General features: G+C 37.0%; 2 protein-coding genes across 2 annotated transcripts; one reads left to right on the top strand and one right to left on the bottom strand.

The window, feature by feature from the left end:
- Window positions 1–55294: 55294 nt before the first annotated feature.
- On the bottom strand, window positions 55295–104421 carry AHR (aryl hydrocarbon receptor). The gene is made up of 11 exons (XM_059171287.1): window positions 104287–104421; window positions 93117–93304; window positions 75865–75968; window positions 72923–73012; window positions 70516–70639; window positions 69698–69828; window positions 68110–68312; window positions 67277–67386; window positions 66493–66634; window positions 58689–59925; window positions 55295–56148 (listed from the first exon to the last, which is right to left on the bottom strand). Exons 1-11 carry the CDS (start codon window positions 104349–104351, stop codon window positions 56002–56004), a joined length of 2541 nt encoding a protein of 846 aa, XP_059027270.1. The 5' UTR covers window positions 104352–104421; the 3' UTR covers window positions 55295–56001.
- Window positions 104422–140881: 36460 nt separating this feature from the next.
- On the top strand, window positions 140882–143918 carry LOC131829465 (hsc70-interacting protein-like). Its single transcript, XM_059171286.1, has one exon. It carries the CDS (start codon window positions 142520–142522, stop codon window positions 143603–143605), a length of 1086 nt encoding a protein of 361 aa, XP_059027269.1. The 5' UTR covers window positions 140882–142519; the 3' UTR covers window positions 143606–143918.
- Window positions 143919–144179: the final 261 nt, after the last annotated feature.

The raw sequence follows: 144179 nt of genomic DNA, 5'->3' as shown, positions 1-144179 counted from the left end.
CAGTACAGAGTGAAATAATTCTTTTGAACCTAATAATTTGTCACTTTAGTTGTTAGTATGTTACTATTGCGTGTTGGGTGATTATAATGTATATGGAGTTGTGCTTCATGATAGGCGTGAGATAGTTTGATGGCTGTAAGAACTCTGAGGTCCCTTCTATTTTTATCCTCATTTCAAGGTTGAAGACACTGAGACACAGAGATTTAATGATTTGCCCTGTCATTCAGAAAATAAGTGGTTAAACCATGATTTGACTAGAAGCTGCCTGAACCCAAAGCCTGAGCTCTGCCTCAAAGGATCTGTTTGATTTACATGTATTATCTAAAAATGGAACCATAGAGACAGTTTTGTATTCAGAGTTTAAAAACATGTACTTAGATTCTCAAAGCCCAGTAATGGGAATTATATCCTAAAGTCCTGTCTTTTAATTGACTGGACTCGTTTTCCTTTGGGAAAGTTGTATTTAACTGTCCTTTAGGGGGAAAATGATACTTTGATTTGTCACTATAGCTTCCTCCTAAAGACATGTGTCCAGAAAGGGATTTGAAATTGAAAACGGTTTCCTTTTCCCTTAAGGCTATTCCACACACACACTTCTAATGAAATGGGAAGATTTTATGTTGTAAGATTCTCTGATTTTTTTCACTTCCCAACTAAAAAAGATTATGGAGGGGATGCTTGGGTGGCTCAGTGGGTTAAAGCCTCTGCCTTTGGCTCGGGTCATGATCCCCCGGTCCTGGGATCAAGCCCCGCATCGGGCTCTCTGCTCAGCGGGGAGCCTGCTTTCTCCTCTCTCTTTCTGCCTGCGTCTCTGCCTACTTATGATCGCTGTCTGTCAAGTGGATAAATAAAATCTTTAAAAACAAAAACAAAAAAGATTATGGAGACAACCAAAATAGGATCTGACACCGGAAAAGGCTCCCTGTCATTCACCATCTTTGAAAATGATGTGTCATGAAATGTGACACATGTGACGTGGGCCAAAGAGACACAGGGGAGTTCTAGTCCTAGCTTCTTAATCTGTAGTTTCAAAACTTAGCTTTTGTAGATCTACAAGTGGACTTTGAAAACAATATCCTGTTCTTTGAGGTGGTTAAGAAGTGAAAGTACGTGGAAGGAAAAGGGGCTTTCCTTTTTCTTAGATAGTGAAATATCGATGACTATGTTTTCATGCATGCATGTGCAAGCCCACACACGCTCCAGCTGCAGACCCTCCATGATATATATCCCACATACATATGCACCAACACTGACAAAACCTTTAATTTTTTGTGCTTACGTCACTATTGTTTTTAACATTCAAAAGGCTTCAGTAGCTCTTTAGATTACTTCCAAGTTACAGACTCCTGGCATTTCTGGCAGTCAAAGAATGTGGAACTCAGGAAAGCCCCTCATCGGGAGCCACGATGTGGCTAAACACTGTGTTTTGAACAACTACGTCTCTGAAAAGTTTCCCCCACACATTACTGACATGATTATTGAACAACATGTAATGAGAAGAAATAGTAATGTTACCCGATTAACTTTAAAAAGCAAGAATAGCTAATGTTGTCCCAAGGAACAAGCCAAGATAGAAGACCCTAAAATTCACCTCTGTGCAGGGTGTATTCCTTTCTGAAAAGTATACTGAGAGAAAATGAATAATTGAACCTAAAATGGGCCATTTAATTGTATGAAAGGCAGCCTACCCTGGCTATGAGAAAATTAGAGTTCTTTGTAAAGGGAGAAATTTCTGGAAACTACCCCCTAAAATTCTTTTGCCTACCTTTCCTCTCTTTTAGGCACTTTTTGATGTGATTATTTGCCACTTAAAATTTCTCAACACCAACTTGTTTTAAGAACTTGCGAAGTATTTGCACACCCTGATTGCAGAAAGTACATGTCACATCCATGTTTACATATATATGAGCACATGCACATGTCTTCCCACTTTGGCCCCATCCCCTGCCTTCACTATATACCACTCAAGAGCCAGAATAATTTCTTAAATATTCTTTGTATCTTGCCTATTCCTTTTCCTCCTTGCTTTCCAGTTTTACTCGGGATCAAAGCCAATCCTTCTCTATGGCTTTTGATGTAGGGTGTGATCTGGCTCTATTTATCTCTTAGCTCATGTTGTTCTGCCCACCCCTTTGCTTGTGGTCTTTTACCGCTCTGGTCTCCTTGCTCTTTCTCCCATAGGCCATGCCTCTTACTGCCTCTGTTCCTTTTTGTGGCCTAAAATCTCTTTTTATGGCTGACTGCATTTTTCCTGGTTGGTTCTTCAGAATGGCCATCCCTAACCCTTCAATTTGAAGTGACTAACTCACTACCGTTTTGTCATGATATCCCATTCTCTTACTATAATACTTCATTATATATTTCTGTACTTCTAAAAATCAATGAAAAGCAGGCAAGACCAATACCTGCTTTATTTTCTGTTGTATATTCAGAACCTATCACTGCATTGAGTACAGTATATATATGTATGTGAATGTAGAATGATAGTTTTTTTCAAATAAAGATGGTTCCTGGCTTCCAACTCTCCTCTATTTCACCTCTAATTACCTCCAGATACCTCATGAGAATCTTTGAAGTTACAGTGGGTTTTACAATGAAGTGAGGCAACACCAGATGTCTCACCTGTTGGTGTCCTTATAAGACCAGAAAACAACCAGTTAGCTGAGGAAATGTCACTAGAAATATAGTTTTTCTGGAAGAATTCCAATTCTCAATTTTGGTCAGCATCCTCATTATCTAAGATATGGTTGGCAGGATCAGCCCAGATCTTAAAACTCTCATTTGATTTTACCATGATGACCATTTGACACAACTGACACCTGCATTGGCTCCCCAGTTCATTCTGGTAATGGACAGACAGAAAAGAAGATCAGTCCATTTCGTGGTTTGTGTTATGCAGACCAAGGATCAGGTTGGCCAAATTCCTCAGTTTTGGCTAGTTATTTTGGTGTCCTATTGATCTTGCCTTTAGCTCTAGATAGTCTACAAAACAGTCACTCTTAAAATGTCACATTTCAGGGACACCTGGGCAGCTCAGTCGGTTGAGCCACTGCCTTCGGCTCAGGTCATGATCCCAGGGGTTCTGGGATTGAGTCCCACATCTGGCTCCTTGCTAGTGGGGAGCCTGCTTCTCTCTGTGCCTTTGCCTGCCACTCTGCCTGCTTGTGCTCTCATTGTCTCTCTGACATCTAAATAAATAAATAAATATCTTTAAAATGTCACATTTCAAAAGGGTCATGGTGACGGCTGCTACTTCTAAGGCACAAAAAAGAACATCTACCCCTTAATTAGCTCTGAAGAATGGTAGAAAATGTTTGTATCCTTTCAATGAAAAATGTGAGTTGGATCACTTTCCATGTTTCATTTGCCATATTAATTCACAAATAATATTCCTTGCTACATTGCAGACATTTTTGAAAGAGCCTTTGGAAAACACAACTAAACAAAAAAAAACCACCAACTCTTGATACACTGCAGACACATTCTCTGAATGGCTTGTCTTGCCTTAACACCATCTTGTAGGTCTTCTTCAGTATGTAGCTTGTGCTGTTGCCAGCTGTTGAATTATTGCTAGTTCCATAATCCTTGCTTATTCTCTCATGGTAAGCCTACTTCTCCAACTAGTCAACTAATGATGCAGGTATTAAAAAAAAAAAAACTAGTAGAACATTATACAGAATCTTCAGGCAGAATTTGGAGCACAGCATAGCTTGTTAAGCTACATTTGTTGACAAAATTTTCATTATTTTTAGATGGTTGAGAAAAATTCCCAAATGGTTGCTGAAATACCCATATGAGTGTGTATTTCAATTTAAAAAATTCAGACACAGAGGTTTATTAAACTTGTAACTAGGCAAACAAAAAAAAATACTGATTGAAATTTACTATATTTTTGAAAAACAAAAAAACTTCAACAAAACCATAATCATTATGTTGGATCCATAAATGACACATTTTAGATTATTTTAAAACTTGTGTACTAGTAGGTAAATTATACTTATGAAAAAATTTATTTCACTTGAGAAACATGTCTCACAATCTTGGCTTGGCACAATACTTTTCAAATGTTATTGATTGCTTTTTTTTTCCCCCCCTATCCAAGGGCATAGCAACATGCACTGGTTCTTTGAATTTATGTTAAAGTAGAAAGAAAAATAGTTTATTAGCAGTGGATGCCTTTGTGTTTGTGTAACAAAAAAATCTGGTTGAAATGCTTTGGCAAGTATGCAATGCATCATATAGCGTAATAACTTATGGTGTTTGGAAGAAATATAAAAGCTGCTAAGATATTGTGGTTTTGAACTTGGCAAAAGACTTGTAGAATGAAACTGGCCTATGTACTTTCACAAGAAGTTTTACAATGGATAACAGACTTTCTAAGTGCTATATGTAATGAGGTGATAAGCGACTTACCATACTGAATCCTACAACAACCTTGTATATTAAGAGATTCTTGAGGGGAGATTATTTTATAGAGAAGGGTCCCTGGAAACATGAATAAATGAACCTCTTAATGTAGTTCAAGAACATCACACCTTAAGTTATATTCAAGAAAGCCTGCAATATAGCAATATTTTAACTTTTTTACAGATTTTATTTATTAATTTGACAGAGAAATCATAAGTAATTAGAGAGGCAGGAAGATAGAGAGGGGGAAGCAGGCTCCCTGCTGAGCAGAGAGCTTGATACAGGGCTCGATCCCAGGACCGTGAGATTGTGAGCTGAGCTGAAGGCAGAGTCTCGACCCATTGAGCCACCCATGTGCCCCAATATTTTAATTTAACACTGATAAATATTTAGTGAATACCTCCTATGTGCTGGTATTTACAGAGGATAAAAATATTAGTAGAAAAGACTGACCCTGCTTTTGTAGAGTTTATGTTCTTATGGCCTCCCCATGTAGACAGATGGCCATAACAATTCCATTGGCAAAATAAACCTTAAAAGTAAAATATTTCTGTTTCAGGTAGTGGTCAGGAAAAGGCTTTGTTAATGTTAATTTGTTAATCTTCTACAGGGAAGACTTAACTATTCTATTCCTATTCTCATAACCAACACCAAAGCATGAATTAATCAGTAAAACCACCTTCTCCAAAGATGGAAGAATAATATGACAATGAATGATGGACAGGAAATGAATTCCTCAAACATGCTTATTTAAGATACTAAAATAATGAGTGGAACATTTATCCATTCTATATGGGAAGTTGAAAGAGTTTAAATCTTTTTGTGTGCTCTCTTCCATCTCCTATCACTGACATGGCCTTTATGGGAATGTTTGGTGTTGTGAAGCAGCAGCTATGATAGGACCATTTGGAAATGGGGGTACCTCTTATTCTTGGTATTAGAATAAAGGGATAGGGGCTGTTGGTGAAGTACAAATGTCCCAGCTCTGTGTGGAGAGGACAAGAGAGTTCAAGATATGTTACTAATCCCTATCTGGAGATCAGGAGGCCCCCCCTTTTTTTTGGAGTAAGTCCCATGAAAATAACCCTCAGAAATCATGCAAAGATGGTGTCATATGCCACTAGCAGCTCGTAAATGATTTTAGGATTAGGCATTCCAGCTGTTTCTCCTTAGGTGCTTTATGAAAGCTTTTGATGTTAACCTTGAAAGTCACAAAAGATTTCAAATGGTAAAAATAGGAAGAACATTCTAGAAGGAGGAAATCAGATATAGGTATGCAGAAGAGGGGGAACGATTGGGGTAGAATTCATAGAACTCTTTGTGGGGGGAGTGTTTCAAGAGATAATGATGGAAAGAGAGGTGAAGGTCATATTGAAAGAGTTAAGATTAGAAAGTTGTGACAAATCTATTAGGAGTTAAAACTATCAGGAGTTAGCATGTCTCCAACATTTCTATCTGAACACATGACCAAAATACTTTTCATATGGAAAATGCCACCCCACCTCCCCATAAACTTCTGTCCCAGGGTAGTCAGAGCTCTGTGGACATCATCTTCACACTTCTGTATATCTGACACCTTACCCAGATAGTCTCCTTTTCTGGGTATTAAAATGTCTTATCCCATGAATTATCAAAATTCAAACCTGTCATCCAGTTTATAATTTTTGTCTTCACTGAGTAGGGAATTTGTTTCAATTTTTAATACATACTTACTTTCATCAAGGGTTATTTTTATTTCAGGGTCATTGAGTTCTAATGTACATAAAATAAAGTTTACTGTGCTTAAATATACAGTTGGTTGATTTTTAAAAACCACCGTCATCAAGTTATAGAACATTTCCCCTATAACAAAGGGCTTTTTCTTGGACCTTTGTGGTCTCTCCCTTCTCCCAGGCCCTTTCAACCTGATCAGATTTCTGTCTTTATAGTTTTGCCTTGTCTACAATGTTCTGTAAGTGAAACCACAGAGTATGGTGGTGTTTTTTTTTGTTGTTGTTGTTTTTTGTTTGTTTGTTTTTTTTTTTTTTTGGCTGAGTTTTTCCTCTAATATAATGCTTTGGCTATGAATCCAAGTTACTGCATATAACCAGTACCTGCTTTTCATTGCCAGGTAGTATGCTGCTGTGTAATGGAACTCAGCGTGTTCATCCATTTACCAGTTGATGAACACTTGCGTTGTTTCTAGTTTTGGACTATTACCAAAAGAAGCTGCTGTGAGCATTGACCTCTAGGTGTTTTTGTAGAAATATATTTTCAGTTCTCTTGGTTTAATACCTCGGAGTGGAATTGCTGGGTCATAAAAAATTCTACACTTCTGTAAGAAAACGCCCAAATGTTTTTCAAAGTGGCTTACCATTTTGTATTCCTATCAGCAATGTGTGAGAATTTTCAGTTTTAGAAATTATAATGACTATGTTTGATGTGGTATGAGAAGTTGCTTTTTCTTACTATGTCTTTATCTAGTTTTGGTAAAAAGGAAATGCTGGCCTTATAAAATAATTTGAGGTGGGATTCTTCCTCTTCTATTTTCTGGAAGAGTTGACCTTCTTCCTTAACTGGTAGAATTCACCAGTGAGGTCAAATGTGCCTGCCTCCCTCACCACCTACCCGCCCAGTTCCACTGAGATATGACAGACAGCCCTGTGCTAGTTTAAGGTGTAGAGCACTTAATTCAACTTACATGTATTACACAATGATTTCCACTGTAAGTTAATGTCCATCATCTCATTCAGGTAGTCCTTGTGATGAGAACTTCTAGGATCCTTTCTCTTAGCAACTTGCAAATACACCGTACATCAGTGTTCACTCCAGCCTTCATGTTGTACGTCACATCCCCAGCACTTATTTGTCTTATTGTTGGAAATTTGTACCTTTCGGCCACATTCCTCCAAACCTCCCACAGGCTGGAAATCTTGAATGGGAAAAGGGAAGTAGTTGGCTGTTCCTGGTCTCTTGAGATACCTCTTTCTAGCTGCATTTGCTGGTGGCCAAAAGAGGGCAGGGAAAAGAAGAGGAAAGTGAAGTAAAGTCTTACTTGACCAGTACAGTTAATAGGTTACTGATACCCTCTATTTACAGCAGATGCAAAAGCTGACATTTCCACGGGAGACGTTATAGTTCCCTTGAACCTTTAACCCCTCCCCTCTGAGACTTGCTGCTGCCTTTACCTGGAGCCCTCTGGGCTTACACTCTCCCTCAGTTTCCGTATGGACGTGTGTTGTGTTTCTAGTCAGAAGCCCTCTTCCTTTTCAAGAGAGCTTGCAGCCAGCTCCCTATCTAGCCTGTAGAAAACATGTATTTTTTTTATTAATTATTGGTTGAAGGGAAGCCCATTCTTTCTTTGCCTTCTTAAAAAACTGCCAAATTTTTGCTCTGGACTATTTTTAGGCTGGTCCCAAGCCCCATACTCCTAGAGAAATACGACAAATTCTCCAGTGGTTCTTCGAAAGTTCACTTCATTTGATTTGAGATGAATGGGAAGAATTCCTTTCCTCTCCCCCATGGGAGAAATATGTAACACGTTTACTACTTGCTTCAAAGTTATTAATCACTGCCTTCTTCATTCAAGGATTTGTTCTGTGTATCTGGATATAGATTATCAGTTGTGCAATTTCATACGTGCAGTCATGCCTCTCCATTTAAGATCTTGAGTTTCTTGGCATCTATTTGGTTTTAGGGATCTCTGCTGAATTTTGACAACAGAGAAGGTCTCATTTAACAACTGTTCCATACATAAACAGGAGATCAAGTGTTTGAGTGCTATTTCTATGGTCCACTTATGAGTTGCTTATTTGGAACATGGATAGGGTACTCCTTAAAGCCATGTATAAGCATCATGTCTGAAGACTGTTACTGTGGGTTACAGCTATTAATATTTAACATACGAGGACAGATATTTTAAAGACACATATATAAGCCCACATTTCATTAGGTATCAGAGGAATGATGTTATCCCATGTCATGTAGACTCTGGAAAACTCCATTTTGCACTTAGGAGAAAATAAGTGAAATAGCATCTTGGCATTATGAAAATAGTTAGACAATATGAACCTGCTGAAAAGGATCTCAAGAACTTGCCAGAGTCTCTGGATCATACTTAAACATTGCTTGTCTATGGTAAAGAGGGGCTGGGATTTAGGAAAGAAGCATCGTGTTCAGGCATCATAATAGTTTAGAGAAGAATGGGTAATGGGAATAGGACAAGCCATATACAGTGCTTTGAAAATGCTACATCATTGGAATAAAGGTATGTTTTTCTTCATTAAATAAATGTTTACTAGCCAAGCACTGGAAAACAATAGTAGATAAGACTGAACATTTGCTTACATGGAATATGTTTTCTGCTTTATAAAGGCAGACGATACAGTAAACAAAGGCGCAGGTTAATTTAAAAATCATGAGACCTGATAGAAAAAGTAGTTTGGATAAAACATAAATAGAAAACTCGAGGATAGAATGTAAGCTTCAGAAGATGGCAGCAAACGATGTTTTTTTTTTTTTTTTTTTTTTTTTTTTTTTGAAAGATGATGGTATCATTGCAGGATACATTATAAAAACAAAACAAAACAAAACAAAAAAACCCTTATTCATTTACTATGGGAGCAGAAAACATCTACTGCTCAAAGGGTTTCCAGCCCTGAATCAACCCAACTTGGAAGTCAGAGCAAGATTTTAGGGGAAACAAGATGGAGAAAGAACTTGTGTCATTTTAAATCATAAATTTCTTTGGAAACGAATGTCTTAGAAATACCAAAAGCAGGTGCCCACAGGAAGAATGAGTCAGACTCTGCACTAAAAGAATCAATTTTGGTACCTATATTTCAAATGAAAAGACCTGTCAACAAATTGCTGATAGAATTTTTTTTTTTGCTGTCAGAGAGCACTTTTTTAGAAAAAAATCTTCTGATTGGAAATCATCCAACAAATGTCAGAACTAAGTTGATCTTTCATCCATTGTCTAAGTACAAAGTCTTTATGTATTTATGTGGGTGTTTTATGTGTACCTCTGGGAGTTCTATATGGGAGTATTTTCATAACTATTTATACCATTCTTCATTATCAAAAATAATCAGCTGTCTAGGTATCTAATAGAAAACTCTGATTTAATTTGATCTAATATGAAATTCTAACATAAAATTCTAACTTTACTGAGTTATAAGAGATCTATTTTCTCCTTCATTCTTCAGAGAATAAGTAGCAGTTCAATTTCAGACTTAAACCATCTTAGGTTTTTTGTTTTGTTTTGTTTTTGATGAGGAATGGGTTTTTTCCTTCATTGACTTATCTAGAATTATGAATCCACTGTGGGCAAAATATTTTGCCTTGCATGGCTTCTTACAATAAAAGAATGTGGGTAAAATATTTGGAGAACTAGTAGGAATAATTAAGAGCTGAAATTATCAGAAGTTCCTTTTGGATATGTGATGTGATATTTGTATAAATAACTTCTTAACAAAGATTTTAGAACTTACATGCAAGGGAAAATTGTACCTTCAAAATACTCACTATAAAATGATGCTATCATATCTCAAGGTATTTAAGTGTGATCTATTGCTTTATAGTCACACTTAATAAAAATATGCCATACTAGTAAAAATTGCATCTATCCCATACATGTTTATAGTGCTCACAACATTTGAACTACACACATAACTGGTTTTAAAATTCTTGTGTACTGCAAATAGAGTATTATTAAACTTTACCCTAAATATTATTTAAAATTCTGAAGTCGATGTTTCAGTATTAGCCATGTAGCTTTAATTTTGCAAAAGTTTGTCCTGGTTTGGCATGAATGTTGAAGCCAACGTGACCGAATTGTGCTGTAACCTGAACATCTATTTGCTACAGCATGAGATAATAGAAGGAAACTCAAAGAATGAGGACAAAACCCCTGTCCATTGCATCACATGTTTTTTTCCTTGAAAAATATAAAAATAGTTTTCAGGTATTTTATTATATTATATTATTTAAAAGAAGAATCAATGAAACAAGGTGGAATTGGGAGGGAGACAAACCATAAGTGACTCTTAATCTCACAAAACAAACTGAGGGTTGCTGGGGGGAGGGGGATTGGGAGAAGGGGGTGGGATTATGGACATTGGGAAGGGTATGTGCTTTGGTGAGTGCTGTGAAGTGTGTAAACCTGGTGATTCACAGACCTGTACCCCTGGGGATAAAAATATATGTTTATAAAAAATAAAAAATTTAAAAAAAAGATTTTATTTATTTTATTTGACAGACAGAGATCACAAGTAGGCAGAGAGGCAGGCAGAGAGAGAGGAAAGGAAGCAGACTCCCTGCGAAGCAGAAAGCCCGATGAGGGGCTCCATCCCAGGACCCTGGGATCATGACCTAAGCCAAAGGCAGAGGCTTTAACCCACTGAGCCACCTAGGCACCCCTTATTTCATGTTTTGAAAGAAAAGTAATGCTCCATTTTCTCTAAAGGCAAAGCCAAAGGTAGGATAATCAAGAAGACCTTGCTCCAGCACCAGTAAATCTCAGTATTAGTGACTTCAGTTTGTTTCATCAAATCACAGCCAATGGCACAAAACCGAAGTCCTGCACCAAAAATAATAAGCTTTTATGTGAAGGCTAGATTCCGTAAGGCTTGTAAGCTCCCACAATGCACGCATATGACTCTGAGCTCCTCGCGTCAGCTGGTTAAATATTCAGAGAGAAAATACATTTTTCTTAAATGATGGTCTTTTCTCAATTATACGATCCAGTCAATAAATTGGTTAGAGGTAGAATAAGAAATATTAAAACAACTGTATATACTTTAAAAAATTCAAAGATTTAATAACTGAAGAAACAAGGACTCATAGGTTTGAAAGGTGAAGACGTCATCACAATGGAAAAAGCAAAAGTTTAAACTTTTATAAACAAACTTGTGTATTTCTGGAAATAACTGAAATAGAAGACTAAACTGTCAAACACAGACTTAGTGTGTAGTGATTCTAGCAGGCATCTTATATTCTGTTATGGAACTATTCATTCAAGGTATTTACTCACAATAATATTTACCCATGAAATTAACCAATGAAAATTAAAAAAAAATTCAGTGAGTGTTTTAGAAAGCAGTTATCTGCAGCTTGCCTTTTTCAAGCCCCCCACCCCCACCCCCATTTGTTTGTCCTTAGGCAAAGTGACATAACTTCTCTGGGCCATTTTCTTCATCAAGGGGGAGAAAAATGCTGAGAACTTCATATGGTTCTTGTGAAGACCTTTAATACATGAATAAACTTAAAGCAGTATTTGGCTCCTTGCAAGCACTTAACAGATATTAGCTATTAGTACACTTAAAATATGTAAAAGTTTATATTTAGCAAGGTCATGATAAAAATTCCTGGAAATAAAGGCTGAAAGTAAACCTCAAACAATGTAAATAGATTTCTTTTAGTTGGTAGAGCAATAAGAAATCTTTGACTTTATATTCTTAGCATTGTATAATGATTGTGTGATTTTTAACAAAAAGGGAAACTATTGAAATACTTGATTTAAGAAGAAAGAGCACGATATCTGCCCTCATGCAGTTAAGAATTCAACCGAGGACTGGAGAAGAAGAGAAGTAGCCACCATTTAGGGCAGAAGTTAATACTAGGACAAGAAAAGTATGGAACTGAGCCAGCAAAGATGGAGGAGATCCCTAGTAGGGTAGCCTTTGGCTAAGGCCTGACTGAAGTGGGTTTGAGTACTTGCAAAGATCTACACTTTCAGAGAAAACAGTGAAGGCAAAGACAGGAATGAGAAAGAGACCATTGCTGTCAAGTCACCAGGATTGGTTGAAACATTAGGTTCTTGAAGGGTTAAAATTGAAAAAGCTGCCTGGAATCCATAGTGGATGGTCTAAATGACAAGCTCTAAGGCAGGACTATTTCTGAAGGCACTTGAGTCTGTTTCATTTTCTCTTTCTAGAGAAGGATAGATGAATTTTAACTCTGGTTGCAATAGCATTTTCCACCTAAAGATATTAAACCATAAAACGGTAGTACTGCCCCCTTTGATAATTCACAAGGAATAAGGTTCTCTGTGAACTCGCCCATGTGAGCAGCCAACCTCTTCCGGGGTCTGCCTGCATGCAACTTCCCAGTCTTCTCTGTGTGCACCCCTACATGGTGCTCTGTCGTTCATCTCATGAACCAATACTCCTACCCATTCTTCCAACTTTGGTCAAGAAATCCCTTTGTCTTTCCACTCGTCTTTTTGACCAAAATGCTGATTTCTCTACTTACTTCATGTTCTGGGTCCACCTTTGCTAGAGTGGCCCACTGTAACTATTGTTCTTATTCTCTTTAAGACCTAGAAATTCCACCTGTTGTATCCTGCTTTGAGATCACTCTGTATTCTTTTTAGGAAATTATTTTTAGTAGTTAACATTATGTTTGGGTTCAAGATTAAATCGTGCTGCTTCTTGGTGTCCCCATGTATGATCTTCTACCTGAGTCAGAGCTCAACTAACTCTTTTAAGTGCTTCCCTCCCTCCCCCCTGTCAAATCTGTGAATTACTAAGCAACATTGGCTACATGAGAAGAACTCACCTAATCTATCCCATTCTGTTTCTGCTCAGGTCTGTCAGGAAATAGACTTAAATATTCTCATTAAACACTTGTAATTTTCAGATGATATTAGTGTTTCTGCACTTCTTACTGAAAAGTTTCAGATATTGAACAATAATTTCCAAACACTAGAGCCAAACAAATTTGATTTTTAGATTCAGATGATTTCTTTTGTATTATTTCTAGATGTAAAAAAAAATGAGATCCGTATTCAGAACATGACTGGACTTAAATGTGTGGACTAATATTTGCAGATTAAAGCAGCCCATTTGGAGACAGTTAAATTCATCCTCTGTTTTGCCACTAACAGAGATGTATAAAACCAACAAGAGGACAGTTGACAGTGGGAAGGTATTCAGTTCAATGTGTGTCATAATGAAGGCCCCAGAACAATAGTGAGGCTTACTGCTGATCACTTTCCCTCAATGCTGGCTTGATACAAACATGCACATGAAATATTTGTAGTAAGTCCATTTTTACATTAAAAATAGCACCAGCAAGGATTTTTAAACAACAATACTCAGAGATTGGCAAGGGTGTAATAAATGAACACTTTCCTCTATCATTAGCAGGAATGTTGATTGGTTGCATATTTCTGTAGCATAATCTAACACATATTGCCAGTGGCTTTAAAACAACCATACTCTTTAACCATCCTACTTCTAGGAATTTTCCCTAAGGAAATAATGCCGGATGTGCCCACCAGTGTAGCTATCCAGATGCTTATCACTGAATGACAAACAGAGTGAAAAATTGGATAAGACCAAAATGTCCTGCAACTTCAGAATGAATAAAAATAATTTATGACGTGCATATACCTAGAAACACATGGCTACTGGATATAACTGCATATACTGGATATAACCATCACATAATAATCTGGGAAAACACTTTCTGACATACAAAAATGTTCAGGGCATGGCTGGTCCCAGTGAACACACAACAAATTCTTTCCTGAAAAACAAAAATGTGCCTGATACTGATTATAGGCTCCAAAGGTAACAGCTGATAGAAAGGTGTGGAGAAATGTAATACAACCACAAATTTGGGGCTACTGTTAACGACTATGGAGAAGGTAGAACAGGGTGATGTGATCGTGACTGGAAGGCTGGGGAAGGGCTACTTTGTCTAGACCAGTGACTGGGGAGGCCTTGCTATGGAGGGGACATTTGAATAGAAACCTGAATGGGGCAGGCTCATGTCTACTTGGGGAAGAACATTCTAAGCAGAAAAAAAAACAGCAGTGCAAAGGCTGTGGGACAGAATGAACTTCTGTCACCTAGAAACACATGTTTCAGAAGGTTAACTAATAATGTTTCTTTCCTACTGGTGGGTTACAGATTTGTTTTTATTTTATTGTGTTTACTTACCTGTAATAGTATTTGTCTATGATTAACATGGATTAATTTTTAATAAGTAATAAAAGGTAACATAATAAAATACCACTTTCATCTTTGTGTATTAGGTGGCAGTTTTCCAACATGACTACTTACAGTAACAAAGGGAAGGTTGATCTGAAAAACAAGTAGGACAGGCTTTGTCAACTGTATGATTAAAACAGACAATTTTATAGATCATTCTTATCTTGGCCTGCTGTTTTCTTTGGGAAGTAATTCATTTAACCAAGGTAAGATATTCTATGGAAGCCTAACGATAATTTAAAGTTGCACATTTACTGAAGAAACTAAATCTAGACCCTCCTGATGGCCCGGCAGAGATGGGGGCAAATTTATTTTGGCTCGAAGTTAGGGTAAATGAAAAGCATCCCACTTACCTAGCATTAAAATCAAAGAGAAGTGGGGGCAACAGTCCTTCACACATGACTTCTAAAAACACGAATCCGCATTTAGATGTGGACATGCTACATGTGATCTTACATACAGCACCAGCTGCCAGGAAGGGAAAAGAGGACATCTGCTTTCTATTGATTGTGTAGGGGAGCAACTCACTGAATCATCACATTTCTTCCTAGTGAAATAAGCACTTTGGTCTTTGGTCCATTTTCTGATAAGAAGAGGTTAATAAATAATCCAAGGGAAGATATACATTTGAAATCACAATATAGAGTTACTCTCAGTTTCTTTTTATTTAAATCGATTTGACTTAATCTCCAAACACTGGTTGTTTGCTGTGGTAGCAGAGAGAATTGTGATTAGAACCACACAGATGGTTAATTTACTAAAGATGCAGAAGGTCTATGGACAAAGAAGCTATTTCTTTGCAAATAATGTAAAGTCAACAATTGCAAACTTTTTTTGGCAAAAGAAAGAAGAGGCCTTGACCTCTACAGGGCAAATTTTTATGAGCAGTTTTACCCCAAATTAAACTGAAGTGTGTGTGGGATTCAGATTAAGTATACCTTTGGGGATAAGAAAGAAGGAGAGATGGCTGTTTTGGGGGAAGATGGGTGTGTGTGTGTGGGGGGGGGGGGATCGCTTACTGCAAATTTTCCTTTAGTTTGGCTCTGCCTAAGGGATTTTTAGGATTTATCTGATCCTCTGAAGTTATATCAGACTTTACCTTTTAATGAAAAGCAGGATAGACTTAGTCATAAGGGGCTCACTTAGAAGGAGCTTCAAAATTGAGGGGTTGTAAGAACATTTATATTAAACATGTCCACTGAGTTTTCTTTAGATGCATCTGCTGTTTAAAGTGTTTTGACTTCTCTGAACATATTATGAGTTTACAGTTTAAAGCAGTTGATTAAACCTGTGTACTTTTTTCTGTAAGACCAAAGACCTCCCAAAGTCTTGGTAGGACAGTAATAAAGAAAACTGTTAGCTTGGATTACATGTAAATCAAGTTTATAAAAAAAAATACATCAGACTAACATCTTGCATAATAGAAGAGACAAAATATTAACAATGATTTTGAAGTACCAAAAATGATCATCGCTGTTAATTTATTATAAAGGGGAAAAGGTTTGCCCTTCAGAGGGCATGATAAAAATATGGTTTTCTTCGAGGAGTGGAAATTTCATAAATCATAGCATCATTAAACAAGTTGCTGATTTGGTTCTAATTTTACAAAGGCTGCCAGGGAAAAGTCACTATTCAAAAAACAACTTTAAGTTATTTATTCAAAAAACTTAAAAGAATTAATCAAAATAGTTTGAAAACATGAAAAAAATAAAGTAGTAAATGGAATAAATTAAACGTGTAATGTGGATTTATTATTGTAGATTTTGCCCTGGATGTGAAATCGCTGATGAATTGGTGATTATTGTTTGTATCTAGTAAAACAGACAATCCTGTGGGTGATTTTTGGTTGTTTCCCTCCCACCCCCCTGAACTGAAAACCTTCCATTGGTGACTTCACTCAGCAGAGCAGCTCTGGACAGTTGTAGCCTGCTTGGAAGGACTGACCACATCTTTTGATAGTCTAGCTGTACCAAAACATATAGACAACATTCTTTTAAGTAAATTAATAAATACACAGAATATGTCTGTGAGCAGGCTCACTTTCTAAATCTCAAGAGTGGAAAAGCCCCCTCCAGGACAATCTGAAGTTGTGTGTTACTGACATATTGTTGCAGCAGTTACAAAGGTCTCTTTTTAGGCTTGTCTTAAAATTGAAGTATTTTAAACACAAATGCTAAACTGGTTTTTCCTTTAAAGACTCTGAATATGATAAGATGGTCTGCCCCTCGCAAAGTTGTTCGGGCCTTCCTGGGGAGGAGGTACAGTGATATTTTTTTCTTTCAATTGGAACATGATTGACATGGTGTTAAGTCTCGAGTATACAACTTTGATTCAGTATTTGTTTTTTGTTTTGTTTTTAAGATTTTATTTATTTGAGAGAGAGTCAGTGAGATAGAGCATGAGAGGGTAGAAGGTCCGAGGAGGAAGTAGACTCCCCGTGGAGCTGGGAGCTCAATACCGGACTCAATCCTGGGACTCCAGGATCATGACTTGAGCCAAAGGCAGTTGCTTAACTGACTGAGCCACCCAGGCGCCCATTGATTCAGTATTTGCATATATCGTGAGATGATCACAGTAAGTCTATTTAACATAGTTATGTGTAGTTACATAATTACAATCTTTTTCTTATAAAGAGGACTTTTAAGAACATGTTTAAAGACACAGAAGAGAATCTCGAACTCAAACAAGATACATTTATTTCAAAAGTTGATAAAGCTCAAATACACAATTTTAAACTACAAGTTGTCAACATATTTTTGGAGCCTTTCAATAAAATGAGAAACTACACATTCCTTTTTTGAACTGTCTTAATGTATCCTCTTTAGACTTATTAAGGAACAAAGGGAAAATGTAGATAAAATCATTACAATATAAATAAAAGCAGTGAAGTGTATTAGTAAAATTAAGACAAACTATTCTGACATCTAGAATATTGTGACAAAAACGTTGATAGGTAACTTGCAGTATGTCTCTAAATTCTAAAAGGCGCTGAATGACTCAGGATGCATTTGGGCTGTGGAGAGCCCTCCCGTCCCTGGGAACACTCACATGCCATCTGTGCCTGTGACTTCAGAACTGCATTAAGAGCCATGATATCAATGACAAACAGTGACCCAAATAGTAGTAAAGTATAGCTTGTTCTCTATTCATAAACCTACAGCAGCAACAAAAATACTTAAATCTAAGCTCTGGTGTTAACTTCCTGTACCTCATTGGATCCTTCAGTGCATTTCCTGGGGGGAGGGGTGTAGAACAGTGCTTGTCTAATGCTCTTAAGGTGTTTCTGTGCCTTAAAATTTGAAGATCTAAGATCAGATCATTCTAACTCTTGAGTCTGTGACTGACTCATGAGGCTCTGATTCAAATAATGCTAATAATTCATCTGGTTTATACCGTGTCTGTGAATAATGATCAACTCTGCCTTAATTTGAATACTTAACATTAACCATTATTATTAATCCTTTCATCTCTGGGAAAGAAAACTAAAATGTTTGGCTATTTTGTATGTAGTTTGCCTAAACCCTTCACTTTTCTCCGCATGTTTAAAGTGTTTGGGGGTATATGTACTAACTTATAATTAATGACTTTATTAAGAGATATATACTACCCATGGAATATTAGCATGTTGAATGCAACATTGGAAGAAGGTGTTTTGGGAGAAATCTTAGGATTTATCGTAAAACCTCTAAACTAAGACATACATGATTCAAAAAGAGCAAAACACAGTTCGACAAGCTGCCCAGTGGTTCTCAGAACACTTGGGTCCTTGGTGTCACCACATGGTTGGAACTGAGGGACTGGTGCTCATCCAGTTGAATTTTGTGATTGAACTTAATATGGTTAAATATGGCTAAATAGCGGTTAATAATATAAAATATGGTTTATTGCATTTCCACTGATTTTCTTTTTGGTTTGTCATGTTAATCATTAAGATAGGAAGTGGTGGATATAGACAGGGATTAGAGAATATATGTGCTCATGTTTGGTAGAGAGACTATGAGAGTGCTTCAATATTTGGTATCCTTGGGTAACTTTTTTTCAAATTACCTTTTTCAACTTGACAGTTGGTATTACATAGTCTTGTAGGTGCCTATTCTTGGTCTAAATTCCATGATATTTTAAACCTTAAACATTATACATTTCTACAGTTGTAACTTTATTGACTTAATGGCCATTAGATAGAATCTTTAGCTCTAAATGCTTTTCATTTAAGTAAACTTTCATTGTGAATTCACTTGAGTGCACAGTCCTGTCACCAAGATCAGTTCTCCCACCCGCCCATAGAGCTTCTGTTCTGTGAGAGTCCTAGGAAGACTTGGGTGACATGCCGCTACATGTAATGCTTGGCTATGAAAAAATTAGAACTTTAATTCTTGACATTTAGCAATTTTCATTCCTAAATGAAAACTTCATTAGTCCATGTTCAAAACCTCATTCAGTCAGTGTTGAATCTACCTGCTAGTTGAAGGAGATCCATTATTTTATGAAGAGAATCCTCTACGTGGAGCATTACTTATTTTATAATTTGAGGCACAATGATCAAGAAATTTAAAGAGAGTCATGACAAGAAAGAATGTGCTCTACCAAGGCTGTTTTGTTACAATATTTTTTTCCTTTGGCAAAAATCTAAAATAGTCCCAGGAATTATAAAAAAAAAAAAAAAAAAAAAAGAAAGAAAGAAAGAAAGAAAAGCAAATACCAGCTGAAAAACACCTTCTGAACTATATGGCAAAGAGAAAAAAATATATAAAAACTGAAGTTACATCAATTCTGGAAATGGCAACCAAGAGAAAGGTATTGCCACATGCTTGCAAGAACAATGCCATGAGGGGGAGAGTAGGAAATGATATTCCATGGGAAAACCCAGGTACATCCACACACACATAGACATCTATACCCACAAATGCATGATAACCGACTCATATTCCTCAACATGGGCATGTATTTACATATTTCTGAATGTTCTCATTGCCAAAAATAGCTTTATATTTTATATGGGCCTATTCATTTAGCTATTTCTCTATTTCAACAATTTATACAAGACTCTTCATTGCATCTAAAACTTACAGACTGAAGCTCTAGAACACAGATCACTCGCAGTTAATAGGCCTCATGGACTTGTTTCTACCAGTTGAGTTGTGTCTTGGCTGAGGTTGATTTTATTTTTCCTAAACCTGTAATTATAAATGTTACAAACAAAATCAACATAATAAGGAAGACATTTCCTGGACATACAAAAATTTGGTTAAAACTTTCAAAGTGCTCAGGGGTCTGGGTGGCTTAGTCAGTTAAGAGTCTGCCTTCAGGGACACCTGGGTGGCTCAGCTGGTTAAGCGGCTGCCTTCAGTTCAGGTCATGATCCCAGAGTCCTGGGATCGAGTCCCACATAGGACTCCCTGCTGAGCAGGGAGCCTGCTTCTCTATCTGCCTGTACTCACTCTCTCTGACAAATAAATAAAATCTTTAAAACAAACAAACAAACAAACAGAAAAGTCTGCCTTCTGCTCAGGTCATGAACCTGGGGTCCTAGGATCAAGCTGCATAGGTGGCAGCCTCCTTGCTCAGTGGAGAGTCTGCTTGTCCCTCTTCCTCTGGCCTCCTGCTCATGTGCTCTAACTTGTTCTCTCTGGCTAGCTCTCCCCCCCACCTCTCTCAAATAAATAAACAAAAGCTAAAAAAAAAAGCACCTTTTAAAATGCTTTAAGAAAGGGAGTCATTAAAAAAATACTCTAGGGAGGGGCGCCTGGGTGGCTCAGTGGATTAAGCCGCTGCCTTCGGCTCAGGTCATGATCTCAGTGTCCTGGGATCGAGCCCCACATCGGGCTCTTTGCTCAGCGGGAGCCTGCTTCTCTCTCTCTCTCTCTCTCTGCCTGACTCTCTGCCGACTTGTGATCTCTCTGTCAAATAAATAAATAAAATATTAAAAAAAAAAAATACTCTAGGGACACCTGGGTGGCTCAGTTGGTTAGGCATCGGACTCTTGGCTCAGGTTTTTGGCTCAGGTTATGGTCTTCGGCTTTTAGGATTGGGCCGGGGCAGGGTGGGGGGGCTCTGTGCTCAATGCAGATTCTGCTTGTCCTTCTCTCTCTGCCACTCCCCCTACTCACACTCTGTCTCTCTCAAATAAATAAAATCTTTAAAAAAGATAATTTTAAAAAATTAAAAAAATAAATAAAAAAGATAATTAAAGGGGCGTCTGGGTGGCCTAGTGGGTTAAGCCTCTGCCTTCAGCTCAGATCATGATCTCAGGGTCCTGGGATCAAGCCCTGCATCAGGCTCTCTGCTCAGCAGGGAGCCTGCTTCCTCCTCTCTCTCTGCCTGCCTCTCTGCCTACTGTGATCTCTCTCTGTCAAATAAATAAATAAAATCTTTAAAAAAAATAATTAAAAAATACTTGAGAGTTGGCAAGCGAGTTGTTAGTAATCAGGGAGGAAAACAGTAACATTTCTAGAGAGATTCTGCACTCTGCTTTCTTTTCAAGTGTCTCCAAGTTCTCATTCCATTAAAAAATGGGTCTAGGGGTGCTTGGGGGGCTCAGTCGATTAAGCCTCTAACTGTTGGTTTCCATTCAGGTCATGATCTCAGAGTTCTGAGATCAAGCTCTGCCTTGGGCTCCGTGCTCAGCGAGGAGTCTGCTTAAGACTCGCTTTACCCCTCCCACTTCCCTGCTTTCTTTCTTTCAAATAAATAAATTTTTAAAAAGCATGGGTCTCATAGCTAATTGATGTAATAGATGTAATTTCTTTTTGAAAAAGTACATTTCTATGTCTAAAGACAAGGGCTTGGCTCCATACCAAAAGATCAATTAAAAGATTCAATGTAAAAAAAAAAAAAAAAAGATGCAGCATACATGTTTTACATTAAAAAAAAAAAAAAAAAAAAGCCCAAGATATATATATATACACATCAGGTTTCCATGACTTCTTGCATTTTACTGCATTTTTCAGTTAAGCAATTAACCTATTAGTCTGGCTCTCATCATAGAAAAGTGCTTCTAACGTAATTAACTTAATCTGGTTTCACTGCACAAAGCACTTGAGTCAATTTACAAAAATTTACAACATCTAAAACAGATGTTGTAGAAGTATGTAAAATGTTATATGTGTAAAATGTACATGGATGTTAGGTAAAAGTATAAAGTCAAATCTCAGATTTCAAGGAAGGGAAAAAAGTGAGGCAGTCGTAAAGCCAGTTTTATTTAGTTCTGAGATACGGGTCACATTAGTTTTCTAACTTAGTAGTTAGTTGCTTTAGTAAGTAAGTAAGTAAGTTGCTTTAGTAAGTAGTTGCTTTAGTAAGCAAAGAGAGAAATTGACAGCAAGATTCATAGTATCCAAACTAAAGTAAAGGAGAAATGGAAACAGACTAGTTGCTCAGGCAAAGCACAGCTTTTTCTGATATGGAGAAAAATCTGATGAACAGTAGGTCAAACTAACACGGCTGTTTGGATATTGTAATACAGCTGAAATAAATTCATTTATACAGGGCTCGAAAAACCCAAAAGAACTTTATACATGGCATCATTTCAGTGTAAATTTCCAAGATCAATTTCTACCAATAGCAGCTCATTCTGGAGTCCTTAAACATGACCAGGAACAGTGCATGGCTTGTGTGGATTATCTTTTTTCTTCACAGCAATCAGAGGGCAGATGGTATCATGAATGCCGTTTTGAAGACAAAAGTAGGAACCCTAGAGACCAACGTTGTAGGACCAGCAAGCAGAAGGCCTGCACCAGGATGCCAGATTCCCTCTCAGCATAAAACTGTAATTGACTTTATCAAATATTTTTAGTCTACACCACTGAGTTTAGCCCTTGGACAACTGCCCTGAACTGCTTTTGCTTGCAATGATAACCAAGCCTGATGGCATATAGAATCACCTGAGTGGTTTTTAAAAATACTTTTTTGGCTTCACCCCTAGACATCCTGATTTCAGGTTGTCTGGGGGAGGCACTTGGCATCAAGTGTGGTTTAGGATCACTCTAAGTTGAGGACTTATGGTGATGAAGCAAACACTTCTTTATTCTTAGCGATAAATGACACTTGGCAAAATAAGTGTCCTTATCCTCCTCTTCTGGGCTGTTTTTGAAGGATGTGACCTAATCCTCCTCTCTTCAATCCCCCTCCCCTGCCACCAAAATATAGAAGAGTGAGTGAGCTAATAAAAGGGAAGTTTCAGTCTTAGGTCTCCTTTTTAGTAGGCATTGCTATTATCTAGGAGTGGCAGCCTTAGAACCCGCTTTACCAGGCTTGCCTCCACTGGGGAGGACCCATGGGGAGGGACAGAGGGAGGGCAAAAACTACTTGCTACAAAGTATTCATCACAGCCTTTCTCTCTCTCCTCCCCACCCCACATCTCAGTCTTGTCTTTAGATACCCAGGGATTGGGCTCACTAAGGAATGACCTGTTCAGCGGCTGCTTAGCCTGCCCAGATTTTTGGCAGTGCTCTTTAGATCGATAAACTTGTAAGACCTCACTTTTCCAGCTTGATGGCATTAGTCACAGTTCCCGGGTAACATAAAGTTTCCTTCACCATTCTGTTACATTAATTGTTAGCCAACCATAAAGAGTCTTCTGGTAGTCTGCTGCTATGTAACAAACCTAATGAAAGATTCAAAATTAAAAATAAGATAAAAGGTGGCTAATCCTTTCCCCAAGTGTGTTTATCAGGGGCCAAGTTCATGTGTCATAAATGCTGAGCCATCCTAGTACATCTCAAAAGTGAGTCAACTTCAAAAACCGTTGGTTGCTTCTAAATGTTGGGGAGTACATTTATTGTATAAAAAAATCAAGGAAGGGGGGAAATGAAAAAAAATTAGTAAGATCAAAAACTGGAAAATGAAAATAATTTTAATACTTTTTTGAGCACAAGGAACTCTTAAATAGGTTTAGCCTTATCAACCTCAATGCTCTTTTTTATATGCTGCTGTGATGCCCAGATATGTTACAAAAATAAAGATAAATTGTGGAGAAGTGCCTGAGTCAGTATCTGGCACATGGTAGGTGTACAAGAAATATTAGCTGTGTGTGAATCGAGGCGGTGGCAGTTGTGGGGTGGGAGGCGAAGGATGTCATCCCCAGTGCAGAGCTAAGAGAGAAGGGCGGTCCCTCTTTGTCCAGTAGAGGAGGGGGTGGGGGAAGGGCCCCTCTGTTCTGGCTCTGTGCCAGGGCCTCAAGCTATTAATATTAGCTACCATAAATAACGTGGGTTGACACTGACGTGCTTCTAGGCCATCATGTTTTAATAATGTTAGAGAATCTAGGAACATGAAAGGAGTTTTTAAGTACTTAATATGTGTTTTACCTCAGAGGTCTTTTAACAGTGAGAAAGCAAATCTCCTAACAAGTGGTCACTTTTGTAAACCATTGTTGAGCATTCGCCAAAAGGCAAATACCTGATAAATTGCCCTTGCTCTGCCATGCGCTTTCTCCTTCCATTTTGTCCAGAGGGTATTAGTAAGAACATTTTTCACTAATATTGTGGTGAGAAAGCCTCTCTCAAAATCACGCGGAGCATATGGTAAGCTGACCTACTCTCACTGAAAGCAAATACAAACTGCTCTGGAATTTAGCTGGCTAGATGGCTAAGAAGCTCAGAGCGAGGGTTGGGGAATTTATCCTGAAGTGATGTTTGTGCATGCGCACTTGAGACACGACTGAAGATGCTTCAAACCCAGTGGTGTGGTCCCTGCTGTGGGCACCTGGTGGAGCCTCCCCATAACTCTCATCTCCCCTTTTCTAAGTTGGTACTGGTGACAGTGGGGAAAACTACTGATTTCTTCCCACACCTCAGCACAGCAGCAAAGACTCAGATAAGGAGTAGTAATGGTCTTCATAACCTAAAGTCAGTGTGTGACCCCAAAATACAGAAGAGCTCCAAGACTCCTTTCCCATCTAAAATTATGTAACTCTATGTTTCAAGTTAGTTGTCTTTTCCAACATGGAATTACTAGTTTTTCAGGCAGTAGTTTTCAACTGGGGGGTGGTTTTGCCTCCTAGGGGACATTTACCAATATCTGAAGACATTTATGGTGGTCACAACTGGTGGTAGGGTGCCATAGACATCCAGTGGGTTGCCATGGACCGATTAAGTGTGTCCTGTCAGGATTCATATGTTCACATACCTTACTCATTCGCATTTGATTGATGGTGCTTGGAGATAGGTCCTTTAGGAGGTAATTAGGTCATGAAACTCCTATAATGGAATAGGAAGAGAAACAGAGTTAGCTCTTATACTCTTTCTGTCATGTGAGGTTACAGTGAGAAGACAGTAGTCTCTAAGCCAGGAGGAGGACCTTTACCAAAAGCGCAACCTTGTTGGCACCCTGATCATGGTTTTCTGGCCTCCTGAACTGTGAGAAATAAATGTGTAGTGTTTAAGCCATCCAGGCTACAATACTAAATACCTTATCCAAGACATGACTAGAGCCGAGAGATGTTGCCAAACATCCTACAATGCAGAAAACATCTCCCCACAACAAATGACGTGTCCCAGAATGTCAACAGTGCCGAGGTTGAGAAACCCATGAATGAATGCCGGTCGGAGAGAATGCCGTGGTTCAGGGAAGGGCACTTGTTACGAGAGAAAGCCAGCACTTGTATTTTCTGGGAGCATTTTGCCAGCTGCCTTGCTGCAGTTTTGCAATGTTGATTTTTGACTCAAGAGGAAGCAAAACTCAGACGAGTGGGAGATGCAGATGTGAACTGCCTTAATTATGAGAACGCTCCTCTGCCAAGGACACACGGGAGTCCAGTTCGTGCATTTACACAGAGAAAAGACATTTAAAGGATCTCTCCTCTTAGTTTTACTTTTTTTCTTAAAGGAGCACTTTACAAGAAATTTCATTCACCTTAACCATAGCCAAAGAATTCTCTAATGGGAGCTCTTTAGCATATCAGGAAAGACTAATTCTCTATGGAAAGTATTGCATACTTTTCTGCTAGAGGCTCCCTTTCACACACACCAGACCAGGGTGTTGCCTGTAAACACCTGATATTGAGAAGTGTAGGCCAGCAACTTGGGTGCTGCCTGGGAGCTTGTTATAAATGCAGAATCTCGGGCCCAGCCCGGACCTACTGAATCAGACTCTGCATTGTGACGAGGTCTAGGAGTAGGGAGTTATTGCTGTGCGTGTTTAAAGATCAAGAAGCACGGCCAGGCCATCTTCATTGTATGCTAATGAGGCCCTAATTTTTGTGACTGTGAGTAAAGTGGATTTTACTCTTACGGACTTAGGTGGGCATTTGTTTATGACTAGTTATCTTGTATTAGGCCAGTTGGTTTACCTTTTAAGCTTCAGTGTTCTCATTTGTAAGAAGAAAGAGGGAGGAGGAGAGAATGAGAGAATCTGGAAGTTCTTTTCCACTTCTGACATTGTAGGAAACGTACATTCTCCAGTGAAAACACAATTTATCATGGAGTTGTCCTGGTGAATGTAAGCTTGAGAAAAAGAGAGCTTCTAGCCATAAATGCACTGTTAATTAATAGTCACTAAATTGTTATGCAAATAGTCTACCTCCAACCTTGAAACTGAGCTTACCGAAGGGAGGTGTGCCTCTTGGTTGGCACTAGGCCGACTCTTCATTGATTCTTTGCCTCCTTGGTTGCACGAACACCGTGGATAAATTAACGGATTCCCAAATACCACCCTTATCTGTACAAGCCGGCTCTGGGGCTCTCCTGCAATGCTTACTTGACCCTCCTCCCCCCGACTTGAGTTCCAAAGCAGAAGGAGCCCACCTTCCTTCATCTAGCCAGTGTCATTTGAAAACGGAAAGGCTGGGTACAGGTGTAGAAAGATCTATTGGCACAACTTGAAAAATGAAAAATTTCCGCAGTTCAGCCTCTTTTCAGAGCTATCTCTGAAGAGTAATTTGGGGAGGTGGTATTTTGCTTTCTTGTATGTACAGTTCAGGCAAGATCACAGCCGTGAGCCAAATCATGGACACACCACATCTCTATTCCTGTGATGTGCTGTGCGTGGGGGGCCCTTAAAGTTAGTTTTTCTCTGGAAAAGAGGAATTACTTAAAGCAGAAAAATTTATTTTTACTATAAAACAATTCATACCAAAAAAAAAAAAAAAAAACAAAAAAAAAAACCCCGGAAGTTCATTGTGCTGGTAGCCAGGTACAAGCTGCACTGTGATCTGGAGATGGAGGTAATGTCCCATTTCTTCACTTCCCAGATCAAATGAGAACTGGACTTGGCTGCCACCCCTAGATGAGTTCCAATCAAGTATTATTTTCTGTCCCCAGATCGTTGAAGAATGCAGAGGGCTTGTGTCTTGCTTCTGTGGCAGGTGGTGAGGTGGGAGATGCAGGCTGGCATCTGGGTTGGTGCCAACAGCAGCCTTGGAGCTGGTGCTCATGCTGGGTTCTGTTCACAAACATTCTGGCTGGCCCCGCAGCCTGGATGCATCCAGCTTTCTCCAAGAAGGAGAACATTTATCTTTCATTCCTTGCTAATGTGGCTCAGTAGTAGTCTCATCATGCCCCTCTGTGAGCAGGGCACATGCAGAAAAGACAAATGGAGGTTAAGTTCCCGGTAGGGCCATCTGCTCTCTTAGAATATTGATTTCAGACTACTTTCCCACAGGTGAGCAGAGAAACAGCTGTTTTTCTGAGTCAACCAGGGAATTTAGAAAACATAGATCCATCCCTGGGGGAGAAAATCTGTATTTTTTTTCAAAGTTCTGTGAGTGTTTCAGGTGCTCAGCTTGGCTTGGAAATCCCTAAAGGAGGAAGAAAGCTTGAATCAGGGAACCCAACTATCCAACTATTAGACTCTGTACTTCCTATCCCTGTAAATCCAGGCAAATAACTCTCCATCTCTGAGGCTGTTTTTGTTTTATTTTTTTGTTGTTGTTTTTACACATTTTAAAAATATGTATTATGTGCTGTGGAGGAAAAAAAAAATACATCCCAGTCTGTCTTGTATCATAATGGTAAAAATTACAGAGAATAGTTATTAGTGCTTGATTCATTTTTAAACACTGCAGTAGGATTTGCGCTGCTACAATCTCTGAGAGCAGTTTGGCAATTATCTTTCAATATTTTAAGTCTGCATATCCTCTGATGCTGTTATTTCAATACTAAGAATTTATCAAACAGTAATATCTCCAAAAGCATACAGAAATATACACATAAAGATGATTATTTCCACATTGTCAGTAAAATAGGAAAAATTACAAACCTAAATTCCCACTAATAGGGGACAGATTGGATAATTTGTGGCATATGCATACAATAAATCACTACCCAAATTCCTAGAAAGGAAAAATTGAATTATATGTACAATCATGCAGTTGACAGCGCGTTAAGTGAAAATGCTTTGCACATACACACACGTGCAATACATGGAAATGATTGCTTATGAATACAAAGAATTCTATCTTAGAAGAGTGGTTGGAGGAGATGATACTTTTACTTTGTGTTTTATGCATTTCTGTGTCCTGAACGTTTTGCAATAGCAGGTAAAACTTTTACAAACATGATTAATGTTTGGCCTTTGTTGGGCATATGTTTTGTAAGCTAAAGCAAATGATGAAGATGAACAATTTTGATTATATTCCTAATCCTACTGTTATATTTTTATGTGTAATCACTGCATCACAGTGTCTCTTTTTGGTCTCTATATGAATAATTTTCTCCCTTTGAACTCACTCTCTCTGTCAGGTGATCTGTTCTAGCCAGGATAGACAGAGCAAAGATCTCTTTACTAATTTCATGGGGGTAGCTGGAAAAGAGACAGATACAGGATTAGGTTGGACCTCCCACACAATTCTACTGTTTAATTCCATTTTCTGGGACATATCCAACAGTGCGCCTTTCTGAAATGCTTCTCCTTCTATTAGTGGTTTTAAGGGCAATTTCCCACCCACCCCCCAACTCCCAGAGGGCATTTGACTTTAACTGAAGGAATCTTTGGCTGTCCTATTTGGAGGTGTGGGGGGTTGTTATTGGCCTCTATGAGGGAGAGGTCAGGGATGCCTCTGAGCATCTCACTGCACAGACCAGCTGTCCCCACAAGGAAGAAATATCTGTCCCCAAATGCCAGTAATGCCACAAGTGAGAAAACTTGCTCCACATCAAGACAAAGGGGAATTTCTTTTAAGCTGTTGGGGAAACTCTGAGCTAGCCTCATAAAGTCAGCTTCTACCACCGATAACATCTCTTTTTGTCCAGGTTTATTGAGATGTAATTTACCAATAAAATTATAAGATATTTAAAGTATATAATGTTAGGATTTGAGATATGTATAGATTTTGAAAGGATTGCCCCTATTGAGTTAATTAACACATCCATGATCTCATGCATTTACCCTAACCCCCCTTTTTTTGATGAGAGTATTTAAATTCTACTTTCTTAGCAAATCTCAATTATAGAATATACTATGATCAGCTCTAGTCAACAGGTCATACATTAGATCCTCAGACCTTATTTATCTTATAGCTGAAAATTTAACTCTTTTATCAGTCTCTCCCCTTTTTCAGACACTCCTACCCTTGACAACCACTTTTCTACTCTTAGGTTTTTGAGTTTGACTTTTTTTTTTTAATTAAACATAATGCAGTGTTTTTTGTTTTTTTTTTTTTTAAGATTTTATTTATTTATTTGACAGGCAGAGATTACAAGTAGGCAGAGAGGCAGGCAGAAAGAGAGGAAGCAGACTCCCTGCTGAGCAGAGAGCCCGATGCAAGGCCCGATCCTCGATCATGACCCAAGCCAAAGGCAGAGGGTTTAACCCACTGAGCCACCCAGGCACCCCCATAATGCAGTATTTGTCCTTCTCTGTCTGGCTCTTTTCCACCCTCAGCATAATGCTCTTAAGGTCATCCATATTGTTGCCAATAACAGGATTTCTTTCTTTTTAAAGAGTGAATAATATTCCATTATATTTATATGACACATTTTATTGATCCATTCATCCTTTAACAGATTGCTTTGATACATTAGCTATAGTGATCCATCCATCCTTGATCCCTGAACAAGGGAGTACAGATACCTCTTCAAGATAAGGTTTCATAGCTTCAGAATATATAACCAGAAGTGGGATTTTTGGATTATATGATATTTCTAGTTATAATTTCTTGAGGACCCTCCATACTATCTTCCATACTGGCTGTACAAATTTCTGTTACCACAATATGTAAAGGTTCCCTTTTTTTTGTTCTTGCCTGTATTTGTTTTAATTGTCTTTTTGATAATAACCATCATAACAGGTGCAAGGTAGTATCTCATTATGCTTTTGATTTGCATTTCCCTGTTGATTAGCGATGTTGAACATCTTTACATATTGGCCAGCTGTATGTATTCTTTGGAAAATTGTGTATTCAGGTCCTTTTCCATTTTTTATTTGGGCTATTTGCTTTTTTTGATACTGAGTTTTATGAGTTCCTTGTGTGTTTTGGATATTAGGTCCTTACTGGATGTGGGGTTTGCAAATATTTTCTCTCATTCTGTAGGCTGTCTTTGCATTTTGCTGATTGTTTCCTTTGCAGAGAAGCAGATTTTTAGTATAAAATAGTCCCACTTGTTTATTTTTGCTTTTGTTGCCCTTGCTTTTTTTTCTTTCTTTTTTGAACTATTTTATTTAAATTCAATTAGTTAACATATAGTGTATCATTACTTTTAGATGTGAAGTTCAGTAATTCATCATTTGTTTATAACTCTCAGTGCTTGTTACATCACGTGTCCTCCTTAATGTCCATCACCCAGTTACCCCATCCTTCCCACTCACTTCCCCTCTGGCAAACCTCAGTTTGTTTCCCATAGTTAAGACTCTTATGGTTTGCCTCCCTCTCTCTTTTTATCTTATTTTATTTTCCCTCCCTTCCCCTATGCTCCTCTGCTTTGTTTATTAAATTCCACATATGAGTGAAACCACAAGATAATTATATTTCTCTGATTGACTTATTTCGCTCACCATAATACCCTCTACTTCCATCTACACTGATGTAAATGTTAAGATTTCATCCTTTTTGATGGCTGAGTAATATTCCATTACATATACACACCATGTCTTCTTTATTCATTCATCTGTTGATAGACAATTGAATTCTTGTTGCCTTTGTTTTTGGTGTTAAACCCCCAAAAAATCATTGTCAAGACCAAAGCTGAGGAGCTTACTCCCTGTTTTCTTTCAGGAGTTTTAAGGTTTCTGGTCTTTTTCATCTCTAATCCACTTTTAGTTGATTTTTATGTGGGGTGTAGGATACAGGTCCAGTTTCATTCATTTACATGTAGCTATACAGTTGTCCCAGCACCATTTATTGAAGACACTATCCTTTCCTAGATACTAGTTGATCATTTATGCATGGGTTTATTTCTGAGCTCTCTATTCTGGTCCATTTAATGTATTTTCTGTTTGGTGTGTGTGTGTGTGTGTGTGTGTGTGTGTTTTAACCAATGCCATACTGTTTTGATGACTATAGCTTTGTGATGTAGTTTGAAATCAGGGAGCATGTTTTGTTTTCTTAAGATTTCTTGGTCCTTCAAAAATCTCATGTGTTTCCATACATATTTTAGGGTTTTTTTTTGGTCTATTTCTTTGGAAAATACCATTTGAATTTTGAAGGGGTTGCATTAAATCTGTAGAATATATTGGGTGGTATGGACATTTAAAAATATTCTTTTAACCCATGAACATATATCTCTACATTTATGTCATATTTAATCTCTTTTGTCAATAGCTTATAGTTGTTATTACTTAGATCTTTCACCCCTTTGATTAAAATTATTCTTCAACATTTAATTTTTTGATGCAATTAATAATGTTACTGTTTTCTTAATTTCTTTTTTTTGATGGTTCATTATTAGTACATAGAATGCAACTGATTTTTGTATCCTGCAACTTTACTCAGTTCATTTATCCTAACAATTTTGGGGTGGAATCTTTAGGTTTTCTATAATGAAATATCTTGTCATCTGCAAATTTTATTTTAGCTTTTCTAACTTGGATGAGTTTTAACTTATTATTCTTGCCTGAATGCTCTGGCTAGGATGTCCCATTGCTACACTGAATAAAAGTTCAAAGGGTAGGCATCCTTGCCTTGTTCCTGATCTTATAGGAAAAGTTTTAGCTTTTTACCATTGAGTATAATGTTGTTTGTACACTTGTCATATATGGCCTTCATTATGTTGAGATATGTTCTGTTTATACACATATTGTTGAATGATTTTTACCATGAAAGGATGTTGTATTTTTTAAAATACTTTTTCTGCATCTATTGGAATGATATGATTTTTATCCTTTGCTTTGTTAATGTGATGTTTGATACTGATTTATGAATGTAAAATTGTCTTTGCATTTCTGGAATAAATGCTACTTGATCATGGCATATGATCCTTTTAATTTTTCATTGAATTCATTTTGCTAATATTTTATTGAGGATTTTTTGCCTATATGTTCTTCAGGGATATTGGCTTGCAATATTCTTAGAGTGTTCTTATCTGGCTTGAGAATCAGGATATTGTTATCCTCGTAAGATGAGTATGGAAGTTTTCTTTCTTTCTTCTTCTTCTTTTTTTTCCTTTGGAAGAGTTTGAGAAGATTTGATAGTAATTTTTGTTTGCATATTGGGTAGATTTCACCAGTGAAGCCATCTGGTCCTGGATTTTTATTTGCTGGAAAGTTTTTAATTACTGATTCAATCTAGGCATTTAGATTCCTAGGGACATAGGAATCAAGGAGTTTATCCATTTTTTTCTAGGTTGTCTAATTTTTGGATATATAATTTTCATAGTAGTCTCTTGAAAGCTTTAAAAAAAATTTCTGTAGTATCAGTTGCAATGTCTCCTCTTTCACTTCCCATTGTATTTACCTGAATCCCCTTTCTCTCTTTTTCTTGAGTCTGGATAAAGATTTGTCTGTTTTGTTTATCTTTTCAAAACCCAGCTCTTAGTTTCATTGTTCTTTTCTATTGTCTTTCTAGTCTCTATTTTATTTATTTCCACTCTGATCATTGTTATTTCTTTCCCTCTGTAAGTTTGCCCTGAGTTGGTTGTTCTTTTTCTAGTTCCTTGAGCTGTAAAGTTATGTTATTTGAGATATTTCTTGTTTTGTACTATAGATGTTTATTGCTATGAGCTTTCTTAGAATTGCTTTTGTTGCATTGCATAAATTTGGTATGTAGTGTCTCCATTTTAATTTGTCTCAAGGTATTTTTCAGTGCACTTTGATTTCTTCTTTGAACCATTGGTTTTCAGGAGTCTATTGTTTAATTTCTATATATTTGAAAATTTTTGAGTTTTCTTCTTTAATTTTTTAATTTTAATTTTTTAAGATTCTATTTATTTGAGAGAAAGAGAGAGAGATTGAGTGAGTGTGTGAGCAGGGTGAAGGGCAAAGGGGGAGAGAGGGAGAGGGAAGGAGTCTCCAGCAAATTCTGTGCTGAGTGTGGAGTCTGACAGAGAACTCAACCACACAACCCTAAGATCATAACCTGAGCCAAAACCAGGAGTCAGATGCTCAACTGACTGAGCTATCCAGGTGCCCCTTCAGTTTTCTTATTTTAATTGATTTCTAGTTTCTTAACATTGTGATTAGAAAAAAATACTTGAGGGACACCTGCATGGCTCAATCAGTTGGGCATCTGCCTTTGGCTCAGGTCATGATCCAGGGGTTCTGGGATTAAGCCCCAAGTTGGGCTCCTTACTCAGCAGGGAGCCTGCTTCTTCCTCTGCCTGCTGCTCCCCCTGCTTATGCTCTCTCTCACTTTTTCTCCAACAAATAAATAAATAAAATCTTTAAAAAAAGGAAAATGTACTTGATATACTTCAATCTCCTTAAATTTATTAAGACTTATTTAATGGCCTCACTTACGGTCTGTCCTCGAGAGTGTTCTGTGTACATTTCACAAGAATGTGTCATTTGACATTTGTATATTTGACAAGAATTTGAACGGAATTTTCTATAAATATCAGATCTAACTGCTCTAATTTGTAGCTTGAGGTTCTTGCTTGCTTGCTTTCTTGTTTGCTTTTACTTATTTGTTTTAGAGAGAGAGGGAGGGTAACCTGAGGGAGGAAGAGAATCAGGAGAGAATCTCAAGCAGACTCCCTGCTGAGCATGGAGCCTCATCTGGGGCTTGATCCCAGGACCCTGAGATCATGATCTAAGCCAAAATCAAGCAACCCAGGTGTCCCAATATTTATTTTCTATCTGGATGATCTATCTACTGTTGAAAGTAAGATATTGAAGTCCCCCACTATTATTGTATTACTGTATATTTTTCCCTTCAGATCTATTAATATTTGCTTTATGTATTTAGGTTTTCCTATGTTGAGTGCATAAGTCTTTAATAACGCATATCCTTCAGATGAATGGACCACTTTATCATTGTATAATGATCTTTTTTGACTCTTGTTGCAATGTTTGGCTTAACGCCTGTTTTGTCTGATGTTAAATATAACTACCCCCACTTTCTTTTGGCTTCTATTTGTGTGCGTTATCTTACTTTTCCCTTTAGTTTCAGCTTATGTGTGTCCTTAAAGCTAAAGTTTGTCTCTCGCAGACAGCATAGAGTTGGGCCTTATTTTTATATCCATTCTGCCACTCTGTGTCTTGTAATTGGAGATTTTTAACTCATTTATATTTGAAGTAATTATTGATAAGTAGTCTTACGTTTGGCATTTTATTAACTGTTTTCTAGTTGTTTTTTTAGATCATTCATTCCTTTCTTCCTCTCTTGCTCTCCTGCTTTCTAATTTGATAATTTTTTATAGTGGTACACTTAGCTTCCTTTACCTTGCATATTTACTCTAAGTTTTTGCTTTGTGGTTATCATAAGGCTTGCATGAAACATATAGTAGTCTATTTTTAAGTTGATAACAACTTAAATTTGAGTATATACAAAGGCTCTGAATCTTAACTTTCCCTCTGTATGTTTTATGTTTTATGTCATAATTTATACATTTTTAACATGAGCATCCACTAACAAATGATTATGGTTATTTTTAATACTTTTTTATCTTTATATGAGCATTATAAATGATTTACCCACCACCTTTATAACATTAGAGTATTCTGAATTTAATTATATATTTACATTTATCAGAGAGTTTTATATTATCATTTGTTTTCCTCTTACTAACTAGCATCCTTTTGCTTCAGCTTGAAGAACCCTCTTTAACATTTCTTGTAAGGCCTGTCTAGTGGAGGTAAATACCTTCAGATTTTGTTTTTGGGGAAACTCTTTCTCTTCTAAAAGACAGCTTTGCATGGTAAAGGATTCATGTTGACTTTTCTTTTCCTTTCAGCATTTTGAATACGTCTTCTCACTCTCTTCTGGCCTGCAAAGTTTCTGCTGAAAAGTGTCCTGATAGTCTTATGAGGGTTTCCTTGCACGTAAAAAGTGGCCTTTTTACTGATGCTTTTAAGATTATTTGCTTGTCCTTAACTTTTGATAATTTAATTATAATGTGTCCTGGTGTAGGTCTCCTTAGAATCTTCTTATTTGGAACTCTATATGGTTCCTGGATTTGCATGTCTGTTTTTTTCCTCAGATTAGGAAAGTTTTTGGTCACCACTTCTTTGAGTAAGCTGGGCACTAAAGATTAAATGGAAGCTGGAACCTCAGGCAGCAACTGAAAATGTATGTAGTTTAGTCTCTTTCAGGGAAAAACCTGGAGATGGGTGTTTTATCCTGCTATTTCTACTCTGGGGTCAGGTGTATAGCCACAGGAAGGTGATCCTGACTTGACTGCCTTGTTGGACTTGTAAATGGAAGCCTCATTAGCTAATAGAGCAGGTATTCTAGGGACTCAATCCTTAGGTAGAAGCTGGGGTACAGCCATGTGGATAAGCTCCTTCCAGGGAGATACTGGTGACTTGGAGTAGGCTACAGGTAGTGGGAGAGGTGTCTGTCAGTTTCCCTGATCTTTAGGGGTGATTGCAGCCAGCTCCTATATGTGTGCTAAATTAAAAGTCTGACTCTTAGGCAGCAGCTTTCAAGGTTTGCAGATGGACCTTTTCAGTAAGGCTAGGAGATGGGCAATTTTGCCTGCTCTCTCTACACTGAATCCTATCTAGGCGGATAGCTCTTCAGAAAATCCTTGTACACTGTTTTTTTTTTTTTTTTAAAGATTTTATTTATTTATTTGAGAGAGAGACAGTGAGACAGAAAATGAGTGAGGAGAAGGTCAGAGGGAGAAGCAGACTCCCCATGGAGCTGGGAGCCCGATGTGGGACTCGATCCCGGGACTCCAGGATCATGACCTGAGCCAAAGGCAGTCGTCCAACCAACTGAGCCACCCAGGTGCCCTCCTTGTACACTGTTAACAGCTGCTCCTTTGTTTGCTATTGGCTTATGGACACAATCATGGTTGGTTTTTAGATATTTTGGGGGCCTGCCCTTCAGTTGGGAGTCTTAAAATTTGAGTACTAAGTGTTGGCTTCAAACCCTGTGCTTCTCAGGGAGAAGCTAGGGATTGGGAGTTCCCTCCCAAATGTGTGGTGCTGTGTCAGGGTTGGGCTTATGGTGAAAGTGTATCTCAGCCTTTTTTACTCATTTTGATGTTGGCATTTTCTCATTTGCCTGATGTGTAGTAGTTGCTTATTCATTTCTAGATATCTTTTATAGGTAATTGCTCCCTACTGTAGATTTGATGTGTCTGGGAGGAGGGGAATTCAGGAGCCTCCAGCCAGCTTTGATTGACCGCCCCATTCATAACTGTCAAACATTTAGACACTCATGGATTTCTTACTGAAGCAATTAAGGAAGATGAAAGAATTTGAATCCTCTAATGTGTACACTGGCACCATTATAAAACCAGGGGGAAAAATCAGCTGTCATGAACATCACTGACATTTTATTCCAAATAGAATCATGAATGTTAACTGATCTCCCAACCTCAGTTTTATCTGGTACCACAGCATGTAGTAATCATGGTCAGAACCAGAATCATTTTTCTTTTTCTACATTCTTTTTAAGAGCAGTCATTGCAACAAGTAAAAATTAATTTGATTAAGAATACATAAAATAGTATAGCATGAAAAGAAAAATAAATGCAAAACAACACCAGTAAAAACATAAATCAGAGTAAGAGGTTAATGCAAGTTAGGGAGAGGTAAAAATGTAATACAAATGTGTAGGCTACAAAGGCCTAAATCTTCACTCTAGTTTTTCCCTGATTTGGTTTTAAGCTTCTTGATGTTCAAAATAAAAAGAGAGTCAATTACAGTTTGATGAGGAGAAAACATGTTGTTTTCCTAGTTTTAACACCAAAGAAAGCATATGGATCCCTTTTAAGGGACTTAAATACATCCCCTGCAGTAAATGCCATAATATATTTCTGAAAACTGCTTTTCCTAGCACCCCTCAACACAAACTAAGATCAAAAACAACAAAAGAAAATTCAGCAAAACTCTCTCAGCAGATGGTCGAAATAATAGGGCTAAACTACAAAGAGTTCTTTTTTTTTTTTTTGATGGTCATTCTTGACCAAAAGAAAAATATAGAATATGTTTATATGTGATATAGATAAGAGACCATACAGTGAGTACTTGGAGTGTGAAAGTAGCATTCAGCTCTTATATGTAGTGAAAAGCTGGATTGGGGAATTTTGTGTATTTAGGCAGAGAAATGGCAGCTAAGTTTAATGTAAATGAGCATGTCATAGGTATGATAATCTTACCTATAAAATAAGGACTCTGAACTATAAGACAACCCAAGAGAAGAACCTGGGAAATTTCGCCATAGCTCTGATTTTCCCCAAACTATTTTCCTTGGAATAACTAGCATGATGTGATGAGTTCTGAAAATGGTCCCAGTGTCAAGTTAAGTTTGGAAAATATTACACACCAATTCCATCTCTTGGGTAATTATGATGTACAGTAAGACATTAGAGACTTGTAATCAAGGAATCTGATTAACTTTTCTTGGCCTAATGTTTCCCAAACTTACTTGATCATCAAATCCACATGTTAACATCTTTTGTGACTAATATTCTATGAAACACACATTGAAAAACATTTCAGGGGCGCCGGGGTGGCTCAGTGGGTTAAAGCCTCTGCCTTCGGCTCAGGTCATGATCCCGGGGTCCTGGGATCGAGCCCCGCGTCAGGCTCTCTGTTCAACAGGGAGCCTGTTTCCTCCTCTCGCTCTGCCTGCTCTCTCTCTCTCTCTCTCTATATATATATAAATATATATATAATATAAAATAAAAAATATATTTTATATAATAATAAAATATTATTATATAATATTATTATATAATATATATTTTATATAATATATATTTATATAATATATAATTTATATAATAATAAAAATATGTATAAATATATATAAAATATATATCACAGTTGTGGAAGACATTGACTCAGTGTGCTCTTAAGATTCAAATAGCTTTAAAAATGTCCTTGTGAAGAACATTCTAGGAAATGAAACAATGACCATTAACTCCAAGCTCTTGCATACCTACAGCCAGAATGGGATTCTGGTAAATCTACTTAAAACAAGTGTAAGAAGATGGAAGTATGGTTTCCTCCAAACAGCAAAAGTCTAATGAAAAATTGTATATTTTATATCTAGAACATGGAAAACAGAAGTCAGAGTTCCTTTCTATACTATTAAATCTGTTTGGTTGAATGTTTAAATGCTGTCGGTCAATTCAAGGAAAGCGTGAGCGCCTATGATCTAAAGTATTTGCATACTTTTGTTTTAGACTGAAATGATCTCAAAACATTTTCAGTGTCCCGTTTGCAGTTAAAGACTTTGATACACATATGAAAATAAGAATAAATTTTGTAAAGAGCCTTTGTGCAAAGGAACACAGTAATTTTCCAGGAAGGATTAAATTCTGTCAACTTGAACATCCTAGCTAACAAGAATGTTCAGTGGGAGACATCGTAGTTCATATCTCATTTGGACAAATGTGAGAAACCTCCTGAATGATGGGTCAGTTAAATGGTCAAATAATTCTTAATCTAGTGTTACTTGCTAGCCAAATAAGGGGCGCTTGAGGTAGACCAAGCATTAACTGTCACCCACTGTAGCCTCAGTTTCCCCAACTATAGGGATAATAATTCCTCCGTAGTAATTCCTTAATAGGTTTCAAAGTAGTAATCTTGCCTTTCTGAGAACTAACCCGGTTTAGCACCTGACCTTCAAGGGAACTTGTAGCAGCTTGGTTCTTGTCGTCAAATCCGTGATTCAACTCTTACTGTATCCTATCAGAGGCCACCCTGAAATTTTTTTTTCCAAGTTTGAACTTGGGGGGAAAAAAAAGTCAAAGTTGGAAGTTGGAAGACAGATGTCTTAAGCAGAGTTTTTGATACCTTCAGTTAGTAGCTGTGTTGCTACCTTTTCAGTTCTTTCTTTGCCATAAAAACTCAACTTACACTGTAGTAGGCAGAATCAATTCTGAACATGAATGTGAAATTGCTATGCAAATAAAGCATTGAACAAACGTAGGCTGCACCATGTTCAGAAAAAGAGTAGGTTTATTGACAGTTTTGGATGGCTTTAAAAAATTCCATTTCTTGAACACATGCTTCTTGCCCCTTACTCTCTTTTGATGTTCTTTTTTAGACCGTACTACTTGATAACTTCAGGTATAGGTAAAAAATATTTTTTTCACACATAAGCGCTTTAGATACATAGCTGTAAAAAGCATGCTTAAAATAGTTTTGTTAATTTTAAATGCAGAACAAAATGCTTACGGACATCTATCTGACACTACTTGTGTAATGTGTAACTTACTAAAGTGAAGCCATTCTTTCTCCTAGGAATTGGGCCAACTTTTAGGGTTATTTGGAAAGACCAGACACATTTATCAGGACCCTTCTTCAGAAACACATGTGGGGCTGTAAGCAATGTATTTCCTGGCTTCTGACATGAGCGAAACATCTGGCAAAACCCAAGCTGTAATGAAACTGTGAGTTGGCTGTGTTCTTGCGCATTTCTTTGCAATGCCAAGGCAAGACTGGAGCCTGTCAGGCACCACTATCATCCTCATAAAGTGGAGGTCCTTTTGTAGCCCCAGATGTATCTGAGGGTGGAGAGGAAGGATGGGGAACACTGCCAGATCTTCCCGATCTTACCTCCCCACCCCACACACCCGAAAGGCCAACGAGAGATATGGAGAACAGCTTTTCTTTTCTCCTCTAAATGTGATTACAATGGAGGAGTGAATTTTTTTCCCCCAGTACCTCCCTTGCCTTCTAGAAATTGATAACCACTGTATTAGTTTTCTATTGACTTAAAACAGCACAAATGTATTGCAGCACAGGAGGTCAGAAGCCCTTAAATCAAAGTGTCAGTAGAGCTGCCTTCCATCTGAGGGCCCTAGGGGAGAATTGGTTTCCTTGCCTTCTCTGCCTCCAGAAGCTTCCTTGGCCTGTGGGCCTCCATCTTCAAGGCAAGCAGCAGAGTTTCCTCAAATTTGTCTCTCTCTTTCTCTCATTCACCTCTGCTTCTGTCATCACATCTCTTTCTCTGACACTGACATTCCCGCCTTCCTCTTATAGGGACTCATGATTATACTGGGTATACCAAGATAATCAAAGATAGCGCCTTCCTCTTCCCAGGTCCTGAACTTAATAACATCTAGGAAGACCCTTTGGACATCTAGTCTGAGGATTTGAATATGAACGTTTTCAAATGGCTGTTAGAAAATTTTCCACTTTGAAAGTACTCTTAATTCAAAATTGCAAAGCCTGGATTCTGGATCCATTACTCCCTATGGGACCTGAGTCAGGCAGCCTTGCTTCTTTCTGTCAGTTTCCTCATCTCTCTGTGTCACTGGAGTTTTCTCATCAGCCTGTGAAGATGGGCCGTAATGACTCAAGTTTCAATAAGACCCCACCAACAAAAGACAAGACTTAGGCCCTCCCCACAGCCCCACCCTCTTCTTTATAAGAATATTACAGCATTGTTTCTCATGTCTCCACACAGCAGCTCTCAAGTCTTCCCACTGTGCCCTCCTTTTTTTTTTTTTTAAAGATTATTTATTTATTTCTTTGACAGAGAGATCACAAGGAGGCAGAGAGGCAGGCAGAGAGAGAGGAGGAAGCAGGCTCCCCACTGAGCAGAGAGCCTGATGCAGGGCTCGATCCCAGGACCCTGGCATCATGACCTGAGCTGAAGGCAGAGGCTTTAACCCACTGAGTCACCCAGGTTCCCCCACTGTGCCCTCTTTTAGTTTATTCTGGTCCAGTAAAGACAACCGATGATCTGTCGGATAGGAAACACTAGAATATGCAAGACACCATGACTGGGAATCTTAGAGGGGCCCCAACCAAACAATTTCATGGACATTGCAAGTAATTTTACATTAGCAGTATCAAAGAGATTGACCATGAAGAAAATGTCATAGCCTCTGGAGAGGCAGACAGGATTGGAGCCCTTATTCATAGTTATCATCACTTGATCTTAAAGCACTACTTTTTTTTTTTTAAGATTTTATTCATTTATTTGACAAACAGAGATCACAAGTAGGCAGAGAGGCAGGCAGAGAGAGAGGAGGAAGCAGGACTTCTGCTGAGAAGAGAGCCCGATGTGGGGCTCAATCCCAGGACCCTGGGATCATGACCTGAGCTGAAGGCAGAGGCTTTAACCCACTGAGCCACCCAGGTGCCCAAAGGCACTACTTCTATATCGAGCCAGTCTATCTGCTGTCAATGGTCCTGTTTCATTTGCCAACATTTTTTCTTGCCTCATCTCTTGATTTTCTCCATAGCAGAAAGGCCAAGTGGGTGACAGGCACTGTCCGCCTTCTTCAAATATGGGAAATAAATCTGTCAGTGGTGCCGGGCATGAGAGATTTGATGGTTTTCCCCCCCTCTTTCTGGACTGTAAAAGGCAATGACATAGAAAAGTGGCTGGCTTTGCTGACTTAAAGTATCCCAGAATAGTTTGTTCTAAGGAATAGAATAGGTGATTTCTGCTTGAGTCTTGTGCTTTATGATGACAATTTTTTTCTCTGCTGATATTTTTTCCCCTTATTTCTCAATAGCTTCAAAATGTTCATGGAAAAAAGAGTGCTATTTATTTTTTTATTGAATAGTTTATGTCCACCAAAATCTGTTCTTTTTCCATAGAAACGGAACTGTAGCTGGACATGTGGTTGCAACCAGGTGTGACCACATGACTAAGTTTATGGATATAGAATGTGGGCAGAAGTGATGTGTGTGATTTCTGAGTTATTTTCTTGAAGGTCCTTGCCCTTTGAGTCTATTTTCATATGTGGTGTAAGGAAATGGTCCAGTTTCATTCCTCTGCATGTGGCTGTCCAATTTTCCCAATACCATTTATTGAACAGACTGTTTTTTTTTTTTCAATTGGATATTCTTTCCTGCTTTGTTGAAGATTAGTTGACCATAGAGTTGAGGGTCTATTTCTGGGCTCTCTATTCTGTTCCATTGATCTATGTGTCTGTTTTTGTGACAGTATCATACTGTTTTGATGATTCACAGCTTTGTAGTACAGCTTAAAGTCTGGAATTGTGATGCCACCAATTTGGTTTTCTTTTTCAGCATTCCTCTGGCTATTTGGGGTCTTTCCTGGTTCCATATAATAAATTTTAGGATTATTTGTTCCATTTCTTTGAAAAAATGGATGGTATTTTGATAGGGATTGTGTTAAGTGTGTAGATTGCTTTAGGTAGCATAGGCATTTTCACAATATTTCTTCTTCCAATCCATGAGCATGGATATTTTTTCCATTTTTCTGTGTCTTCCTCAATTTCTTTCATGAATACTTTATAGTCTTCTGAGTACAGGTTCTTTGCCTCTTTGGTTGGGTTTATTTCTAGGTATCTTATGATTTGGGGAGCAATTGTAAGTGGGATTGACTCCTTAATTTCTCTTTCTTCTGCCTTGCTGTTGGTGTATAGAAATGCAACTGATTTCTGTGCATGGATTTTATGTCCTGACACTTTACTGAATTCTCATATGAGTTCTAGCAGTTTTGAAGTGGAGTCTTCTGGGTTTTCCACCAAAATATATTATCTGCATATTGTGAAAGTTTGACTTCTTTGTCATTTCAGATGTCTTTTACTTCTTTTTGTTATCTGACTGCTGAGGCTAGAACTTCTAGTACTATGTTGAATAGCCATGGTGACAGTGGACAGCCCTGCCATGTTCCTGACCTTAGGGGAAAAGCTCTCAGTTTTTTCCCTTTGAGGATGATACTCGCTGTGGGTTTTTCATAGATGACTTTGATGATATTGTACCTTTTATCCCTACACTGTGAAGAGTTTTGATCAAGAAAGGATGTACTGGGCGCCTGGGTGGCTCAGTGGGTTAAGCCGCTGCCTTCGGCTCAGGTCATGATCTCAGGGTCCTGGGATCGAGTCCTGCATCGGGCTCTCTGATCAGCAGGGAGCCTGCTTCCTCCTCTCTCTCTCTGCTTGCCTCTCTGCCTACTTGTGATCTCTCTCTGTCAAATAAATAAATAAAAAATCTTTAATAAAAAAAAAGAAAAGATGTACTTTCTCAAATGATTTTCAGCATCTATTGAGAGTATCATATGGTTCTGTTCCTTCTTTTATTAATGTATTCTATCACATTGATTTTGTGAATGTTGAGCCAACCTTGCAGCCCAGGAATAAATTCCACTTGGTCATGGTGAATAATCCTTTTAATGTATTGTTGGATCCTATTGGCTAGTATTTTCATGAGAATTTTTGTATCTGTGTTCATCAGGGATATTGGTCTGTGATTCTCCTTTTTGATGGGGTCTTTGTCTAGTTTTAGGATCAAAATAATGCTGGCCTCATAAAATGTGTTTGAAATAATACATTATATGTCAATAAAAAAAAAGAATATGTGAAATGGCCGTACTATGCAACATGAAAAAAATATGTGTTTGAAACTTTTCCTTCCATTTCTATTTTTTGGAACAGTTTCAGGAGAACAGGTATTAATTCTTGTTTAAATGTTTGGTAGAATTCCCTGGGAAGCCATCTGACCTTGGGCGCTTGTTTGTTGGGAGATTTTTGATGACTGCTTCAATCTCCTTACTGGTTAGGCTGTTAAGGTTTTCTATTTCTTCCTCGTTCAATTTTGGTAATTTATGTGTCTCTAGGAGTGTATTCTTTTCTTCTAGGTTGTCAAATTTGCTGGTGTATAGTTGCTTATAATATGTTCCTATAATTGTTTGTATATCCTTGGTGTTGGTTGTGGTCTCTCCTCTTTCATTCATTATTTTATTAATTTGGGTCTTTTTTCTTTTTGATAAATCTGGCCAGGGGTTTATCAATCTTATTAATTCTTTCAAAGAACCAGATCCTAGTTTTGTTGATTGGTTCTACTGTTCTTTTGGTTTCTATTTCCTTGATTTCTGCTCTGATCTTTATTACTTAAAGATAATAATAAATAATATTATTTTCTCCTGCTGGGTTTAGACTTTCTTTGCTGTTCTTTCTCCAGCTCCTTTAGGTGTAGGGTTAGGTTGTGTACTTGAGACCTTTCTTATTTCTTGAGAAAGATTTGTATTGCTATATACTTTCCTCTCAGGACTGCCTTTGCTGTGTCCCACAGATTCTGAACATTTGTGCTTTCATTTTTTATTTGTTTCCATGAATCTTTTTAGTTCCTTTTTAATTTCCTGGCTGACCCATTCATTCTTTAGTAGGATGCTCTTTACCTTCCATGTATTTAAGTTCTTTCCAAATTTCCTCTTGTGGTTGAGTTCTAGTTTCAAAACATTGTGGTCTGAAATGTGCAGGGGATGATACCAATCTTGTGGTACCAGTTGAGACCTGATTTGCACCCAGGATATGATGTATTCTGGGGAATGTTCCATGTGCACTAGAGAACAATTTATTCTGTTGCTTTGGAATAGAATGTTCTGAATATATCTGTGATGTCCATCTGGCTCAATGTGTCATTTAAAGCCTTTATTTCCTTGTTGATCTTTGCTTAGATGATCTGTCCATTTCAGTGATGGGGATGTTAAAGTCCCCTATTATTGTTGTATTGTCGATATGTTTCTTTGATTTGTTATTAATTGGTTTCTATAATTGCCTGCTCCATGTTAGGGGCATAGATATTTAAAATTATTAGATCTCTTTGTTGGGCAGACCCTTTAAGTATGATATAGTGTCCTTCCTCATCTCTTATCATAGTCTTTGGCTTAGAATCTAATTTATTTTATATAACGATTGTCACCCCAGCTTTCTTTTGATGTCCCTTAGCATGGTAAATTGTTTTCAACCCCCCTCACTTTAAATCTGGAGGTGTCTCTGGGTCTAAAATGAATTTCTTATAGACAGCATATTAATGGATCTTGTTTTTTTATCCATTCTGATACCCTGTGGCTTTTAATTGGGTCATTTAGCCCATTTACATTCAGAGTAACTATTGAAAGATATGAATTTGGTGTCATTGTATTGCCTGTAAGTTGACTATTACTGTATATTGTCTCTGTTCCTTTCTGGGTCAATTACTTTTAGGCTCTCTCTTTGCTTAGAGGATCCCTTTCAGTATTTCCTGTTAGGGCTGGTTTGGTGTCTGCAAATTCTTTTAGTTTTTGTTTGTCCTGGAAGCTTTTCTCTCTCCTTCTATTTTCAATGACAACCTAGCTGGATATAAGATTCTTGGTTGCATATTTTTCTCATTTAGTGCTCTGAATATATCATCCAGTCCTTTCTGGCCTGCCAGGTCTCTGTCAATCTAATATTTCTACCATTGTATGTTACAGACCTCTTTTCCTGAGCTGCTTTTAGGATTTTCTCTGACAAACATCTTTTTTGACACAATGCATTTTTGATCTCTTTATTATACTAGTTTGGACTTTACCATAGCTCATACAGATTCCAAATATAATAATAAATTTATTTACTACTAATAATAAGAGCTAGTAGTTTTTTAACACTTACTATCACATGCCAGTGAATATGCCAAGCGCTTTACATATATTAATTCAATAGTTCTGCTAAGGATCCTATAAGGTAAAGTTATTCATTGTATTATCTTTTTTTTTTTTTTTTTTTTTTTTTTTACAGAGAAGGGAGTAAAGGCACAGAAAGTTGAAATAATACCCTCATATAATATATCTACACAGTTGAAAATTAAGGTACCCTGGCATATTGGCTTGGCATAGGGACTTGGGATGGAGCATTAAAGTCAGGGTTTCAGAACAATTTCCATGGAACTTTAGAATAATATTTTTTGAGGATGGAGAATATTTATGGTTTACCATGTTCTCCATCTCAAAACACAGTTGTCTCTGCAATTAAGAATGGGGAGGCTGTCAAGCAAGGAAGGCAGTGTGCTTGAAAGTGCAAGTGGAACCAATCATAAGTGATGGAAATGAGTTTCTATGGGTCTCTCATGTTTCTGCACATCTTAAAGAAGGCACTGACTGCTTTTGTTCTGAACAGTCTTTTCAAGTTGTTTGAATAGTGACCAGCCTTAAAAGATACAGGTAGTGCCTCCCTTCTGAGCAAAGGGTGAGGTGTGTGTACCACTACTAAAGATGATTTGGAGTCCTTGCATTCAGGGTTCCTTTCCTGTAAGTGCTTGTGAGGAGGTTTGTTGCTCTTGTGGGGAACCAGCAGACATAAAGGCTGCTATTGTTGTAAGAAGTAAACTTCCCTTGGCCTCTGATGCAGTTGTCCTAGGTCTTTCTGCCAGCATTGATAAGGCTGTGGCGGGCTCACTTGTTAGTTTGAATGTAGGGTTAAATGTCAGCCCACTCACGGTTCATGACATTAATGTAAAACTTCCTTCTTCTAGATACAATGACTCAGTCAGTATCCAAAGATGGTTAGTCTAGATTTTTTACATATTAGGAGATGTAATAAGGAGGAGGGGAAGTGGCTTCAAAGGCAACAGAAATTCATACCCACAAAAATACTCACTTAGAATTGATAGTAACTTCTAATTATGTTAGCCTAATTCTACAGCACAGATTTCAGTTGCAATTATAAATCTTTATGCCAAAGTCCCCAAATTAGATTTTAATACCCTAAAATGTCAATAAAGAGTTTAAAACATTTTCACGATACAGCATCTTGAGAAAATGGAGTTGAGAATGAATTTATAGACACTCTTCAAACATTGGGATATCCAGTATTACCTGAAACTAAATTCTTAATAAAAGAAAACAAAAAATCTTATATATCAAGGTTAAAAATGTTTTTGAGAATTTTGATTTTTTTAAAAAAGATTTTATTTATTTATTTGACAGGGAGACAGCAAGAAAGTGAATATAAGCAAGAGGAGTGGGAGAGGGACAAGTAGGTTTCCCACTGAACAGGGAACCCAATTCAGGCTTGATCCCAGGACCCGGGATCATGACCTGAGCTAAAGGCTGACGTTTAACAACTGAGCCACCCAGGTACCCTGAGAATTTTGATTTTCCTAAGTAGAAATAAAGCCAACTTCTTGTGTCAGGGAAAGAATACTGGATCAGAATTCAAGATACATGAGGTCATTTTATCACCAACTATGAAATTTGTACAGGATAATCTCTGGGCCTTTGTTCTTTTCAGATGTAAAACAGATGCCATGAAATTCATCATCTCAAAGATCATATCCAACATAGAAATTAAGGAATCAGAGTCTCAGAAGGAATTTTAGTAGTGATAGTTTATATGACATCAGAATTTTGAATTATTTTCTCAGCATAAATTTGAAATTGTCATTTTTAGAGACAGGGAAGATCATTCAATTTCAAACCCATCTATTTTATCTCCATCCATTTTTCCCATCCATCCATTCTCTTCTTTTTCTTCTTTCTCTTTTTCCTTTTCCTTTCTTTTTCTTTTTTTCTTCTCTCCTTCCTTCTGCCAAGGGGCAGGGGGTTAGTGGGGCAAAGGGAGAGGGAGAGAAGAGAATCTTAAACAGGCTCCATGCTTAGTAGGGAGCCCAAAGTGGGGCTTGATCTCATGACCCTGAGATGATAACCTGAGCCAAAATCAAGAGTCAGATACTTAACTGACTGAGCCACCCATGTGCTGCCAAGCATCTTTTAATAATAGTCTTTTTTATAACAAGGTAAAATCTATTAACTTATAACTCTTATCATTGATCTTTGATTAACTTTTATACAATAAAAAACAAAAATATGCTGTCCTCCCATGATAGTATGTCAGCTGTTTGAAGTAGGCAGTCATATCACAGACCATTCTTTTGTCTTCTAATGTCTTAATAGCTGATTCTTATTAATTCTTCAGTATGTGAATTTATGTTTCTTCACGGTTCTAGTTGGTCTTGAAATGTGAGCTGTTTCATGTAGGACTCTGTACATCAGATACCATAAATAGAATTCTGTCTTTCCCCCCGCTGAAAAATTTTGCTGGAGGTACGGGGCATAGTGTCAGAAACTGATCATTAGGGGGGCTATGGAGCCTGTCCAAGATGTTGGTGGTGGCTCTGGAGGTGGGGGGAAACAAGTCAAAATTGATTCTGCCTCAGGTGGAGTTTTAAAAGTTTAAGCCTAACAGCACAGGAAAGCTAATTGGGTAGACTTAAATTCTATACAAAGAAGTATTAATATCCTAAAGATCACATATTAGGAGAGAAGGGCAATACACCTAATGAGGTGATTTTGCTCCTCAGGTGAGAGTCAGAGGGTCAATCAGGATCTTAAAGACCATGTAGCCTATGGCAGCCTCCATAGTCTAATAATTCCATCATAAGACTATGTTGTTTTTTCACATTTTAATACATATATGAATCATCACAGATACTTATTAACAATAAGATTCTCAGGACTTTGAGCATGGAGTGTCTTCAGACATATAATTTTTATAGCACTCCTCAAATGATACAGATGCAAGTTGGCCCATGGCTAATAAAATACATGACTTCTGGTTCTTTTGAAATCAGAGACAGCAAGTCCTTAAGGTCCTGGACCATACATTAGGGATACAGACGGGTTCCACCAGAAAGGAATCAAAGAAACTATTCTAACTGGATGCCTTATCTTCAACCTAGACCTGTTCCCTATAGTGCTGGTTAGCTAAATGTTTGTTGAATGAATGATTCCTTGCTCCCCCTCTCTAACTATTGCTAAATCCTTGTTTTTAAAAAACATGTTTTCAATTTTAAAACTTCTCTCAATCTCTGTAACTCCCATACACTCCTATCTCACGTAGAGAAAAACATGTTTTTAATTTTAAAACTTCTCTCAATCTCTGTAACTCCCATACACTCCTTTCCTATCTCATGTAGAGTGATTTTCTCTCTTAGTCTGCCTTTTCTTGCTGTGGATCAATCTACCATTCTAGCTGAGTTCCTAACTAAGATTTCAGTCAAAAGTGTCTAAGATCTTTTAAGGACAGAAGCAAAAGATTCCATTGCCCAGTGGAACTGACTACTGTGGGAATGGAGCAGGAAAGATGTAAGGATTTGGGTTTAGGCTACTAGAAGCATAGAGGTAGAGGTGTACACAAAAATGATGGAGAATCACCGGACTTAGGAGGAAAAATGGTTCATTCAGACAGTCGAAGGTACTGGTAGGGTATTTAAGACTATACTATCTAGGGGCACCTGGGTGGCTCAGTGGGTTAAAGCCTCTGCCTTTGGCTCAAGTCATGATCCCAGGGTCCTGGGATCGAGCCCTGCATTGGGCTGTCTGCTCGGCTGGGAGCCTTCTCCCCACCCCACCCCCATCTCTGCCTGCCTCTGCCTACTTGTGATCTCTCTCTCTGTCAAATAAATAAAATAATTTAAAAAAAGACTATACTATCTATTATACAAAATACACCATGGAAAGTTTGGGGCAGGCACTCAGAAGAGAGGTCTGTAGAGTTACAGAAGGTGGAAGAGCAGGACCAAGAGTCAGCAGAAGTCAAGGAAATCAAGTACAAGCTTATAGAACCCAAGGAAAGAAAGTAACGAGGATGATAAACTTTGTGACTCCATAGCACATTTGTACACATAAAATTGGGAATCATGAAATTTGGAGTGTGAAGATTTCATAAGAGGTCTGTGATGAAGTAAAGCAAATGAGTCTGAGCTAGCTGCTCTATTCAGATATAAGGTAATGAACACAAAACAAGAGAATGAGAGTAGTTCGATTTCTTTTTCTTAGGAGAGAACGGGTTATGCTTGTATGCTGAAGAAGCCAGTGCCCTGAAGATGTGAGGAAATGGAATAAGGGAAATCTGAGAGGATGGTTGAAAGAACTGTAAAAGTCAAAGAGTGGAAAACTGAAGTTTGAATCAGACTATTTTCAGTCAATTTAGAGATATTGTCATGGTAGCGAGAGAGAAAATGAGGATGCTATTGAGTGGGGGGTGGGGTAGATATTAGAAAGATGAGTTAACTGTGTTAGAAGTCTATTTATCTTTATTGTAAAAGAGGTCTGGGGGCGCCTGGGTGGCTCGTTCAGTTGAATGTCCAACTCTTGATTTCTGCTCAGGTCATAGTCTCAGGGTTGTGAGATTGAGCCCCGTGTCTACACTCAGCGTGGAGCTTGCTTAAGATTATTTCTCTCTCTCTCTCTCTCCTTCTGCTCCACTCCCCCCTCCCAAGCACATGTGCTCTCTAGAAAGAAATAAAAAAAAAGGAAAGGGAAGAAAGGAAGAGAGAGAGGGGGAAAGAAGAGGAGGGAGGGAGTCCAGAGGTAGGCAGGCAGGGGGTGGTTTTGTGGCTCCAAACCTTGAGGAGCCCTGGCTCATCCTAGTTTTGTTTTACCTTTCCAGTTTCCCACTTCTCTTTCCCCAGTTCAAGAGAGCTGCTTGCTCTTGTCTTTGTCACATGCCATGCGCAGGCTAGCAGAGGAAAGGAAAAAGGCAATGGAGGTTCCTTGCTGCCACATTAGGTCTCTTTAAGCAGACTTTCTGGAAGTATCCCACACATGCTGCTTTCCTGTTTTTGGCCAAAACTCACATTAGCTAACCTCTCTATAAAGGAGGCTGGAAAATGTAGTCCCTTTCCCTCAGTGTGATCCAAATAAAGCTGGGGTTCTCCGACTAAGAAGGCAGGGGAAATGCTATCAGTGTTGGTAACTGTCAGTCTCTGCCATAAGCATGGTTAGAGTTTGTGGTGAGGCCCTTCCGCGTTGTCACTTTTTCCAGCTTTCGAGGAAAAGAAGGTATTATGTCGAGGACTATGGATTGGAGGGGCCATTACCCATAAGGAAGTGAGCCATTCTAGGAGACAAGTGGTAGTTTTGCTGAACTCCTGATAGCAAGGTCCAGGCTGATGGACTGAAAAAGAATAATGTGCCCTCTGGGGACTGGAGATCACTAGAGACAGAAGGGCGAGGTAATCAAAGAAGACAGGATTGGGAAAGAAGAGAAGATAGTGATTAAAAACTGAAATTTCAAGTTCGCGGAGATGAGGCATTCACAAATGTTGCAAGTCTGATTTGTGGCTGTCCTCGCCTGGCATGGAAAAGGAGACTATGGTAGTTGATGTGTGGGAGTTTCAGGAATAAGGCTAGGAGGATCATTGGTAAGGATGATGTCAGTAGGTAAACGTGGAAAGGAACACTGGAGACTAAAAACCAAGATAGTCAGCAAAGCATCAGAGAAACAGAATGAGAAGGATTGATGTCATGGGCAAGATTTAACCTCTGACTGAGAAGAGATTGACTATCACAGGGAAAGAGGAATGGCAGGTAGTTATTGATTGAGCACTTACTATGTGGCAATCAAAAAACGATGTGGTTTATTTTAAATAGGAAAATGATTTTTAGATCAACTCTTTTGGCATAATTTTAGATCTACATTAGAGATGCAAAAATCTGGAATTCCTATATGCCTTTCATTCAGGTTCCTCTAACACTAATGTCTCCCACAGCCACGGGACGTGGGTGAAACTAGGAGATTCGTTCATAGTCGCGTACCACTGTGAAGCTTTATTGGGATTTCGGTAGTTGTTGCCTTCTTTGTGCAGTTGGATCCCAACTTGTTTGCAGCTGTGTCCTTTGGCTGTGGCAGGATGCAGTCCCAGACACCATACTGTATTAGGTCACCATGCCTACTTCCTCTCCTCTGGTCTGTGATAGTGTCTCCATCTCTGCTTTCATTGACCTTCACATTTAAAAGAAAACTCCAAGGAGTTCTTGTGGGATGTCTCTGTTTGTGTTTTGCCTGATATTCTCTCACAATTAGACTGGGATTATGTGTTTCTGAAGCTATCATAGAGAGGAAGTGTGTGTGTCCCAGCGTCCTTTAGAGAGGCTACAATGACTCAACCATTGGTGATGCCAACCTCCATCATTAAGCAGTGCTTGCCAGATTTCTATAAACTCATCATGTCAACCCCTTTTTCTACCCTTGTTCTTGGGAAGCAAGTTCTTGAGTTTAGCCCCTGCCCAGGAGGAGGAGGTATTAATCTTCATTGATTGGAAAGTATCGTATCTACAAATATTCGGGCTTCTTCAGGAAGATTTACCCCTTCTTGCTCACTTATTTATTTAATCACTTATATATAGGAGGATGGACTCCTGGATATTTATTCTTTAGGTTTTAATCCAATGCAATTATTTGTTGGTCAAATTGTTCCAGTTTTTGCCATTGGGAACTAAATATTTTTACACGAATTATTGATTGAATCCTCCAACAATTCAGGGAGGCAGGTATTACCCTTATTTTGTAGAAACTCTGACTCAGTAACAAATATTCCCAACAATTCATATCATACATGTGGAAAGCCAGGAATGTGACTCCAGGGTCTGTGTGCTTAGCTTTGCTACATTTTCAGAGGAAAAGGATGTTCCACAAATGTCAGTCAGTTATGAGGTGTCTTATAGCTCACCCCCTTTTTTAGACGTGGAATAACAGATATGGAAGCAATTCATAAAGGGAGGAGTTGCAGAATATATGTGTTTCCAAAGGTACCGTATAGAGAGAAACAAAATCACAAATGGTCAGAAGTAAGCCTGTTGCCAGATGGGAAGGGGGGAAAGTAGCACAAAAAAGAAAGGATAGGAGGTTGGGGAAACTAAGTATCACAGAAACTAAGGAAGGAAAAAAGTTCACTGAGGGTTCAATTTGGCTGCTGGGCCACAGCAAATCAGCTTACAACAAGGAGGGAAAGAAGTGAATTTCCACAAGGCAGAATAAAAGAAGGGTGGAGAATATAACTAAATTTCAGGAGATCAAAAATTGTTTTAGAGAAAAGAAGAAAATAATTTAGTAAGAAAACGTGGCAGGGTCAAGTGAGTTATTTCCAGGACATAGGGAGAACCTGCACCCAGGGGAGTTTATAGAGAGGGAGAGCCAAGACTGGACGGGGAAATGTAGATGCTCTGTGCGCAAGGCTTGGAAAGGAAGGGTATTCACCTTGGAGTTAGGGGAGCCTCTCCTCACATACCAGAGATAAGCCTCAGAGATCAAGGACAGTGAGAAGATTGAGCTGAAGTGGCAGGCACCCTGGGGATGTGTGAGTAGTTTTGGTGATTGCAATTTTATTAGTAAAACTGCCAGCAAGGTCATCTGCAGGCACTGGGGGAAGAATCAGTGAGGTGTATCTACCCAGTCCTGTGAGTAGCTAACTGCCGGGTCAGTGTGTGGTAGGCTTGGAGAAAGGAGGCAAGCTGAAGTCATTCCTGCTAATGGATGTGATGTGAGTGAAAGCGAAGATGAGAAATATGATTATCTGGATTTGTACTGAATGTTCTCAAGTCAGATGGTTAAAAGTCATTATTTTATGTCACCCTTAGCTAAAAGACTCAGTCTTTCTAAAATGTTCACAATTAAGTATGGTACTAACTTGTTAGGGATTTCTGTCAACATCTTGATACATGAACCTAGTAATTAGAAAGGCTGAACATAAGACTAACGTAAAAAAATGTTAGAATGAAAACTTCATTTTCTCATGCTTTTTTCTTCAAGTAATTCTAACTGCAGAACTTTTGGTGAATGTTTTAACAGTCAGGAATTTAATGCCGAAGTCTTACTGTATCATTTGTGTCTGTTAGAGGATATAGGCTTGATCCATACTTAAGCACATGACAAGTTGTTTTAAAAATCTGTCAAATATTCCTGAAATATGAAAATGGAATTTTAAAATTTAATCTGAGCTATCACTATATCCATAACACTAATACAAGATTTAAAAGAACATTCTATTTCAGAAGTACTTTATTTAATCTATGAAGTTATTTGAAGAGTGATTTATAAAAAATATAAATTCAGGTGAAGGCTAAAATATCCGGGGGCAGAAACTAGTAAGTTTATAAATTATTGTTTAATGTATCCTTAAATAGTGTAGATTGCTTTCAGCTAACATAGTTAGAATACTCTAACTAAACATGCTCATTTCCTCTATATGGACCAGAAAGAATTTACATTAAAGCATATTATTTATACTTAGTGATTATTTTATTACCATATATTATTGTATACAATTTTGTTTAATAAGGATGTTATAAATCATATTTTAAACAAAAACGTATGCATGGCATAGGTAAGCAGTAACATTTTGAAGAAAAGAGAAAAGCTGTGAAAACATCTACATAGAACTTGGTAATACTGAGAAAGGAGTTGGTGCATGGTAATGATTGAAAGCTTCCTAATACACTGGAACACTGACAAATCTTGAGATACTGTAAGAACAACCTGGTATTGGAGAAATTCAAGTTAGACACATCCATATCCTCCGAAGTGCACATCATATAGAAACAAATCCCTCGTTAGAGCGGGTACACACAGAGCATCCTTTGTTTGGCACTTAGCAATATAGACAAAAGTGTACTTGGTTTAATGTGATTTTATTAGATACATTTTAGTCATTTTATATGATAAAAATATACACTATTGCTTTAAATTTTTTAACTGTATAAGTGCATAACTGTTATTCTATTCACAATTTAAAATCCTATTTTTCTGCTAAATAATTCAACCAATAACATGTGGAAAAGACTAACAGAAATGGTTACATGAAGACTCTTAATGAAAGGCTTAAATGTAAAAAAAAATATGGAATATTAATGCAGACCCTGGTCTAAATCTTTAATGATACCTCATGCTGAGAACAAATTATGAAATGTTTTAGATAATTTTGGTTTTTTTTTAACATTTAAATTGATTTTACAGATTGAAAATTTTCTCCATTGAGAATGATATTTGCAGTGAAAATTTTGACCAAAGATGCACAGAACTGACATATTTCATCTGAAGCCACTTTTATATACATTAATTTACTAAAAATGAAAAATATTGTATTTTAATACTATATCTCAGCTTGAGATTCCGTAATGTTTTTATATTATACATGCAATCTGTGTCTGCCCTTCAGGTGTCACATTTAAATAAAAGGGTATTTAAAAAAAAAAATAACCTGAGGACGGTAAATTTAGTAGGGTGATTAATTTGCCTTACTAATAATAAAGGTCATTATATCATGTAAACAACATGTTTGAAGTTTAGACAACTGCATGGTTGTCTTAATACCAAAGTAAAATTCATTATATGATTTCTTAAAAAGACACACCAAGAAAATATGTAAGACCCAAATTAGGTACATATATATGGTATAGACTTTTTAAATGAATGACTGAAAATATTTTACAAATAATTTTGTTCATTATAAACTATAAATGCACCATTCATTTCACTCATAACAATACTTTGCATCAAACATTGCTATATTCAATCTTAACACTCCTCAAATATGAGAAAAACAGTTTCCACTGTACTAAGAAGTGAAATTTATAAAGTCAATATACTATACTTTAAAGCTCATTCTAGATCTATAATAGTTTTTAAAGAATTTATACACATTGAAATGGGGATTAATTAAAGAGCTAGAAATAAAGCTACCTCTCCCCATTGCAAGTTAATAAACACCGTTGCATTCAAGCAGATTTTCCACATTGCAACATTCAATGATCATGGAGATTTGAGTAAAGGTAAACGGTAGTATATCTCTTTCATCTGAAAACACTGCTGAAATTTTAGTGCTGCAGTCTTAATGTTTATAATTCGGAAACACATTTGACTTCCAAAATTTTTCAACATAAGGCACAGAGCAACCTTTAGAGTCTAGAAGCAACTAGATTATAAAATAAATACCTTTTTAATCATTATTTGCCCTTTTCCTGAAGAAAGTGGGTGAGTAGTGCAGTTAAAACATGCTTGGAATAATAAAAATGACTGAATTTAAGAAATACAAATAATATTTGTGTGCAGAATGTTATTTAAAAAAGTATATTTTCTATCAAATATACATCCTACAGTGTTACAGGTATAAAAAACTGTGAGGCACTTACATTAACAATGAAGGAGGGAAGCACTGAGATTATCTTTTATAACAGCACCAAACCACTTACTTTAATATCTGAGATACAAGCCAAAGCTAAAGATAAAAGGAAAGAGTTTAATTTTGTATTTGGTGTATTGACAACTTAGAAGTTGAAAACTCAGAAATTTGTCAGGAGAAAAAGATGAAATACTTTTTAAAGAGTGTCCTCAAGTTCCCCTATGTAAGTTTTATATATTCTCTGGTACTCTGAACCACGTGACATAGAGATGGAATCTCAGCCTCTGTGGCAGCATACTTTCTATTTTAATGACTATAGGATATGTATTTTCGATAATTTTTTTTAACTCTTAAAAACATTGAAGGTTGATTTGGAGAAAGAGCATGAACAACACACAACAATGCCTCCATGTAAACTTGCTGATGACCAACTCTGACAGTTTTATTATTCTGTAATCTTCTGCAAACTCCTCCAAAAACCAAGGTGCTTAAAATGGACTTGCAATTACAGGAATCCACTGGATGTCAAATCAGGGAAAGGTCTGGCTTGTGATGGGTGATGAAGGGGCTGAAGATGTGTGGGAGTCTGAGTGTTGTTCATATTACTTAATTCAGCTGGGTAGGTTTCACTTAAAACTCCTCCATTCTGAAACTGTAAAACAAAAATAGCAGTACAATCAATTAGACTAGATCTTTAAAGCATCTTAAGCTACTAAATGGTACAGTGAAATGCATTTTTAAAATAATTGCCTTGCATAGTTAAACTTCAAATTCTTTACCGTTGCTACATTTTAAGTCATTCAGTGAAGACCAACCGAGCCCATACTATGTGTTACATTTATAACCTTTGGCTTCTCCATTAGATGGTACAGATGTGTGATACACTGGTCTCAGCGCAGATGTGGCATTCCATACATTAGAAGACTATTTGATGAACAAACTGACTTTGGTTTGGATAGGAACTGATGGATCAGAGAATACCAGTTATGACTCACAGTTATATTTTTCTGATATAAATAGGTTTGCTTTACCCAGCTTTCATCATAGTCAAGTTCTGGGTACCAATAAATGAACTGCATTCAAAATTAAGGAACTAGGACTTTCCCGTTAAGAGGTCAGCTCTGATGGAGATGTCTTAATATTCTTAAAATACTATAGAAAGGGGTAGGATTTCTGAAACCAATTTTTTGTTACATGCTTTTAACAAATACTATTAAAATGGTCCTAATTACAGATTAAGTTACCAAATAAAATTTGCGCTCTCATCCTCTTACAATAAAATTAGTCTAATTAGTCTGTAATGCTCTTGGGGGAGAGTTCAGCAGGGCTATATAGATTCTAGAACCTTTGTATTCTAGAACATCATGAAAGTTGTGGAAACTTTCAAATAGGTTGAAATCGTACCTTCAGTTGCTTCAGATAAAGCCTATGTAACATTAGGCTTGATGTTAACATTAGACTTAAAATGTCCTCCAGAACATATATTAAATATACAGTAAAAGTCCCATTGTCTAGGTCTTCAATGAATGGTAGCCATGTGGCGTCTTCAAATGGAAGCCACTACTGTTCAGAGAATGGTAAGCTTTGAATGAATGACACTTATCAGTCATAACATGATGCATGTCAGCAATTCTCTTTAAATTGTTGTCATAAGAAGTGCTGTCCAATAGAAACATAATGTGAACAACATAGGGAAGTTTAAAACTTTCTACAGGTCCAGAGATTTCCTATTATCTTACTATTCATCAAGAAGTAATACAAAGTAGAGGGAGAAAATGAAGAACCCGTGGTAATGAAATTTTAAACTATGATTAACTAAAAAATTAAACTCAATGATCAGGTTGTCAACAGTTTACTCCAGTTACCCACCTATGCCACATCACAGCAAGGTTGTGAGGTAGACTGTAACCAAAAACTAAATTTTGAGGTAATTGAAGGATGTTGGGAAGGAGGATATACTGGACATATATCAAAGGGAAAACTTCCACTGCTGTTTCCTACTACAAAGCTCATCTACAGACCAAATGTCTGAAAGATGTCATAAAAAAATGATTACAAATATGAACTTGAATCTTTGTTGCTAATCTATAACTTTAATACATAGTAAATAGAGACCAGTGAATTTGGAACAGGATTTTCTTCAGAAGCCTACTTAATTAAACTTTAAAATGAACTAAATATTTTCTAACGGAAAAGCATGAATGTAAACCTACATTCCCAGGGAGCCATAGGGAGCAGCTATCATCATTGTTAACTTTTTTTTTTAAGTGATTAAAGTGTGATTGCTGGTAGAGTTTAATGACACTTTGAAAAAAATACAGGGGTGTCTGGGTGGCTCAGTGGAGTATGTAACTCTTGATCTTGGGGTTGTTTGAGTTCAAGCCCCAGGCTGAGTATAGAGTTTACTTAAAAAAAATAAGTAAAAATTTAAAAAATAAAATGAAAATACAGTTTCAAGTTTGACCACATAAGAGAAAACCAATGAGTTAAGCTTTTTAAAAAAATGTCAGAAGAAAACATTCCATCTTAAAGGATAAACTGAGGGTCTGGCAGATAACATAAGCATACTGCCAGAGAATACTGAGGAAATGAGCACTGAATTCAGGGATCAGCAAGGACAAAAGCATTTGAAGAAAGCACAACTATACTGATGATAGCCCATTTAAAAAGATTGAGCTTAATTTTTTTTTTTTTTTTTTTTTTGAGAGAGGGTATGAGTGTAAGGGGGTGGGGAGGGGCAGAGGGAGAGAAAGCATCTTAAGCACGCGTACACCCAGTATGGAGTGTAACTCCGGGCTCAATCTCGTGACCCTGAGATCATGATCTGAGTCAAGATCAAGAGCTGAGTCACCCAGGTGCCCCTAAAAAAATTACTTTAAAAAATGCAAATATATATTTGAACTCTGAATTTTTAAAGGACATATAGTTAAAAAGAAGAAAAAGAAACACAAGGATCCTAAACAAAAACTTTTCACTAACTTCACCTGGTAACTTATGGACACATTCATGTTGCCTTAGCCCTTGACTTGTTTTTCCTTTACAATTTGGGTTTAAAAAAATCTATTAGTATTAGTAACATAGCAATACTGGAAAAGTCCTGGCTTATAAAAAAGTAGTCACAGACATAAAACGTATTTCTAATGTGAGAAGAATCCCAGAAAGAGTTTATTCAGAATCTGCTAAAACCCTTACCTTGTTTAAAAATGCCTGTGGAGCCGGCATTGCTGGGTTGTACGGCATGTGAGCCCCATGGCTGGGCTGCGGTTCTGGCTGGCACTGGTACATGGACATGGCCCCGGCATAACAGGACCGAGGACTTACTACGGTTGACTCTGGATTTAGTCCATGTGTTTGATTTTCAGGAACTTGTAAACATGTGACAAGATCTTCTAAATTAGTAGTAGGGTATGGGGATGGGTCAAAGTTCCCTATGGGGAAGTCTAACTGTGTCCCCTTGGAATGCTGTGGTAACACAGACTGATGACAGGGAATCAAGTTCTGTGTGTATGGCCCAGGATCGATCTCCGGTTTGTAGGGAAACTCGTGACTGGTCCCAGTTAAGTCCGGAAAGACATTGTACTGTTGTAGATCTTGCTGAGGACAACTCAAAGGTACGGGCGGGTTAGAGCTCCATTGGGTAAACATGCTGTTCACTTGCATGTGCTTCATTTTCTGACAGAGTTGCTGCTGCTGCTCCACTGCTCTGTGGCTTTGGTGGGGCTGGAGCTGCTGTTCCAGCCGCAGGTGCTCTTGTACCATACAGCTCGAGTTCAGTGCCCCGGACTGCTGCTGCTGGTAATCCGAGCACCCAAAGGTAGGCTTATTTAAAGAATCCTGGACATATGTCAGGATTTCATCTGTTAAGTCTATATCTCTGAAGTCATCCTCAACCGACAAGTCACTTCTGAAAAATTCCTCATTCTGTTGCATGTGTTTGATATCTTCAAAATCAATGCCTAGCTGTTTCATAATGCTGTACAAGTCACTATTTCTGTTGTCTGGAAAGAGCCCTGACTGACCTCCAGAGAGTGTTGGGTTCATTTCTTGAGAATGACCTATTTCCTCATGTTTCAGGATACTATCCCTTCCCATTGGTGTGACAGTGTCTTGCCAATTACTGCATATGTTCACAGGTTCATTAAAAAGATTTCGTTCAAACGGTGTGCTACTTGAGGCAGGATAGAGATAAATGGACTCATCCTGTTGCATGATGGCAGCCAGGAGGGAACTGGGATTGAGAGAATCCTTACTGAGAGTTGATTTGGTAGCAGAATCTCTGCCACTTGTACCATTTTTAGTCCTTATTGGTAAGGGATCCATCATAGGAGGGAAAGCGCTGGTTATCTCATATAACACAGCTTCTCCAGTAGTAAACATAAAAGGGAACTTCGTATTTCGCTTTCGTAAATGTTCTGTTCCTTCTTCCTCTCTAAAATTGGGTATAAAGAAATTGGTATATATTAGGAAGAGTTTTTAACATAAAAAATTTAAAAGAAAAACAGCAAGCAAAACCCACTCTAATTGAGTTTGCTAGTAGGGAGCATGAACTTAATATTGACATATATTTTTCCTAATGACCAGTGTTATAAAACTTTTTAGACAAATTGAAGTGATTTAGAATTTGCCCCAAAACTTAGTACAGTCATTATTTCCACACTCAAGTGTTCGTCCCTGACATCCTGCAGAAAAAAATTAATTGAATGGAATAAAGATCCAAATATAAAAACAAACTAAGAATTAACCATCCTGGCCAGCATGCCCCCTGTATAGAGCAACCCAGGATTCTGCGCCCACTACAGCAGCAGTCACTCCATGGAAGGTGCCAGAGACCTGCAATCTACACTGGAGAGGTTCCTACAGGTTACTCCATGACTGGGAGAGGAGCTGTTTTACCTAATTAGAAAGTCAAAAATGAGAAAGCAGAGGAATATGCTCCAAATAAAAGAGTAGGGCAAGGACGCCTGGGTGGCTCAGTGGGTTAAGCCGCTGCCTTCGGCTCAGGTCATGATCTCAGGGTCCTGGGATCGAGTCCTACATCGGGCTCTCTTCTCAGCAGGGGGCCTGCTTCCCTTCCTCTCTCTCTGTGATCTCTTCCCTTCCTCTCTCCTACTGTGATCTCTCTCTGTCAAATAAATAAATAAAATCTTTAAAAAAAATAAAAATAAAAAAAGAGTAGGGCAAAAGCAGTAACAAACTAAATAGTCTGCTAAAGACTTCAAGGTGATTGGGAGAATGGACGAACTCAGTGAGAAGTTCAACAAAGAGATAAGAGTAGACTACAATAACTAAAATGAAAAATAGACGAGATCAGCAACACAGTAGGAGATGCAAAAGAATAGATCACTGGCCTGGAAGACAGGGCAATGGAAAGCACCCAAGTCGAACAGCAAAAAGAAAAAGAAGATGAGTTAAGGGCATTCTGTGACCACATCAAGCACACAAATGTTCACAGTATAGGGATCCCAGTAGAAGAGAAAGAGGAAAGGGGCAGAGAACATATGTAAAGAAATAATAGCTGAAAAATTCCTTAAGCTGGGGAAGGAAACAGCATCAAGGACAGTCTCAAAAACAATAAGCCCAAGGAGCTCCACACCAAGCCCTATCAAAGTTAAAAGCAGCAAGAGTAGCAGCAGCTACTTATATACAAAGGAAACCCCATAAAGGCTGTCAGCCGCTTTTTCAGCACAAATTATGCAGAAGGGAGCATCATGGGATATTCAAAATGCTAAAAAGAAAAAAAACCTATAAGCAAGAATACCCAACAAGGTTATCACTCATAATTGAAGAAGAGAGGAAGAATTTCCCAAACAAAAGAGAATTCATCATGACTAAGCAAGTCTTACAAGAAATGTGAAAGGGAGTGCTTTAAGCAAAAAAGAATAAAGCATAACAGAAGACAATTTTGCAAGGAAAAAATTTCACTGAGAAACCTATAGTAGAGGTTGATCAATCAATCATTTGTAAATTATTGATTTAACCTTATGATTGTTAAAAGACAAAAGTGGTAAAATCAATTATCTATAAAATTGGGAATTGCAAAAGATGGAAGAATGGGAGGGGTAGTACAAACAGTGCTTATATGACATGTTCCAACTTCATATAGACTGGTATATACTTGAGGTGTTATATGTGAATCTGAAGGTCCCCACAAACTAAAAATGTATATTAGATACATACACTTGTATTCCTTTCTCTTTTTTCGTGTGTAACACTAAAAAAAGGTATCAATCACAAGGGAAGAGAGCAAGAAAATAAGGAAGAGGGCACAACTACAGAAACAATAAGAAAAAAAAAATGAACAAATGGCAATAAGTACATCTCTATTGATTACAGAATGGCCTAAATGCTCCATTCAAAAGATTGGTGAATGAAGGGATTAAAAAAAAATCCTTTAATATGCTGCCCACAAGAGATTAGCTTCAGACCTAAACGCAAAGTCAGACTAAAAGTGAAGGGATGGAAAAAAAAAATACCCCATGCAAATGAAAGGGAAAAAGGGGGCATGGGTAACAATACTTATCAGACAAAATAGATTTTAAAACAAAGACTAGAGCAAGACATAAGGGCATTATATAATGATAAAGGGACCAATCTAAAGAAAAGATACAATAACTAATCATCTATGTACCTAGCATAAGAGCACTAAAATATATAAAGTAAACATTAACCTAAAAGGAGAAATTGTAATAATAAAATAGCAGTGGGGCTTTAGCAATGTACTTACATCAATGGATAGATCATTAGGGCAGAAAAATCAATGAGGAAACTCTGGCTTTGTATGATACCTTAGAACAGATGGACTTCTTGTATACACACAGCATTCCATCCAAAAGAAGCAAAACACACACATGAAACTTTCTCCAAGTTCATGTTAGGTCACAAAGGAGACTCAATAAATTTAAGACAGAAACCAAGCATATTGTTTTTACGAATCTAGAAATCAGTTATAAGGGAAAAGACTAGAAAATCACAAACACATGGAGGCTAAACACCATTCTATTAAACAACCAGTGGGTCAACCAAGAAAACAAAAGGAAAAAGGAAATTATCTACAGACAAATGAAAATGGAAACACAATGGGACATAGCAAAATAGTTCTAAGAAGATTATGCCAATATAGGCCTAGTTCAAGAAAACCTTTCACTTAAAGCAACTAGAAAAAGAAAAGATGAAACCCAAGTTAGTAGAAGGAAGGAAATTAATAAAGATCAGAGGAGACATAAATGAAATAGAGATTATAAAAATAATAAAAAGGATTATTGAAACCAAGAGCTGGTTCTCTGAAAAGATAAAATTGATAAGTGTTTAGCCAGGAACAAGAAAAAACAAAACAAAACCAAATCAGAAATAAACAGCAGACATTACAGAAATAAAAGTAACTGCAGGCAATAGAGAAATACATATGATTATAAGAGGCTAGTAGAAGAAATTAGAAAACAAAAGCAAAAATGAACAATTTGGACTATACCAAAACAAAACAAAACAAACCTTGTGCACTGTGAAGAAAACCACCAACAAAAGGAAAAGGCAGCCTACTGAATTTGAGACAATACCTACAAATGATATATCCAATAAGGAGTTAATATCCAAAATACATAAAGAATTTGTGCAACTCAGCATCAAAAACAATCTAATTAAAAAGAGGAGGTGAAGAGACATTTTTCTAAGGAAAACCTACAGATGGCTAACAGACACATGAAAAGATTATCAGCATAACATCATCAGGGAGATGCAAATCAAAACTACCATGCTGTATCACCTCACATCTGTCAGAATGGCTAAAATCAGCAATACCAGAAGTAACAAGTGTTGACGATGTGGAGAAAAGGGAACCCTTGTGTACTGTTGATGGGACTGTAAATTGGTACAGCCACTGTGGAAAAACAGTGTGGAGGTTCCTCAAAAAATTAAAAACAGAAATACCATACACTTCAGTAATTCCACTGCTGGGTATTTACCGAAAGAAAATGAAAACACTAATTTGAAAAGATAAATGCACCCCTATGTTTGCTGCGGGATTATTGATCATAACTGAATAATGGAAGCAACCTAGTGTGCATCACTACATGAAAGGACACAGAAGATATGGTATCTTCTTAAAAAAGCTCGGCCTTAAAAAAGAATGAAATCTTGCCATTTGTGAAAACAGGGGTGGACCTAGAGGAAATTATGCTAAATGAAATAAGCCAGAGAAAGATAAATACATGATTTCACTTATGTGGAGTCTAGAAAACAAAATTAACACATACAGACACATACAGTCTCAAATACAGAGAATAAACTGGTCGTTGTCAGAAGGAAAGAGGTAGGAGGATGGGTGAAACAGATGAATGGGATTAAGAGGTATAAACTCCCAGGTATAATAAATCATGGGGATGAAAAGTACAACATGGGGAATACGGTCAATAATACTGTAATAACTTTATATGCTGTCAGGTGGTAAGTACACTTACAGTGAGAATTGCACAGTGTATAACATTGTTGAATCACTATGTTGTACACCTGAAACTAACCTAACATTGCATGTTAATTATACTTAAATTTTTAGAAATCTGAGAGGGCAGAGTCATATCTAAGTAAAAAACTTAATAGGCTCTCTAAAGGAAAACAGTGGTATAATTGACCTAAAAATTAAAAATCTTGCATAGCAAAAGAATTCATAAATCAAGTTCAATGCATGGAGAAAATATGTCATATTTATAATTTCATATATTTATACTATAGTGTGTGTATAAATATACACAATTTAATATCCATATTATTAAGTAAACAGCTCCAATGACATCCAAGAGAGAGCCAAACAAACCAGTACAAAACAGGCAAATGACTGGAACTGAAAATTCATGGAAGGAAAATGCCCTAGAAAGAGATAAAAAGACGTCCTGCCTCATTAGTAATGAGATAATGCAACAAATAACTACTTAATAACTAACAGAACAAGCAAATACAAAACTCAAATAATAAAAATATGAACAGCATAAACTAGAGCACTGACATATGAAGAACACCATACATGCAACAGAACATACATTCTTAATGAAAGCACATGGGATTTTTACCAACAATGACCATATGTTAGATCATAAATAAGCTACCACAGAATTCAAGGAAATGAAATCAGAGAATGTTGTCTAACTTCAGTGAAATTGGCCTAAAATTTAGTAACAAAAAGACTAGAAAATCCCCAACGTATAAAGTACATACCACTCTATATTTCTAAACAAATCATGAATGGAAAAAACATGACCTATCAAAACATTAAGACAATAGTTGAAGTTGTACTTAAAGGGAAATCAATACCTTAAAGAAAAGGTTGGAAAAATAGCAAATTATACTCAAAGAGAGAAGGAAGGAAATAAGAAGAAGACCTAACTGATGTAGAAAACAAACATAAAATAGGAAAAATCAACAAATTTGGATCCTTGAGAAGACTAAAAACAATGGCCTTCTAGCAATATTAAGAGAGAAAGCACAAATTTCTAGTATCAGGAAATGTTTCCTAATCACTATAGGTCTTAACTAAAAAGAAAACAGAGTACAAAAGAGAAAAATCATTATCATGACAATGAATCCAGAGGAAGTATTTGACAAAATTCAATACCCTTTCATGATGATAATATTTAGTAAACTTGAGAGAAGGAAAACTTTTAAATTAAAAAAATGTATGTATGTCTAAATAGCAAAAGGAAACATTGCCACACACATCATCCTCAACAGTAAAATATTAAAGGGTTTCTCTCTTAGGCTTGGAAGAAGACAAAAATGAAACCTGGAATCATTATTTCTTTTACATTTTACTAAGGGCCTAACCATTGCAATAAAGGAATTTTAAGAAATAACAAATGTCTGAAGATTAAAAAGAAAGAAATTACATACATAGTATGTGTTAGAAAATCTGGAATAATCCAGACAAATTAGGAGAAAAAAGTGGATTTTACGAAGGTCACTGAATACAAGCCAATATTTTAAAAAATCAACAATTAGGAATTGTTATACACATAGAGCATTTAGAAATTTAGAATACTATCACAAGAGACCAAATATCTAGAAGTAAAATTAAGAAAAATATGGAAGACTCGGGTAGGAAAAATACAACCCATTATTGAAACAAAGATAGGTACATACTCATGTGCCCATATGCCTATATACATACATCCATTCACCATCTTCACAGGTTGGAAAAATACTGTAACACTGTTAACTCTCCCAAAATAAGCTATAGTTTCAATGTAATTCCATTCAAAATCTCAACAGATACTCTGGTGACAAGTGTCAACTGATTTCTAAAATATGTATGGAAATAAAAAGGATAAAGAACAGAGAAGACAATCTTGAAGGAGAACAATCAAAAATCCTCAACAAACATGATGGAGAGCATACACTGAGAGATCAAGATTTACTATAAAGGCAGAGCAATGAAAACCATGTGCTGCTGGTGTGAAAAAAGATAACTAGGCTCCTGGAACCCAGAAACAGAACCACAGACAGAATCCCCTAATTAAAATACAGTACAGCAGGGAAAAGATGGCCTTTTCAAAAAAACTTATCAATGTTGATACTTACCTCAAGGAAATACAAACATCAGCTCTCTAGAGTGGAGAAAATATTTGCAATATGGTATTTGACAAAACACTCAATTTACATAATATGTAAGAAACTCAGAAACTAGTTTGCTTAGAAAGCATATAGTAGACACAACATTCTTTATTTCTCACTTGGCACTACCTTTTTGTCCTTCTTTCATAGAGTAAAACCCTAGAGTTTTCATTGTTTATTTCTATAATTCTATATATTTAGTTGTTCAGTAAAGTTTGTCAATTCTATCTTGTCAATGTCCTTCATTATGCCTTCTTTCTATACAGATTATCTTTTCAGTTTTTACTTGCTAGAAAATTCTCATAGAATTTATTTGGAAGTTTACATGTAAGAGAATTTATAAACCAAAGTATTATTAAAAATAAAATGAAGATGTGAAACATTCTGTCTGCATACTTACGTTAGAGGTCTCTGAGTTGCAATGATATAATCCGGTCTTCCATTTTTATACACTAAGCGTGCATTAGACTGAACCCAGGCCCATCGATTATCTTTGGTAAGAAGTCTGAATACTATCATGCCACTCTCTCCAGTCTTAATCACTAAAATCAAATACAAAAATTATCAAACCCAAAATCAACATATTAAAGAAAATCTCTGAAGCAAAGCCTCTCTAACATATTTTTGAATATATTTCATTTATCACCAAAGATAAATGTCTTGACAACTTTTAAACATATTAAAATGCATGGAAACAGTTCTTCAGAACTGTTTTTTTCTGTTTCAGACTAAATTTATTATTCAGTAGGTTAAAGGGATGATTAGGTCAGAAAATTGTAACACATGAAACTAGAGAGGGAGAGTATCCAGTTTGGGGAAAATAAAAAGATCAAAATTATTTTCATTTAAAAAGGGAACATTTCTGTCACTGATGCTTTAAAATTGTGTAATAAAATATTAATATATACTAGCAAATTTATAAATTAGTGATACCATTAAAATACTATTAAAATGGAGAAAAACACTGGATAAAATGGTCATTTTCATAGTAGTTAAGCTACTGTATACTCTTGAGTGGCAGATGTACAGCAGTTAATAACGAGTGTAATTCAGATTAATCATAATGGTATGACACTGAGTCTAAGTTTATTCAAATAGTTGCCTGAAACACTGTGTAATACTCTGAAGTATGTACAAGAATGTATGCCAGTCTTCAGGCATGTTTATAAGGAAATACAACTTACTCCGTATATGGTACTCAGCACAATAAAGCATATCAGCAGCATGAATAAATTGGTATCCTGATCCTCTCATGCACAACTCTGCTTCAGTATAGCCTAAAACAAGTTTTCCTCTGTTTAAAAAAAATAGAAGAAATTGGTTATATGCAATTTTCTGCACTATGTTTTCCTTGACATTCAGAATTTTACATTAGCAAGTACAAGGAGTCAATCTCATTCATGTAACTACTTTCTTTTGTTTATGGCTGCTAACTTCAGTTTTAGATGATCTTCTTCTGAATAAAGAAAATGAAAATTAGCATGGCCAAAGATGAATCTAACAGAACAAAGTACGTAGATAAAACAAAATCTTTAATAAAAATGGATAATGCTTATACTCCATTTTGAGGGGCAAAATTTTTAAAACTTATCTGTAATCGCGTATTAGAAGAAAAACAATGACACATTTTTGATATAAGATGAAGGCTACTATCACAGTCCACTTCATAATTTTCTGGAAGTTACTAAACTTCTAGGGCTAAAAATCAAATAAAGTTTGTATGTTTTAAAAATGTAAAGCAAACCAACAGTAAAAGTCATGAGGATACTGAATCTCACCAATATAAGCAAATCATCTCTATGATACAGAAATTGTGATAAGTATTATAAAAAATTGTAAGATGATTGGTGAGCCTGATGAAATTACTTTAAAAGCCTATACTGAGAGAGTAAGAAGGAACAGTTCACATAATAACAAACAAACATTATAAGCTACACTCTGTGTCATACATGCTAAGAGAGATTTACTGCAACAAAATATACATTTAGTGAAATGAAACTGCAAGAGTTCTACTTACTTGGCATCACAAGCAGTGGGCGTAAAGTCTAGTTTGTGTTTGGTTCTAAAGATGAAATTTTTGGTCCGAATCTCAAGGATGGACGGCGGCTGAAGGGGAGTCGCTATTGCGAACAAAGCCAGCTGCGGGGGAAGTAGCGATCCATCTTTCCCTTTCTTGTTCTGTCCATGAAGATACTTTAACCTTCCTTGGAAATTCATTGCCTTAAAAAACCAAAACCAGTTCGTTACTATGAACACTTGAAAACTGCTCATTTCAAAAGGCCCAATCATGGCCATTTCCAGTATTCTTGGTGATTCCGTAGAAGTTCCTGAGGCTGACTAACGCTGTCATAAAAAGACTTTATCCACATGAAACCCATTACAACTATCCCCAAAGGTAGTCTGAACACTATCCTAAAAGGGCCGCCGAGGGAACTGCCACAACAAAATCCCCTGTCATTTTCCAAGCTCACAACCGCCCTGCCCTTTACACTTAGCCCGGTCCCCACACAGTTGGCATTCGGTACGTTGTTCCTCGATGAATGAACGGTGATAAAGTCATCAAGTACACACTAGTTTTCAAAGTCAGATAAGCTATAGTCCAGAGCTCACTGTCTATTTCATAACACATGGTAAACTTTTATGTAGAGCTAAAAATGTAATTTTATTAAAACACTACAATGAATAATAAAAAATCACGCCAAGAATCCAGAACTCTATTGATAGTAAAGGGCACTTTTAGAAGACAGAGGAAACAAAAATAATTTAAATGGGAACATGATCCGTTTAGTTGCTTAAAAATGTATTAACCAGGCTAAGGGATGATTCTTACTCAGTATACGATAGCAAAACAAAGAAGACAAGACCCAGTGCTACAAATTCCATCTGAGAAGATCTATTAACTGATCTAGGAAAACCATCTCCAAGCATAACTGTACTTTTGGGTCAGCCAAATTATCTTCAGAAATAAACACATCACCAAAATCACTTTTTGCTAATGTTTAAGATTTTACTATGGATCTCAAATTCCTGATAATTCACAAAAGTAATATGCATCATGCTTGCAGTTGTCTTCTCCTGTACCCAGTGGAGAGCACTGTCTTAAAGACAAAGACCACTCCCACTGCCAGTGTCCTGCTGCAGCGGTTCAGGCTGCACGCTGGCAGCTCGCACCGTGTGGCGATCCTGCAATCACGAATATGCAACCATTTTTCTAGATGCCAGCTACTGCAGCTGTGTAGAGAAGGCCATGGTGATTTTTCTGTCTGGCAAGGACTAAATCCAAAGAGAGTAAGCACCTGCTGCTAAACAGGGCTACAAACTTCTTGGTCTTCTACAATAAAAAGTCTTAAAAATAGGCAAAATACAAGGTTCTACATTATTTCACTTGTCTTTGTTACTACATCCCCAAAGATTGAGATTTTGAGATATGGAAGACACTAGAAATCTGAAAAAAGTAATCTAAGTTGCTTTCCATTATGAAATTATTTTATAAAGGATTTTTAAAAACCATACTCAAATCTAACCAAAGAAAATGGTTTTAGTTTCCTTTTTCGCTTTCGGAAACTTAATAGTAATTGCCAGTATCATAAGATTTTGTACCTTACCAGAAAACCAGATGAATTGTCCAGCAGACATCTTAGTCGGCACACGAAGCTCCTTTCCATAATGGAAGAGTTTTCTGGAGGAAGCTGGTCTGGGGTATAACAGCCTACTGTTTGTGGCAGGCCATTAGCCTCTGTAGAAATAATACCAACACAAATTTACATGTCATTTTGCTGTATAATCTGTGTTAATTTCTAAACTGGATTCTATTCTGAACACAAAAACGAATGATCACTAATTTTCAGAAGAGTAGCCAATGAAAAGAAACCAAAATGTACGGAGTATCGCTTTTACTGCATAGAACTTTATTCAGTTTTGTTTTTATTTCTATTGTCAACAGTATCCGTATTTTCCAATGCCTTTCATCTTAAGACTTTCAGAGACTTCTAAAAGCATTGTATGTATGGTAGTTATACTTCAATAATAAATTAAAGTAAAAGCATTGCACTGAGAAAAGTTTTTGTATACTTGCACATTCTAGTTTGCTTTTGTATTTGGTCCATTTTACAGACAGAACAATTTATACATACTTGAGTATCAACCTTATACATTTCTTCCAATCTCTCTCAATAGTATAAGTGATTTTTATAAAATATTCTACTCAGAGGGGCGCCTGCATGACTCAGTCCCATTAAGTGGCCGGCTCTTGATTTCGGCTCAGGTCATGGTCTCAGGGTGTGAGAACGAGCCCTGTGACCTCCTGCTCAGCAGGGAGTCTACTCTCTCTTTCTGCTGTCTGCCTCTCCCCCAACTGGCACGCTGTCTCTAAAAAAAATAAATAAATCTTTTAAAACCACCGCACTTTCCTTTGCATTCTTACCATCAATTCTTTGTCCAGAGTCCGTACATGGTGAAGGGTTTAATGTCCAGTGTAGCTGACGCTGAAACTCACCTCGGTCTTCAGTGTGAATAAGTTCATATACGCTCTGATGTATGACATCAGACTAAAGAAAAAAGATACCAGGAAACTTTTTTAAAGCACTGATTAAAACAATGTAGGTTACTAAATTAATTTCAAAATGTAGCTGGATTATTGGGTGCTTGTCAGTGGTGAGGAATGCATATCAAATGGTCACAAAGCTCTCCAGACATCCTGAGGGGAGCAGCCAGAGAGAGGGGAGCACTGTGAGTGGTCAGCCAAAAGTTATCTGCTATCACTTCCCTACATGAATGCTTTTCAGTCAAGTAGGTCACCTCCCTATTCCTTACTTGCAACACATTAACTTCTCATTTTTTATCCATTTATTGATAAAATATATATATTAAAAAATATCTATTTTTAAAATTTAAATTTAATTAGGTAGCATATAGTACATCATTAGTTTCAGATGTAGAGTTCAATAATTCATCACATGCACACAACGTCCAGTGCTCATCACGTGCCCTCCTTAATGTTCATCATCCAGTTAACTCCATCCCTCTACCCACCAACCCTCCGGCAACCCTCCAGAAACCCCTCAGTTTGTTTCCTATGATTAAGAGAGTTTCTCATGGTTTGTCTCCCTCTCTGATGACTTCCCAGTTTTTCCTCCCTTCACTTATGATCCTTTGCACTGTTTCTTATGTGCCATGTATGAGTAAAACACATGATAAATTGTCTTTCCTGATTGACTTATTTCCCATAGCACGATATGCTCAGTTCAAACCATGTCAATGTCAATCTAAGTATTCATTCTTTCTGATGGCTAAGTACTATTCCTTTGTATATATATATATACCACATCTTCTTTATCCATTCATCTGTCAGTGGACATCTGGGCTCTTTCCACCATGTGGCTACTGTGGACATTGCTGCTATAAACATTGGGGTGCATGTGGCCCTTCGGACACTACATTTGTATCTTTGGGGTAAATACCCAGTAGTGCAACTGCTCGGTTGTAGGGCAGCTCTATTTTTAACTTCTTCTAAATCCTATTTCTTTCACAAAACCTTGTCTGAAAATCCAGCCATCTTACACTTCTCTGAAGCTTAGAAGTATTATGTATTTCTTTAACTGTCCTCTAATGATTTTCTTTATATTAAATTTTTACTTCTGGTAGACTCCAGAGAGTGATGGATTATGCCTTGACAAGCTCAAAAACCCTCCTCCCCCTCTTGCCTCTCAGCAAGTCAGGCTTTGTAGCAGGCCAGGTTCCACTATCTATCTAGTTTAGCCATCTAGACTCAAACCTCCCCGTGAACTTAATCTAGCATTAAACCATCTCGATGCCACCCATTACCCAATTGCCAGAGTCCTCATCTAAAACACAGACTGCAGCACCCACATTCCCTTAACAAAAACTCTTGGAGATTTCCACTGTGTATATCACATAGTTTATAAACATAAATCATAGTAGACACTGCTATTTAAACCAGCAGCTTTGGCATGACCTGTGAGCTTGTCAGAAATATAAAATCATAGGTCCCACTCCGACGTACCAAATCAGAATATCTGGAAAGTGAGGCCCAAAGATTTTAGAGTTTTATATGAAGTTCTTCAACTGAGTCTTACACACATTAGAATTTAAAAAATAACTGATATGTAAGAATAGCTAGCATTCAGGTACACTTACAAAAACTGTTCTCAGATTAGATGTTCTTGTCCTTTAAATATAACACATACCTTACCACTCCGTATATGCACCATTTATTCAATAACATTGAACAAACCAAACACGTTCATCTCTTCAAGTTTTCTAGTCTACTGTTTACAGTACTTACATCCTTTCTTTCCTGTTGTTCCCTTTACAACTGTCTACCCATCTGAATCTTACGCTTTCAACTGGTTAGCTTAAATACCACTTCCTTCAGGAAAGCTTCCCTAATCAGCTTAAGTCAGAATGAAAGGTATGAGCCATGATATTTTTACCTGCACCTTTACATATGACCTCACTCATTTCATTGAGGCCACATGCCCTCTGGTATCCATAACCAGTGTGACAGCAAATACTCTCTTGTCTGCCAGCCTTCCCCCGCTGCCCTGCCCATCCAGAGCCTATCTGCCCCTAACATGAAAGTTTCTTATATATATGAAACACAATATCCATGAATCTCATAAATATTTAAGAAAATTATTAATAATATAAAAATTATCAGCTACAAATATATAATTTATTCTATAGCATATTTTAATAGATATTTTATACATACAAATTATCATTTATATCTGTAAAACATATGATACAAAAAAGGAGAGTTAATTTTATGGAAAAAATTTTTTCACATGGCTTGAGAAAAATACGCTTACCTGCTGAAACCCTAAGTAATCTTGTATGGTAGAAGAAGCATAGAAGACCAAAGCATCTGTGGTTACAACCAGCACAAAGCCATTCAGAGCCTACGAGGAAAAAAACTTTAAAATTAGTGATGTGACTAAATAACAATGTTGCTACTCATAAATACTGACTTCAGTTAAGGCTATTATTTTTACTGCTGGAAACTCTTCTCTTCAAAATGGTTAAAATGATTACATCTCATAAACACAGACATACCCATCTACTGTGGAATGAGAGGGATCTATTCATACCTTTTGATTTAGATAAGGAAAAGTGTACAGTTCAACTTCATGCTCAATCACAGTAACTTCAATAAAAAATTGGTTTCTTCTTTCTCCTGCCTTGGATTTTCAGCAGTTCTAAATGTAGTACAGGATGAATGGTCGTGGCACCCACCGGAAACTTAAGTATTTAATAATTAACACCTTCACAATGAAATTGTCTTAAATTTCAGTTGGCAATAACAATTACACTCATTTTTGTATTTTTTCCTTCTGAAAATATCTTCTTTGTAGAGAAGAGTAGCCACTGATTGTATGCATATTATTTTATTATTAATTTTAAATTTTATTTATCTATTTGACAGAGAGAGAGCGAGACAGGGAACACAAGCAGGGGGAGTCGGAGAGGGAGAAGCAGGCTTCCCACAAAGCAGGGAGCCCGACGCGGGGCTTGATCTCAGGACCCTGGGATCATGACCTGAGCCAAAGGCAGATGCTGAACGACTGAGCCACCCAGTTGTCCCTGCATTTTATTTTGTAAAGTGTGATTCTTGTTCAAAGAGTCAAATGAATTTAGTACTTTCCTATAAGCTCATCATGCCAGAAAGCACAAAGATAATTTAAGGTACAATACTGCACACTTTTAGACAAATATTAATTGTCAGAAATTAACCAAAAAGCCTTTAAAAAGAATATACATACACCAATTTTATGTATATCCCAAATGATCTTAAACACCATATGGAGCAAGGTTATTACTTATATTGAATTATTAGTAAATGAACAGAAAGAATATGGTCATTACATATTAAAGAGATTATCATTCTTTAGTCTTAGTCAAAAAGATGTGCCCTACTTAGCTGAACGTCATAATGAGGCTCACTTACTATTTAATATAAGAGAAATAAGCTGCAATTGATAGTGTTATTTACAGTTTCAACTGCTGTTAACTCAAAAATGAAGCTGTGGATTCTGCTAGGCACAGTAGTAAACAGCACTGGGCAGAACATGGTTAAATAAATGAAAATGACTAAAATAAATAGTGGATAATGAAAAGATACAAAAGTCTTTTTATTTTCATTTTTATTCTTTATAGAACAGCAATAAATTTAAGCTAAGCTTGAAAGTATTTTAAGTTTTTAATAAAACTAACATTTTCCTCATGTACCTCCTCTCTTAAAACTAAAGGAAATGATTTGTCATTTAAAGTTTAATGCAAGTGGTATACTGTATCTCTGGAAACATTCTCTAAGTATCAGGGATACTCAGTTGATAATCGTGTGTTGAAAGTATGAAGTTAGATGCCATTACGGCAACTGCATGTAATGAAATATGCCATTTTCATATGTCTACAGTGTTTTTGATTATCTCTTCCAGAAGAGATCCAGCCAACCATGGTCCTAGCAAATCACATAATATGCGATGCTTCCTATTGGAAACCAATTTACAAGTGATAACCAATATAATTCATAACAGATGCATTTATTTTAAATATCTAGATGTTTCCAATTTTTAGATAATTAAAAAAGATACCAGTCTTGCATTAGCATTATTTTTATTCTCTGTCCTTGACATAGAATATGTTTATAATTTGCCTAAATATTCTAGGAGGGAAAAAAATCATTGGCCCATAATTTAAACAGCTTTACCAAATGTTTAGCATTCCATATTTGTTTATTTTCACTTGAAATAAAGGACTTCCTTATTACTTTATAACCCAAGGTGTGTGTTTAATCACATAAAGCAGCTATTATAAAAATGTTTTCCTATGACCTGAATAAGAGTCTTTATGTTTCAAGCTATTATATGCTTAAAAATCCTCAGCCAGGGATAGAAAGAAGACTCATGCTTGAATATATTTAATTTGTTTAACCTAATGAGGACAAGAGTTAATTTTCACGATTATAAAAATAATAAAAAAATGTTACAAATTGTTGGGTTACACATAAGCATTTTCAGAATGCATCAATGGAGTTACTAAAAGTTGTGGCTACTTTTGTCATGATGGCAAATTAGGTTCTTCACTCCATTCACTGTGTGGAACCAAAAATGATCACGTAAGAGTAATAGAATATATCACAGCACAAATCTCCATTCCATCTTTTTTTTCAACAAAATAAATACCTGAGAATTTTAGTTCAGAATCAAACATCATATTAGTTTTGAGAAATAGAGCATAAAAATTAAAATATATTTTTAAAAATTAAAAAAATTAAAATATTCTCTGAGTTCTAAAACAAAAATTAGGGCTTCTAGTTATTGAGAAAATCTTTAGCATGTTGATAAGACAGACCCCATAGCTAAGAGACAATACAGTTACAAAATGCATTGAAAAATAAAATTGAGGTTAAGAACAATTTTGAAATATTAAATACAATTAACTCTTTTAATAAAGCTTTATTCCTGAAAAAGCATAGATAAATTCAATGTCTTAAGTGAGAACCTTTAAAATAATGTAGGAGGTCTTGCTAGTTAAAGAAATACGACAGGGAAATTGCTAAGTAGACTTCTAATCTATTTGGTACAATTACATTTTTTTCATATACTAGCATTACACCACTATTGCAGTTAGGATAAAAGTGACATAAAACACTGGGTGAGTTCTAAATAAACTAGAGTAACTAAAAGACTGATTCATTAATCCTTCATTTACCATGTCTTTATTATGAGAAACTCTATTTACCAGAATTTACCTGTAGTAAGAACTCTCCTTCTTGCAAGTGCAGGCCTTCTCTGAATTTTGTTCGGCAGTTTTCCTGGACTTCATTTCTGTCAGCTGGGGAGGGCTGTAATGCAACTATGGAGAAAAGGGAAAAGCAATGATAATAGTAAGTAGTTACCCAAATAACTGATTTCAAAGGAGTATCATGGAAAATCTCTATATACCTCACAAAGACACAATCTAAAATATTGTTGCCCATTAGTACTAAGTAAATAATCCTTTGTCAATGAGTGGTTTCCAAATCAGTGGACAGACTGCTAAAAATAATTACAAATAATTAATTTATAAAAAATAATAAAATAATTTATTAAAAATCATTGGTGATGAGTTCATTATATATAACTTAAGAGTTTTAAAGAATTGCATGGTGACACTATAAAAACTCTTCCCGGGGAGGAGTCAAGATGGCGGAGAAGTAGCAGGCTGAGACTACATCAGGTAGCAGGAGATCAGCTAGACAGCTTATCTAAAGATTGCAAACACCTACAAATCCAACGGGAGACTGAAGAGAAGAACCGCAATTCTAGAAAGAGAAAATCAACCACTTTCTGAAAGAGCGTAAGGAATAACACAGAGGACTTTGGGAGATGAAGAGAAGTGAGTTGGGGGAAGTCGGAGGGGGAGACAAACCATGAGAGACTGTGGACTCTGAGAAACAAACTGAGGGTTTTGGAGGGGCGGGGGTGGGGGTTAGGTGAGCCTGGTGGTGGGTATTAAGGAGGGTACGTATTGCATGGAGCACTGGGTGTGGTGCATAAATAATGGATTCTGGAACACTGAAAAAAAAATTAAAATAAAATGTGAATCCAATAAGTCACTCAAATTCCAAATAAATAAATTTATAAATTCACTATGTTCTAGAATAAATGGAAGTAATTATGATTGCATTAGTGCAGCATTAATTAACATCGCTAATTTTTTGTATAGAATTATGTCAAATAAGAACACTAATAAAATGTAAATATTAAAAAAAAAACCAAACTCTTTCCACTCCTATTCCTTTACTTATGAGAATAAGGTTCCTCAGAACATAAACTGTAAAAAAGATTTAAGTATCTAAATATAGATCTAAACAGTGACCTTGTAGTGGTGAGGAGAAAGAATCAGCCATCAGCCTTATTATGAAATATATTTCCTTTAAGTTTAGAATCCTCCTGTCTAGCTTAGAGTACAAAGCAGTTAGTATTGTTACTAGAAGCTTGTTAAATTTATAAATCAACTCATGGAGAATTTTTTTTCCAAAGTGTTGGTATCACTTTTCTTTTTAAAGGTGGATTTATTTTGTTTTTGTTTTTATATTTATTTATTTATATAACTACTGGTGTCAGAGTTACAGGTCTGTGATTCATCAGTTTTATATAATATCCATTGCTCACTGCATCACGTCCCCTCCTAATGTCCATCACCCAGTCACCCCTTTCCCTCCAGCAACTCTCAGTTTGTTTCCTATGATTAAAAGTTTCTTATGGTTTGTCTCCTTCTCTACTGTTATCTTGTTTTATTTTTTCCTCTCCTCCCCTATGATCCTGTTTTGTTTCTTAAATTTCACGTAACAATAAGATCATCTGATAATTGTTTGTCTTCGATTGACTTATTTCACTTAACATAATACCCTTTAGTTCCATCAATGTCATTGCAAATGGAAAGATTTCATTTCCTTTGATGGCTGCAACTCATGGAGAATTAACATATTTATGATTTTGAATCATTCTACCCAAGAACACATATGTGTTTCCTTCTGTTCAAATCTGCATTTTTTGTTTCACCAGAGTATTTTAAAGTTGTTCTCAAGACAGATTTGAACATTAGTTTTTATGATTATTCCTACATATTCCATCTTCTAAAGTGGTTTATTCTTCATTATTATCTTCTAAGTGCTTGTGGGTTGTGTATGTAAGGCAAAGTCTGATGTCCTGGCGGGATGTCTCTGGAGGTAGCAGGTTGTAAGACTTTCTCTCCTCCCTCCCATCTCTCTTCTTCATTGCACATGGGTGTGGATGTGGGTATCTGCTTGTGCATGTCTAGTCCAGGAGGCAACATCTCTGAAGAGTAATAACAGCCACTATGTACTTACTTAGAATTTTCCTAAGCACTCTCAAATATCATTTCATTTAATATTGGTAAACGACAGAATTAAGTCCGAATCTTAGTTCTGCAACTTACTAAATGTGTAGGCTCTCTGAGCCTATGTCCCAATATTTGAACTGGTAACTGAAAACAAACAGCAAAAAACCATCTTGCCAGGTTATTGTAAAAAATAATGAGAATATATGTGAAGTTCCTGGCATACGTTCAGCAGTAGTTCAATAAATGGTAACTTTAATTATTAGCAGTATTTCCCAGATCCTGTAGACTATCTTGTTATAAAGTATAACCTTTTCAATACAATTACAATATATTTCCAATTTTCTTATCTATTTTTTAATCTTCACTATTTAAATAAGAGAAATCATTAAATGAAATGGACTTTGACATTCCTTTTAAGACTTATTTCATTAGATTTTTATTGTGCCAAAGATAATCTGGCTTGGTGAAAAACGAGATTTACTAATAACCAGATTTTCTCTCAGTTTGAGCAAAGCCTCACATATAACACATGTTCATGGTGATTCTGGTAAATCAGTGCATGTGTCACACTGTAATCTTATGCCAAGTTCTTGCCTTTGCAGAACCTGAAACATACTGCTTTTAAAGAAGAGGCCAAAAGTTTGGCCTCTGAATGTAACAATTTCAAAAGGCCAGAGAACATATTTCCTTAGGCCAAAAAAATAGTTTGAAGTACATAAATTGATCTAACAGTTAATCAAGACCAAAGGAAATGCTTAATATTTCTCACTGAAAAGAAGACAAAAAGAGCTTTTCTCCCTTCCTGTTCTGCTGCTGCTTGCTCTCTAATGGGCAAATTTCACTGAATCCATTAAAACCTCAAAATGTCGGGGTTAACTACACTGTTACTTTTCCAAAAGCTCCAGTATGAGGCAACATTTAAGTGTTATAGCAAATAGCAGAAAGATTTATCATTAAAAAGAAAACAACAAAACCCAATCCCTCACACTGCAAAAAGCAGCAAAATAATTGTAAAAATGGATAGATGTTACTAGTATCAAATTTTAAAATGTCGAAATTATCTTACCAGGAATCATTTAAAATTAATCTTCAGTTAATAGAATCAATGTCAGTTCCAACTAGAGTTACAGGACCACTAAGACCATTCATTTCAGAGTAATTAATGATTTCTTTCTGGCCTTGTATTGGGGATATTGGTCAACATAATAAGACATCAGACAGACTCTGCCTTTAGTTGGGAATATAAGTTAGGAAATAAAGAACTAGAAAAGAAAGTCAGAAACATTAAGTAGCACAATGGGATTTAATTAAAGTATCACAGGAACTTGAATGAAAAAATAAAGAACTTTTTAAACAACAGTGCTTACAGGTATAAATGTTGGGAGGTTAAATATTTAATATGTTAAGCAGGAAAAGTGACAAGTGCATACTCAGGAAGGATCACTACCGAGTTCTTCTAAAAATATTTCTGTTGTTCTTATATTTTCAAGGTTAATAATTAGTAAAGGATTTAGGTAAATACTGTGCAAAGATGAGTCCAGGAAAGATGAATTCCCTTTGCATTCTCATCTTAAAAATACACTAATGTGACTTTTATGTAATCTTATTTTATGTTGGGACCTCTTGACCCAAACTATGCAATTTTTGCCCTTCCTTGAAGTTTTCCTCTATTTCTTGATCTTCTTAAAATTGTTAAAACCACCTTAATACTAGCCACTTTCATGTATACATTTCTTGCCTTGATTAGAAAGGAAAAGAAGAGTAAGATGACGTGGGGTACTGTCACCAGTATCCTTCCTACCATCTAAGTGACTTTAAATAATTTCTTTAGTAATAATATGTGACACTTATTGGGCACATACTGTATGCCAGCAAGTTTCCATATATTAGAGCTTATTAATCTTTATAATAATACTTTATGAGACTGATATTATTTTGTCCTTTCAGTGAAACTGAGACTTGGGTTATGAAACTGTCTCCAGGTCACAGAGTTTGAAGTAACAGAGCCTAAATTAAACCCAGGTAGCCTGATCCTACATGTTCAAACAGTTACTAACCAACTACTGGACCTCTTCCCTATGCCAACCACCTGTGACCTGTAGTGTCTTCATCTGAATGTGACGACAATGATACCAAATTCTTGTCAGAGCTAAAATAAGATGTACAGTACCTAAGTAATGCCTGGAAGCCACAATTTACAGCTCAGAATAGAGATAATGGGCTATATGCTGAGTTGATATACCCTCAAATCTTTAAGAAAAGCTGACACTAGGATATAAAATCAAAGCTCAGAAATCAGTTGCATTTCTATACACCAACAGCAAGACAGAAGAAAGAGAAATTAAGGAGTCAATCCCATTTACAATTGCACCCCAAACCATAAGATACCTAGGAATAAACCTAACCAAAGAGGCAAAGAACCTATACTCAGAAGACTAGTACTCATGAAAAAAATTGAGGAAGACACAAAGAAATGGAAAAAATTTCCATGCTCATTGATTGGAAGAACAAATATTGTGAAAATGCCTATGCTACCTAAAGCAATCCACACAATTTAACACAATCCCTATCAAAATACCTTTTTTTTTTTTTCAAAGAAATGGAAGAAATAATCCTAAAATTTATTATATGGAACCAGGAAAGACCCCAAATAGCTAGAGGAATGTTGAAAAAGAAAACCAAAGTTGGTGGCATCACAATTCCAGACTTCAAGCTCTACTACAAAGCTGTAAATCATCAAAACAGTATATATATCATCAAAACTGGCACAAAAACAGACACATAGATCAATGGAACAGAATAGAGAGCCCAGAAATAGACCCTCAACTCTATGATCAACTAATCTTCGACAAAGCAGGAAAGAATGTCCAATGGAAAAAAGACAGTCTCTTCAACAAATGGTGTTGGGAAAATTGGACAGCCACATGCAGAAAAATGAAACTGGGCCATTTCCTTACACCATACACAAAATATAGACTCAAAGTGGATGAAAGAACTCAATGTGAGAAAAGAATCCATCAAAATCTTTGAGGAGAACAGAAGCAGCAACTTCTTCGATCTCAGCCATAGCAACCTCTTCCTAGAAACATCACCACAGGTAAGGGAAGCAAAGGCAAAAATGAACTATTGGGACTTCATCAAGATCAAAAGCTTTTGCACAGCAAAGAAAACAGTCAACAAAACCAAAAGACAACCGACAGAATGGGAGAAGATATTCGCAAATGACATAGCAGATAAAGGGCTAGTATCCAAAATCTATAAAGATTGTATCAAACTGAGCTCCCAAAAAACAAATAATCCAGTCAAGAAATGGGCAAAAGACATGGACAGTTCCACAAAGAAGACCTCCATATGGCCAACAGACATGAAAAAGTGCTCAACATCACTCAGCATCAGGGAAATACAAATCAAAACCACAATGAGATACCACCTCATACCAGTCAGAATGGCTAAAGTTAACAAGTGAAGAAACAACAGACGTTGGTGAGGATGTGGAAAGGGGAACCCTCCTACGCTGTTAGTGGGAATGCAAGCTCGTGCAGCCACTCCGGAAAACAGCATGGAGGTTCATCAAAAAGTTGAAAATACAGGTACCCTATGACCCAGCAATTGCACTACTGGGTATTTACCCTAAAGATACAAATGTAGTGATCCAAAGGGGCATGTGCACCTGAATGTTTATAGTAGCAATGTCCACAATAGCCAAACTATGGAAAGAACATAGATGTCCATCAACAGATGAATGGATAAAGAAGATGTGGTATATATATGTGCAATGGAATACTATGCAGCCATAAAAGAAATGAAATCTTGCTGTTTGCAATGACGTGGATAGAACTAGAGGGTATTATGCTGAGTGAAATAAGTCAATCAGAGAAAGACAATTATGGTGTCCCTGATATGAGGAATTTGAGAGGCAGGGTAGGGGATTGTTGGGGGTAGGGAAGGAAAAAATGAAACAAGATGGGATCTGGAAGGAGACAAACCATAAGAGACTCTTAATCTCAGGAAACAAACTGAGAGCTGCTGGGAGCAAGGGGGTAGGGATAGGGTGGTTGGGTTATGGACATTGGGGAGGGTATGCGCTACGGTGAATGCTGTGAAATGTGTAAGCCTGATGATTCACAGACCTGTACCCCTCGGGCAAATAATACATTATATGTTAATAAAAATAATTTTTTAAAAAAGAAAGAAAAGCTGACACTAAAAAGAGAATCTATTAGGACTGCTATGACGACTATACAACATAGATTTGAAAGTACTTCACAATTGTAAGTTATTATAAAAATTATATGCATAATCAGATTGCACAGGATACTTTAAACATTATATCACTAGAATTAAATTCACATTTGATAGGAAAAAAATGTAGTATCTGAAAATAAGTCACAGCCAATTCTGCTACTCGAGAAGCATTTGCTATAACAAACAGACATATGATAAAATCCTCCCCATCTGCAAGAATACTCTACCTTCCAAAATATGAAGATCTGACTTTAGACAGCCTGTGGAATATTAAGATAATAAAGCACTGAAATATTTCAATTATTTCCCCTCTTTGAGAGATCAGTGAAGCAACTATACAAGAATTTGATCTAACCGATGAAGGAATTTAGAATGTAAATATTATCACAGCATTATCAAATGGTCATTTTACCGACTGATTCAAGTTTTTCTCCCACAAGTATTTAACCATATCCATTTGCTATATGGCATTTTCCTTCCTTATACATCTAAGCTTGGATTTCCACTTCTCCCTAGCAAGCCAACTATTTCCTCTTTGAAAAACATGCTCTGAATCGTTCAACAGAGAATTTCATAAGGGAGAAATATTGGCATGTGGTAAACTATATTTTGAATGTTACTATAGTTTTCAATTAAACAGAAAGATGACATGGTAAATATCTTGTGCCAGGAAAAAGCATAAGACTTTTAAATCTCTTTGTGTTGATACAAATTAAATTTATTTTATAATAATATTTATCATCTCCTTTATTACTTCTGGCAGAAAAAGTTAAATTCCATTCCCTCAGTGATAGAAGCATAAAGGAAAGCAAAGCTATCACTATAAAATTCAACCACATAAACCTCTATAAATTAGAAAGAGTTAAGTAATACAATATTTTTCAAAAATAAAGAAAACAGTCCTAGCTTAGTCCAGGATGAATTAGTATTTAAATAATATATTAAGTGTACCTAAGGAGAGGTTTTTCTATGTGCTTTGGGGTAAGAGAGACATTTCATTTCAACACAAAGTTATTTATTTATAAATATAGTGTTCTTTTGAGGGGAAGAAGGAAGAGTCTGAAACTAAAGAAGACTACACTATAGCCTAAGTTTTTTAAAACACAAAGATTAGGTCTACACAGTTTACACAATAGTTTCTGATGATATTAAGAGGTTTTTTTTTTTTTTTTTTTCCTACCTAGAAATTTCTAATCACCAAGGCAGAATGAAACTAAATTCAGGCTTTCAAAAATGCAAATGTTTGTTTATATCTTTATGATTGAATATAGGTTGCATAACCGTAGTTTACAGTCTTTTTAGCAAATCTTAAAAAACATCATCTTAAAGCTGAGTAAGTCCTTAAAAGTTAGACCTATTCCAGCTCTCAATTAAGTGGAAACCAACTTCCAAAGATGTTTAACATTTTCCCACTTTCAAATTTCATTATACACAATTCCAAGCAACTGTGTTAGGTCACTGAATTAACAGAACCAACAAGAGCAGTTAGTTTACCTTTTCAGTGGGGAAGGAGTTGCACTGAGCTTTCCACATATACAAGAGTGGAATTCAAACTGCATTCTGCAGCAGACTTTAATCAAGTAGAGCAGTGACTCTCAAAATTTCAGACATTAGAATCAACAGGAAGGCTATGGCTATTAAAACACATTGCTGCACTTCACTCTAAAATTTCTGCGTTACCTAGACAATTATCATATGGTTTCACTTATTTGAGGACATTAGGAGCAGGAAGGGAAAAATGAAGGGGGGGGTTAGAATCAAAGGGGGAGACTAACCATGAGAGACTGTGGACTTGTGGACTCCAGGAAACAAACTGAGGGTTTTAGAGGAGACGGGGGTAGGGGGATGGGTTAGCCCAGTGGTGGGTATTAAGGGGGGCATGTATTGCATGGAGCACTGGGTGTTATACACAAACAATGAATCATGGAACACTACATCAAAAACTAATGATGTACTGTATGGTGACTAACATGACGCAATAAAATAAAAAATATATAAATAAATAAAATTTCTGATTTAGGAGGTTTAGAGTGGGGTTTTATGGTTTGCATTGCTAAGAAGTTCCCAAGTGATGCTGAGGACCAGGTGCCATGTTTTAAGAATCAGTGACATCAGAAATTCATGATCTTGGAAATTCACAGTTTTGGAAATAACTTAGAAATGTTACAGATCTCACTGCTTTATTATTTTCTAAAATTATCATTCCTCTACTTAAAGAGTGCTCTTATTAATAGGAATGTCTTCAGGAAATAACTCAATGCCAATTTTACAAGATCAAAAGAGAAGCACAAAATTTAAGACTGACATAAAGAATCAGAATTCTGTATGTATACAAATACAGCAAGTAGGCACTCTGCCCAGTGTTTATAGCCTCACCAAAACAAGCCATGTCACCTCTCCCTGAATAAATTGTCTAGATTTAAGTGTGTGCCACTTCTGAAAAAGGAAACAATATGGGGGAATAAGTTATTACATATTATGCTAAAAGGCGAAAAAGTTTATTAGCAAAGTTTCCATCTCTAAATCAAAATACAAAATTAATTCAAGAGATTGTCAGATGATATGACAACCAGGTCTGAATGGCCTCTAAGCATATTCCACAATGACCACAAAATTATCCATTAAAACAAGTAAAATATCAGTATTCCACAAGAAATAATTACAATTTATATAATAATTTTAATTATAAAATTGATTTCACACATCTCATTTTTTAGGAGAAATCCACCACAAACTTAAAGCATGGGGCACACAAGCATTCTTACTGTCCATGCTGATAAGATGAAGACCCTGGGCAACAGTGAGGTTAAAGGTCATCTCTAAGGCCACAGGATTAGCCTCCATGTCTCCTGCTTGTCAGTGCTTTTGTTCTATGACAATCTCCCTCCACCATGCTAAGTTAAAGAGAAGGAATGCTGCCTCCGTAACATATAGACCAAGACATATGACACCAGGCACTACCAACAATCCAGCTGACAAAAGTATATCTGTAAAACTGACCATAATAGGCACCCCCACTGAATAAGAGAAAATTTGAGGCTAGAAGAAACCAGAATAATCCAATACAATTTTAGGTTAAATTGATTTGATGTGACGCTTGTTTCCTTTCTCAACTTCCCACTGCAAATACCTAAATGGTTTTCTGGCTTCTATGGACAATCAAGGACCATAATAACTACTCCTGTAGTATTAAGATTTTTTTGTATGGACTTTAATTTCATTTTAGTTTATACTTTCAAGTGCAATTTTCTTTTGACCCCCTAATTTAAGAACTTGAAACACCAAATGAAGGCATCTTTATGCAAACTATCACCTCAGCACAGTTTTATATTCTATATACACACAGATTTGCTTTCCTCAACTTCTATTCATACTTAAAACATCTCATCTCTGATATCTTTCCTGTTATTCTATTTGCTCTCCTCTGGAATATTTTATTCACTTTCATAATTTAGAGTATTATTCCCACTATATTACAATGACTCCAAAATCTAAATCTCCACCTATGAATAAATGAATTTCAGTTACTGATTTTAAATGGTTGATCAAAAAGTAGAAAAGCTGTGTAAGAGCATGCTTTAAAAATAAGACATAAACATGACTACTACATAAAATGTTTAGTGGTAACATAACTGCATTTCACCACAGGCTCTTGTTTGTTCTCTAAGTGAATACAGTTTCTAAAACACTATAACAGGAAGATGTTGTAGATTTCTACTAACCAGATCACAAAGCCACATAAAAAAAATCAAACAAATTAACTACTTGTTTGTTTGGAAATACTTGTCAAAGCAAACGAATACTCAGTGATGAAAATATCCTATATAAAATACTAAATTTATTCATAGAATCTGGGACACCTGGGTGGCTCAGTTGGTTTAGCATCTTATTGATTTCAGCTCAGGTCATGATCTCAGGGTCATGAGATCAACCCTGCAGCATCCCAGCTCTGTGTTGAGCACATGGCCTACTTGAGATTCTCTCTTTCTCACTCCCTCTGCCCACCCACCCCTGCTCATACTCGCTCTAAAAGTAAATTTTAAAAAAATTCATAGAACCTAATGAATCTACGTTAGAATATTTGAAGAAAAGAGAAATTAAATTCCTTATCCAAAAAGATCATATTATTAAATGTAAGAGCCAGGATTTAAATACAACTTCAACTAGACTCAATAAGAATATTCTACTATTCTTTTTATTCAACCATGTTTCAATTTGCAGAGATTTGAGAATAAAGGCCATGCATTAGAATTTAAAAGAATTTATAAATTTTATAGCTTTAGTTATGGAGGCTATCATGAATGTTATAATTAGTTACATGCTTTAGAATATGAATTCTGGGGGAAAAAAGGCTCAATTATAAAAAAGTAGATAATACCAGAGATAGATGAAACAATACTATATGATGATTTTGAATGTGCTCATCTTTTAGGCAAACCACCACAGATATTTCTAGAATTAAGAAATCATATTTGCTGAAATACTTTGATACCAAAATTTTTGTAAACTACTTGGTATACAGTGACTTTCAAGTATAGCAATGCAGGTAAAAGTAGCATACAAATCCCATGAATGAAAAGCATACATATAAAACCACCAAACTTTTAAAAGTTTCAACTTCACAAGTGCTTTTTATATAATTCATTTCTCTGCTTTTTCAAACTCATTTTTCATATGTATGTTTCTCAAGATAGTGTTCTGGGTTACACAGCAAAACAGGATTGAAATCCAGAGAAACACACAAGCTGAAGATGAATAAACACAATAGCTCTCTTTTGAAAACCTAATGAACTGGAAATGAACTGTTAAATAACTTAAAAAAGGAAGATGAAGAAAAGAGCACAGATAATTTTTAAATTTAAAATAAAGTCAACAAAGATCCCTGGTAAACAATGAGATCGAATAAATGTGAGCTCATCACATCATGTAAATTACCTGTTGTCATCGTCCCCTCTCAGAGCATTTTTTGACTTCGTGAATTTAGAACATTCCAATAAGTAAATATTACACTTTATAAAATGATTGTTTTAAGTATGTGTAATGATTGTTTTATGTATGTGTAAGAATCGGATGTCGTTCTCCTCTGTCACCTAGTTCTTAAACTAACCAGAAACTGTTCCCTATAAAGGCAGGAGCTGGGAATTAGAAACTCAGGTCCCCAAACTCACTTCTGTCAGGCTTCCTAACACCTAGACAAAATTAACTCTTTCTTGTTTCTAAGTTTCCTTACCACAGATTAAATTTATAGACCTCGGTTCTAAAGATGCCACAAAGAACAACCCATGACTAAGATATAATGGAGGAAGTAAAAAACCTCACAGGTAACAATTAAATTTTAGTGGTGTGATATGTACTATGAATATTTTACTGAAATAACAAATATTACATGCCACTGATCCCTACTATTGCTTCACTAAAAGAAAACTTCTTTGCCTTTTCTACCTCATTAGATACTTGGGTCTCAGCAGAGATATGAATTAACCATACCCATGTTTTTAATTTTGGGGATGTTGTCCAAAGGTAAAATAATTTAAACACACACACTTATATAATGATGCATGTTTTAAAAAGTGATAATGAAATTTAACCCAATTTTTTTAATGTGCTGCAAGTGCTCTTTCTAAGAATAAACACTACCATACTGATTCCGATTGGTCAACAAGCCCAATGTCCGCTGTTTGACCTGGCACTAAGAGACACAATACGGGAGGAAACAAGCCTTTCCCTTTGTATCAACCAATTTCAGAAGCTGGGCTATAACCACCCAAATCCTAGTCTCCCCAAATAAACTATTATTGATCATAGTCATTAAATTATTTAAACTTATTAGATATCTTCCCTCTCAGAGGTAACATGGTATTTGAGTTTAATACTCATTTTGTGCAAAAAAAAAAAAACCCCAAACTAAAAACAAAACCTATTTTGTGACTTTAAGGCTCCACTTTTCTTTTTATAACAGAGCAAGGTTTAATCTTAACATTCTAGATTTTGGTGAAAAAGTCTGAAAATAATTTTAAAGACTTTAGGCTTTCAGCCTGTATTTCCAGGACCCAAGTCCACACTGACTTGTCAGATCACAGCTCCATTTGGTCATTTAACTGTCTTCAGGTCTGCACTAACTTAATCGGTCTTGAGAGGCAAAAATGGCCCTTTACCATGTTTAATTACTAACATCAGAAAACATCAATTTTGGATTTAGGGTATTTATTTTCTAAAAAAAACACTAAAGGCTCTACGGAGAAACCTCAAAGATACGTAATTTCTAGAAGTCTTCCAGGGAAAAAAGTAGGTAACACAGAAATGCAGTGTTACTGTGGAAACTGAATAGAACTTAAACAGCTTTTGCTATTTTAATTAGTCTCTCCTTATTAATATATTGAGGTTATTAATCCTTAAAACATGTCTACATGTGTCCACTGTGCAGAAACGAGAAATAAAGTATCACCTTATTCTGGAATTTTTAACCTATCAAATTTACAAAGGGAGTGATTTTTTAAAAAACACTGAGTCTATTTGCACATTCCATCTATGCTGACAAAAATTTTAAAAGTACCAAGATTGCCAGACTGCTGGGAGTTACAAAAGGAGCATCCAACGAAGAAGAAAACAACCAGTGAACCACGAACAAGATAATACCCATAAAGAGAAGGCAAAGGAGCAAAGAGATAGCTAACGAATGCAAAAGGGAGTACTGATTTGAGAACAGTAACAGTTGATACTAATTTGTCCTAAAAAGATGTATGTAGCTTTCACATTTGCATCCTTAAGTCCTTATACATGTTTCACTGTATGAGCCAGCCAATCAGAGGCCATGTACAATATTCTATGGCTATAATTCCACAAAATATTTCTCACATCTGTTTATTTATAAATAGAGATGAAGATAACTGATGGAATGAATAACTATAATTGGCTACTAACAGATTATCTGGAAAGAACAAAATATTAATGTCTTACAGTAAGTTCTAGACCTATATTTTTAAGTACCTAATCTAGAATTTCAATTTTTGCATTTTACATTGTCTTTCAGATGTAAGTTAGTGAAACTGAGATAATATTTACTGACCGCCTACCATGGGTCAGACATTGCTCTAAGTGCTTAAGATACAGCAGTACACATAATATCCCTAAGGAGTTCCCATTATATTTAGTGAAACAGGCGCAGTACTTTTAACTACACCAGAAAAACCACAGCATGATAATATAAAAATGAAAAATTTTATAATGATTAGCTCATCTGCAGCATAAACAGAGTATGAAGTAAAAAATAATTCCCTGAAGAGTCTCTTCATTATCTAGAAGATACACAGTTCTAGAGTTTTCAAGGATTAAACATCCAAAGATTTTCTCAATTAGTTCTTCAGCTCAAACCAAAACCAGTATCTAACAAAACTTCAGATCTTTTTACTTCCCTTGAAAATGCTACCTAAGTATTGCATTAATAATATTGAATAGGTACATTTCTAAAGGGTTTCCCATACTCTATTTGTCACAGTTGCTGAGACACTATTAGAACTATTAGAGAACAGAAATCTTTTTCCTCCTTTTTCTTTTTTGTGAATTCAGCACCCACACTATTTAGAATAAAGTGTAATATCAAATTACAAGGAAATTGCTTCTTACTTTACTATAACTGAAAAATACCTAAATCTTGTTCAAGTACTTCTAAGTTATATCTCACAATGTTTTGACTAATTAGAAATGGATAGATATTATTGTACTTAAACTAGAAGTGCTCTTTTCAGACCATCAGAGCAGTAAGGTCATGGCTCCAGAGTTTAAGAAGATCCACCCAACCTGGATTATTTAAACTCGCAATAAATAGATGTATTTTCTTGGAAAAATATCTATTGTTACAGTAAAACTTGAGTTTCCTTTCTAACAAGATTGTATGATTACTCGTTTATATTGTTCTTTCCGCAGGAATTCACACACCCCCTGTTTGCATCCTGTTATTCACTTAGAGCTTCCCTTCACTTCGCTATACTGTTTCCCTAATAGTGGGAGACTGGCTTTAACTACACATAAAAATCCTCATCAGTCAACATGATCCAAGTCTCCTTGTTTGCACCATTTAGTATATGTGCAGGTCTTAGGAATTATCTTGAAAAATTTGTTGTCTTTGTCCTTACAAACTATCGCACTGCCTTTCTGCATCATGGAGGTCTGGAGAAGACTATGGGATCTTTTCTACTGATTATTTCCCTCACCTTCCACCTAATTCTGTACCTGTATTGAACAACCTATGAAACTACTTAGGGTATGTACTCCACTGAAACCTAAGCAAACACATTTACAGTCTTCCCAAAATTTTATACATTTCAGTTTGTCTTTCTGAAGGCAAAGAAAAAAAATTTTAAGACATAATTTCAGACATAATCAAATAAATATACAGACATAATCAAAGCCAAGTTAAATCAGTGCCTCAGACTCACCTAGGATACATATGAAAAATACAGATTCCCTGGTTCTACATAGGAACTACACAGAATCAGCATAAGAGGAACATGCCCGAGAATCTGTTCATTTTTATAGGCTTTCCATATTATTCTCATACATAATGTAGTTAAAACATCAGTAATGCAAAGGATGTAAAATTAAAAGTAATATAATTGATGAAGGAATGACACAGGATAATAAGATCCTTCTGTTAAATACACTGAACCAGAATAAAAAATAAACTCATTAATTAAAAGTTAAGGAAATAATTTTTAATACCTAAGAACTCCGTAATGAGCCCTGCTAAGCTATTGCATTCTTTATAAGGTAGGCTTAGAATGTCCTTTACTTGAGGTACTGAACAGGACAGACATGTCTAACCATGAAAAAAATATAAACACATATATATGCATATATATATAAATTTATACATTAAATATGCATATATTATCTTAATTAGCGCAAGCACGTGCGCACGCGCGCGTGTGCACACACACACACACACACACACAGCCTAGAAAAGAGTAATGATTTTAATACTTAAATGGCAGCTGGCTACTCGCTAAGCTGCTTCAATCCTGATCCATCACTTTTAAACAGAGCACAAAAAATACATTTTTTTTCACTTTTTAACATTTATAGTTTGATTACCCATTACAGAGGAGCAGAAAAAGAAAAAGGCAAAATGACTAACATCAATTCATCTTTACCAGAGTCAAGGAATAACATCTCTTTGGCTTCTAGGCTGTAAAATCTCTAAGGGCAGGGACCACATCCTACATGTCATGGAACCCCTCCACCCAAAGATCAAGCCATGAGCACCGCACATGAAGAAATGCTGAGGGTTAGGATAGCATTCCACAAAGCCAGGAATGCCTCAAGGTTACAGTCTAGAACAGGGGCTCCCAAACTGCCACATGCATCTAACCCACCACTCGACTAGAGTTTGACTCTGCAGGTCTAGGGTGGTGCCCAAGACCTGGCATTTCTAACAAGTTCCCAGGTGAAACTACTGCTGCTTGTTTGGGGACGGCACTTTGAGAGCCACAGATCAGGGGAAAGTCTTCAGGACTCATTATATAAATGATTCCTAGAAAAGAGAAGTAACTGTCCTATGGTTCGGAAAAACAACAAAGGACATCTAGAAACCAGGGTTCTAGTCCCAGAGCTATCACAAAATGACTATTTAGTTGATAAACATACACACGCACACCACTGAATACCACATAATCCATCTCCAAGATGAAGAATCTGGTGTAGATGAAAACGGAAAACTCAAAGACTTGATAAGTCAGAAAAAAATTGTCACTATAAAACCCTGAACCGCATAATCTTCCCTGAAAGGATCATTCTCATATCAATGTATATTGCCCAAACCACAACTGTTAAACAACATGGCTTTGATCCAAGATAAAGAACATACACAGCAAGCAAAGGAAAAAAATGTCCAGACTAAGCACTCAAACCATTTAAATATAAACCTAAAGGGAATTAACTGTTTTGCAATATTCTAAACACAAATTATAAATTCAAGCATCTGTAAATGTGTCTAGGGCAACAGTAGCAGCAGCATCTGAGAGCTTGTTAGAAATGCAAAATTTCTGGCTACCACCAGAAATTACCTACAGAATTAGAACTTTCATCTTAATAAGATCCCTATGTGATTTGTAAGCACATTAAAGTCTGAGAAGCCCTGACAGGCCACTGAGATTTCTACCATTAATTCTTTACTGCTGTTTGTAAAATAACATGATATATTTAAAAGACTGAACATTTCCTGAAAGAAAAAAAAAAAAAAAAAACTATGTCTTACTTATAAACAGATAAAAGGAGAAACTGAGGAATTATTTTACATGAGAAGATACACTGAAATATTGCCTTCAAACAAAAACTTCCATTTAAAATACTATGAAATAACATATGGTTAAAAGGTAACCACCTAGCTCAAATTACTAACTTCAGGGCTAAGTAAAATGAGGGATAGGGAAGCTAAGTGGTTTGATTAAAATTGAATAGTTTGTCATTGGCACAATGGAAAGTGAAATCCAATTCTACTGACTCCTATAATAACATGTTCTTTCCGGTGGAAAAAAATTTAAGGACATTTTCCTGGAGTAAATTACACAGTTAACATAAAGTAGAAGTATACCTAATTTTTAAAGAATGAAATATCTACACAAAACATATTGAAAGAAATCAGCAAAAATATGTTATAGTATATGTGTTTTGGTCCATTAAAAAAAAGAGAGAGAGAAACTTTCAAAATTTGAACTGGAAGAAAGAGAACTGGAATCTGACAAATTAATAGGGGCATAACATTCAAATATACGATTTTCAAAGGATGACACCACATGTCCTTTAAGTGGCAGCATCTTTTTGATGAATGAATCTGGAACACTTATTTTTAGAAATACTAAAAGTTTGGCTTTGTTACTTAAATTTTACCATACATTAATAAACAAAACTTCTTACCATCAAAGAAGCTCTTGGCTCTTAGGTAACTGACACTAAGCCTGAGAACTGAAAGTTTGTCCAGCTTATTAATAACATCTTGGGGAAAAGGGAGCAGACTGGCCAAACGGTCCAACTCTGTATTAAGTCGGTCTCTATGTCGCTTGGAAGGATTTGACTTGATTCCTTCAGCTGGGATTGGCTTGACACTGAAAAACAAACAAAATACCACAAAATACTTTAAACTACATAGAGCAAAAATTTCTGTTGTATTATAGCTCCTAAATATTTCTCTAATAAAACAAACACCTAAAATCTACTTCAAGTTAACATAAATCCTCTCAAAATACTCCTTTCATATCTTAATTAAGAAAAACAAGGGGATGGGTAAAATTCTTCATAATGTTTTATTAAAACCTTATGGAATCTTAAGAAAATGCTGAGTACATCTTACATACCTTATACTTCCTCTACTTCATACATTTGTGGTATCATGATTCCCAATAACAAATCCTAGTGTATTTTTCTTCAAACCCAGCCATTGTTATGGAAAGAAAAAAAAGAAATCTGTAATAAATTATGTAAAAATTATGCTTCTTTTGCAATCTTCTACAAGAAGCATCTTGGAACAATTTGTGATGTAGATAGATAAGAGCTACCCTAAATAAAAAGCTTATCTTTATCACCTCCAACTTCCTCTATTTAACACTTTCATCAGTGTCAAGTGACAAGTATTCAAAGCCCTCTGGGACCTCCAGATGGTCATCCAGCATCTAATGGGGTCCTCAACATTGAAAAAAAAAATTGACTTTGTTTATTTATACTCATTGATCAACAGATATCAGATGTTAACTGTGATTACTCACAAATTTTGCTTTTAGGACTGGTCAATAATTACAAATAAATATTAGCTCTCATAGTTAATATCTCAATTAGAAAATTCAATGAAACTCCAACACTTAGCATGATTTTCATAAGACAGAAAAGATATTTATGGTTAGCAGTAGAACTTGAGCTTAGAAATGAGAAACTGGGTAACTTCACACAAAGGGCTTAGCCAGGTTTTCACAGCAGATATCCACTATTTAAAATGAATTTACAGATCATCAGACATCCATACTGAAATATAGAGAAGATATTATAAAGCAAAGTAGATCATGCTTCTGCACCTTTCCATTTGCCATAAAATAAAAATGTATGCAGGGTATTCTTACAACAAAGACTCCCCCACCCTAGTTTTTATTGAGAAAACAAAGACATTTTCAACAATTCAAATTATAGTATCTTAAAAATAGAAACTGGCTTGAATATAGTGCTATTAATTTGATTTAATCACAAATATTTCTAGATACTTTGTTTTCAATGTCATATATGGTGAATACTTTATATATTAATAAGTCAATATAAAATTTAAATGTTTTAATATTGTCCCTAACAAATAATTTCTAGAACGTATCTGTTTCTATTTTTATTACCATTTACTTTATTTCCACAAAAATAAGAGTTAAAAAATTGATAAAGTATATGGCATAAATACAAAATAAATCAGGTACTTTCTCCAGACTGTTTATATAACTGCATACTTAACAGAAATTAGTGACTATTTCTCTAGGTGTTTTCCCCTAATCATACTACATTTATACTCAAATTCAAATTATCTTAAACTTCTTCAATTAATTTCAACTGAATTCCAAATGTTACCTATAATGAATGCCGACCTCACTGAGTAATTCTCTACTGATTGATCACTTGTTAATACAAATATTTCCTTGTACTTATCATGTCCTGCATAGTCAAGGAAGACATTCTCCTACATATTCAAAAATTATGATAGGAGTAAAGTATGTGAGCAAAGGTTTGAAAAAAGATTTTTATAGACAAGTTGATATCTGAGATGGGCCTTTAAAGATGAAGGAAGTTTCAGGAGGAGGGAGGACCGAGAAATGATGAACTGTGATAAGTTCCCTGTGTGGAGTGTGAAGCCTAAAGAGCAAGAGAGAGGAGAAGGGGGAAGCTAGTTAGGCCACATTCTGGCAACAGTGACCGCCTACCGTGCGCCAATCACAGACGACCCAGCAGTGAACAATGCATACTAAAGTTCCTGTTCTCATGAAGCTTACATTTCAGTGGAAGACACAAATAAATAAATGAATGAACAAACATAAGACTTTGTGGACTGGTAAGTGTTAAGAAGAAAAATAAGAAGCAAGAGAAGGAATTAGGGAGTGACAAGGGTGCTGGTTTTGAGAGCTGGGAAGGATCTCGGGTGTTCTGCTGCAGTACTGACATAGCTATGGCCAAAGAGTGAGCCCTGTGGGTATCTGATGAAAAAATGTTGAAGACCGAGCAAACAGCAAAATTCCTCCCAGAAAGGTATAAAGTTAGACTTTGGTATCTAGGACTCATCTTTCAGCTGGGATTTACATGACCAGTCTTGTATTTTACTAAGCTGACTCTGGCTATGGAGAGGATGAAATGCAGGGCAGCTCTCACCCAAGCTAGCACCGCTTTCTGAAATACAAATCCATGTCACTCCTCAAATCAAATCCATGTCAGTGGCTCTGCACAGTCCATGTTCCTTAGCCTAGCAAAAAAAAAAAAAAAAAAAAAAAAAAAAAAAAAAAAATGCTTCTGGATCTTTTACGGTCCACTGTCGTCTGGCCTCATTTCTCCAACCAAATCCTTTCCTGTCCATTATATGCCAGAGGGAAGAAATTACTTTGTTACCAATATATATTTTGGTGCTTCATACATGCTACTCTCCAGAATTCTCCTGTTCTCTTCCATTAGCTTCAAAGCCCTGCTCAATTCGATCACTTTTGTGAAGTCCTCCCTGCCCTACTCACAACGCATCCCTCCTGTACTACTTCTGTACCTTAGGCATCAGATGCAAATGTCTTACACAACCACTCCATTAAGGAATATTCTGTGCAGATAGCATTTCCAACAAGCTGAAACTGAAATCTTGCACTCCTGGTAGCTTTCCAGCAATGATTATAAAACATCAGGGAGAAGACAGAAACAAACCTCGAGGCAAGACAAACTGATAGGACACAGAGAAGAAAAAGAGCATTCAAGATATTCCTCCACCTGGTACTGCTGCCTATCTTATGCTGGCTCGCAGCGGACTTCAAACCTGAGCTAGGGCAAAACACTTCTCTGAAAGATGTCAAACTGCCCACAGCTCCCGTGTGTTATTATGCACATTATGGAAGGTTTAGCATGGGATCAAATTTCCTAAGTTACATAACCGGTGTTACATATACTTGTTTGTTGTTCTTATTACTATGTAGCTTTTATCATTTTTGTATCTCTGTTGCTCAGCACAGTACTTGACATAGAGTGAACTTTCAATTAATGTCTGCTGATCAGAAGCATCCAGAAAAAAAGTAATCAGAGCCTCACCAAAGGCAGTGACAGTACACATAGTAAGGCCTGGCATGAGATGTTTAAACATAGCACTTTGTGCCCACCACGAAGTTTGCTGTATACCAAGACACAAATGTTTGCTGATGGGGCACAGAAAGTATGGAAGAGGAAAACACTGAATGAGGGAGAGGTTACTAAACTGAAATTTGTAGCTTGAGGTAATAACTATATTCCTAAGAGATGGTACACCAAAGAGAAAGAGACCTGAGGACAGACCTTGATGATACCAAATTTAGGTATAAGGCTGAGGATGAGGCACAGGCAAAGACAACAGAGGATGAATTATAAGAAAAAGGGAAAATATCCAAGGCAAAATATTTTAAAAGTTACATAACAAAATCAAATGTACAGAAAAAGAAGTAAGGTCAGAGCTGAGAAGTATCCAGAGGGCATGGCATTTCAAATACACTGTTGTAAAAGCTGAAGTAATAGACATGACATGCTTTTTCACTGATTTTGTAAGAAATATTCAGAACTATTTTGTGAAACTATTTCATCCTTATCTATACATTTTAAAGATGCATTTAATAAATATAGAGAGTAAACTTACATCCATTACACTCGACTTTGGTTACACTAGTACTTTTACTTTTGTTACTGCCTTTAAATCTATGCCAAAATATAGTGCCAAGCATCTATTTAAATAAAAAGCCACATCTGAAATACAAACAAACATCCCTATAAGATTAGATTTGAAAGATCTGAAGTAGCTATCTCTTGAAATAGAGACCACTGATGTTGATATAGCAAAGGAGCTATTTATTATGTTTTTTTAAACTTTACCTCAGAAACCTTGTCCCAACCTGCAAATCAGAACTGTTGTGAAATCAAGACTCTAGTTGACTGCCTGCCGTGCTTCTGTTTTAAAGCCCTGTGTGCTGTTAGTACTGCTGTTAACAAGCCCAACAGCACATCCAATGCCAGTTTGAGCGCCATCTTTAAAGCCTTTTTCATATCCCAGTGTAGAATGTCTTAGGGGCATCTCTAGTGCCCAGTGCAGAACACAAAGTTAAAATTTTAACCCAGTTTAGTCATAAAAATCACCTTAACTGTAAATGTTTGTTTTTATACATTTATCATAAAACCTCAAATGACATGCAAAGATATAGCTTTAGTAATCCTTTGAGATTAAAGCAACATTTTCTAATAGAGATTACCTACTGCAGTACTGAGTCTGTTCTATCAGCATTTTCCTCTCAGTGATTTAATCTACTCCCAAATGTTTATTCCATATACTAATAAATTGTTTGTCTTTACTTCCAGTGTCTCTCATTCATATTTTCCAGAACTTAGGCAGCCCCTTCTCTCCATGTGATATGGTAATAATCTTCACTCAAGCCAACAGCCAATTGAAATATTCTTCAGTAAATCTCTGTACCCTAGTGACTATACTCAAGCCATTCATTCATCATTTCCACCCCATGGCTTCAGTGTGCACTTATTTATCTCTGAATGTAAATGCTGAATGTGTGATGTCTTAAATTATATGATTAATGTAATGTTGGAGAAGTGATCTTTAACACAAATGAAGTAAAATTTCACTGGCAAGCTGAATACAGGTGAATATTTTATTTCCCTAGATGGGGAGAAAAACATCTATAAAAATTTAGGAGAATTCTAGCTGGAAGCCACTTTTAATGAGTCATATTTCTTCAGTCACTCTCTTGCTGTCACTCTATAGCTGTGATAAGTCCTTTCTTCTGAGGCAAGAGGCAATAACGTACAAATACTTTACAGTCTCTAGGACCTTATAGGTGAAAACCAGACCATGAAATATGCCCTAGAAATCCTGGTTACTCCCAAAATCCTGAAAAAACTTACTGCAAATATTGCCTTTTACCTCTTCTTATGTTAATATACTTCTTTAAGGGGCGCCTGGGTGGCTCAGTGGGTTAAAGCCTCTGCCTTTGGCTCAGGTCATGATCCCATGGTCCTGGGACCTCTGCTTAGCGGGGAGCCTGCTTCCTCCTCTATCTCTGCCTGCTTCTCTGCCTACTTGTGATCTCTTGTCTGTCAAATAAATAAAATATATTTTTTTAAAAAATATATATATACTTTTAAAAAAAAATTCCATTGGAACACACATAAAATATATCTACCATACCTAAAGCACTAAAACAAAAATTGTAAGTGGTCAGTCGTTAAGTTAGTAAACAATGCCCAAATACCCATATGCATGATACTAGGAAGCTCTTGTTGTCACAAGGACAAATAAAAGACTGACCTAACCTTAAAGAATTTATCTTTTTTACTAGAAGGAGATGCACTGTAATAAGGCAAAATCAAACACAATGTATCATACAATAATCCAGTTGCCACAAAAGTGATGCCCAAGAGTTGAGAAAAGTAAGAGCAGGTAGAGTAATGAGGGCAGGTTTCATGAAGATGTGACATGTAAATCAGATCTTAAAAGACAGGTAATTCACTTCCAGCTTCATGACCACAAAGCATATAGCCCTCTACAAAGACCCTTCTCTTCAAACAAGTCATGCCAGACAGGGAAAACATGAGACAGAAACAATAAACCTAACAGAGAACTAAAACCCAGATAGTAATAAGAAGATGAAAAATAGATAGAAACAAAATCAATGATAACATGGAACAGAAGGAAGGAAAATGTAATCATAGCATATTACATAGCTCAGCAGTAAACAATATTTACAGTCAAAAAATAATGAAGCATCAAAAGTGTATTTAAAATAGTGATAAAGTTATACTGGGAGGGTGAAGAAAGATGAGGGCAAAGGCGAAATGAAAGAACACTAATTAATTATGACAATAAAAGATCAACAGATAATACCTGATATGCTAAAAAGAAGAAAGCATTATACACAATTTACTGACTTTTTTTTTTTTAATTTACTAACTTTCTTAACTGTGCATGTGTTAATAGGAATACACTGCCAAAAAAAAATTCAATCAAAAATAGGGGGGAAAGCCAACAAACAACTGAAAAATATAAGACAAAGCAAAGCAATATGTAAAGGATACCTCAAGAAGAAAAATCTCCATTTATACTATTTGTAACTACTATGACTACAACATACCACACACATACACATTTACATTTCCAACATTTATGTTCAATTACCTATCCCTCCTGTCTTTTTTTGCCTATGAAATTGACAAACCACATTTTAAAGCAAAAATGCAAGGGCACAGACACTCTCACATATAACCAATAGGAATAAATCTTCTGTAGAGTAATTTGACACTATGTTTCAGAGCACATTTGGCTCCAACCTTGAAAGTATACATATAAAACTTTGAACTTCCAAATTCCACTTACAGGAATTTTTTCTAAGGAAACAACTAAGATTTGCCTGAAATTCATGTATCTAAGGATTATTCTCTGAAATACTAAAGTATTAAAAGGTTGGAAATAACAGAATTTACTCCCAAAGGAAAAACAGTTAAGTTATGGAATATTCACATGATGGAATACTATGCAGCCACTGAAAACAGTATTTTAAAGGGAGGGAGGGAGGGAGGTAGTAAATTAAGAAGATTGTAGGAAAAGACTAAGAGGAAAGAGCATGAGTGCAAGTGTGGAGTTAAACAAAAGTCTAGGAAATGGTAAGTCATGTATTTCAGAACACTAAGTATGTAAGGAGAAACACTGGACATTCAGGAAATCCCTAATATACAGGTGTGCCTTATGTATCACTAAACTTATTCACATGAGCAATACTGTGAAGTTGGTAATAACATAAGCTTTGGAGCCATAAAACCTGAAATCTGATATTCAAACTCAGGTTTTTTCATTTACTACCCGACAATGCCGAATCTGAACCTCAGATTTCCATCTATAAAATAAATAATAATACCTTTCATACTACCATTTTAAAATAAAGTGTATATAAAGCACCATGCACACAAATATTACAGTAAGTCCTAACAAACAGTAGCTTTTTGATAATTAAACCACTGTGCAAAAAAATCCACTTTCAAAGAACTGTGGAAGCAGAAATGTACTATCGTTAGAGATTTGCATGGTATTGATTTCTAAGTACTTGTTCTAACTACATACAATGCTAAGCACGTACTCTGTAAGTTTATTTGTCAGTGGAGTAGCACCTTTCAGTCTAACCATAACTGAGAACATAATCATATACTGCGTCTTACAGGAGAACTGATTGTTCTATGATAACGTAAGCTGAAATTCTTTAAAGAATAGACTTTTACATTTCCGTTTCATTTATATCATTAACAACCTTTACAGTGTATAACAAGCTTTTGTTCTGTTAAGTTTAGTTGTGAAAGTGGTAGTATAGGTGCTGACTGTCCTGCTCTCTTGGTCAATCACTTACTCAGATCTACAAAAGCAAGGAAACTAGACCTATTCTTTAACTTAGACCTAAAGCTCCTTCAATTTATTTCTCACTTTTCCCTCTATTTGCTATTTATTTTCCACAAATGCTGATAACTGAACACTTTCACTTACTCAATTCACAGTTCCAATATGTAAGAGTCTCTACGGTCACTATGTACAAACTAAGTTAAACCATCTGAGAGAAAAATGATGGTGAAGCAATAATTATGTAATTCAAAAGACTTATCTTTTTATTTTAAAAGCTATTTAGAATGGTATCATAGTACATTTATATAAAACATTTTTAGTAAGACAATACAGAATTTTACTAAGTATTATATAAATGAGGCTCATTGGACTTAAACAGAACAGCAATTTAGCAAATATTGCAGGAAAGACCATTCTTTTGTATTATATAACATTATTATGTTAATAAGGAAAAAGAATCATCCAAGACTAAGAAGTTATTACCAGTTCTGACATTTCATGATGGCTATTTGACCACCATTACTGTGATTATCATTTTTAAGCGTAGATAGTATTTACTCAACACCTATTATTTACCAACGATCAGTAATACCTTTCTAGAAATACAGTAAATTGAAGTTCCACTAAAACTTTCTCTGTAGTAATAAAATTTTTAAACTATAAAAATATATAAAGTTATTATTAAGAAAAAAGATTCTGTTTAACTCAATAGTGTGCTTTTAACCTATTTTGATGAGACAAATTAAGAAAGTTAACTAACCAAAGTAAGCAAATGAAAATACTTTCATCTCCAAAGAAAATAAAACAGGAAAAAATTTGAGTTAAAAAAAAAACAAAACCAACTGTCTGCCTTCCAAGCATGGTTATTACATATAGAGCAACACTTTAAGGAAAGTTACAAAAGAATCCATTGCTAAGGGTATCTTATGAAAATGTTTTTAGAACATGGGTCTGGTGCAAGGTTGGTTCATATGCTTTAATTTCCTAATTTAATTACTCCAAAAAGAAAGGAAACATTTAGTGAGCATCCACTATATACAAGATCCTTTAGTGGCATTAAATTGAACACACAGAAGTTATATTTCCTATCAATTAGATAATTTTCAATGTGAGATTTGCCACTAGAGGGAGTTTATCTTGTTTGATAAATTCAACTGAAGATGCACTGGAAGAACGTAGATTAAAGTTATCACCTACTTAATTCCAAAATTTTTGGAACTGTATATTAAAATGACTGTCTAAGTAACAGTCCTATAATTATAATAGCACATTTTTTCATTAAAATAAAATGACTCTCACTTAAGGGATTAAAATTAAATAGATCTCTATAGCATTTTCAGCTCAGACTTGATCTATTTTTCTGACAATGCTGGCCTATTTTAGACCTCATTAGCTAAAAACTAGTAACTAAAAATTAATATTAAATTTAATATTAGGTTTAATGGCTACATTCCTAAAATGAACTTTGATTAGTTGCCTTCTAGAGTGAACCATTTTTTCATTCAGGTAAAAAGTTATAATCAATTTCACCTGATTCTGTAAATGCCAGTAGTAGGCTTTTCTTAGGAGGCAATGTAGTGACATTTTGATGTATTTATATGACTAGAAGCAATGCATGGCGCTCAACAGAGATCTGATAAACATCTATACTAACTAAAATAAAATGAAGGTGAATGTGGAAAATGCTTTAGTTACACTGTATTATAAGAGATTATTAAATACAAATATATTAAAAGGTTTTAGGAAGTCTATTAAAATGTTAAGATAAAATAATGAAAGGTACATCTTATACAAATAAAAAATGTAATATATTTAAAGGGAAGATCTTTAATAAAATGTTAATTAAAGCCAAAGTTGTTAAACTTTATAATGAATACAATACTAAGGCTTTTGATTTTTTTTAAAGTCATCTAGATACTTTGTTACAACAATGACTGAAACCTAAAAATTCACCAGGAAGATGTTCAAGTTTTCTAACCATACATATAAAATCCATTTTATATTATGCTAAGTGTACTACTGTATTAATAAATACATAGAACAGGCATTTGGGATACCTCTCAATTTTAAATAACCATCAAAGACAAGGTTAAGTTAGGCAAATACATTTTTATATAAGAAACCACTCCACAAAACACATGTCACAGAACTTCCAAGACACAAAACTGCTGACTAGGCAGTATTCCTAATGTCAGCCCCACTGCAGGATAAGACTTTGAATTTTAATCAGTATATTTATAGGTTAATGTCCTCTGTTAATGCCAACCCTAAATCTGAAGAACTATGATAACTGAAATTCTAAAAGGAAATTAAAACTCCAGAATAATGACACATAATGAAAATAATGAAAAATCAAGTTACTGGTTCCAAATCAAAATTTTAAACTGTTACTTTTCTGAGCTGGATTAATGACCTAAATTAAGTTTTAAGCAAAATGCACACTTCTGATTTGTGCTGAGTAAACCTTTGTGTTCTTAAAATGGTTTATGAAAATTTGAAAAATGTTAAGTAACTCAAAGATCATCATTAATAATAAACACATGAATACAGCCAACTCCCAGCAGTCAATCTGTGTCAAGCACAGATTTTTTTTTCTGAAACGTTATCTTAAAGTATTTACCATCTTACACAAATATCTCACCCAAACAAAATATCTAAGTTTCTAATAGCTCAATTAGAATTGACAAACTTGGAAGCAGGAGGAAAAGGTAATTAAAAAAAGATGCTAGGAATGCAAACGTCTGTCTCAATAATTCCAGCTCCAAATCTTTCAATTCACACACCCTAAAATCACCTCTAAAGTGTAAGGAAGTTTCCCCCAAAGTGTGGCTGAACATACAAATCCCCCACTATATCCTGTCCACCACACTCACTCATCCCCGCTACCACCTCTATATATTTTACCGATAGATCACGCTGAGCGCTACAAAATTACTGCCAAATAAGTATATAGAAGCGCAGCAGAAACCCAGTTGCAGGGACCGAAAAATATCTTCACAGGAACTCGGAGCCTTTCTTACAGACGGCACGTGTTTAGCTCTTTAAAACATCTGGCCCTACCAAGGAATGGGAATAATAACCGTACTTTAACCTAACCCATGAGGATATTAAAAGTGGAAGGGGATTTCAAGGCGGTTTTATGCTAACTAATCCACCAGCCCCATAGGGCAGGCTAGACCTGTCAACAAATTAGGAACACAGAAAAGAGAACAAGGGTGCAGAAGGATGGGGGTGCGAGAGGGTGCGTGCGCGTCGAGGACGGGGGAGGCGCGCAATTTTTTAAATGCAGTAATTAAAAATTGAAAAATCCAAGGCTTGGGTCTCCCCGCTGGCCTCCAAATCTCGATTCCACAGCCTGTATCAGGAATGAACCTAATCTCTAGACGGCGAGGATTTGGGGGCGGGGTAGCGCCCCCCACCCCCACCCCGCACCAGCACAGGGGACGCGCTCCCGACACTCACGTTTTCTGCACCGGCTTCCGCCGCTTGCGACTGGCATAGGTGATGTGGGCGCTGCTACTGTTCATGGTGCCCAGCCGGCGGCGGCTCCTTCCCGGGAGCGGGCGACACTGCCCGGTGCCCGGGATCCGGCAGCAACCCGGACGACTGCAGCAGCCGGCGCCGGCTTCCACGAAGTCACGCCCGCTCCACCTGCGTCCTCCCCAGGCGGTGGCTCAGACGCCGCGCGCCCCGAACCGGGACTCCAGCAGCCCCGCGCGGCCAGGTGCGTTACCCGGGTCTGGAGCGGAGGGCGAGGGGCGGAGACCCGTGAGCGAAGCGGCGCAGGTGCCGTCTGCACGGGAGGAGGCGGCGCTGCGCCGACCGCAGGTGAGGCGGCCCGGGGGGAGGAGGAGCCTGGCCCGCTTGTTTGGAGTCCTGGCCTGGGTCGCGCGCTCTGGCGCCGCGCCCCGTGACCGTCGCCGCGGCCCCTTGGGTAAGGGAGGCGCCGCCGCGCTGCTCCTGGGGCTTCCCCTATGCCGGGTGCTACCCGCCTGCCGAACTCGGACTCTGGCCGCACTCTGGTGCCACCAGCTTCCGCTCGGCTACGCGGCTGTCTCTGGTCCTGGTCACGTTCTCGGGACCGAGCGTCGAGTGGACTCCCCCTGCGACGCCTCTCGCCGCGGCACACACCCGCTGAATAGCAGACGCGCCCCCGACCCCTCTCGGGCTCCGCCCAGCACACCGTAGCCCCGCCCCATCCTATTGGCCCCACCCCTCTAGTCCATTCCCTTGAGGTACCCACCCTCCCTGCGTGTGATGACGGAAGACGTAACGACGCGCCCCCGCCCTCCCTTCCAGTAGCCATCTTCTTGAGGTCGAGGGGGTGGGCTCTGTGGAAACATTTGCAGTCCAGAAAAGAGGTGTGACAACAGATTATGCAGTAGCCAAACTCTTTGTAGCTTGAGTAGCGCAACACACACAGACCAAATAGTGAGCTTAACTTCACCTACGTGAGAGTGACTCAGCAAACTTATGGCTAAGAATTAGAGCGAGTTGGCAGATAACCAATGGGGCTCTAAATATTTTCCTAGAGGGCAAGACTTCATTCAGGAGGCCACGTACCCGTTGAACTTGAAGGCTGAGAGTTTCCCTGGCCTTTAGTTTTGTTTTGCCCCCATGCTAGACAATATAGTATCTTTTCCCCAGCCAGAAAAACTTCCATTATTCTACAGTCAGATTTCAGTGGGACGGAAAGGAAGCCAGGAAGAAGGACATCACGCAGCATTTGGAGATAAGCAATCTGGTAGATTGGACAGAGGAGCCGGAAGTGAAGTTCAGGAATTCTGGGACCAAATCACAAAGCCTTCATGAAGACTCTAGATTTTGTCCTGTAGTCAGTGGAAACCTTTTAAAGATACTCAGCAGGAAGTGACCGTGTGGTGTCTGGCCAAGTCACTCTGGGAGGAACGTGCAAACTCCATTCCAGGAGAGCAAGCCTGGACGCAGGGGGAGTAGTAAGAGAGTTGTTGAAACAGTCCAGGTCAAAGTCCAGGGAAGTGGCAGTAGGACAGAAAGAAGAAGGAACAAATAGATGATGATAGAAAGGAAGAAGGAAATAGAAGACATCGATCTCAAATGTCTCCAAGATTTCTGAGTCTGTGCTGATGACCAGGATAGTGAACACAAAGAGAGAAATATGTTTACCTGTCAGGGACAGAAGGATATCCAGACTAATATGTCTAGATGATATCTCCCGCCATATCCATTCCTACAGTTTGTATGTCCTCAAGCCTTTTCCACCTGGTGAGTTTGTAACCTCAAATTCGGTGCATCAATAAACTGAACTTATCGTTTGGTTTAGCTGAAACTGCTTTATCATTGGCTCTGCCATTCTGTAGATCACCTATGAAATATTGCCAACTTCCCTTCCAGTTCTAATTATTACAGCAAATGCTATTGTGTTTTATTCTTTGCAATATCCCTAATTCATCTCCCTCCACTTTATTCCACAGAAATAGAGTGCCCAACTCAAATGGCATACTATTTGGGATTCTTAAACTGATATTAATCTCTCCACACCTTAATTCATCAAGAGCTATTTTGAGGGTAACAAATTTGTGTCAGGAATTGTGCTAGTACTGGGGACATAATGGTGAACAAAAATAGAAATGTAGGGGCGCCTGGGTGGCTCATGGGTAAAGTCTCTGCCTTGAGCTCAGGTCATGATCTCAGGGGCCTGGGATCAAGTCCCACATCAGGCTCTCTGCTCAGCAGGGAGCCTGCTTACCCCACTCTCTGCCTGCCTCTCTGCCCACTTGTGATCTCTTTCTCTCTGTGTGTCAAATAAATAAATAAAATCTTTAAAAAAAAAAAAAAGCAAAAACAAAAAAAACAGAAATGTACCTTGCTTTCCAGAAACATTGTAATATTGTAATCTTTTAGGGAATTTGACCTATTCATTAAGGCAAAGATAGGCTTTTCCAAAAAATGGTAATTGAGATCTGAAGGAGAAACAGGGTTACCTAGGAGAAAATAGGGCAAGAGCATTCCAAGCCAATGCAACAGTACAAGCAACATCCCTTTAGTCAGAAGGAGCTTGGCAGGTGTGAGAGACTAATGAAATATCAGGGCATCAATGGTGAAATTTCTGTTTAAAAAGAAGTGGAGATGCAACATGGGAGGGTTAAGGAGGTAGGAGAAGAATAAATGAAATAAGATGGGATTGGGAGGGAGACAAACCATAAGTGACTCTTAATCTCACAAAACAAACTGAGGGTTGCTGTGGGGAGGGGGGTTGGGAGAGAGGGGTGGGGTTATGGACATTGGGGAGGGTATGTGCTATAGTGAGTGCTATGAAGTGTATAAACCTGGTGATTCACAGACCTGTACCCCTGGAGATAAAAATACATTATATGTTTATTTTTAAATATATATACATATTTTTAAAGTATCATCATATCTACAGGGTATAGAACAGATTAAAGAGGGAGGAGCAGAATAGCATGGATGCGAGTAATACTCCTTAAGAAACCATTTGCTGTAGACTACCCCGGAGATGTCAATTATTGACACTAGGGGAGAGGATGGTGGAGATGAAGAAAATTGAATAGATTCCATAGATATTTGAGAGGTCTTGGAGGATAGAGTGGGCATATGACAGTGAGGGAAGAGGAAATATCAAAACCTTAATAGTTTTCTGGACTATGTATCTGGCTATGTTACATGGCATGTATTTTTTGGAAATTATTAATTTAGCATGGATCTCTCATGTCTGAGGTACCTTTGAGATATCTAAGGAAGATGTCAGGTAGGCCATAGAATATACAAGTTTGTGACTCAAAGCAGTCATTTAAGCTGGAGACATAAATTTAGAAGTTGTTTGCATTTAGTTGACAGAGCATGGAGGTTTTAGGATACAAATATATGCTAGGAAAGAAGGACTAGTCTCTAAAGAATTTCTATTTAATATCTTATAGCTAAATAGAAGATGATGGACCTAAAAACCCAACTGAAAGAATCACTAGAATGGTAACAGGAAAATAAGCAGATCACTGTGTCATGGAGAACAAAGTGGAAAAATGTCAGGAGTGGTTCACAGTATTGAATGATGTTGATAGGGTCACATAAGATGAGAACCGAAAATGTCTGTTGGCTTCTCAGTATGGAGTCATTGATGACTTTAGTGAACATTATGTTGGTAGTGAGCATTATGTTGGTGGACACAGAATTGGATTTGTGATGAAAAAAGGCATAAGCAAACACAGACAATTTTTTTTTTTTTTTTTAAGTTTGGCTGTGAAAGGGAGAGACCTAGGATGGTAGCTAGGACAGGAGTAAAATGTGTGTGTGTGCGTGTGTTAGTTAATGGGAGATACTCAAGCGATTGAGAGAGAGGAGAGATTGAGATTGACTGTATAAGAAAGATGAGGAGCAATGGAAGATATTAAAAATAGTAAAGCCAGGGACGCCTGAGTGGCTCAGTTGGTTAAGCGTCTGCCTTCTGCTCAGGTCATGATACCAGCGTCCTGGGATCGAGTCCCACCTCGGGCTCCTTGCTCAGCAGGGAGCCGGCTTCTCCCTCTGCCTCTGCCTGTGCTCTCTCTCTCTAACAAATAAATAAATAAAATCTTTTAAAAAAAGATAGTAAAGACGAAAGGAATGAGTGCCACAGCAGAATAGGGGAATTAGGAGTATATAGAAGATTAGGTAATAGTGGAAATAGCTCTTCCAGTGCTTTACTCTTCATAGTAAAGTTCACAGCTTGTTAGAGAGTTATAAGAAAGGCAGACTCTCTGGCTGTCCTTACTGTTCTTACTGAGTCTGAATCTGAATTGAACAAGTTCTTTCAGGTAATTTAAGTGTACATAAAATTTGAGAAGCACTACTCCACAGAAGCTGGGGGAAAGGAGGACAGTGGGGGAAATGTAGTAGGCTGGTAATTTTTGATCAGAAAGATGAAGGAGATGTGATGAGGCTGGTATTCTAGCAGGATCTACAAACAAGCCAGGTATGTTGTGTGGTTGATAGTTTTTGTTTTAATTTTACAAGTCTAGGAAGTAAAAGTAATTTGGAAAATGGCAACAGGGAACTCGGTGGACATCAACCCTATATCCTGGATGTGTGATGAAAGAAAATAATTAGGCACCATTCTGAAGATAATAGCCTCAGCCTAACTTTCAGTTTAAGGCAAAGGAGGGAATCAAAGATGACAGTGCATACAGGGAAATTTGATGTCTCTATTTTACCTTTTTTTTTTTTTTCCCTTCATCCTTGTATTCCTGTCCATCACCATTCTATCTAAAATGTATGAAGTGTGAATAAATAATTTCCTCCTAGCATAAGAACCTCAGGGGTAAAAATGCATATTGAAATTTAATTTATTTATTGTGTAGCTTAAAGCTTCTTTTAGAAAAGAGATAAATGAAATGTACTAAATCCCATGAACTGATATTAATTTAGTGTTTTTACAAAATGTCTACCCTTTTTAAAGTTATTAGTTGCTTGGCATAATCATTCTCTCATTCTGTCCTGCTTCCATACTGTAATTTTCTGCTTGACTTCAGGACTATTTTCATTATGCAGAAATTCTGTGATGCTATACATATTACAGTCTTAGTTTAGTAGCTGATCTTTGTATAATAGATCATAAGAATAAGATTATCAGAATTTATTTCACTTTAATAGGAACACCATTCGTTGCTTTGACAATTTTTGCTTAGTATGTCAATGAAATCAGTCTTTGTAGTATAATTCAATTGAAAAAAAAAAAAGGAGCAGCCATTTTTTAGAAACTATCACTTTCTACCTCTAACATGACCACTGTTGAACATATTTCTCAAAGTGTGGTTTGTAGCCAGCAGTCAGATTTTAAAATTTTCTCAGCAATTTTTATGAAATAACATGATTCTTTCTTATAATAAATAATTTGCCTGGAAGAGTTTATGAATATTTTACTGCTTCATCTGAAGTGACATTAGCCTTATACTTAGTTTATGTGAGATTACTTTCTGAGGTTTCAGGTGCAGCTATAGGTCTATGAGCTCCTTTTTCCTGCTAAGTATTATAAGAAAACAAACTAAGTTTTAGGAATGGTATTATAAATAGCAGCTGTTTTAGAATAAAGGAAAATAACTAAGTTGAATACTAACCCTATTCTGTCACAGTACATGTATTCATTCATTTCATTTTGCCAACACAATGACATTGGTTGGACACCATGCAAGCCGCTAGTACCCATGTAGTTCAGTACTTCTTTCACTCAATGACATCTTATCTTTGTGATGCTGGGTTTTTGTAAGTTGTAGTTATAAAACACAAGGACCTCAAGAAAATGACTGTGAAATAGGAAATGAAGGTAGTGGCTACCAGCCCAATTCCAAGGTTTAAGAATGTGTAACATGTCTGATACATGTGCACATCCCATTAAAAATGAAATTAAATTAAGGAGGGCACATATTGCATGAAGCACTGGGTGAGGTGCATAAACAATGAATTTTGGAACACTGAAAAAAAGATAATTTTTTTTTTTTTTTTTTTTTTTTTTTTTTTTTTTAAAGATTTTATTTATTTATTTGACAGAGAGAAATTACAAGTACACTGAGAGGCAGAGAGAGAGAGAGAGAGGAGGAAGCAGGCTCCCTGCCGAGCAGAGAGCCCGATGCGGGACTCGATCCCAGGACCCCGAGATCACGACCTGAGCCGAAGGCAGCGGCCCAACCCACTGAGCCACCCAGGCGCCCCAAAAGATAAATTTTTTTAAAAAGAATGAAATAAAAATTTTAAAAAGTATTTGCATTATTTTTTTAAAATAGCTACTAAGAGGTTAGGATAGACATACATAATAAGTTTGGATATACTGCTTAATAAATGGAATTATAAGGTATTTCTTTTACCCTGTGATGCTGTGAAAAAATTACTGACACACTAAGAATACCATGAACTGGGAAAGTCTGGGAATCTAACAGAGCTAAACCCTCAGCTAACAGAGGAGAAACCTCAGGCCCAGAGAGATAAAGTTATATCTTGCTTATCATAGCCTAGAATGCAAGTCTTATGACTTCTATTCCAATAAAAAATATTTAAGTTGCTGTGAACCAGTTTGATTCATTTCTAAAAATAATCAGTATATATATCAAGTGTTTTGATTCTAACACCAGAAAGCAGACATAAATATCTAATGGCTATTTCTAAATGTTTTATGCCTTCTTTCCTTACTTGGTTATTCCATAACAATGTCATAAGTCGAAGCCAAAAACAAGAAAGTAATTAACAGGTATTAAAGAATTTTTGAAATACCTTTTGGACCACTACCAATCTTAACACCAACAAGAAAATGTAGGAATAATTTGTTATGAGTGAAAATTATTTTTGTTTACTTAGGGATAATGTTTTATTGTAAGAAACAATAAGAGTTTCAGTATATGAAAGAACATTCTTAAAACATTGACATGTATTCTATTTATCTATCTATCTATTTATTTATTAAATTTTATTTATTTATTTGAGAGAGAGAAAGAGATCACAAGTAGGCAGAGAGGCAGGCAGAGAGAGAGGGAGAAGCAGGCTCCCTGCCTGGCAGAGAGCCCGATGTGGGGCTCGATCCCAGGACCCTGAGATCATGACCTGGGCCAAAGGCAGAGGCTTAATCAACTGAGCCACCAAGACGCCCTCTATTTTTTTATTTTTAACAAACATTCCATTTAGATTTTGATTTTGCTTGTTGGAACTTTACAAATGTGAAATTTCACTACAGGATAGGTTAAGTTTTATATTTCATATGCTAAGATTCGTATCTGATTTATAATATTTGTTAAATAACATACAAATATATAAATATTTTTTGTTTAAAGCCATTTAAATTTACAGATAAATATATTTTGGATTCCTACAATGATATGTATTTTATGCATTTTAAATGATCATATAGAAGAAACTGAAATGAAAATCAAATACATTTATATTAAAGAGATATTTTTATTTACTTTTTATTTTTAAGACATATTTTTAAAGTTATATTAAACATGCTAAGAAAAACTTAAAGAAATATAAATTATTGTACCAATCTTATCTAAAATCTATAATTTAGACCTGCTGAACTTGAAAGACTAGCTTATTCTTATGCATAATTAAAAAGAAAAAAAACTGTTTTCTTTCTGGAAAATGTTTAACTTGGATTTACTAATCTGTAGACAGTGGTTCTAACCTTTTGTTATGCATCATAATTACTTGGAACTTTAAAAAATACTAATGTTTAGAGTTTCTTTACACAGATTTTGATTTCATGGTGTAGGTTGTGGCGTGGGTATCAAGATTTGGGGCGATAATAGTTGTATTGTATGTAAGAGAAGATCCTTATTCTCAGGAAATGCATGCTGTAACATTTAAGTGTGAAATATCCTGTCTGTAACTTATCCAAGAATGATCTATCAAAAAAAAAAAAAGAAAGAAAGAAAGAAAGAAAGAAAGAAAATTACACACACACACACACACTGATACACATATTTAGACATACACATATACAGCTGTGAAGGGTATATAGTTATTTGTGGTATTATTCTTTCAACTTTCCCATATGTTGAAAATTTTCACAATAAAAAGAAAAAGGACAAAAACAACCTTTTACTCTCAAGTTTAGAATTCAGAAACAAAATATTTGAAGCCCAATAATAGTTTCACTGAGAGATGAAGCCAAGACTGATATATTAATCACTCAGCTCTTCCTAAGATAAAGCTTTAGATCTTGTTCTAACTCTTGATATTCCAGGAAACAGATGGAAGATAAGTGAAAAAAGACTCATATGAAATTTCTGCACTTCAGTGTGAGAACAAACCTCGAAGACTAAGATCCCCATTTGGTAGCATCTGTGGCCTGAGGCATATATGTTATTAGTTGTGCTTTCCAAGAATTTAGCTGGTTTATGCTAACTACAAATCATTTTACTGTTAGTTATATGTTAGTTAGTTATACATACTAAAATGCTAATAATTTCATTTCTATCCTAATCCTAATCTATTCTAAATTTCTAATACCTCACAAATATTGTTTTACTTATTCTTATGCTATAAATTTGAAATTTTTTTTATCAATTATCTAGCATATACTCCCTGACTATGACTTTATAATGCATCAATAGTCACAATTTATATCTATAAGTCTTATATGCTAAAATAATAGGTTTTTAAAAAATCTTTGGGGAAAAATGTTAGCTTGCACACCAAGCTAAATCTTTTCACATTAATGCTAGCAGAACAAGAATGATAAGTAAGGCTCTTAGGACTACTCTTCTCAGTCAAACCTTATACCAAGCATAATAAAAATCTGCCATCACCTAACTGGTAAGTTGACAATGATAAAGGAGATCTGGTTACATAATGAATCAAGGGGCTATGGCTAAGGGTGGAGAGTCTCGTATAATAGCAGGCTCTCCACCCTTCCCTTCTAAGGCAGGGGGAAAGAATTTCTCTTGTAAAACTTTAGTTGAGTTTCTTTCCTGTCTGAACATAGATGGAGTTCCCATATGCCTTTACAAGAGGTAAGGAGTCCTGATGGAAACCGATTGGAAGGTTTCAGTTCATTCCCAGTTTTGAACAGATCTCTTCAATTCCTTTAGTCCCTGCTTTGGGTTGAATCCTTTCGGAGATTATCTAAATCAACAAATAGAGAATCACGGAAAGCAAATCTGTTTCTAAAAAAGAGCAATCAACAATTATCAAACAATTATTTTGGAATTGGTCAGTATTTAAAGAAATGCCAACTAGATTATTTTGTAATGCAAACAATCCTTATCTTCAGAAACCAGGATTTTCAAATATTTAATTTATTAGATGTTGTGTTTTTCCATATTGCTTAAACTAAGATTTCATGAGCGCTCAGATTTCTGCCAACTTTTCACACAATTCTTTGAAACAAATCGCCACCACTGCCATCACCAAAAAAATAAAGTCAACACACGCCCATATTAGTAAAAATGGTCATCTGAATCCTTATAAAGAACTTTCACTAGACAGAAATTAGACAAAAGATATAAAATGAAAACTTTGACTTTTTAGTTATCCTTGAATATTTCTGAGTTACATGTTAACTTTGCAAGAACTGAATTTTTTACATAGTAACATGAATTTAACCCCTTCTTTTCATTTTAATGTTGTGTTGTTAGTTCTAAACAGACCCATATCTAGCAATTTATATTCTTTTAATGTATAGGTAAGAAATTTCTGTACTTAGATCATTAAGTGTGTAAATAAAAATGTTCCCAAAGTTCCTTTAAAAAGCTTTTGGCATGAAAGTTACAATTTAATTGATACTACTGAGATATTACTGATACATTATAAATTTTCCACTTATTCCAAATGTTTTATTTACATGTTCTCTATTTTTAATTTTAATATTGAAGTACAAGCTTAGGAAGATTTCTTTAAGAGGATTTTCATTTTTCTGTTTTTCTTTTATGTATGATTAAAATTCAAGAGGATTTGATACCCCAGGTCTTTTCCTTTTAAACGTTTTTCTTACATGGACAGCAGAAAACGCAAATTAAAATAAAGATAAGGAACAAATATTGCCATACTGGTGGGTTTTACCCTGCAGAAAGAAAACCACTGATGTAGTCTCTAATAATGTCCTTTCTCCCATTTTAATAAGAAGGTCTGTGTTGTTCTGACATTAAATGGATTAAGCAGCAAGCCTGCTGAGAAAAATACTCAAAGGTATTAAACCCTTGCAGTGTTGGTTTAACTGTAAGTACTGTAAAATAAGATTAAGTCTGAGTCTGGAAGAAGAAAGAGTTTTGACATAAGACTAAAAGGTAACAGTATTCACAGATGCCTGAATTAATGCTTCAGTGAAAAATATAATTAGCACAAGATTTGAAAATATGTCTCCTTTGGCAAATGTCTTCAGAGAGTAATCAGTGCTGTAGACTGATGTAGTGGAAAGAGCACTGGGCAAGTCGCCAGAATCTTTGAATTCAAGTTTGTTGCTCTAACACTCGCTAGTTCTGTGACCTTGGATGAGAAATTTCTGAAGTCTTTGAATCACAGTATTGTGGATGGGGCCAACTGGCAACTCTTCTCCACTTTATAGTGTGCATTTCTGCACTTCAGAGTCCCCAGATTCCTATGCAATTGAAGCTGCAGATGCAAATTAGGTTCAGCCAATTAGATGCACTTGTTGAGATTTGAAAGGCAGAAGTCAAGTGGAGGTCATCTTCCTGCTGCTGTGTTGTTTTCTGCCAATAATCGAGATTCTGAAGACACGATTTTTGCATGATAGTTTCCAGCATCCAAGTTCTTGTTTTGTGGGATTTGAGAGGTTTTTGCGGTGGTCACGCACTGGTGGTTTCTTGATTCCTTACTGGTAGCTACAGTACTGTGTCTCTGAACTCAATAAATTCTGAGGTGACATGTGGATTCTTCACCTTTCTGACTGAAGAAGGAGTAGTAGTTCTGCTACTAAATTCTGGAAATGTTCCTCAATGCCCAGCCTAGAGCCTCTATCTCTAGCCTTTCCAATTACATTGTAAGCTTTTCATTTTCTCCAGTAAATTTCTGTCTACTTAAAGAACCTCGACCTTATTCTGTTTCCTGAACTGAACCCTAGTTTATACATGTCAACAAATTTCATTCATATCGTGTGGGCAGTTGAAAAGACCAAATTGTACCGCCTAAGTATATTCTATACTGTTTCCTCTTTTTTAAAAGATGGGTAGACATGATATGACCAACAGCTCTTACATTGTCTCATTGTATTTTCCTGTCATTAATTTTACTCATATAATACAATATTTTGTGATGTATCAGTCTTGTTTGGCAAATAACACAGAAAAAAATCAATTGTGTACTTAGATAGCTAGATATGAGAAATTTCTAATTCCTAAGAATGTCTCTGAGTTTGAATGATACCTTTCTTGTAACTGAAATGAATAGTTTTCACTTCAATTTTGTAGTTTCCTGTTAATGTTAAATTTTTCGGATGGTAATATTCAGAAGCACTATGGCTAATTCCGAAAATGGAAATGTGTTGACAGATACCAATCCAAGTCTGTCAAGATTTTGAACAGATAAGAAAAAATTTTGCACTGTGTTCTCATACTTTCTAAAGGAATAAAATAAAATATTAATAAAATATTTTTCAGCATTTTTTGGGAAACATTCGCTGTTGTGAATGTGGCACCAAGACATATTTTACCTTTAAATCCGCTCATATGCCTAACCACCATTAAGGCATCATTTCTCTCCAAACCAATTTCCTGATTTGACTTCACTGCTCTCCAGTTTCAGCCTGGCCCCTAATTCTTGTGTCCATTTCTATTGGTGTCTTTTTCTGTACCCTTTAAACTTGCAATGAGTTTTTTTTGTTTTTTGTTTTTTTAATTTTGCCTCTTCTAAAAGGACTTATTCCATTCACTTTTTTCCCCCTTGAGACTTTCTTAGAGTATGTACATCATATATATCTCATATATATCTCATGATATATACAGGGAGAATCTTATTACATTGGTCTTATTATATTGACCTTGGTCCCTCAGGACCTAAATTCATTTGGACCTCATTGTGATAAAGACCTTCTAGTTCTCAAATAGGTGAATTCAAAGAACAAGAGAATGACACTGAGTATTCATTACTTTCTTACATATTTTTAACTATTGGACAGAATAAACTAGATTGAATTTTCTAGTGCTCTGTGAACAAAAGCTTATTTATTTCCATATATAATCCCTTTTAAGCTTATTTATTTCCACCATCTAACCCTATATTCAAGATTAAATCTATAATTTTTTAATAGCTAGTCCTAAGCTTAATTAGTTCCCATTTTTACCCTTAATTAACTCCTAAGTTTTATATTTATCTAAGAAATCCCCATTTCGTCTTTTTAAAAAAATTTTTTATAAACATATAAGTATTTTTATCCCCAGGGGTACAGGTCTGTGAATCGCTAGGTCTACACACTTCACAGCACTCACTATAGCACATACCTTCCCCAATGCCCACAACCCCACCCGCCTCTCCTGACCCCCCTCCCCCCAGCAACCCTCAGTTTGTTTCGTGAGATTAAGAGTCACTGGGTATTTACCCTAAAGATACAAATGTAGTATTCCAAAGGGGCACGTGCACCCGAATGTTTATAGCAGCAATGTCTACAATAGCCAAACTATGGAAAAATCCTAGATCTCCATCAACAGATGAATGGATAAAGAAGATGTGGTTCATATACACAATGGAATACTATGCAGCCATCAAAAGAAATGAAATCTTGCCATTTGCGACAACATGGTTGGAACTAGAGGGTATCATGCTGAGTGAAATAAATCAATCGGAGAAAGACAACTATCATATGATCTCCCTGATATGAGAAAGTGAAGATGCAACAAGGGGGGGTTGGGGGGTAGGAAAAGAATAAATGAAACAAGATGGGATCGGGAGGGAGACAACCCCCATTTCATCTTAAATACTGCCACAAACTTTCTTCTGAAAATAGTTTGGTCTGAATACATACTCCACATCCCTTCTCAAGAACCTATAATTTTTCCTTTCTGTCAAATCAATTTTAAATAGCCATCTTAAGAAACCTCAACTAATCTAACTTTACTTTCTTATCTAATTGTATCTCCCACATTCCCTAACACGTGCCCTCCACTTCAATCAGACCAATTTTCTTATGATTCCCTAAATATGACAAATTAAGATTTCTCTCCTTAGCACTGTATTTAGTTGGAAAACCTACTCTCCACTTACTCAATCTGAATCCATTAATTTCATAAAGAACTGGCTTGTGCCATGTGTTCTTCACATTAACTTATATTGTATCTTGTATTATTTATGATTTTTGTTGTCAACACTCCATATTTTCCACGTGATTGAAGAATGCTGGTGAAATGTTAAATGTTTAATCAATATATACTTAATTGAGTTGAATTTATACACTTACTATAACATAGTCTGGATGTTATTCTTTAAGATTTTATTAATTTATTTTAGAGAGAGAGAGAGAGCAGGGGAAGAGCAGAGGGAGAGAGAATCTGAAGCAAACTCTGCACTTAGTGTGTGGAGCCCAAAATGGGGCTCGATCCCACGACTGTGAGATTGTGACGTGAAACCAAGAGTCCAATGGTTAACCAACTGAGCCACCCAGGTGCCACTACCCTGGACATTTTATTGACATTAAACATTCTAAAAATTACATTCATGATTTTTTATCTGGATGTAATCAGTTGCAAGTTTTCTCAGCTATTGTGCCTCTTATTCTCAGATGTCAGTGACCAGTGTGGTATATTACTTGTAATTCAAGATGATCTATGAGATAGTTTATAGGCTGAAACCAGATAATTTCATTAATTGTACAGTATAGTATTCATTCAATAGTTATAAAGGATGCATTAATTCAACAAATATTCAAGTATCTGCATAAAGAATAAGACATGGTCCTTGCCTTACTTTCAGAAAATGTCCCGGGCAGGCAGGGCTAACAGAGTGACCAGACTCCATCACCATGGAGTGTGATGAGCCGAAGATAACGGTAAGTACAATGTACTCTGAAAGCACATGAAAAGGACTTCTAACCTCAGGCACTCTGAAATGAAAAGCTAAACCCTGAAAAGTAGGCATTATTCCAGCAAAAAGGACTTGAGGAAGGCAGGGGAAACCTGGGCCAAGGTCTAATGGCTGGGAAAGAAAGAAATTCTTACTTGGCATGTGAAGGTTAAAGATATAGGAAAAAGTACTTAATGAAATTTTTCTGCTGGTATATTTATTTCTGATTCAGATTTCATATGATTCCAGGTCATTTCTTAAAACAAAATTACCTCAAACGAAAAGAACATTCTGGGAATAATACATTTTCAAAATAATATTTTATAAGTAATTATTATTTCCAAAATGTTTGCAAGGGAAAATTCTTTCCCTTCTGTTTCAGCTCACATTTCCAAAGAGCTTTTGCAGAGGGAGTGTTCTCAGGAAAAGGGAATGTGGGAAGTAGGATATGGTAGGAGAAGGAGCTAAGTAGGCACACCAAACACCGGGAGCCCAGCTTTAGCTTTGCTCTTCTGGGCAACTCAGGGGCATGAACTGCGTCCAGAGTTGGTCCCACCTTGAAGCAAGAGGTCTGGCTTGGGTTAAGGAAAAGGGAAGGAAGGATAACCCCCTGGATGCAGAATGCAGTGACTTCCATAAAGCAGAAGGAAATGTTAAAGAAAAAGGGAAATCAGTGAGCCTGGTCAGCCAACACTCAGAGCATTTACGGGATGGGTGCAGCTGGGCGCAGTGATTGGGGAATTGGGTGGGGAACCATCAGGATGCTCTAAACCATAGTTATTCCATTTTACGAATTTTGAATTCCAAACAAAAAAATGCTTATTCAGACATCTACTGTAGTTTCATGGATCACGAAACTTAATTGGCTTTGTTGATTTTTAGATATGTAAATCATTTAGTGAATAATGAAGTTATGTACTATGCATTTAACCTATGACACATCTGTATGACATGATGAATTCGGTCTTAGTGAGATTATAGTCATTTCTTCTAAGTTTTATTATATACTAGAAAACTGCACCAAGAGACAGTAGCCATTAATTTGGAAAATAACAGTCATACTGTGATGCTGTTTTATTGTTTCATTTTGTTTTAGGCAAAACCTCTGTTTCTTTCCTGTAGTTTTTCTTCCTATGACTTTTCTTTCTTTGTCTTAGTTCTTCTATTTTCCCCTTTTACTTTCATTTCTCTCTCTTTCCCTCCCTCTTCTGCTTCTTTATCTCTCTCCCTTACTCCTATCTTTCCTCCTTTTTTCCTTTCTTTTCCCAGTGGTGTGAACTGCCTGTCACAGGATAACTAAAGCTCAACTTAGAAGAAACACATTCTTTCAGGAAATTAGATGTGCTTGTTTTTGTTTTTTGTTTGTTTGTTTTTCATTGTTAATTTACTTAAAACTGTGAATCACTTCCTGATTGTGGTCTTCTCTGAATTTTAATATTTGGCACTCACTTTCAAAATCTGGCTTAATAAATTGAATAACAATTATTCTGTTTCCTTGTCATTAAACTTCAGTGAATTTAGAGAAGGTTCTTTGAAATGACATTCTTATGAAAGAAATTCTTTAGAGACCTCACAACCCAAGGAGCAAGGATTTCCTAAAATCATTGTACTTGGCTAGGTTATTTATCTATTTTTGTATGAAGTCAACTTATCATCAAAACAAAATTAATATTGCATTATTTTTTGGTCAAGGACACATTAAATATTTAAAGCAGCATGCACAACTTTCAGGAAGATAGACCCATTAGCAATTAGTTGCATACGCTTCTCATGACAGAAGGTGACTTTCAAATGTGAAATGCTACTGTTTAATATTAAAAGCTCACCACTACATATTACACCCAGGTAAAGATTATAGTCTGACTTACTTTAATTCTAATAATTTAAAATGCTTTTTGTTCCCAAATAGTGGTTCTGTTAATGATTATATGAAACTCTGACGTAATTGTGATTACATTGTATTTTTTTAAGTATCTGTTGTGTAGATATTCAGGTAGCAATGAAAATACTAATTACAATGGCAGTTCAGTAATTCGTTCACTCAGTTGTTGGATGGGGTGCTGTGTCTATCCCGAGGCTAATGACTTATCCTAGTTATTGTGGTAATACTTATTAGAAGCACAAACACCTCAGTGAATTCACATAAGCACAAAGTGCACTAGTCAGGATAATGTAGATAAAATGACCCATTGTCTTTCGATATGTAAGCTGTAACAAGTATTTTGATAAAGTTTTAACATATTTGCATTTACTTCCCATAGAGCTTACATAAATTGCATATTATTTATGTAAATTTTCAATTCTCAAAAATGCATAATGTCTATCTTTTCCATTCAGTCCTTTTAAAAAAATGAAAATTAGTGTTTATCAAATATAGGCCCTGTGCATTTTATATACATTCTTTTACTTAACCTTACAACAACCCTATGAAACAGGTTCTTTCTAAAAAAAGAAATAAAATTCACATAGCATAAAGTTCACCATTTTAAAAGTGTACAATTGAATGTTTTTCAGTGTATCCATGAGGTTATGAAACCATCAATATATCTAATTCTAGGACATTGACAGCACTCTTCCCCCCGCCCCCCCCAAAAATACTGGTAGTCATTCATTGTCACTCTCTAGTCCCCTCCTACCAGCTCTTAGAAAACCACTAGTTTACTTTCCATCGCTAGGGCTTTGTCTGTTCTGGACATTTTATATAAATGAAATAGTATAATATATAGTCTTTTGGATTAGCTACTTTCCCTTCCCATAATGTTTTCAAGTTTTAGCCATGTGGAGTATGTATCTATATTTCTTTCTTTTTTATGGCTGAAAGACATATTGCCTTGTTGATAGATTACATTTTGTCTACCCGTTCATAGTTGATGGACAATTGGATTGTTTCCACTTTTGGGCTATTTTGAATAATGCTACGATGAGCATTCATGTCCAAGTTTTTATGTGGACATATGTTTTCATGTCTCTTGGGTATACATCTAGAAGTAAAATTGCTGGGACATATGGCAACTGTACAGTCAACTTTTTGAGGAACTGCGAAACTGTTTCCCAAGTGGCTGCAACATGTTACATTGTCATCAGCAAGGTCTGGGAGGCTTCCACTGTATTCAGGTCACACTTGTTCTTCCTCTTCTTTTTATGATAGCTATCTTAGTAGCCACTTGATTATGGTTTTTGATTTTCATTTCTCTACTAATGATCTTGGGTATCTTTTCATGTGTTTATTGGGCATTGTCTATCTTCTTTGGAGAAATATCTATTCAAATCCTTTCCCAATTTTTAATTAGGTTATTTTGTTGTGTTGTACAAGTTATATATTGTGACTTCTAGACTTTTATCAGGTATATGAGTTGCAAATATTCTCTTGTACTCTGTGGGGTTATCTTTTTTTCCTGATAGTGACTTTTGATGCACAAAGCTTTTAATTTTAATGAAGTCCAATTAGTCTATATATATATTTTTTAATTTTTTTTTTTTTTAGGTAAGGTAAATGCCTTACCTAAAGGCATGAGAAAGGAAAGAACAGGATGGATTTGACAAATATTTCATAGGTAAATAGTACTTGATGCTTGACAGATGTGGAGGAATAAGTTTTATAGGATAATTTTCATATTTCCCTTTTAGTCATTGTGTAGATAGTGATACCATCAATGGGAGAGGGAATTAAAGAGTATATGGTGGGAGGCAGCTGGATTTGGTGTTGGACATCCTGAGTAAAAACTGCAGGCCAAACATAAAAACACAGATATCTGATAGGCCATTGGAAAATGTTTCTGAAGGCTAAGGAAAGAGGAATATGCCAGAGACACATACTTGGGGTCATTAGACTATAGCTTCCATGTTTTGCAGAAGAGATATACTCAAGAAGCTAACTAGCCACCTGGAAAAAGATTTAAAGAGTGGCTTTACTTCACATTCACCATCACAGGTCACCATTTGATTTTTAACTATGAAGAACCAGAAAATTTGTCATTGCTTCACAGTTTTTTAGATCCCCAAGAATAAATAATTTATATAAATAAAATAATTGCATCCTATCTTTAATGATTATTTTTCCCTGTTAAAGTTTCCATTATAAGCAAAAAATTTTTCATCAAAAATTGATTTTTTAATGTTCAAAAAGACTTATTTATAAGTTGAGCATGTTATTTCACTTCATAGCACATAGAAAAAGCTAACTATTTTAGAGATATAAATTTGGCTGGATGATTCACCAACAGTATTTTCAGAGAGAAAGCCTTATATACAGACTGTACACAGTTGGGAATGGCTAGTAAAATCCCAGCTCCTAGGAGGGAATGAGCACCACAGTAGAGCCCTGGTCCTCAGAGGAGTTCTAGAGCTGTTTGGAGTTGGCTTGGTCTTTGGACCCCAGCAAAGCATTTGATGTTCTGGGATGCAGAGTGGCCAGGTAAGGTTTTGGCCCTGCCCTGGTTGAGGCCATGGTCACAGTGTCAGGCTCTTAGTGGTGCACATGGTTTTGGCAAGATTGCACAAATTCAGCATGGGAAATGTATGGGGTGTGTGTGTGTGTGTGTGTTTGTGGTGGAAGGAGGCATCAATTCACCCTACAATATGTTCAAGAATGATGTCTTCTGATGCAAGTCCTCAATTCCCTTTCTGGGTGGGGCTTGGTCACACTGAATAGGAAAATTCAGTGACAGTCCTTCAGAGTCCTCCAAATCAACCCCTTCACCCTCCCACCCTTACCAAAACACCATGCATGTCGTTTTACTCTGCAAAATGAACAGGAGGATGGAGGAAAGGGAATTTAGAAGATCGAGGACTGCATGCTGTGCCTTAACAACACAGTCTGAGGGAGCCTGGGCAGGGGCTGCTGTCAAGTCCTGGGGTCTTCCATGGCAAAATGGATGGATAGTGCACTGGAGAGACAGGATTGGGTAAACACACAGGTTCCTCTTCCTACTGGAGACCCTCAGGCTGGCCTGAGACTGGGCCCCTCGTTCTCTGTCTTTCTCAAGGGCCCATGTCAGGCTTTGGCTCACCTGGGTTCATACTTAACCCATATAGCAGCTCCAGCAGCTCTGAGGTATTTAGAAGTCAATATCCTTTACAGGAAGGGCTACCTTCTATATGCATTAATGCGGTAAACACAGTCTGGGGAAGCTGGGGCAGCTTCTGGGCTTGCCCCAAGTATTACAATTTTTCTATCCCTTTTTTGGGCAATACTTCTATGCTTTATTCATTCATATACACTTGGACAGTCTGCCAGTTGCAAACTCAGCTTTGTGGGGTACAGATGCCAGCTCTACCAAACCTGAACTTGGGATGATGAGCAAATAGTTATTTTTAAAAATTGCACCCAGCATGTGTGCCTGGGTGGCTCAGTGGGTCAAAGCCTCTGCCTTCGGCTCAGGTCATGATCCTGGGGTCCTGGGATTGACCCCAGCATCGGGCTACCTACTCAGCAGGGAGCCTGCTTCCCCTCTCTCTCTGCCTACTTGTGATCTATGTCTGTCAAATAAATAAATAAAACCTTTAAAAAAAATTGCACAATGAGCACTACATTTTAGGAAGGTTCTTACAATGTAAAACAACAAAAATAAGAACCTGTGGTTCTTAGAGCGTTTTTAGACAAAACATAAGACAGATAAAAATGGAGCTGCTCTGGCTGATTTAAGGCTGACTGTCCAGTGTGACTAACAAGTCGTCTTCTATAAACATTTGGGTTTTACTAGAACATATTTTGGAAACGATGACCTATGGAGGTGCACCATGCCCAACCTATTGCCAAGAACATCTTTCTCATTACTGAAATGCTCAGGCCTTCACACTTCAGTATTTCCTCCTCCAGGGGTGCACTAGGACTGCCTTGGACCAACCTCTGTGAGCTGATTATATACCACTTCCCAATTTCATATTCAGTTATGTCACATCTATAGCTTAAAATCAGCTAAAGCTGGGGTGTTTATATCATAGAAATCAGCAAGCATTACAAATTAGAGCTCTCCTATCCCCAGAGTGTTAACCAATTACCAACACATTTCTTACCCTCCTTCTCTCTCTCTTTCTCTCTTTTCCCACCCACCACTTCTTGATTCTGGAAACATGGCACAAAGTGGCAAATTTTTATCTCTGTGTCCCTCTTTGACCAAATACTTCATTTTCCCCCCCTTGGATTCATTTTTTTCCCCTTCTAATTACTATTAGATTATAGTAATGTCTTACTCTTTCTGCTTTTGACTTGGGAGAAATTCTGTCTTTTGAGTGAGTTCTGCACATTTCCTTCATCCTGTGTGTGTGTGTGTGTGTGTGTGTACAGAAACTTTTTTTCTTCACATCTACTGTTCCCATGAAGAAGGAGCACCGTCTATCTGAGCAATACTCCCGGCTTCTTGCTCTGCCTCTTAAAAACTTTTATTTAAATTTGGTTCATTAACATATAATGTATTAATAGTTTCAGAAGTAGAGTTAAGTGGTCATCAGTCTTATCTAACACACAGTTCTCATTACATCCTGTGCCCTCTTTAATGGCCATTAGCCAATTACCCCATCCTTCCCACTACTCCCCTCCAGCAAGCCCTCAGTTTGTTTCCTATGATTAAGAGTCTCTTATGGTTTGTCTCCCTCTCTGATATTGTCTTATTTTTCCCTCCCTTCCCCTATGCCCCTCTGCTTTGTTTCTTAAATTCCACATACGAATGAAATCACATGATATGCTCTGCTTCTTTCTCTTAGTGAAAGATGGAAAATTAGTTACATGATGACATAACCTCTATTGACCCATGGTCCTCAAGAGGCGAAGTATTAGGAAACCTCACCCTTTTTTCCTTACTCTCTGCCCTGGACCAATGAGAGCATGTGTGGGACAGTCTATTCTATATACCCAAAATTGAGCATCTTGGTGTGTCCCAAAACCAAACTAGGGAAGAGAATTGGAGGAAATTGAGTTGGCAAGCTGTTTTGCTGGAGATGTACAACCATGTTCTCTAAGGATTTAACAAGCACATAACTGACATTCCGATGTTTATTTGTCTGTCTCCTATGTCTTCATTCTCAATTAGTTTTGAACACAAGGAGGAAAGAATTTAAAATGTTAAATAATCCCCTAAAAGCCCAACAACTTTTCACACTATGAGTCCTCTCAAATATCACTTCCCCAGTGTAGACTTCCCTAGGCAAACCAGTCAAATCTTTTCTCTCTTCCTGTTCAACTATTAAAGCACTTATTTTGAATCACTCACCTAGCACTCATCATATGTTACTTTATTCATGCATGCATCTTATCCCTTAAGTAGAAATGCACCCAATGTTTCCTCTCATGCTTCTAAAAAGGAACATGAGTAACTGGTAAGATAGCTGTGTCAAGAGAGGCTAAAGAACGGTGTGGGCAAAAAGTCTTAGTTTCCATATGCCTTTTGAAGATGCTGGAGTTTGTATCACACATTATCTTTTCAAAAATAAATACATTAATAGAACAAACCTTCAAACTAATAAAAAATAATATAAAATAAAACTGTATTACAATTAATCCTCTAGGTCTATAAGATACTATGTGATCACTAGAAACCACATACCTCTATCATGTCAGTCCAGTCCCATTTGGAGTTGTCTTATGGGACCACACTTTAATTGTTATGTTTTGGACTTATACTGGGAAACAATTTTAGAAATAACCATGTTTTATATGCTTCTGTATTTTTCTAAAGCACTAGTATTTTTTTAATAGTCTATAGCTTAAAAATTACTCCCAGAATTCTGAACCAGAAAAAAGAAATCTCCTTTTGAACAATATGATTCCTCCAGTTATATGAGTTATTTATCACATCTAATTTAAAAAAGAGAAAAAGTTATACAGACTGTAGTCAATCTAAAACCTGTGCCTTAGCCCAATATGGAACACAGATGAATGTAGTGCTGCTCTAATTGACTCACAGTTGAAAGGCCCAGGCCCTGACAACTTGTATATAACCTTCCTCAGGGAGCACTAATTTGAGAGTCATTGTTGTGAATGATTAAAGTGAAGTAATCGTCGTGTTTCTTTGTTTCCCCAGTTGTAAAGTGGGAAGCTCAGAACCAAGGTGTGTGTCTTTTCATATACATTTCCTAGTGCGAGACCTCTTAATACACCATATCTTTTCTCTCCTTTGTTTTCTGTAATTATTTCAAGTTAGCTTATCTGTGCTTAGAGTGAAACTACCTCACATCCATTAGGTTGATTGTACACATATATTAATCTGGTTATTCATTGTCTCGACTTGAGAGAAATAGACTGAATTGGTTTCTCCAACAGTGAGAGGCTTTCTCATCCTCCATTGGAGGATGAGAAATACATGCTAGGAGGTAACCAGGCAGAATTTAGGGCAAACAGGCCTCTTTACATCTCCAGTAGTCTCAGTTGGACTCTGAGACACAAAATGAAAATATAATAATGCGGTGGATCATATAGTTAAAATACAAAATTGTCTATGAATTCTGTATGTGTGGAACAAAAATGAATCAGTAATCGTGTGTTAAAAAAATATATATGTTTTGAGGAAAACATCTGCCCACACCACTTACTCTACTCAAAACCAACAGATGACTCATACAACCTGAAGCTCATAAAACTGACAACAGATATACCTATTTAAGACTATGGATTCTGCTCCTAGACAGCTGGAGAATGACTTTGCGCAACAGTTGCTAAACACAGTAGCTGCCTTTTCCATATCAACATTATAACAATTGGCAGTAACTAGGTTCACAGTGAAGCATGAGCTCAGGAAATCAGCAATGTCATGTCCCAAAGCTAGATTTGTTAAGGGCTCCTAAGTGATATTAGAGCAAATTAATGCCAACCTGAAAATTCATCAGTATGACAACCAACTCTGGAACTTTCCAATTCTCTATAAATTGACAATAACTATTGACTTGACAAGAGAAAAAAAATAGAATATTTTAAAAAAAAATCTCCCACCCTTAATGAAAATTCAATTCAACAATTTTTGGTTGTTGAGAACCCAATAAATGCCAGATATCATATTAAGACCTTCAAGGTTTACAGGATGAGCAGGGTGTTTAGATAATATGGAGACCTTCCACTGGAAGAAAAAGAAAAAAAAATAAAGGAAAAAAATAGCAGAATGCCAGAATTCAGGCACTATTTTTAGCATTTTTTTTCATCTTCCTACTATGGGGCTGGGGCTCTGAGCACATGCCTAGAGATCAGGCCTGTGGTCTCCGTCTCCATTTCGGCGCTCCTCAGTTGCAGGAACTGTTACTTAAGCAATTGTTAAAGCACAGATGCTAAATTTTGACCTTTCAAACCCATTTTAGGAAATAGAATCAGAAGGTCACATACTTAACCAGACTTAAAAGCAGTTCTCCCTGGTAACCAGGTCAGGTGCACTTGAGGAACCATTCCTTACTCCCTGGCTTTCTGTTGTGGGGCCCAGAAAACCCCGAAGCACTGTTAACCAATCAAAATTCAAGAACTAAAATTCAAGAAACTCCGGGCCCCGACTCAGAGTTATCACCAGCCTTGATTCCTCACTGCTCCATCACCGGTCCATGCAATTTAGCTGATAGAAACCAGGATTAGTCACTCCTCCTGTGGGGTAACAGTGTCATGGAAACGGGATGGTCTGCCACACACTACTATTTGCATATATGAATTCAGATTAGTGTACCCAACTGTCCCTTTTAGCCTGGGACTGTCCCATTAGCGCTGAAAGTCCTGTGTCAGAGGAAACTACATCCCTGGCAAACCAGGAAAGCTGGGCACTCGAAATCCTACCCCAAATGGCCTCAAATAATTCATTTTTCTTTGAACTGAGCCAAATCCTATAGCTGACATGTCATCACAGTGTTGTTGGGTTCTCGGTACGTGCCCCCTTCTAACCATTTGAGGAAGATACTATTATTAGCTCCACTTCACTAAGGAAGATACAAGGTATTGAGGACTTAAGGTACTGATCCAGGTCTCCCAAATAAGACAGATTCCTGTACTCACATCTTTCAGTACTTCTAGGGCCTCGAAACAAATTAAATAACAAAGCAGTATATTCCTTGTGTTGCCTTGTTTGCTCACTGGCCAAACATGTACGCTGTACACTGCACCGTTAGAGTGAAATAGAATGTGCATTTCTAAGGTTAACAGAGCAGTTAGCATAGGTCACATTCTAAAGAAAATGACCATATTTAAATTTTCATTATTTGTATACTGTAGCCCGTTTCTAAACTGTAATAAATGGTGTTTTTTGCCAGCTATCTCATAGAGCAAGGAAACAAGATTATTGGAAACATAATATTCTTGATTTCAACATTAATCTTGGCTTATTTTAGGATCTAGAACTCTAGAAGGAAGCACCATTTCCATGATATTGGGACTAGTTTGTTCTAATTTCATAGCTTAAATTTGTTTCTTTTTGTTTTGTTTTGTTTTTGTCTGCTCAAAGACCATTAACTTTTATCCTTAAATGTACTTATGCACCTACTGAGACAGCTTGCCATCCTTACTTCTTCAAGGGATGACCTGTTCGTCACCAATCTGTCTGAGGAGGAGACTGTAAGCTCCCTCAGGGAAAGAATCCTGCTTGTTGTGCTCAGTATGTTGTTATCGGTGTCTGGCACACAGTCCGGTTCAGACTGGGCACCCAATAAATACTTTTGAATAAAAGAATGGCCTGAGAAATGGGCTGAATGGTCAAACAGATAGAAGCTTTAGAAACTTTGAGTCAGAAATGAAAAATATGGCTGCCGAAAATTGAGGGGGGAAAAAAGAATTTTAAGTTGTTGAAATAAAGGTGAACACAGTAAAATAGTGCTGTAACATAAAATTAATGTTATTTTATTATGGCAGTTAACATTTATTGGGTGCTTAGTAGGTGCCAAACACTGTGCTAAGTACTTTAAAAAAAATTAATCCTCATAACAAATCTGTGAAGCAGCTGTTATTTTTGGCCACAATTTTACCTACGAGGAAATGAGCCTTTGAGAGTTTAACTTTATTTTGATCTCACTGCCAACAGGTAGCAGAGCTGAGGTGGTAAAATTAATACCACCTGCTTTCACAGAGCTCTGTACTTCCCTCATCATGATACTCCTCAAATTTCTTCCTAACTGCCTGTATATTATCTGTCATCCCCCCTCCACGAAGGCAGAGTCTGGTCTATCAAACTCATCATTTTATTCTCAGAACCAAAGACCAGAAGCCCAGTAGTAGTGGCTCAACATTTGTCAAATGAATGTCACCGCAGTTGAACAACCAACAAACTTATGAAACTGTAGGACTTAAAAATTATAGAGACAAATCATAGATTACTAATGTTCTTCAAGGGTTACCATGTAGATAGATGCCTATTCCCTGTGACGGTTTCCTACACTTGACTTTTATTTTTTGTTTTCTTCAAAATTTATTTATTTGTTTGACAGAGAGTGAGCACAAGTGGGGCGAGCAGCAGGAAGAGGGAGAAGGAGAAGCAGGCTCTCTGCTGAGCGGGGAGCCCAGTGTAGGGCTCAATCCCAGGACCCTGGGATCATGATCTGAGCTGAAGGCAGACACTTAAGTGACTGAGTCACAGGCGCCCCTCACAGTGGCTTTTAAAAAAAGACTGCCGCTGGAAAATCCACAGAATGATACATATATAAGGCACAGAAACTGGTCTTGCTAAGTAGAGTCTCCAAGTTTATGCTCTGGGACACTGTGAGGCATGCAGGGAAGTAACTGGCATAATCTCGAAATGATAGAACTAGAGTTTATGGATGAGAAGTTCTTAAAATCGAGGATGACCTCAACATCGGAACATTATTAAGTAAACCATCATTATGGGGGTGTGTATTTCTCCACCTTCTCTATTCCCCACATAGCTGCTCCCAAACCAAATAAGAACAACCGTAGGCTGATTTCTGCTGTATGGATCCCACCCTTTTTGTAAGATAGAAGTTAAGTGCATAATGTTTAAACTAGAGAGAAGCCAGGTTAAAGGCAGGGGAAGACTAGCGGTTCTACCAAGTAGAGCTGCTTAAAGTACTCAGGAACACTTAATACATATAATTCAGTGAAAATTGACACAGAGTTTTTTGTACAGACAATTTAAAAGTCGGTTTGTCTGGAAGAAGATTCACCAGGGGGTGATGGTGAGAGAGGGACGGATGGATTCCGGTGATGACAGCAGGCAAAGAACTGAAAGCGGTCACTAAGAAAACACAATTAAAAAAAAAACACAGCAACGTCATAATTCTTCAAATAGGCTTTTAAAGTAGGAGCAAAATCAACTATTTTTGAAGTGCAAAAGCTGAAACTTTTTTAGTTTGTCTTTTTGTTTGTTTTTTGTTTGATTTTAATGGTATATTGGAAATTGCTACGATTTGGCTAGGCGAATGATGAGTTTGGTTTTAGATATATTAAATTAGGGTATGGCACCGTCTACGAGAAGAACAGCTGGAATCATGAGATTAGAATGCTCGTTAGGACCGAGATTTTAGGGTCATCGCATGGACATGATCATGAGGCCATCGACTGGGTAAATTGGTCTTAAGAGGAGAGTGGGAAAACCAGTGAGCCTCAGGATTACCCAGAGAAAAGGGACCTAAGGGTGAAATGTAATTAGAGGGCTGGTCAGGAAGTTTGTTGTTTGAGGATTATGGAATTCAAGTGATGAAAGAGTTTTAAGACAGACAATAGTCCAACTTGTTTAAAATGACAAAGGAATCAAGAAGGAGAAGATTAAGAAAGGACATCTGAATTTGTCTAGAAGCAAAGTTCCAGAAGCGCAGAATATTTATGGGTTTATGGAAAGCAGCCAAAAAAACAAATGAAGGGGTGAGAGGTAAAGAGAGATGGTGCACACACACTCCTCCTGTAAGGGCTCTGGATATAAAAGGAAGGAAAGAAGTATAATGGTGGGAAATGTTAGGGGCATTAGGTTAACAAAATGAAAGGGCACTGATATAATAAAGACGAATCTAATCTTCCTGAATTCTAAGCTACTCCCTCAGAGTAAATTAGTAGCCTTGGGAGGCTCATTAACTCTGGGAGGGCACCAGGGTATTGTTCCTGCTTTGTACTGCAGGGCCTGACAAAGGGGAGAGGCTATTATTCATAGCTTTAGGAAAAGCACTTCCTGTCACAATGGAGAGACTCCGCAGGAAATAAAGATACCATTATAAGAAGCGGCAGCAGCAGGGTCTGTTTTTCTAAAGGGAAGATAAATTTATGGATAACTGTCAAATCCTTCAGCAAACAGTTAATGTACCACAATCAGATTTTAAACCACTGAACTCCTCCTGTATCTTCGCATCTCAGTTTCTTCACCTGTAAAAGAAGGAGTTTGGAGTGGATAATCTATTAAAAACAAAAACAAAACAAAAAACCGTTTAGCTTTCAAATTCGATGTTCTTTGATTCTTTTCCTTCTCGGACACTGTCACCTTAAAGAGAAAAAGGGTATCCATAACACAAGATGCCAAGACGTAATGAAGAATAAACATAGGGAGCTTCTCTCTTCTTTTCCTCTTTCTTCCTTATCTCTTCAATCTTATCCAAGATTACCCCTTTGACTTAAAAAATGCCTATTGAAAACTTCATTGCCTTTTAGAGCTGATGACTGCTGAAAGGTATGAACGTTTCTACAAAGTGTTCCTTAACTTCTTATATCTTTTGCCTATCATGTGGCTCCTAGGACTCATTTTTTTTTTCTTTAAAAGTTTATTTACTTATTTGACAGAGAGAGATCACAAGTAGACAGAGAGGCAGGTAGAGAGAGAGAGGAGGAAGCAGGCTCCCTGGAGAGCAAAGAGCCCGATATGAGGCTCGATCCCAGAACCCTGAGATCATGACCTGAGCCAAAGGCAGAGGCTTAACCCACTGAGCCACCCAGGTGCCCCAGGGCTCTTTTTTTTTTTTTTAAGATTTTATTTGAGAGAGAGAAGGAGAGAGAGAGAGAGACCACAAACAGAGGGGAGAGACAAAGGGAGAGGGAGAAGCAGACTTCCTGCTGAGCCGACTTGGGCTCAATCCTAGGACCCTGAGATCATGACCTGAGCTGAAGGTAGACGCTTAACCGACTCAGCCACCCAGATATCCCTAGGATTCTTGTAAATGGTATTACTATCAGCCATAATATCAGAAAAATTGGAGTAATAAAACTTGCCATTGTGATGTTAATTTCTTTGACATAATTAAATTTTGAAAACCAAGTATATATTACATATCCGATATATACTATATAACATATATAGTGTACTATAATACATAGTATATATATTATTAAAATAGATTTTCTCCTCTGTAGGCTTCTGACTTTCAGATTTACTTGGAAGAGTGGGAGAGTGGGAGAATTCTACTGCCCCCCATCCCTATATTGCATAAACTTTTAAGGATTCATACTATAAATGTTTGAACCTAAAATGTGCAGTGTTTTAGCTCAAAACACACTTGCTGAAAGCCTATCACTGTGAGATTTTGGAGATATCAAAATGAAGCTGGGGTAGCTATCTATAAGGAGCTGCTGTGTATCTAACAGGAAAGAATGGCCCTATTTATAACTTTCATCCAGATGCCAACGTACAGCTTAAAATGTGCTTTCACCATCATTCTCATTTGACACTGACCCTCACCCTGGAACGTGAGCATCTGTCATAGTTTCCTATCTTACAGATGATGCCATCAAGGAAAAGAAAGGCAAAGGGACCTGTCGCAAATCAAAGATATTAGTGAGTGATGGGTTGAGACCTGAATCTTTCAAATATCAAGCTCTTTCTAGATCTAAGGAAGCAGTTAGATTTAAGAAATGTGTGGACACTTACAGTTGGACTAGATGTATCGGGGGTGAAGCAGCAGGGAAGCATTATTGCAGGAGATAATGCCGGAAAGCTAGGTAGGAACCCCCATTAGAGGAGTTTACATCTCAATCCTAAGAAGTTAGGTGTTATTTTTTATATCCTGGGAGCTAATTGAAGGCTTTTGAGCAAGGGAAAGACAAGGTCAGATCTGTGTTTAGAAAAAGAGGAGGTCAAGGGAAAGAGGTCAAGGAGGCGGTGACCAGCTCGGAGACAGGGGTACTGAAAAGGAGGGTGAGGATTTTACACATGATTTCTTTAACAGGACACATACCTAACTTTGGGTTTAGGGATGTTATCAGGCCTAGGTTCAGGCTGCATGTCATAGTACCTACTTTCCAGTCTCTAAAAAAAATATTTAATCTTTCAAAATATTTACTGTACAGGTAGGGGATTTTTTTTTAAAGATTTTATTTATTTATTTGACAGACAGAGATCACAAGTAGGCAGAGAGGCAGGCAGAGAGAGAGAGAGAGAGAGAAAGAGGGAAGCAGGCTTCCTGCGGAGCAGAGAGCCTGATGCGGGGCTCGATCCCAGGACCCTGAGATCATGACCCTAGCCTAGCCAAAGGCAGCAGCCCAAACCACTGAGCCACCCAGGTGCCCCCAGGTAGGGGATTTATAGACCACTTTCTATTGTTAGCATCTACCTAATGATTTCAAGTAATTCACTTGGTCAGCAAGCTTTAGTAAGAATGCATTCCTCATGTTCTTTTTCCTAACAATCTCCTGAGCTCTCTGTATTCCGGGTCAGGGTATGAAACGAGCCCTTAGGTTTGATTTCTTTCATTTCGGACTCATCCCAGTATGGGTTCCCTCAAAGCACAATTGATGTTTGAGAATCCACATCCATTTGATGTCCTCTATACCTATCAGGACAACATTCCAAACAATCCCTGCCAGGGCACCTGGGTGCTCAGTTGGTTAAGTTTCCAACTCTTGATTTCGGCTCAAATCATGATCTCAAAGTCATGAGCTGGAGACCTGCATCGAACTCCATGTGGGGAGTAGAGCCTGCTTAAGATTCTCTCTCTGCCTCTGCTCCTCCCCACATACCGACTCCACCCTTGCTCACATGCATGCTCTGTCTCTAAACAAACACACACAGATTCCATTCCAGAGTTTGTAATAAGGATGTACACTCTACTAGGCATATTAACCCTCTGTCTCTCCAACAATACAACCAATGTCTACACTTTACTACACTGTGGATCACAAAATAAATTTAGATTTTCTTTTTTTTTAATTTTTAATTTTTATTAACATATAATGTATTATTAGCCCCAGGGGTACAGGTCTGTGAATTGCCAGGTTTACACACTTCACAGTACTCACCATAGCACACACCCTCCCCAGTGTCCATAACCCAACCACCCTCTCCCTATCCCTCTCCCCCCAGCAACCCTCAGGTTGTTTTGTGAGATTAAGAGTCTCTTATGTCTCCTCCCGATCCCATCTTCTTTCATTTTTTCCTTCCCTACCCCTATACCCCCCACGTTGCCTCTCAAATTCTTCATATCAGGGAGATCATATGATAATTGTCTTTCTCTGATTGATTTATTTTGCTCAGCAAAATACCCTCTAGTTCCATCCACATCGTTGCAAATGGCAAGATTTCATTTCTTTTGATGGCTGCATAGTATTCCATTGTATATATATACCTCTCTTCTTTATCCATTCATTTATTGATGGACATCTAGGTTCTTTCCATAGTTCCATAGTTTGGCTATTGTGGACATTGCTGCTATAAATCTTCAGGTGCATGTGCCCCTTCGGATCACTATGTTTGTATCTTTAGGGTAAATACCCAGTAGTGCAATTGCTGGGTCATAGGGTAGTTCTATTTTCAATTTTTTGAGGAACATTCATTCTGTTTTCCAGAGTGTCTGCATCAGCTTGCTTTCCCACCAACAGGGTAGGAGGGTTCCCCTTTCTCCACATCCTTGCCAGCATCTGTCACTTCTTGACTTGTTAATTTTAGCCATTCTGACTGATGTGAGGCGGTAACTCATTGTGCTTTTGATTTGTATTTCCTTGATGGTGAGTTATGTGGAGTACTTTTTCATGTGTCTGTTGGCCACCAGGATGTCTTCTTTGCAGAAATGTTTGTTCATGTCCTCTGCCCATTTCTTGATTGAATTATTTGTTCTTTGGGTGTTGAGCTTGATACGTCCTTTATAGATTTTGGATACTAACCCTTTGTCAGATATGTCATTTACAAATATCTTCTCCCATTCTGTCAGTTGTCTTTTGGTTTTGTTGACTATTTCCTTTGCTGTGCAAAAGCTTTTGATCTTGATGACGTCCTAATAGGTCATTTTTGCCCTTGCTTCCCTTGTCTTTGGCGATGTTTCTAGGAAGAAGTTGCTGTGGCTGAGGTCAAACAGGTTGTTGCCTGTGTTCTTCCCAAGGATTTTGATGGATTCCTTTCTCACATTGAGGTTCTTCACCCATTTTGAGTCTATTTTTGTGTGTGATGTAAGGAAATGGCCCAGTTTCATTCCTGTGCATGTGGCTGTCCAATTTTCCCAACACCATTTATTGAAGAGGCTGTCTTTTTTCCATTGGACATTCTTTCCTGCTTTGTCAAAGATTAGTTGACCATAGAGTTGAGGGTCTATTTCTGAGCTCTCTATTCTGTTCCATTGATCTATGTGTCTGTTTTTGTGCCAGTACCATGCTGTCTTAATGATGACAGCTTTGTAATAGAGCTTGAAGTCCGGAATTGTGATGCCACCAACTTTGGCTTTCTTTTTCAATATTCCTTTGGCTATTTGAGGTCTTTTCTGGTTCCATATAAATTTTAGGATTATTTGTTCCATTTTTTTGAAAAAAATGGATGGGATTTTTAAGGATTGCATTAAATGTGTAGATTGCTTTAGGTAGCATAGACATTTTCACAATATTTATTCTTCCAACCCAGGAGCATGGAACATTTTTCCATTTCCTTGTGTCTTTCCCAATTTCTTTCATGATTACTTTATAGTTTTCTGAGTATAGATTCTGTGCCTCTTTGGTTAGGTTTATTCCTAGGTATCTTACAGTTTTGGGTGCAATTGTAAATGGGATTGACTCCTTAATTTCTCTTTCTTTTGTCTTGCTGTTGGTGTATAGAAATGCAATTGATTTCTGTGCATTGATTTTATATCAGGACACTTTACTGAATTCCTGTACAAGTTCTAGCAGATTTGGAGTGGAGTCTTTTGAGTTTTCCACTAGATTTTCTTTAAATATCTGAATTAGAGTTACTTAAATCTCCACAAGTTGAATGTGGGAAATTAGCCCTCCAACCCTGATACCCTAGTCCCAAGTATTCCTCTGACCCTTAAGGATACATTTATATGTACTAAAAAATGGATCCTTCGTCTATCCCACCCTGACCATTCTCCTAGTGAAATTGAACTTCACTGGTCAGAGCTACCATCGCTCTGACCTTATATGGTACTCTCCTTTTGGCTTTCTGTGAAGATGTCCAGACTGGTCTTCTTCTGATTCTCTACACCTGACACTAGATTGTAATATTGAACAAAAGGGATCAGAGATGATAGGAGAGAAATATGTATACTTTATAACTGTAGCTTCTAGGGGCACCTGGGTGGCTGTGGGTTAAAGCGTCTGCCTTCGGCTTGGGTCATGATCCCAGGGTCCTGGGATTGAGCCCCACATTGGGTTCTCTGCTCAGCAAGGAGCCTGCTTCCTCATCTCTCTCTGCCTGCTTCTCTGCCTACTTGTGATCTCTGTCAAATAAATAAATAAAATCTTAAAAAAACAAAACAAAACAAAACAAAAACTGTAGCTTCTAAACATAGCCACACTCAAATATGCATCAGGCCTAGACTCCTCTATAGACTGAGCTCACCTCACTTCTAAGAAGGTCTCACATGAATTTCACTAATGACTGGGACAAATACCAACTGACAGATGTTGAGAATAGAAACAGGGACAGAGAGTGTGAATTTATCTTTCAAGAAGTTTGGCTTTCACCCTATGACTTGTAGAGCATCCAAGGGTCTCCTATGTTTCTGTTGTGTGCCAAAGCATGCCTCACCCTGAGTTTTCTCGGTCACTTCAGAACATTTGTCAGTGAAAGCCAAGACAGAGTCCAATAACTAAGCAAAAGTCTGTCAAACTGGAAGGAAATTGAGGGGGAGTTTTCTGCTTTCTTGGCTCCAGAGAATGTGGCCCAAGAGAGTTATGTCATTATCATGAACTTCTTTTGTTTAGTTTTGCTTCTTTGTGTGTGTGTGGGGGGGGGGGGAGTGTTGGTGTACTAATTTTCTACTGCTGCTATATCAAATTTCCACAATATAATAATGTAGACCATATAAAAGTATTGTCTTATAGTACTACAGGTTAAAAATGCAGCATAGTTTTCACTGGCTAGAAATCAAGGCATCAACAGGCCTGTATTCACTGGTGGAGCTTCTAGAGGCTGTTCCCATCCTTTGATTCATGGCCTTCTTCTTCTATCATTAAAGCAAGCAATGGCAGATTGAACTCTTTAGAAGTATGATCTTTCTGGCACTTGTTTCATCATTTTTCTCTTTCTGACTTATAGCCAGAAAGGTTCTCTGCTAAGGACTAGGAGATTGTGCCCACCCAAATAATCCAAAATAATCTCCCCATTTCAAAATTGCTGAGAACTGACCTTAATCCCAATTGCAAACTTAATTCCCTTCTGCTTTGTAACATATATTCATAACTTCTAGAAATTAGGACTAGGACATTTTGAGAGGTCACTGTTCCATCTATTATGGTTGGTTAAATACAAGGAACTAGCTAAAAAAGAATTAGGGAGACATAGACATTATACTGAAAACTGGACATCCCACCCCCCCCCAAAAAAAACCCACAAAGAAAAGGCAATAGGTTCTTGAGACAATTAATCAGAAGGCAAGTTGAGAGAATGTTAAAGAGAAGAGGGTAAAATTTTAAAGAGGAGAGGGTAAAATGCCTTCCCAAATGAGAGCATGTTTGTTTATTTTTTAGTATTTTACTTAAGTATAGTTCAGGAAAAAAAAAAATGTGCCTTAATTGTCCACAGTTTCTGGTACTTTTGTGTGTCTCCTGGGGCAGTCCAGATGAGCTTGTTCCTGTCTCAATACCTTGTCTGCTCAAGAGATACTCTGGTGGGAGAATAAACGTTGGCCTTTGCAAATGGTGGGCCAAGTTATCAGCACTGCTTATTCTTCTGTGGGGCAGATCTCTCCCTAGCATTATGCACAGTGAAATATTTCCTAAAGTCAGCACAAACATTCAGGTTGAAGATTTTTCTACTCTCTGTTGCTTCATGGATGTGAAAAATAGAGCATAAACCATGGGATTTGTTTGTGGTAGATTAATGCCATGGGCACAAGGGGCTGCTTTCTGGGGGCAGGGAGCTCTAAAGCATGACGGCAGTTATGGCTGAATAAAAAGGTAATGGAATCCCTCTAGTGGAGCACCTGAGTTGTGAGAGGTGGAGCTGTACCTTAAGAATGGGTCTGGGCATAGTGACTGGTACTTGGTCCTCTGCTCTGCCTGTTATTGTGGGTCCTGCTGGTCCCTCATTCAGGTTTTCCATAAAGGGAACTCCAGTGCATCATGTCTCACAGGCCTAAACTCAAAAGAACCTGGCAGGTGATGCTGTATGAACTCAGGTGAATCAGGACAGAAGCAGACCCTAACAGCCAGGAAGGATCCTGGAGATCATTTATGAGGTATTGGTTTGGTTGTAAGGAGGACTGCTGTTTCTGGAAAGGAGCAGGGCAAATAAATCAGGGAGGAAGCTATATACCAACAAGTACAGATATATTTATAATTTAACAACTGATAAGGGACCTATCATCTGAATAGTAGCTCTGATTGGGGTTCAGCCAAAGCACTGTTTTCTTTTCAATTCTCAAAACCCAGGAGATACTCTCATGTTCCTCCCTAGGCAAATAGGAACTTCTGGTATTTATCCTTCTTAAGGATGCCACCCTTGGTAATACTAAAAGAATATTCTGTTTTTATACCAGGAAGAATTATCCCTTTTCTCAATAAATAAAAAATACATACAAGTAATTTTGGTAGGTTCTATTTTCACTATACCTCCTTTTATATTATGTTTATCAAAATATCTCATAAGAAGCTTACAGAATTCACAGTATATTTACCAGTCGATTTTAAAACCTTTTGAAGATTGGGACCCAAAGGAATGTATGTGATAAAATTAACATCCAATTTTCCAAACTTCCATTTTAATTGTTATGACCCCCCACAAACAGATTTATTCATGCTAAAATGATTGATATTCCTAAAGATACCTTCCCAAGTAATATCCTGCAATTAAACTTGATTTTCCTATAAAACAAAAAAATCTGTTAACACTAATATTTATATTATAATTCATAGCTGTAGTCATACCTGCTAGTTGGTAGAATAGGAGAACACTGAAAATCAGTGAAGAATTTCTAGATGCTGTTAAGAAATCCTTAGGGAAGAGACCGAGAAGACAAAGAGTTGGATAAGAGCATCAAAGGTGCATATTTTGCAATGGGCTTTCCTGTAAGTCAGGATTCATTCACTTAATAGATTTTTACTAAAGCTACTGAGGCAGACTGGAAATACAAATAGGACAGGAAGAGATTATTCTACAGATATGAGGTTTCCTGATGAACAGTTGTTGATACAAGTGATAATAAATGGAAATGGCAGGGATGGAAAGATTTAGCAGAAGAAATGACTAGTCAAGATTTTGTGGGTTTAAGAATATAATATTTGTATTTACACAGAATCATTTTACACCTACATCCTCTTTGTAAGGATACATTATCTTATGCCAACACTGGCGTATCAATCATTAAGGGTGAAATGTCTAGACTAGACTGATATTCTCAAGGTTCTTGGTAGAATGACTCACTTGGGTATGAAACCACATACACACAAAACAATCACGCTTTAAAGTCCAAGGTGATAGTCTGGCATTTCTCGACATTTATAGTGTTAGAAGTGAGTAACCACAGAATGGCAAGTTGCTATACATGGCAATCTGATAAAATACTCAAGGAAGATGCACAGAAATGAAAATGAGTTTATGTCTGTACCCTTCTAGTCCTTTCCCACTGATATGACTGGTACTTGTGGTCAAAATAGTGTCTACCACTTTTTCAATGAGTAAATCACACCCTTGAATTTTTGATTCACTTCCTTTGAAGCTTGCAGTGTATAACCTCAAATTTAATTTTTTTTGTCAAAAATATGTCTATAGTTTAGTGTTTAAAAACAACTAGAATAGAGCTACCAACTCTACTAAAAGTTCAGAAAAATGAAACATACATTTCTCTACACATTCATGGAGTCTGTCTCACACTGGAAAAGTCAACATGTCAGCATAATCAAACACCATCAGGAAAATAAAAAGAATCTTTTTGAAGTTGGTAGTGTTCTTTGAACACTTTGAACATCCAGCAGTGTTCTTTGAAGAAGTAGGGTAGACGATAGTGCTGGTGCATTTGGTTCAGAACTTACACAAACTCAATTAGGTTTTATCTTTGAGATGCAGAAATTAATATGAATTAATAAGTAAATGTAAACATTGTGGTTTTAGAACATTAGGAAACTAGGAAATGTAACAATAGTTACCAAGAAAGAAAAAAAATATACATAAACATGGAAAAAATACTTTTTAGGAAAGACATTTTTAGAGTATTGGAAATTCTCCTTAACATTATAATGGTAATACAGGTCATAATACATTTGTCAAACCCTTAGAATGTACAACACCAAGTCTGAATCCTAAAGTAAATTATGGACTTTCAGAACTGTGATGTATCAGGTGAGGTTCATTCTTGGTAGAAAACTCACCATTCTGGTGAGTGATGCTGATAATGGGGGAGACCATGCATGTGTGGGATCAGGGAATATTTGGAAAATTTCTGGATCTCCCTTTCAGTTTTTATGTACAGCTAAAACTGCTTTAAAAATAAATTCTTCAAAAAAAAAAAATAGAGAGTGAGAGAAGGCATTAGAAGTTCAGAAATGAAACATACTTCGTTTTTTTCTTCAGGAAAATTTCATAGAGCACAGAAGTATCATCTAAGTATTCTCCTGTTAGAGAAAGAATAGTGTCATAGAAGAGTAAAGATAACAAATATAATATTTTCAAAAATGTAATATGCTTATGTCTTTGCATTTCCCTGCGAAATTGTTGTTTTCTTAGATGGACTTTGGAACTTGAGGGAGATTATGAGAGCTGCCTCAGGGAAGATTTTCTAAATTCCTTCATTTCTCCCTTTAAATTTTCTAGAATTTCATTTCTCCCTTCAAAATTTCTAGAACCTGGCTTAGCCAGATGGATCATATAGTTTTGAAATAAAAAGTTTCTAGCCAGAAAGAAAGAGGAAGAAAGAGAATCTTACCCTTGTGGTTCCAAGGGTTGATGGGAAGAGAAGAGGAGGGGCAGGTAGAGGTAGATAGAGACACACATGGCTACATGCCCCTTTTCCAGGTTCAAGTCTTACTAGGAAAACTGTGTGACATGAGAGGAGATGCTCCCAAAGTCTCTCATTAATCTGGGCCAGATGTAGCAGGTGAACTTGGTGGCAGAGAGGCGAGGTGAGTCTGGCTTCCTCTTACATCAGCTTCTTCTGTGTCACAGATAGGATCTCCAGTGCCTGTGTTCCGTGAGGAGGACATGTGCAAGTGAGGTGAGAGTTAGGCTGGGGCCCGAGCCAGGGAGCTCCGGAGTCAAGGCTCAGCTGAGTAATCAAGTGCCTATGAAGACTATAGTGGGGCTGAGTAGGCAGGAAGATGACTGTGGCCTGACCCAATCCAGGGTGTTCAGGCTCGAGTTCCATTAGCTCACACTTCCACAGCAGATGCCTGAACACTCCGCAGATGCTCGAGGAGCACTTCCATTCACTTGGCTGAGGCCAAACCAGCCATCACACATCAGACACCTGAGAGGTTCCAGGGGTGACCCCTTCCCACAGCCTCTACAATGGTTAAAAAAAAAAAAAAAAAAAAAAAAAACCCACCCACTCCCAAAGTGCAAAAACCCTGTGAGGAAAAGCTCAGAAGAGAGCCTGATCTAAGATACCGTTCATCTTACCAGAGATTCCTATTACAGTGGATTTAGTTTGGGGATGAGACTAAACTGTTTCTTTTTCTTGTAGTTCTTCCTACCTCGTGGGTGTGTATGATGGAGACCATCCGATATGGTCTTCAGATGAGAAGGCGGCTATGATTTCTTTTCAAATCTGAGGATGTGAGTAAATTTACAACTCCATAACAACCACCTTGTGATTACTTATTTCTCAGAGCTTTCTAATCTTTTCCTGGAGGCCTAGATTATCCTTGTCCAGTTTTCAAATAAGAATCTTCTTCCTTGCCTTCTACACGATCATGCTGAGCTAGTACCCGCGCCTGAAATCGGGTCGCAACCCCAGCCGCCCTGCCGCCTGCCACTGCCTCTGGACCATGGACCCCCGCAAAGTGAGCGAGCTTCGGGCTTTCGTGAAAATGTGTAAGCAGGATCCGAGCGTTCTGCACACCGAGGAAATGCGTTTCCTGCGGGAGTGGGTGGAGAGCATGGGGGGTAAAATACCACCTGCCACTCATAAAACTAAAACAGAAGATAGTATCAAGGAAGAAAAACCAGATAGTAAGAAGGCGGAGGAAAACATAAAGACAGATGAACCATCAAGTGAGGAGAGTGATCTAGAAATTGACAATGAAGGTGTTATTGAACCAGATACCGATGCCCCTCAAGAAATGGGAGATGAAAATGCAGAGATAACCGAGGAAATGATGGATCAGGCAAATGATAAAAAACTGGCTGCCATTGATGCCCTAAATGATGGTGAACTACAGAAAGCCATTGACTTGTTCACAGATGCCAACAAACTAAATCCTCGCTTGGCCATTCTGTATGCCAAGAGAGCCAGTGTCTTCATCAAATTACAGAAGCCAAATGCTGCCATTCGAGACTGTGACAGAGCTATTGAAATAAATCCTGATTCAGCTCAGCCTTATAAGTGGCGTGGGAAAGCACATAGACTTCTGGGCCATTGGGAAGAAGCAGCACATGATCTTGCCCTTGCTTGCAAGCTCGATTATGATGACGATGCTAGTGCGATGCTGAAAGAAATTCAACCGAGGGCCCAGAAAATTGCTGAACATCGGAGAAAATACGAGCGAAAACATGAAGAGCGAGAGATCAAAGAAAGAATAGAAAGGGTTAAGAAGGCTCGGGAAGAACACGAGAGAGCCCAGAGGGAGGAAGAAGCCAGGCGACAATCAGGAGCTCAGGATGGCTCTTTCCCAGGTGGCTTTCCTGGGGGGATGCCTGGAATGGCAGGGGGGATGCCTGGGATGGCAGGAATGCCTGGGCTCAATGAAATTCTTCATGATCCGGAAGTTCTTGCAGCCATGCAGGATCCAGAAGTTATGGTGGCCTTCCAGGATGTGGCCCAGAACCCAGCGAATATGTCAAAATATCAGAGCAACCCAAAGGTTATGAGTCTCATCAGTAAATTGTCAGCCAAATTTGGAGGTCAAGCATAATGCCCTTCTGACAAATAAAGCCCTTGCTGAAGGAAAAGCAACTTCGATCACCTAATGGATGTCGCAATAATACAAACCAGTGTACGTCCGACCTTCTCATGAAGAAAGCTGGGGTGCTGTGAAGAGAATCCCTACCCCTCTGCTCCCCATGCAACTGAAACATTCTACAGTGGTTTGCCATTAGGGTATTCATTCAGATAATGTTTTCCTACTAGGAACTACAAACTTTAAACACTTTTTAAACCTTAAAAATATTTAAAAACATATTAAAAGGGTGTGTTAGTCCCTACATTTTTCTTTACTAATCATTTCAGTTTTTTTCCTTTGGATTAATTGGGCAAGGTAGATATTTCAGTGTGGAAGATTCATTGCTCAGTTATAACGAGTGAAATAAAGGTTTATTAGTAGGAGGCAAATAATACATTAAAATAGATGAAGTTTGAGTTGGAAAAAAAAAAAAAAGAATCTTCTTCCTTGGCTCCCATGACATTGATCTTCTTTGTCTTTCCTATGCCACCCAGGATGTCTTGTTCCACCTGTCTTTACTTACAGGTCTTTGAACTCAACCACTTCT

Source organism: Mustela lutreola, chromosome 4 (assembly GCF_030435805.1).
Source record: "Mustela lutreola isolate mMusLut2 chromosome 4, mMusLut2.pri, whole genome shotgun sequence".
NCBI classification, from domain to species: Eukaryota; Metazoa; Chordata; class Mammalia; order Carnivora; family Mustelidae; genus Mustela; species Mustela lutreola.
This window is presented reverse-complemented; position numbering and strand designations above follow the sequence as displayed.

What these genes read in the sequence shown, in the direction of transcription:
- AHR (XM_059171287.1), bottom strand. Translation starts at nt 104,351, where the DNA reads ATGAACAGTAGCAGCGCCCACATCACCTATGCCAGTCGCAAGCGGCGG. An exon ending in CGGAAGCCGGTGCAGAAAAC is followed by an intron (nt 93,305 to 104,286) that starts GTGAGTGTCGGG and finishes TTTGTTTTTCAG; the next exon opens with TGTCAAGCCAATCCCAGCTG. An exon ending in CTCTGGACAAAGAATTGATG is followed by an intron (nt 69,829 to 70,515) that starts GTAAGAATGCAA and finishes TTATTTCTACAG; the next exon opens with AGGCTAATGGCCTGCCACAA.
- LOC131829465 (XM_059171286.1), top strand. Translation starts at nt 142,520, where the DNA reads ATGGACCCCCGCAAAGTGAGCGAGCTTCGGGCTTTCGTGAAAATGTGT.